This window comes from Lagopus muta, chromosome 1 (assembly GCF_023343835.1).
Source record: "Lagopus muta isolate bLagMut1 chromosome 1, bLagMut1 primary, whole genome shotgun sequence".
In the NCBI taxonomy this organism is placed as follows: Eukaryota; Metazoa; Chordata; class Aves; order Galliformes; family Phasianidae; genus Lagopus; species Lagopus muta.
This window is the reverse complement of record NC_064433.1, coordinates 190830061-190937856: the sequence shown is the minus strand read 5'-3', so window position 1 is coordinate 190937856 and position 107796 is coordinate 190830061. Positions and strand designations below refer to the sequence as shown.

The window sequence follows — 107796 nt, the reverse complement described above, 5'->3', positions numbered from 1 at the left end:
ATGTGGAGACTGGAGATGAGTGGTGTTCCTCAGGGATCAGTGCTGGGATCGTCGTTGTTTAACATCTTTGTAGACAACGTGGGCAGTGGGATGGAGTGCACCCTCAGCAAGTTTGCAGATAACACCAAGCCGAGTGGTGTAGCTGACATGCTAGAGGGAAGCGATGCTCTCCAGAGGGACCTGGACAGGCTTGAGAGGCGGGTCCATGCCAACCTCGTGGAGCTCAGCAAGGCCAAGTGCAAGGTCCTGTACCTGGGTTGGGGCAATCCCAGGCAAAGATATAGGATGGGCAGTGCTTGAGAGCAGCCTTGAGGACAAGGATTTGGGAGTGTCAGTTGATGAAAGATTCAATATGAGCCGTCAATGTGTGCATGCAGCCCAGAAGGCCAACTGGGTTGCATCAGGAGAAGTGTGACCAGCAGGGCCAGAGAGGTGATTCTGCCCCTGTGCTCTGCTGTTGTGAGCCCCCACGTGCCATATTGCATCCACTTCTGGAGCCCCAACACAAAAAGGGCACGGAGCTGTTGGAGCGGGTCCAGGGAGTGCCATGAAGATGATCAAAGGGCTGGAGCACCTTCCCTACAGAGGACAGGCTGATGGAGATGGGGCTCTTTGGCCTGGAGAAGAGAAGGCTCTGAGGAGACCTTATAGCGACCTTCCAGTAACTGAAGGGGGCCTACAGGAAAGCTGGGGAGGGACTTTTTAAATAGACAAGTAGAGACAGGATAAAGGGAAATGGTTTTAATCTGGAAGAGGGTAGTTTTAGACTAGATATTAAGAAGACATTCTTTACAGTGAGGGTGGTGAGACACTGGCATGGGTTACCAGAGAGGCTGTGAATGCCCCACTCTAGAGGCGTTCAAGGCCAGGATGGATGGGGCTGTGAGCAACATGCTCTAGAGGGAGGTGTCCCTACCTGTAGCAGGAGACTGGAACTAGATGATCTTGAAGGTCCCTTCCAGCCCTAATCATTCTGTGTTTCTATGATTCTACGACTCTATGATACTTTTGGACTTGCTGTGTCCGAAAGATGCAGCATCTGATGCATGGAGTCAGATGTGAATGATCCACATCATTTTTTACAAGTTCTCACATCACTTATATACATTCACAAATTTCCTTTTTTAGCTTTCCCATCCACCCTTACAACTTTCCCATCCACCTTTACTTGTCAACAGAGTATTCCACAAACACTCCATAACCGTGCATGCAGGTGTTTATCCAGTCAGGGCCATGGGCCTTTCCTTTTGTTTTTTCTTCTTCTAGAGTTGTCCTTTGTTCTCAGCGTTGCTTATCTTGCTTCACAGTTGATACTTTGAACAGTCTTTCTCATATTCCCACAATTCCCACTTTTTTATTAGCAAACTATTGGCATAACATAGTAACACTAATCGTATTAATAACATAATCATAACTCAAGCAAGGTCTTGATTGACAGAACTCTAAATGTAAGGAAAGAGACAAGAGAAATACAGCAAATGATAAGAAATACTGTTAAACCCATTAAAAAGAACAACACACGTTTGGCTTACAGCCTAAGTTTCTGCATGCTGGAAAAAACCCCTGAGGGTCCCATTCTGTATTAATCTATAACTGGTTAGAAAAAATCTTCAACTTTCGTATACTCTGCTATATTGATTTTGAATGATCACTGAAATTTGTACAGCACATACTTTCAGTGTGCTCACAACTACGCCTCTGGGCTAACAGGAAATTAACGGTGGCACAACTTGACGAAATGGCATGTCAGATAGCATCAATATTCATGGGCAAGTGTGGTAGAGTATCACTAGGGACATTAGTTTCCTTAGCTGGCTAATATCCTAACTTGGTGAGTGTGCCTAAAGCTTGAGCAGTACTGTTTCAAGTTACATTTGGATCTGAGAGACAGGATGTCGCAGGAGCAGAGGCCAGCAAACGGTGCATTCAGAGCAGCACAGAGGGTTATGAGTTTTAGTCAACACATGCACACTCAGACACACACACACAGAGGCATCCATTTTAGGCAGTCCCATAAGCAGGAAGCAGGAACTCCCTCAGCCAGTGCATTATTACCTATTGACCCTTGGGAGACTGCAAACTGCCAAAAGGAGAGAGGAGGAACATGCCCACGATGGGTGCAACAGGCAGTGCCAGCAGGGCATCCCCTGCTTCAAAGTGCTCTGTTCCTCTCTCACCCATCACAGATTGTCTCCTGCTTTTATTCCTCTCAGGGTCTGCAGGGTTTTTCCATTTGTACACCGTATCCATGTGGCCAGTGCGTGATACAGAGCCCAAGTGGAACACCTGCTTGTAAAACAAAATGAACTCCCAAGGTTAGCTCTCTCTACAAAGCAAAACGTTTGCATCTATAGCCACAAATATCAATTCACTAAGAACTGTCAGAATGCTTTGTTTCATCCCAAGACCATTCTTCAGTGAGGGGCCTTTAGGTCCCTGACATGCTGCTAAATGAAAGGATTGGTAAACTAAAACATCTGTATTCCAGAATCCTGTACCAGAATCATATGCTGAATCAAAGTAAGGTAGCGTGTGCCTTTGTCTCGAGTGATGCATGGTCATATTTTTAAAATCCTGATTAGTGGGATTCTTTATTCTTTAACATCCCTTTGCCTGAGATTCCTTTCCAGGTTTTGTCTTTGCAAATTAAAAAAAAAAGGGCTAATTAGTAGGCTAATAACATCATAACTGAGCATTACTAATTCACTAAAAAAGCAATTCCCACAGATTCCAGCATTGGTAGAATCCTGCTCAATTCACATTCGACCTACTACTAAAGCAGAGGACGCGCACAACATCCTAGATAATGCCTAATAATTCTGATTCTTGAGACTGCATTGGGAACACAGGAAAATCACCCTCTTTGTCATACCATTGCTAAGGTTGTTTGCAATACAACAAATTACAAAACACGGTAATGCAGAGAGGACTGGCACTTTCCCAGAGAGAGGCAGGCGACATCTTGTCCCCCTACCCACCTCCCACAGGACAAATAGACAAGCAAACAAACAAAAATTGGCAGTGATGGGAGAACTGAGTTGCAACTTGTCTTCAGCTGTTTGTAAGCAGACAGGACTGCCTGCCAGATGAGCAGTAAGATGTCCTTCAGACCCTCTTCCTGTTCTTCTGCTGTTAATATATCATCCATGCAATGATAAATAAGGATGTGAGGTCTGAATTTTTGTACTGGTTGTAATGCTTTGGCTACCATCAGTTGGCATATTGTCGGACTGTTAGGCATTCCTTGTGGTAACACAGTCCAATGATGCCACTGAACAGGGCTTTGCTGGTTGATGGAGGGCACTGAGAAAGCAGATGGTGGTGCACCTTTTGGATGAAGTTGAATGGTAATAAAACAGCCTTTCAAATCAGTGACTGCTATAGGCCAATTCAAAGGTAACAATGAAGGCAAAGGAAGATCAGGCTGCAATGTCCCCATGGGCTCAATTACAGCGTTGACAGCACGCAGGTCCTGTAAAAGCCTCCACTTTCCTCTCTTCTTGAGGATAACAAAGACTGGAGTATTCCAAGGGCTGGCAGTAGGCACTATGACCAGCAGCAAGCTGTTCTCAAACTAGCTCATGTAAATGCAGCAACTTTTCCTTTGTTAGGGGCCAGTGATCTACCCAAATAGGTTGTTCTGTTTTCCAAGCTATGGGTATAGGTTGCTGCCAATGAATGGCCCTTACTGAAAATTTGTATGCAAAATCACACCCCATTGACTTAAAAGATCACTACCCCACAAAATACAGAGAACCAGCAAGATGTGAGGAGCAGCTGTGAGCAACGGATAAAACCTGGGCACTTTGGGCTGCTGCAAGCCCCCAGCTCCTACAATAGCAGAATTAGGGTCACTGAGTGGCCATTCAAAGGGCCATTCACTTGACTTAACGATGTCCAGCCTCCTCTTCCCCAGACTAAACAGCCCCAGTTCCTTCAGTCTCTCCTCATAGGCCATATTCTCCAAGCCCTTCCCAAGCCTTGCTGCCCTTCTTTGGACCTGCTCCAGCACCTCCATGTCCCTTCTGTACTGAGGTGCCCAAAACTGATCACAATACTCAAGACGGGGCCTCACCAGTGCCGAGTACAGGGGCAGGATGACGTCCCTAGTCCTGCTCACCACAGCATTCCTCATACAAACCAGGATGCATTGGCCTTCTTGGCCACATGGGCACACTGCTGACTCATATTCAGCCAACCGTCCATCAGTGTACCAAGGTCCCTTTCTGTCAGGCAGCTTTCCAGCCATTCATCCCCAAGCCTGTAAGGCTGCCTGGAGTTGTTGTGACCAAAATGCAGGACCTGACACTTGGCTCTACTGAAACTCACACAGTTTACCTTGACCCATTGATCCAGCCTATCCAGGTCCCTCTGTAGTGCTTTTCCGCACTCTGGCAGATCAACACTTCCTCCCACACCTGCCATAGGATTCCCAGTGTGCCCTGGAGGATTTCCCAATGGACTTTTTGCCAGTCATCGTCATCTCCATCCCTGGAAAGATCATGGAACAACTTATTTTTCATACCATCTCCAGGCAGTTGGGAGAGAAGATTATCAGAAGTAGTCAGCATGGTTTGACCAGGGGCTGGTTGTACTCGACCAACCTGGTAGCCTTCTGTGTCATCACTGGCTGGGTGGATGAGGGGAGAGCAGTGGATGTAGTCTACCTTGATTTCCGCAAGGCATTTGATTCTGTTTCTCATAGCAACCTTATATTGAAGCTGTGGATGTGTGGAATAGATGAGTTGACGGTCAGGTGGGTTGAGAACTGGCTGACCGTCTGAGCTCAGAGGGTTGAGATTGGTGGTGCAAAGTCCAGTTGGAGGCCTTTATTTAGGAGTTTCCCTCAGGGGTCAGTGCTGGGTCTGCTCTTGTTCAACATCTTCATCAATGTCCTTGATGAAGAGATGCTGTCCACCCTCAGCAAGTTTGCTTACAATACAAAGCTGGAAGGAATGGCTGACATACCAGAAGGCTGTGCTGCCAATTCAGCAAGACCTGGACAGGCTGAAGAGTTGGTCAGAGAGGAACCAGATGAGGTTTAACAAGAGCAAGTGCAGAGTCTTGCTCCTAGGAAGGAATAATCACATGCACCAGTACAGGTTGGGAAGTGACCTGGGGAAAATGGACGTGTTGGTGGACGACAGGTTGGCCATGAGCCAGCAGTGTGCCCTGGTGGCTGAGAATGCCTATGGCATCCCGGGGTGCATTAAAAGGAGTGTGGCCAGCAGGTCAAGGGAGGTGATCCTTCCCCTCTACTGTGCCCTGGTCAGGCCTCACCTGGAGTACTGTGTCCAGTTCTGGGTTCCCCATTACAAAAAAGACAGGGATCTCCTGGTAAAAGTCCAGTGGGGGACCATGAAGATGATAAAGTTCCTGGAGCATCTCCCTTATGAAAAGAGTGACCTGGGTCTGTTCAGCCTTGAGAAAAGAAGACTCAGAGTGGATCTGATTAATGTCTAGAAAAATCTAAGGTGTGGGAGGCAAAGGGACAAGGCCAGACTCTTTTCAGTGGTGCATGGTTGTCAGTGGTTTACGGGTGGTTCAGCCCAGTTCTGTCACTAGTGGAGAGGAGGGATTTGTGAATCCGTGCCTCTGAAAAGGGGAAACAGAGGAACTGAATTATTAAAAACAGAGGCAACAATCTTAGGAGAAACAAACTAATTTACTAAATATGGTATTGGAATACAAGATAGCACACTCTAATGCAATATAATTAGAATTGAAGCTAATTAATCAAATATAATGAGAGAAAGATTGTCTGAGAGCTGAAGGCTTCACCATAAGGCTGAGGTGAGATGTGCAGATGTCAGATGACCTACCAACGCCTTATATCTGTTCCCCCTGAGCAGAAATGATAACAGAACAGCAGTCTTATGGGGAATGTAGTAGTTCTTCTCTTCTGGGATGGATACCCAGAACTGGAGCATTAACTCTTTAACTCCCAGTGCACTGCATGATGCTATGATGTGGAACACTGATAACCAAAAATCATAAAACCATGACAGTGGTGACAGGACAAACTGAAGCATAGGAAGTTCCACACAAATGTGTGTAAGGACTTCACAGTATGGGTGACAGAGCACTGGAACAAACTGCCAGAGAGGTTGTGGAGTCTCCTTTTCTGGAGACGTTCAAGACCTGTCTGGATGCCTTCCTGTTGCAACCTGGTCTAGGGAGCTTGCTTTGGCAGGGGGGTTGATCTTTAGAGGCCCCTTCCATCCCCTGTAATTCTGTGATTCTATGATCCTGTGATTCTCAGTGTGCCCTGGCCACAGCCTACTGGACTTCTATGATGGTGTTACTACATCAACAGACAGGGGAAGAGCCAGTGGTGTCATCTATCTGGACTTCATTAAGGCCTTTTACATGGCAGCCCACTACATTCTTCTCTCCAAATTGGATAGACATGGGTTTGGTAACTGTTCAGTGCATGAGGAACTGGCTGCAGGATTGAGTCCAGAGAGTGGTGGTCAATGGCTCCATGTTTGGATGGAGGTTGGTGACGAGTGGTGACCCTCAGGAGTCAGTGCTGGGACCAAAACTCTTTAATAACTTTATCAGTGACGTTGACAGTGAGGTCAAGAGCACCCTCAACGTGTTTTCTGAGGATAGCAGGCTCTGGGGTGTGGTCATCACAGCAGAGGGATGGGATGCCATCCAGAGGGACCTAGACAGGCTTGAGCAGTGGGCCCAGGTGAACTTCTGAAGTTCAGCAAATCCAAATGCAAGATCTCAAACCTAGTTTGAGGTGACCTCTGCTACCAATGCAATGGGGGGGGATGAAATGATTGAGCACAGCCCTGCAGAAAAGGACCCAGGGGTACTGGTGGATTGGAAACTGGACCTGAGCCAGCACTGTGCCCTTGCAGCCCAGAAAGCCAACCGTAAGCTGGGCTGCATCCAAGACAGCTTGGCCAGCAGGGCGAGGGAGGTGATCCTGCCCCTCTATTCTGTGCTGATGAGGCCTCGCCTGGAGTACTGCGTCCAGATGTGGAGTCCTCAGAACAGGAGAGACATGGAGCTGTTGGAGTGCATCCAGAGACGGGCCACAAAAATGATCCAAGGGATGGAACATTCCTCCTACAAGGACAGGCTGAGAGCTGAGGCTGTGCAGCCTGGAGGAGGCTGTGAGGTGACCTGAGAGCAGCCTTTCAGTATCTAAAGAGGAGCTACAGGAAAGATGGGGACAGACTCTTGGGCAGGGTCTGTGATGACAGAACAAGGGGAAATGGTTTCAAGCTCAAAGCAGGTGGATTCAGGTGAGATGTAAGGAAAAAGTCTTTATCAGTGAGGGCTGAGAAAAATGGAGCATACATGGCTGTGAGGTACTAAAGTGTTCCCCTGAAGCAGGCATAGATGTAGTTGTAATTCACTTTATTAACCAAAAACATCTCCGTGGGTTTCTCTTATCACGAAAATCCCTAGCTTCATTCTCATGTCCATCACTTCACAGAGTGGACACGTGTAGCTGTGGGAAATACATAGAAACATGACCTGAAGAATGTTTTGAGAGCTTCAAAGTGTTGCATAATTCAAACTGATCCAGTTTCCTCCTTCATAGAATCATAGAATCATAGAATCACCAAGGTTGGAAAAGACCTAAAAGCTCACCCAGTCCAACCGTTCACCTATTCCCAAAAGCTCCTACTAAACCATGTCCCTCAACACAATATCCAGCCTTTCCTTGGACACCCCCAGGGTCGGTGACTCCACCACCTCCCTGGGCATCCATTCCAGTGCCTGACCACCCTTTCTGAAAAGTAATACTTCCTCATGTCCAGCCTGAATCTTCCCTGCCGTAGCTTGAAACCAATCCCACTTCCATCCCACTCCATAGCCGTGCTGGCAGTCAGCAATGAGAGACATCATTTTATTATCATTCTTTTATTTTCTTGCTTCTTTTCCCCTGCATATACAGTACTTAAAAACGAGATCACTTTCACATCAGTCATGTACCATGTTTATTAACAGCAAAAAAACAAAAAGGAATTATCTAGGTTTCACTCAAGACTGATTTACAGGATAAATAATTGTTTCCAATTACATTAAAAAAAAAAAAAAGACAACAACAAACCGTAAAGAATAAATTAATTAACTTAAGTGATTAGCTGTCCACAGTGATTTGAAAACTTCATAACCATTCCAACAGCGACACCACAAGAAGACATGTACTGTACAGTTTGCCACAGATTACTCTTGTCCTTCCTTCTACAAAATGAAAAAGCAATCCTCCATTTTCAGAACAGTCATAGGCTTTGAAACACACAACACATCCCTGCTTCAAAGCCAGGGCTTTGACCTGCCCTTGCTGCAGGTTAAGATACAAATGGCAAAAACTATTCTACTTTGGCTGGGTCCACTCCCACCCAATGATGCTCAAAGTCACTGCTGACTTCACCAAGAGCTGAGTGGGACATCACTAACGCTAAAGGTTTGCCCTAGCCCTATGGGATTCATCAACGTGTTTCCCTTGGAGCCCTTTTCTCCACGATGCTTTCAGCCACTGCGTCCTAGGGGCTCCCAAATTAAATGTGGTATTTTGGGGGACTGTGAGGGAGCACAACACCAAAACTGTGCAAATGTTGCTTTCTCCCATTCCCTCACTCAGAAGAAAGCCCCAGCAAGTGTTCCTTTTCCCATTGGCAATTATACATGAGGTTCTCAGTGAGTTTTGCAGAGCAACGTCATGTATGATGCTGGACGTGGCAATTGTGATGTCAACTAATTCAACCTCACCATGCTCCTGTGAGCTGGGGAAATAAGTACTAAGATTGTAATCTTCATTTTACAGCCTGAAAGTGGGAGTTAGTTTAAAATGAACCTCCTGGGCCCGCCTGAAGATAAAATGCGGCGTCACCTGAAAGACAACAATAAAAGGATGGCCCTTCTAGTCAATCCACTGGCCTACAAATGCACTTGTTATCTTAGAAATAGCCAGCATTGAAAATTAAGAGTCTGCTGATTGCAAGCAAGCCCATCAAGAAGCAATTTTAGCTCAAGAGATGGAGCCGAGCCACGGGGCCCAGCTCCTGCTCCAGAACATGTTGAAATTTGGGCACAGCGTGTTAAGCAAGGCTCAGGGTAAGTTGGCTGGTGACACCTTGCTACATATTGGCTCTTCTCCTAGAGAAACCACTGAGGCAGGAATCTGATTAACAGCACTTCTCAAGGAGCTGTGAACAAGGATTGGACACTAAGGACGAGCGGACAGAGGGATGGACTGCTTCAGACTGTGCAGAACTCATCCCTGCCTCTGCCTTGTGATTTGATGCTGGAGTGGTCTCTCAGATTTGCTTGGCTTTTTGGTAGCCATGCATGTCCTTTGGCTCCAGATCTGACTGGGGTTAGGCTCTTTTTTTTGCCCTTCCCATTGCAAATAGGGCTTCTCTAATAGGCACAGTCCAACTGCACTGGTCTCATACTGACAGTGTTCTTCCAGTACGATGCACAGTGGAGCTATCAACTTTTACATGGAAAAGCAATATCGCCAGCTGGGGAAATGTCAGTGCAATATAAATACGACTTAAGAGAAACACCCACTTCTTCCCTTCCCAGACTAAGGAGATCAGCCAGGACCTGTGGAGCTATTTCACAGAATCACAGTATTAGAATCATGGTGCTGGAGGAGTCTCTGTGTACCTCTGGCCCATCCCTACCCCAGCAGAGACACCCAGAAAAGGGTGTCCAGCCCTACATCCAAGGGCTTCTGGAGATCCCCATGGAGGAGAGCCAAACCCTCTCTGGATCCCCTTGTCAGCACTCAGTTTATCTAAACATCTTCCCATCAGAGCCCATGTGGTGGTTTAACCTTGGCAGGCATTTAAGCACCACACAGTTGCTCATTCACTCATTCTCAGTGGAAAGGAGAAAGATAATTGAAAGGGCAAAAGTTAGAAGTGAAAGACAGTTGAACAAGTTTTTTGAAAAAGGATGAAAAGAAAATTTGCATGATTCAGCTGCTCACCATCAACTGACCAATGCCCAGCTGGTCCCTGAGCAATGGCAGCTCTGGAAAATTCAAATTTCTCCCCAAGCTTTATTGCTGGGCATGGCATCATACTGTATGCAAAGTTCCTTTGGCCACTCTGGGTCAGTTGTCCCATCTGTGTCCCCTCCCAGCTTCTTGTACACCTCCATGTTCCTCACTGGTAAGGCAGCACAAGAAGCTGAAAAGTCCTCCTCAACTCTGAGCAAGCACTGCTCTGCAACATCTGATAACAGCATCAGTGTGTTATCAATACTGTTTTCATCATGAATCAAGAGCATAGCACCATTCCAGGTACTATGAAAGAAAAACTACTCAAGGTACTACAAAAACAATCAACTCTATCCAAGCCAATGAGCCATGGGTGGCCAAATGGAGCCAGCTCTTTCCTGTACACTCAAGGGAGTGGGATCCTGGGATGCAGGGATGCAGGTGGGGCTCCGGAGGGTCAATGTCAATGTCAAATTTTGGCTTCAAGCTGTTTTCCAGTGGCTCAGACTGTGTATCCATATCCTAGATGACTTGGCCTGATCTAGTCAGCCCTATCCCAGGTGCAAGGGATGGCCTCAGTGTGGGTTAGGCCACTTCACCATTGTATATGACCTTAGGGACTGAGGTCATTTCATGCCCAGAGAAGAGGTCCTGGCCCTGTTGAGGATGCTATAGCATTTAGGTGTTTTTCCTTTTCCCTTACATGTAGGAGCCCCTGCTCCAGCAGTAGGGTCTCAAGGTAAATCAAGGGGAATGGATATCTCCAGTTCCACTCCCTGCTTCGAGCAAGGGCAGCTGTCAGGTCCAACCCATTTGTTCAGGACTTGATCCATTCTGGTCTCCGAGGACAGAGACAGCACATCCTCTTCACGTGCTGTCAAGCCACAGCATCGCTTCCCAATGATTAAACCAAGGGATCCCCAGAACCAGGTGTCCACCAGCACAGCTGGGTCCCCACCACACTTTTTGTTGTGATTCTGATTGGGATTCCTGAATGTCGGGCAGGATGACTCCCCCAAGGGTGAAGTGCCCTGGATAATTCCTGAGAGTGGTGGGAGGGGAGCTTTTATGGCTCCCCATGGCTTTTACTGAGAAAAACTCTTCACAACCCACAGGTCTCTGCTGATCTGACACGAGACTCACGCCAAATGAAGTTTTGGAGACCAAGACTCAAATCTTGCTGGCAAACACCCCTACCTTCTCTCCTCTCAACCCATGTACAACCCTCTTCAGTGGCTGGTGGCCATGACTCCAAACTCATCCCAGTTATCTCCCAGTCAACCCAAGCCTTGGCCACCTTCTGGTGCCAGCTTCAGATGTAGCCCCATCTGCCAGTCAGCTTTGTCCCAGCACAGTCTGCACACACACATATTTTCTTATATTTGAAACTAGATTTCATCCTGGCATCCATTTAGAGATGGAAATTTATTTCTCACTGAACACTCAAATGTCAAGTCATTGCAAATCAGTTCAAAGACAACTCGTATATCTCACGAGACAGAGGGGTTGTGAACAGCAGTTGCAAACTCACAGAAAGAAATACACAGTTTTTGGAAATTTCTGCCCCTAAACCCACCAAATTAGTAGCTTTAAATCTTGGGAAGATTTCTGACATGGCTCTGATACTTCATAAAACCAAAAACTGAGATCATGATGCTTGTCCTACGGTCAACTCTCCTCCATGAGCACACACACGTATAAAAGCACATCCCTTGTCATAAATGAGATTGTATAGCTGAAGAGGAAGCTCTGACGTAAGGACTCAAGTCAGATCTCTTGCCAGCAATTAAAATGAATCATTAGCAGTGTTCTCAGCTTCCTAAAATACCTATTGCTAACAAAAGAATCTGTCGTACTTCAGCATCCAAGTATAGAGTGGATGTGATAAACTCAGTGCCTTCGGGACAAAGTTCTTGGCAGCCCGTGTAATTAAGCCAGCTGCTTTTCAATACAGTCTAAGACTAAATACTGCTCAAACATTAATCATCAGGGACTGCTGTAATCAGCTCAGCAACAGGCAGGGATGATGATTTCCACCACAGCAATTGATTACATAGGGGCAGGCACAGCCACGTCGACACGGCAAGGCACGGATGGAATCAAGGAGTTGCTGCTTAGTATGGAGGAGCCACTTGCTCGATGCTCAGCAGGAAAAAAATGTAGGAGTATTTCTGTTTCTGGAGAAATAAAGACCTCAAAGCAAGGTAGGGATAGTAAGCAGCAGTTGTGAAATAGCTGCTTTTGGTCTGCCCATGAAGAAATACCAGCATCTGTGGGACGTGGAGAAAAAGGACTATTTTCTACAGTACTGTTTAGTACTGATTATGCTTTCCTAATCTTAACACCCCGGATTAAACATGGAAGTGGGCACTAGATGCACCTAGTCCCAGTGCAGAATTGCATCCCAACCCTGGTTTGCTTCTCAAACAACTGCACCATCAGAAAGATTTGCTGAGCTCCCCATCTCCCAGCCTCACATGAGGTAGAAGACACACATTTCTGACCAAGCTCCAAACAGCTGGATACATATCTAATGCACTGGGTCAGAAAAGTGAAGAAAAAGATCTGAATGCAAATTACAACTTGATTTTTTTATGCTTTTGGCGTGGCTCAAGATTTTTTTGGCCTGAAGCTGGCTCAGTTTCATCTAAATCATAATTGCAAGAGATCCTAAGCAACATGAAGGGCTATTTCTGAAGTTTCAGCTGCAATCCACCCAGAGATGGCTGCATTTTAGGAGGCAAACAGCGTGATTTTGACAGGGAAGTACATTCAGTGTACGTCATAACCCCTCCTCCCCAACCTGATCTTCCTTTGTATATGGCAGGTTGGAGGATGAAACAGGAAAGCCAAGTTCCTTGCCTTTCAGCACTGTGCAGAGCTCACTTCCAGCCAGGTCACTGCACACCAGATCCATGGGACTGGCTTTTCCTTCGTGTCTCAGGCACCCAAGACCAGAAGATCTCCCCATAATCTCCCCATATCCTCTTAATGAGCTCACTGAGCTCCATGGGAGTCTTTACAGTGACTTCAGTGGGCTCTGGACCAGACCCAATGTTTTGTCTCCCCTGAGAAGTGGTGATGAAAGGGGCTATAGAAAGATGAAGCACTGCACTCTGCTCTTCATTTCATTATCTCACCATGCAAGCGTGCAAGTCTTCAATGAGAGGCACAGGCCCTGGTCTTCACAAAGCATCTGGCTGTGTTAATCTTCCCCTTTGGGACTTCTCTCATCTCTCTCCTAGATGATCATTATTTTTACCATAAGCATGAGGATATTTGCTCCATTATTCTTGTAAAAGCCCAACACTGCAATGTCTTAAAAGGGTCATCAGAGCTTTTCCCTTGATATCTTCCCATTTCATGGCAAGGCAGAGGAAAATATCAACTGGTGTTGGAAACTGGAGACTTATTTTACGAGGCAGAGCCTAGCCTTTAAGGGTCTGGCATCCTATACCCATGTGAGATGCATCTGGACCTTTCCAAACTCAGGCTGAGATTAAACAAATGTGTTAATACTTAAGCATCAGTAATTAATAGAAATGATTGCTTTTCTTGGTGGTGGTTGTGGGAAGTAGAGCCCCTGCTGCTGGGAGGGGTTCATCTTGAAGAAAGAATAACTCAAGCTGTTTAGCAAATGCTATTACCTAATCCTTCTAATGTGCCTTTTGTTTAGCTCTCCATTTGCAGTCGGTCTGTTTATCTGTGTCAGTGCTTGCTGTCTGGCAATCAGGCAGCTCCATGGCAATCATTAGTTCTTCCTGTTTTCATGAGATCATGAGTTATTATCTTTGCAATAAGCTGCCTCTTCCTTCTCTACTCTCTGTGTGCGGCAGCTGCTTGGGGAGCAATCCCAAAGCCTGGATGTGTCAAAGATGCAGGCAGTGGAACAGCAGCTTCCCATCCACTATCAGAGCCTGGGATCATTACCATCACAAAGTCCTGTTTGTATCAAAGAGGTATCACCAAAGATGGAGAAAAATATTTAGACCAACCCTTTGTTTCCAGCATGAACCAGCTGTATGCTGTGATAAATTCAATACTGAAACACCCTGTCCTGCTTCTTCTGATCAGCATCTTTCCAAGCCTAAGGCCTCACCACTGACCAACATTTCAGTTATTCCACTCCTTTCCCCCAAGTTACAGCCCACAGGGGCACTTCACCCAAGTCTGACCTCTGAGGTACAGCACCTGCCTTCTCCTGTTCCCTACATCTTCTCCTGCCTCCCACTTATCATTCAACTTCACATCAGCCCAGGTACACAGGGATCCCATAGCCTTTCTGGATGCCTCATACAGAGCTTCTCATGATGGGGACTCATCTTCACTGGGCTTATTTTCGTGCCACAAAAGGTCGATTTTGGTTTCTAGGGCCAGATTCACAGGCAATTGGCTTCAGAAAGACTGACATTCTGCCATCCAAAGCCAACCTCTCCAACCCACTGACTTTGAGAGTCAACCACAAAAGACACTCCATCACACCCGGGTGTTCCTGCGTGCACGCAAATGTCTGTGAACACATGCTGGTGTATGTATGCATGGTGGGGCAAGTCCTGGACTGCAAAGCCAGCTCAACAAGGCAGTATGGAAGCTCTTTGAGCTCGTCACAATTACAAATCACTACCAGAAACACAGAGACTGTCCCACTATGAGAAAAACTATCAGAGGTTTTGGACACATTACTATTTACAACAGATGGCATGATGAAAATAAAGTCAATGAGGAATGGTCTTTGCTCAGTTTTGGGATTGAGAGGAGGCAGAGAAGAGGGCAACCATAAAGAGGAGAGATCTGGTGCTAGGGAATGATGTCCTGGAAGAGATGCTGCCAAACCTAAATGGTATGGTTTATGGGCGTTGTATGGAAGAAGAAGGGGAAAGATGATATTAGCATATAAAAGGTGGCTTTAATAACTCTAAGCAACAAATGTGTAAGGTGGAACCTGGTATTGCTACGTCAAAGTTCCTGGATGGTGTATTCAGCAGCTAAAGCACAAACCCAGCCAACTAACATAGTTGACCTTTATCACTGGCAAACAGTATCTGCCAAGTCTTCCTCTGCAATTAAGTTTCTTTTGTCTTAAAAGAAAACGATAATAAAGAACCCCTCCCCTCCACAGACAGCAGTTTTAGAGAAATCCAGTCCAAATGGAGCTGGAAGTCTGGTGGTGCCCCAAGCTGGAAGAACCCCTGGGACATTTGCCTGTTAGGTATCTGCCCTGTCACTATTGCTTGGTGCTCTTGGTGGCCTCTGAGGACTGCCGCACATCAGTCCACTCCTGCATGGTGCTCTGCAGCGCCTGTGTCTTCTCCTTGTCCACTTGCACATAGTCAACCTTCTCATCTGAGGCAACCGATGAGGTGGAGGGCTGTGGGGAGGAGAAAGACAGCCACCGGCTGGTTATCCATCAGCAGCCATCAACTCCCATCCTCCCAAATAGACCATCACCCTCCCTCTGAATGGTTTCGGGTGAAAGATTTTGGTCTGTTCTGCAGCTTTCTTGCACGAGACCACAGTGTGATGGGATGATGGGATGGTTAAACCAGCACCCAGTTTTCTGCCTTCTCGCCAACTCTGGAGCGTGGGTCACATCTTGCTCATTTTCTTGTAAGATCTCAAGAATTCTTACAGAGACACAGAAAAATCTTAGCATTGCTTTTAATCAGAAGTTTAGAAAATCCCCAGTACCTTTCTGTGTGGCCCTGGTGAGCTTGGCTGGAAGTCCAGGGCCAGATAATCCACACTACCCGAACTCTTTTTAGGCGCTGGGCTGTTGGTGCCACTAGGAACAGGAGAAGCAGAAATGGGGTTTTGCTAATGCAGGGAAGAGACAGGAGAGATAACAAGCATTAAAATGGGAAGAAATAATAATAATTATAAAGGAATTAACACAAATCTGGCAAAGAAATGCCTCAGTGGCACTTCCAAAAGAGGTCCTAAATTGAAGATGCTCCCTCATTGCTCACAGCAACCAGAACTTCAGAACTGCTGGGGACTGGGTTACGTATGGGATAATAAATATAAATGTGAGCTGTGGATTTGTTGCATCACGGCAGTTCTGCTGCCCCACGCTGACTTTATTCACGTGCCAGACATGAGACAGTCAGCTCCAGCATTTCCTGGGAGCCACTCCTCAGTGGACACAGTGCTGGGATCTCTGCTCAGCCCCCTCAGTTACAACAGCCTTAAAAATATGCTTCAAGTCAGCAGCTTTGCTAAGAGAGACAAAGCCCCTCCCTGTGAGCAGTGCCGCTCCCTGCTGTGCTCTGATAGCCCCTGCCCTCCGCACAAACATGACGTCAGTGGGGAAAAACACCCTGAAAAAAAAAATGAACTCAATTAGGAAAATACGCCCTAGATGTTTTTTATCCCCTCTTAATTCCTTGCAGAGTAGGTAATGCGTGTTCCTGCTCTCATATGGAGTTAAAACCCCAGTAGGATGTATCAGATCAGGAACAAAAGCCACTGTTTTGTGCATGTGGGGATTATGTAAGGATGCACACTACATCCATCATGATGCTATTGGAATCATTGTGGTGCTTCCACGTCATGAGCTAGGAATGTGTTTGCAGCACTGGGGAATGGTCCTGTCCTGCCAGGACCACGTATCCTAGCTGGAGGCCCTTACCATTGCCACGTAGTTCTCCTCACTGTCTCCTGAGTCAGTGCTGGTGATGCTCTGGGAGGAGACAGGTCGACAGTATTGCAAAGAGCCGGCGTTGAAGGTCTGGCTGTAAGGACAAGGTTCAATGTGTTAATGATGGTTGCAGGAGCATGGCTGGGGAGAGGTGGAAGAGAGCTGCACCTCTTCTCTTCCAGTGCTCACAGTGGGTGATGGAGAAGAGCTGGGCGTATTGGGGGTCTTCCAATCTGACTGTCCCATGGGTCAACTAAACACTGGGTTTGATCTTCTTGTTTTTTTCCCTTCCTAGAACTTTTTAAATATCAGAGAATCACAGAATCATTTGAGTTGGAAAGGACCATTAAAGGCCATCTGGTCCAACTCCCCTGCAACAAACAGGGACACCCACAGCTCCATCAGATGCTCAGAGCCCAGTTCAGCCTGACCTTGTCAACCTGACCTGTCTCTGAGGACGGGGCATCCCCACCTCTCTGAATACATCCATAACTCTCCTGCAATCAGCTGCATAAATCAGTCTCCATAAACTCTTTCATCTCATGGGAAGTACTTCACTGGGGAGGATGCACAGCCAGCCTCCCTGGAGATCCTCAGCAGGCTTCTCATCTCTAGCCCCTTTTCAGCTCCAGGCTTTAGGACCATACAGGGCCCCATCTGAATTTTTTGACTGAAAATAATCTGCAAGGCGTTGCCTTGTTTTCAATTGGCCAGATCTAATTATGGAGAATAACATAATGCAATCAGCATCTGGCACCGAAGCCCGTGTCTTAAAAAGCTATTTGTTGCTTTGCAGTAAAGGCAGGGTCATATGATTAACTGATAAGGGAAAAATCCATTAGCTTCTACGGGGTCAGGCATCTTGTCAGTCAAAGTCTGTGTGCTGTTTCCTGGTGCAGTGATTTCAGCACACAGTGCTCATGCCCTGCAGTCAGTCTCCACACAATCCAATTTATTACAAGAGTCATAACAGCCAAACCTGGCTTCTTCCTTTCATTGGACAACATCAGACTGAGAATTAGCAGCAGAACTGGAGCTGTGCGAATCCTGTTATTTCTGGCTGGCAGACTTTGCTATGAAGTGCTTTGGTTTCATTTTGCAGACTTCCTCCAGGCTAGACTTTGCTTTCAAGGCAATCAAAACACAACTGAGTCAAACCCTGTGTGTCTCACCCTGCATTTTTAGACCAAAGCAGAATTTCTGGGGACGAGCTGGATCTGAAATTGGTTCTGTGCCCCTACTGCAGTTGAACTGGGGTTGCTTGGCCATGTCACAAGTCATGATGGACTGCAGGTCTTGCGTCAGAGCCACAGAGCTGTGGTGGCAATGTCAGATCCCAAAATGTTTCCAAGGGATCTTAATTAGCCACATTCTGGGCTTTCATGTGAAATCCTAACCTAAACCCATTTGTCTTCCTGTCACTGGCTGTGATGTGGGGAATGTGGCTCTGGCTCTCCCAACACTTGGATGGAGTTCACAAGGACTCCAAGAGAGAAGCTCCTCTTCCTCAATCTGTCCCAAAGTTTGGCCATGATGTGACCAAAGAAATCCCCAAGCCCCAAATCAGCTGGTGTGGCAGGAGATTTTAGGAAATAATTACTCAATAAATTCCCAATTTTAATCCTCTTCTCAGATAGCTCCTACTGATCCCTGATGGATGAAGATGTTGTGCAATGTGGACTTTCAGCTTAATACAGCTGCTTGTCTATTTTCAAGACATGACCCAGCTCTGCAGCTACTGTTTCTAAAATCAACAGAGGAAAAATAAAGATGAAAGATCACCCATCTTTTGGGGAAACTTGAGTATGCACCATACCCAACCACTACTCACCTTGGTCTGGACCAGGATTTTGTCACTGGTGATTTGAAGGGAAGCTCATCGATGACAGTGTTGTTCCTCAGGTCCAGTGGTGATGGCTTTGCTGGGATAAAAGTTTTTATTCAGATCATAACCAACATGAGAGGGGATAATCTCTTAAAATTTACTTGCTGTTTCCCATTTCGCACATTAGTCCTCCTTGCTGATGACAAATCAAAGATCTCTGCTGTCATTTATGCTGAGACCAGGGAGAAAAGGTCAGTTGCTCCCTCTAACTCACAGCTCAGAGCTGGATGGATGGCCCCAAAAGGGGAATGTGTCTCATAAGGGAGTTCTGATGCCTCAACACAGCTGGAAAACACCAGTACTGATCAACTTCTGGCTAGAGCACTTGCCCAGAGACATTTGAAAAGGAAATCTACAGAGTAACCTGAAAGCTTTCCTCATCATGGGTGGGTTATTAAGTGGAAGAAAAGAATGCTGTGCTGCGGTCCCAGCCCTCATCTAGCGTGCTGATTGAGTTAGGTGCTGACATTCTAATGATGGGAGCCCTCCTCCTGAGCTGGGACCAAAATACCCTGAATGGGCTGAGCAAGGGTCAAGGTGGTGATATGGGTGCAGGTAAAGCCCTGAGGGAAGAGCTGCTGAGAACCCATCAGTAGGAAACAGTAGGAGAAATGTGAGTGATCTGAGTAGAATCACTGAATTATGAAGGTTAGAAAAGACCTTTAAGATTGTCTAGTCTGTCTACCACCAATATTGCCCACTAAACCATGTCCCTAAATGACACATCTAAATGTTTCTTCAACATCTCCAGGGATTACCAAAGGTTTTGGGGTGGAGTGTAGAAAGAGCTGCCAGCAAAAGAGTTGTGCTTGCCACGTGCATCTCCTTTAAAGGCCAGGAAGGGTGTGAGATGGGTATTCTGAGCTTCGTTGCACCACAGTCCCCTTGAAAGAGGAATGGAATGGGGAAAGGGGAGATCCGAAGATCTGACTGCGCTGCTGGTAGCAAATGAGACCTCGCAAAGGACTTTGTTGAGTGTGCACAAGAAGACAGATGTAGCCAGAAGGGTTCAGGGAAAGCTTTGCCCACAAACATCCATTCTTACCTTTCCGGTCGGGTTTGAGGTTGCGGTTGACTGGTGGGGGCTGGATTTCACTCAGCCTCCTGTGGCACTGGGCCATGGCCCCTCCTTTATGCATGGGGAGGGTGGCTGAGGACAATCCCACCAGGTCGAAGTGATGCGGCCCAGGGCTCATGGGGATGTAGAGATTTTGGGCGTTGTCGTTGGCTTTCTCAGTGTGGATCAGGGGCGAGGAACCGGGGTTCATGGGGACGTAGTTGTCCTCGGAGTCGGCACTGTGGGAACGGGCCACCACAGCCTTGGCCTGCTGTGGGACAAGTGGGAGCACATTGTGAGCAACAGGCACCACTCAGAGACCCTTCAAACCCCTTCATTTCATTATCATCAAACACCCCAGTCATCAGTGGGACCAGCCTTAACAACTCAGCACAGAGGGAATGAACAGCCTTTCTCCTCCTCGGCCATCAGTTTGCACCGAGGGCCTACCTCCCCTGCTTTCAAGATACTGCAGAATCCCAAATTTAGGGAAAGGCTTGCATCACCCAAGCATGCACTTTCATGATCACAGTGATCTGCAAAAGCAAACAACCTGGGAAGTTATTTTTCCCCGGGCTTTGACCATGGCTAAAACAAAACATGAAAGACTGCTCTAAAGTAATTTCCAGCTCAGGAAGTTTTAGAAAGATCACGAAAGAGGCTGCTCTGGCAATGTGTCAAAACGCAGCTCAGCAGCACCCCTGGCTTTCAGGAAGAAGCCTAACTCCTGGTCACCATGGTTTAGGATCACAAAGCCTTTCTGTGAGGCTCCACTTGGAACTGTCTTAACCTATAAAGGCCCAAACAGTGCTTATAGAGCAACGGCCAACCCAACAGCCAACTTACCAGGTAGGAGTTGTACCCATCATTCATGGACTCCACCGACTGCACGGCGCTGCTGCCCCCGTGCTGGGGGTAGTCGTACGTCTCACAAGAAGAAGCTGCAAGACAACCACAGATGTACAAAGCATCCCAGCACAGCTGCCAATCAACTTGGCCCTGCAAGGCAGTATCTATTTCTGCTGATCATGGCAAGAGACACTGGTGTGATGATGTGACTTGAAGGCCATCCCAGATCCTTTGAATCTCTGATGCACTCTCTCCCATTTATCATCTCCAACACATCACCGTGCTGCCCGCACCTAACCTGGTTCTGTCAAAGCACTGTAGAATCTCAGAGGTGAAGATGTCAGGAAAGGTAGATCATGGAGACAAAACTGGGTTAAGGGAGAGCTTTGTTGCAGCTCCGTTGGCAGACATTAGGGCTGGCAGCTTCTGCTAAAGGGAGGATGGGCTGAAGATGGGGTGCTAAGCACTGGAATACCTACTGTCTACATGTTGTAGAGTGTGGCTCTGATCTCAGTCTAAATGTTTGTATTTAGGTAGAAGAAAATAAAAAAGGCAATTCTGGAAGCTGTGTGTATCATTTATTGTACGTTTTCTTTCCAACTTCCCCTTCAAAATTACTTTGCACTATCTCATCTGCTTGAGAACCACCAATGATTACATGAACTGGGCTAGATTAGGAGATGCAGAGAGAAACTGTTCTTTCCAAGACTCCTCTGATCCCTGCAAGACTAGGACTAAAGTTCAGAAAGGGTACACTCATCCATGGCCCATCCATGAGGTGGAAAGAACAGTTTCCACTTTCCATGGGTGGCTAATGGAAAGGGCATCTCTTCCTCACTGGGGGTATTGGGTCTTGGCAATATGCAAAACTACTTCCCTGTCTGGTGAGCAAAATGAAGAGACACCTCCAGGCTGAAGTGGTGTTGCTCTGGTAGTCCTGGTTATGAACTGAACCACAAGCAAGCTAAAAATGGCAAATCTTGGTGAAGGACTGCATGTACAAGCAGGTTTGGGGTTTTAGTTCAAAGCACAACACCCTGCTGAGCAGCTTGGATGAGCAGAGCCCTGGGGTGCCTCTCCATGCCATGAGCCTATTGCATATCAAAAGCAAGGCCAGAACCTTGCCAGAGAAAGATTCTTTGTGTTTAGCCTCCCATATTGGCTTTTGTCAACATCTGCCCTGGCTCTGTTGCAACTCAGTTGGACCTCCTTGTCCAAGGTTTCAAGATAAGAGAAAGCCAACCCTGCTCCCGGTTCCCAAATTCACCTCGGTGCAGCCTGCTGTTCTCCACTGCTGGCAGTGTGTTTCTCCGGGGAATGGTGGCTGCCATGGGGGCCAACCCTAAGCTTTCACTGGGTTGGGGTCGCTGGGGTGGGCTGCCCCATCGTGGCTCCATCTGCCCAGGTTTCGGAGGCCGCGGGGGTGGCATGGTGGGTGAGTCGCTGGCGGCCACGGCCAGAGCATTGTGGTTCTTGTCTAGTGTAAATGTCCTGGGGATCTGGTAGACGGAGAGCGGGGTGGTGGGAATATCGTAGGAGTCCGTGGAGAGCTCTCCAAATTCCTTGCATAAGGCATTGCTGGGAGTCTTGTAGGTGTAGACTTCCTCGTTATCCGTTTCGGAACTGGTGAGGCTCAACTTGGGGTGTGTGTAGGAACCGAAAGAGCGTGGGAGGTCGTACGCGCTGTCCCTGAACTCTGAGTTGTGTCGGCTGGGTTTTGGCAGGCTGTAAAAGCCATGGAGCTGCCCACCCACTCCATTCACGCAGTGCCCGTTGCCTTGTGAGAGCTTCTGGACAGCCGTGTCACTGCGCATGAAAAAGGAGGACCTCGTGGCTTGGGAGAAGCTGGCGCTCCTGCAGAGGAAGGAAAGAAAGGGGCTGAGATGCGAGAGAGCTGGAGAGCACTGAGCTCTGCTCCCTCTCTTCATTACCCTCCCAACCTGCATTGCCAAATCCATGGGAACAAGAACACCTCAGACCCCTTCAAGTGTGCTTGCCCAGGACCCAGTGTGTCCCAAAGCAAGTTGGATATTAGGAAAAAATTCTTCTTGGAAGAAGTCATAATGTGTTGGAACAGGCTGCCCAGGAAAGTGATGGAGGTGTTAAAAAAATGTGTAGATGGGGCACTGAGGGACATGCTTAGTGGGCATGGTGGGGATGGGTCTGTGGTTGGACTTGATGTTAGTGGTCTTTTCCAACCTTAATGATTCTATGATTCTATGAAACATCTTCAGGATGCCCAAGGACAACCTGTAACCTCAGCCTCCTCCCAGCAAAGCCATGAGTGGGAGCTGCACACACAAAGTTTCATGGCAGGGCTAAAGGCTGCAATGTGCCTTTAATTCAGATAGACAGAAATTGCAATTTTTGCATTAGTTGACAATGATCCAAGACAATACTGCAATGAGCCACACCATCATCCCCACCATCATGTGCTGGCCACCCATGTCCAAGGAAGTAGGAAGGATTACTCTTACCTACACCGTGTCAATTCACTCAAGATGGGCTGAAATGATTATTCATGGGGATTTTTTCAAAGTATCCAGGCAACACCTATATCTTACCCTCTCAGAGGACAACAAAACCTCTCTGGGAGTGATGGAGCCCTTATGGGAGGGCTGGAGGGAAGATTGCTCATTGCAAAGCTCTGATCAGGTCCCTTTGCTATATTCCTGCAGGGAGCAGCCTCTAAAACCAATGTGTTACAAGACCAGCACATCCCCAGGACCCTGTCATGCTGCTCGAGATGCATCTCCTATTCAGGGGTGTTTGTTACTGAAACAGACAATTTCCTTCCGTCGACACTCAGAGCCATAGGAAGCCAGTGATGGATGGAGATGTGTTTTTCTTTTCTCTTCCTTTCATTGTGGCTCTGTTTAATCACTTGTGTGGTTGTGGGGATGTACGGACAGCAGGACAGGGATGCTGACGCCCCATTCTGGAACCCCACACAGAGTGGTGCAAGCTCCAAAGAAGTCAGTTATACTCTCAGTGGTTTCCAGCTGGGAACTGGGGTTTGCAGCCTTGATTGCAGTCCGAGAGGAATAATTCTTGGGGCTGCATTCAGATCTACATTCCATTCCTTGGGGGGAGTGGGGCATTATGATTGGTATATGTCCCTCCCTTTGATTCTTTGATTTGCCTTGAAGTCATGCCCACAGAATGAAGACCTAAAGATGGGGAGACCCTGATCCTCCAGTGACTACTTGTTAGCTGCCACTCCTCCACTGAGTTCCTCTGAACCCTCTGGCAAAGCAAATTCCATCTCCAGCCTCTTGATTCATTCCTCCTGCTGCTTCTTCCCTCCTCCTACAGTGTGACTTCTCCCTCTTCCTTCCTCCAATGGGACTTTTTGCAGAGGACCACAGGCCCCAGCAGACTGGCTTTCTGCACCCACAATCCTCATTTTTTTTCCCCCATGTCTAATGTCACTGTGACTTCTGCAGTAAGGAACAAACATATGTGCATAAGACATGGGCATCAGACCTTTGGACTTGGGTCACCTTTGGGCCATACATGGGTCAGGCTTTTTGAGACCATGTGAACCATAGAATTGTTAGAGTTGGAAGGGACACTTAAAGGTCATCTAGTCTAACTCCCCTGCAATGAACAGGGATGTCTACAGCTTGATCAGGTGCTCAAAGACCCATCCAGCCTGACCTTGAAAGTCTCCAGGGATGGGGCATCCACCATCTCTCTGGGCAACCTGTTCCAGTGCCTCACCACCCTTATCACTAAAAAAAAAACCACAACCAAAAACCTTTCCTTCTTGAAGATCTGAATCTTCATTGTTTTAGTTTGCAATCATTTCAACCATACGCTCACAGCCAAAAAAAATTGCTCAATCAGCCCCATACAAACACCTCCCCATATTGTGAATCCTTCACCAAGGTGGGAACTTTCCTGCTGCAAATCCCTGGCAAGTGTCAGCTTGGTGGGAAAAACTAGGAGATGTCAGTTAACATCATTCAAGTGGGGCTGATTTTGTGCAGGGTGAAGGCTCTGTTTCCTGCAGCCAGCACGAGATGGCGCTCAGAAACAGGGTTTGTGTGGGGAAAAAAGAAATGTAACGCTGTGATAACGCCAACGCATCCCTTCTGCCTTCCGAGTTCTGTCTGCCTGTGAGATGTTTGGTTCTTTCAGGCAAAGATCTGAAGTATCCCATGGGTTAATAACTCATCTTCCTCCACCAATTAGCTACTACTATCCTCATTTTACGGATGATTAAAGTGAGAGCAGCAGAGCTGGGTGGGGGGATTCCCAGTAGTCCTGCAGCCTGACCCGTGCACTGGGCATCAATCAGGGTGATTATTTCAGGTCCAATTTATCTCTGCCCATCAAAGCATCAGTGTTTGTGCCCTCCTCCTCCTCACTGTGGCTGCGTTTGGAATCTTGAAGTGTGGCTTTGAGACATCCTTCCAGCTGGAGCATCAGAGGGCTTTTTATAAACACTGTTCCATTAACGCCATCTGAAGTTAATTTTCTGACCCCATCTTTTTGTTGTTGTTGTTTTTGGTAGGGAAAGGCAGCTGCAGCAGGAAAACCCAGCGGAGGCGGCAGCTCAGGCTCTGCTCTCACACCCCGCCAGCTGGGCTCTGGCCACTTCTCCTGCATCCTCCTCACTGCTCTCGCCAGCCAAAACTCCTCACGCCAAGAAAGCTCTTCCCTATTTAAGGCAACTATCTGTGTCTGGAGTTGGAGAGTGATGCAAAACCTGCCCATCCCTGGGCTGGGGGTTTTCTGGTTAAAGCTGGGAAAGCCATAATGTCTCTGGTGGAAACTCCTGCTCCAAAAGCAGACCATTGCTCAGGGTTTTCTGCATCTGAGTTTTGCAAAACCTCAGGAAATCACCACAGGGTTGAGGTTGGAAGGGAACTCTGGGTCCATCTTGGCAAAAGGATAAGAGAGAATGGCCTCAAGTTGGGCCAAGGGAGGCTCAGGTTGGATATGAGGAAGAATTTATTTTCAGAAAGAGTGATGTTTCATTAAAACAGGCTGCCCAGGGAGGTGGAGGAGTCATAGTCAGTGGAGGTGTTTACGGGAAGGATAGATTTAGTACTTAGATAGATGGGCTAGCGGGCAATATTGGTGGTAGGTTGGTTGGGCCTTAGAGGTCTTTTCCAACCATAATGACTCTATGGTTCTATGATCTCATCCAACCCCTGCTCAAGTAGGGCCATCTCGTTGAGTCGCTCAACGCCAGCGTTGCCTGGCCATGAGATTTGTTACCATACCTTGCGTTTTCCGACTTTCTGCTCATACACTGGTGGAGGAAAAGGTAATCCTGGGGGGCACTGGCAGAGAGGGTGCTCTGGAGGTGGCCGGCGGGGGAGTCGAAGGTGAAGAGGGTGGGCTGGCTGGAGTGAGAAGGCGCGGAGGACTTGCGCTCACGCAGCAGGTGGTGGTTGGCACCACTGAGCTCTGCCGGCGAGGACCGTGGTGCATGGTTCATGGAGACGATGCTCCGCAGGGCATCTGTGTGGGAAGAAAACACAGTGGTGAGTGGGAACACTCAGAGACACCACAGCTTGATTTTGCATGGATTCCCTTATTTAAATGCGGCTCCCGTGTTTGTAGGGTCAGTGGGGTTTGCTTACAGCTCTAAGTGATGCAGCAGCAGGCTTCTGCACTTGGAGCAAAAGCAATTACTGGTACTAGGAAAATAAATATTTTATCACATTTTATTGTATTTTATCATTTTATCCTATGTTATTATTTTTTATCATATCCTCAGCAGCTTGCAAGGATGTCTAGGGGATGCCAGGCCAACTCATAAGGAAGAAAGAGCTTTAACACCATAGTTTCTGCTGCTGTTTCTCCTCCTGTGGGAGGTTTAAGAGACATGATTCAAGTCACCTCCATACCTCTGTGTGAGGACATCACTGCTATCCTGCACTGGGGTAAATTGAGGCATGGGGTTCCCACCCCATGTGAATGGACCCAGTGACAGCAGAGCTGGAGTATATTCCCACGTTCCCAAGTTCTCTATTAATTCCATGACTTAGGAAGAGCTTCTGACATTTTATGTCTATAAAGCAGGATGTGCACCCAACAACCAATGTCCCTTCCCCTTGCTGAAGAAGAAATACAACAAAAACTATTAAATATGTTTCAAACGAGGATGTCCCAGAGGTCAAGAGTAATCACCCAGCTACTCCAGCCCTCCTGGGAAACTCCAGGAATTTGAATCAGAAATGAATTTTTACAGCCAAGCTGAAAATGTCATTAAAAAAGAAAATCCCCAAACCAGCATGCTGCAAAAAAATTTGGGAAAGTTGTTCCATCTCCAGCTGCAGAAGAGACAGTGGTCTCCTTTCCACACTCCTGGTGTGTAAAACACTCGTGTGGTGCTGAGGTCACCCATTTTATAGCTCTGATTCACATTTATTTGGTGCTGATGCAAAATGCAAAAAAAATCCCGGACGCTAATGAAAAAAACCCCTCTTCCCTTGGGCAAACACTGATTTAAGAACTGCTCCCACATCTTCTCTACCATGAGCTTCAGCTTCAGAAATACTTAAAGAATCAACACAATGGACATGGAGGATTTTCCAGGTTTCTGATCCCTTTTCCTCCATTTCTTCTCTCAAATCCTTGACCCTTTCCCCACAAAATGCCCACTGTAGCTCAGACAAGGAGCTGCAGTGTATGGGGTGATTTTTCACTGCCTTTTGAATTGCGTCAAGATGCCTCATCGATCTGTCTGCCTCTTGCTCGCCGATGCTCCATTTTTTTTCCCCAGCAATGCTGCAAACTTCACCCTATGCAGAAAAAGTACATTAATAAAAGCCAAAGAGTGTGGCTTGACTCTATTGTTTGGTTTGTGTTAAACAGAAGAAGGATCAATACAGAACACTGACATTAATGGTGGGGGATGAGAGCTTAAAACTCCAATTCCCATCTTCTTTGCATGGTCATTAGAGATTCCTCAGTGCTTTTCATGGGAGTAAGTGGCTACTCTGGTGCCCTTAGACAAAACAACGTCTTCACCCTTATTCTTATTAAATATTTATCCTGTTGCAGTGAGGACATACCTCCATTGGAAAGGGAGTCTCCAGAAATCTCTGAGTTTCAAATGCTAGCTCCATAACAAGTGCTCTGAAGTCAATCAACACAGTGGAACCCATAGCCATGTTCCTATCCAAATTAGGGTGACTGCACCCAAAATACCCCTTGGGAACGGCACCACGGTCCTGCTGCCTCCTGAATCGTGGCTGGAAATTGTCCACAAAACTGGGCTTTGGCCAAGATGGTGTGAGGATGGAATGTTGGGGTCCTGTCCCCATCTGGAGATAATCATGAACTGTGATGGGCTGGGTCTTTGAGCAATTGTCCATTGCTATCCCTGCAGGCTCTGCAGTTCTCATGCCATGGCAAAGCCTCAGCAAGCTAAAATCATAGAATCACTGAATCACTGAGGTTGGAAAAGACCTCCCCAAGATCATCCAGTCCAATCATCCACCTATCATGAAGATTTTTTACTTTCACCATGTCCCTCAGTACAACATCTAATGTTTGTTGAACATCTCCAAGGATGGTGACCCCACCGCCTCCCTGGGCAGTCCATTCCAGCACCTGACCACTCTTTTGGAGAAGATTTTCCTGATGTCCAACCTGAAAACACACCCAGGAGTCAGGAATTGCAGAGATTTTCTTGTATTGCCACAACTCAAGGGTACAGTTGGGGCTGGTCTGAGGAGACAGTTCTTGGCATCACCGTGAGGGACAGCATATCAGAATCACAACACGCGGAGTAACCCATCAAATCCTGCACCACCAGGTGACTTTTCCAAAGAATCAGCTCAATTTGGGGAGATTGGAGAGAACAGTGGCTCCTAGAAGCAGGATTAATTACATGGAGGTTATCTCTATCACTTCAATGGTGTAAAATGAAACGGGAGATGGAGGGGAGAAAGCAAGTGGCAAAGCCCAGTGAAAGCACCTCTGCTTCCCCAGGGGAAGTTGCTCTATTGATGGCTGCATTGATTTTCAAAATGATTTCCCAGCCTGCTTTCCACAGTGACCCAGAGCCTGAGAGCATCAGTGAGAGTGAATCCAGGACTCACGTACTCCATTAGGGCTGTGACATGAGCTCTCTAATAGCAGGTGAGAGATGGATGGTTTCACTAGCCTGGGAGGGGATTGCAAGGGCTAGGAAGATAAATTCTGCTACTGCAGATGCTAAGATGGTTGTTGCTTTTTTCTTCTTTTATATGCTTTTTATCTTTTTTTTTTTTACATTAAAAAAGAAAGGGCAGCTCGTGACCCCATGTCACACATTGATGGTGTGTCGTGCTTGAGGTAGGAAAGGAGAAAAAAAGGTAACTAAGGTAGCACAATAGGACTTGATGACTAGCATGTGCTAAAGGTCAAGATATTTGTGCTCATGTGCTTGGTCCACGCTCAGCACTTTGAGAACATCAATTCGGGTTGTGTAGCAGGAAAAAAATCTTCTCAGAAGGAGTGGTAAAGCATTGGTACAGGCTGCCCATGGAGGGAGGTGGTGGAGTCTGTAGAGGTGTTCAAGAAACATGGGGATGTGGCACTGAGGGACACGGTTCAGTGGGCATGGTGGGGTTGGGTTGGGGCCATGATGATTTTAGAGGTGTTTTCCAACCTTAATGATTCTATGATTCTATGTCTGGTGGTCCCACCTGGATTCCTCTGGGCATTGGTTTCACCCACGACACAACCAGCGACACTCAACTCACTCTGGTCAGGACCCAAAAAGAGTGAAGCTCTTTCATTAACACCATCTGCCTTGGGGACAAAGATAAGTCCATGGCCCTCATTTATTTTGCAGTATGGATGAAACTTCCAAATCCCTTGGCTCGATGTTGATGTCTTGAGTTTATGTTTAGGGAATGCATCAAATTGAGCCAAGGAAGGATGAGATGCCGTTCCAATGGCCATTCCCTAGGGGGGCAGGGTTAAGATTATGGAGTGGGGCCATGTGGGAAGTGTCATCTTAACCCCATGTTTCCTGGCCTGTGTTCCTCTGAGTTTGGGGAATTGGACTCTCACAGCCTGGAAGAAGTGGTGTTGGACAGCCACAACGTAAATCTTGATGTCAGCAGCACAGCTTGCATGCAGAGTTCTTGGGTTTGTGCTACAGATGCTACACCTCTCCCTACAAGAGGAGAGCCAGAAGCAAAACACCACGATGCCAGGCACGTTTTGGTCAGCAGAAGGCTTGGTGCTCTCCAGTCCAGGTTTAGATGTGCCTTTTTGGCCACATGTTGCAGCAAAGGGAAAGAAAATCCTCACTGGGACTCTGTCCCTGAAGGAAAAACACATGACTGCAACGGCACTGAGTAGGCTGGGAGCCAGGAATTTTTCATGAACATTTTCGATCCCCAGAAGCGCCGTTTTCCTCATTGCTGACAGCTCTGAACTCCCTCGCTTCCAGCACTCGGCTATTGCAGTGTGCACATCTCTTTACACAGTGTTCCTGGGCTTATCTGAGTGCAATAATTACTCGGGCTCTTTTGGAAATTGCTGTTCACAATGGCTTTTTTCTTTTCACTGTGGCAGAGGCTGCAGCTTCAGCTCCCTAACCACCGAGTGGAAAAGATGCAGTCAGGAAGACGATGGTTTTCAGTTGCAGTTCAATTCTGCACTTTCCCTGATGGCTGCAGCAGGGTGCCAGGTTAGCTTTTTTTTCCCCCCCAAGTTCCCTGTGATGCACACACCATGCTGGCCAGGGTGAATCGCAGAATCACAGAATAGAGTCATAGAACCATTAGAGGGGGAAGGGACCCTTGTCAGTCCAGGTGCCCTTGCAAGTAAGGGAACTCTTGGCCTGCTTTGTGAAAAAAAAACACAAAAAAATGCCTCTCTGGGCAACGGTGTGTCATACACTGGACTCTAAGCTCCATCATTTCAGCTGGTAATGGCATTTTAGATGCACCAACCCTCTGCAATGGGAAACTACAAACCCTTGGACTGCGCCACTGACTTTTGGCCTGCTAAAACTTCTGGTTAAAGCTTTATTTTTAGGAAGGAATACAGAAATCAACTAGAAATAATCCCTAGGAAGGGCAGAGATGCAGGCTCATACACTGTTTGGAGCAGCTCCATCCTTTATTAGCAAAAATAAAAAAAAAAAAAAAAAAATGGGGACAAAAACCCAAGGGGATCTGCTTGTGCCTCTGACCTTGCTGATAGCTCACCACTTGAAAATAAAATAAAATAAAATAAAATAAAATAAAATAAAATAAATATATATATATCTTTTAAAAAATATCAAAACAAGGCTGCATGCTTCTCCTGGCAAGGACAGAGCAAACAGCACATCCGTTGAGTCATGGTGGAGGGTGCTGTGCTGCCAGGATGCCCTGGGATGCTGTGGTACCCTGGGAAGTCTTACTGCCCCAGATTTTGGAGTTGGATGGCATCTGGAAAAATCAAATTGTTGGCCTGAGGGTATGCAGGGTGTCATGCTAAAGTTTTCCTCCAGCAGGTTAGTGGGGAAGGGCATGAGGTTCGGGCATCTCCCCCGTCAAGCTGCTGCAGAAGAGGGCACTGTTACCATAATAATAAGTATTGCCCAAATTTGGGGCGTCACAAAGAGGGTGCAGAGCTCCTCACTGTAAGGATGGGACAAGGTAACGCTCATTATGAGGCATCCTCCTCTGCAGAAGAGAGAAAAGATGTGAACTAAAGTGACACTGGGTTCCTCAGCTTTTCCTTTCCAGACGAGTTCTGTGATTTCTGCCTTAAGTTGCACCTGTGGACGTTCAGATTGCTGCTCAGGAAAAACTTCTCAAAGTGTGGTGGTGCATTGGCAAAGGCCAGAGGGAGGTGGTGAAGTCACCGTCCTTGGAGGTGTTCAAGAGCCATGGATATGTGGCACTGAGGGACATTTTAAGTGGGCATGGTGTGATGGGTAGGGTTGGACTTGATCCTAGTGGCCTTTTCCAATCCTAATGATTCTATGATTCCATGATTTGCTTTTGAGAAATCATGCAGGACAGACTGCCTAAAGAAAAGAGGAGTATGTCCAATTTACAGACAGTGATCTGCTGCATGGAGGGACTAAAAGCATGGTTACTTTTATTCCATTTCAGCCATCAAAGCGATTTTTAGCCCAGGCTGCTCCCCTTAGGCTTTCTCTACTGACAACGGTTAAAACCACCAATTAGCCACGCATCCAATGCAGGATTGGAAGAATTGCTGTAGCAAGAGGTGATGGGAGAAACTGTCAGTCAAACATCATTGGAAATAAATTGCATTGTCTCTGACTGTTAAAGCCAGAGATCTGCTCGTATTTGCAAAAATCACCAAAAAAATGGGGTGAATGCAGGTGCTTTCACCAGCCTTTGCCTTGTAGGGGCACAGGAACAAGGGGAAGTATCCCACTGCTGGCGAGAGAAGGAGAGGAAAAGGGGCCAAGTCAGATTACTGACCCTGGGGGTGTTCAAGGAAAGACTGGATGTTGTGTTGAGGGACGTGGTTTAGTAGGAGCTATTGGGAATAGGTGAACGGTTGGACTGGATGAGCTTTTAGGTCTTTTCCAACCTTGGTGATTCTATGATTCTATGATTCTATCCTGGCCCCAAACTGCTATATATCTTAGCTATCAGAACAGAAATCAATTCGCTGAAGGACAAAGGGGCAGGAGGGAGAGGGGCTGTGACAAAAACAGTGATGTTTGTCGCTGAGAGCCCACAGAAAATCCCCCAGAACCCTGGGGAACACCCTTGGCAGCACCGACTTGGCTGTGCATCGTATCAGCACACCCTGCATAGAGCAGACACCCTTTAAAGAGCAAATCCTTTTGTGTCAATATTTGGAGGGCTCCCCATGCTGCTGTTTGTTTTTGGTAGAAGTGCTTCGGTGCTGGAGATAACAGCAGGCGAACGTGGGCGCCTTGCAGCTCTGATTTATGTGTGACCTTCAGCATCCCACCTGGGGCAGCCTTATCTGAGAGCCCCACTGGGGGATGATGACCTAAAGGAAGGACAGCACCAGGCAGCAGAGTGGGATGGGGTTGGCTCCATTCATGCCTCTGACCTTTCAGGAATCATCACCTCTGCCACTGCAAAAACAAGCCGACGGGGGGATGAAAGGGAAAACAAGAAAGAATGGAGGGGAAAGGGCAAGGATGCTCAGCTATAACTCTATAAAACACAAAGCGGTCTCAGGAGAGAAGCATCACAGCATCGTCAGCTGGCTGAGGCTGGAGGCACCTCAGGGTCCCAGCCATGCCCCAGCAGGGACACTCGGAGCAGGGTGCCCAGCACCACATCCAAGGCTTCAGGAGCTCCCCCAGAAGCAGCCCCCAGCCCCTCTCTGCTCACTGCACACAGCAGTGCAGCCTGGTCCTGAGGGACCTCCTGGGCTCCAGGCTGTGTCCCGGGGCCTCTGGGCTGCACTGATCACCTCCATCCATCTGCTGCTGCTTTGCCTGATACAGCCCAGGACACTGTTTCTCTTCTTAGCAGTGAGAGCACACTGCTGGGCTATGTTCCACATAGTGCCTTCCAGGACCCCCAGGCCTATTCTTGCAGAGCTGCCCCCACCTGGGTGCCCAGTTTTGTGCTGGGGCTGCTCCTCCCCAGGGGAAGGGCTCTGCTCTGCTCTGCTCCTTGTGGGACCCCAGGAACCTTCCCTCCTGCCTGCTGAAAAAGTGAGGGACTGAGACTTTCCAGTGTTGAACAAATTTCTTCATGCTCCATTGAGTAGAATGCAGATGACTGTCCTTGCTTGCACTTCTCTCTTCCCAAGAATGGAAACCCAGCCCAATCCCAGCCGGGGCTTCCTCCAGCTGCCTAATGGCCTGCTTGAAATTTTATAGCCCTTTTTATGGAGACTGCAGCGCAGGTCTTTAATGCTCCAGGAGAGCAGAGAAAAACTTCTGTTACGAGGAAATGTGAACCTGCTTTACTTATGCATGATTTAGTGCCATTTCTATTCAATGGAGCGCACGAGAGGCCCAAATATTTGCACTCTGTATTATAGAAGAACTGCCATTCCTGGCTCTTTACAGAAGTAATTTATTTCTCTCTCCTTACCTTGGGGGAGAAACATTCTAACTCCTGGTTTGCTGGAGAGTCAATAAAACAGCAGTGCTGTTAAAGATCTGTTTTGTGATTGCTGAGCAAAGAGGTGATGGGAAAAGAAGGGGGATCCCCAAATTTCTCCTCTCTTTTCTTCCCTTGCTGCATTCACATCCATGAGAGGGACCAAAATGCATGAGTTTGGAAAAAAAAATAGTTTTTTTTTTCCTGCAACAAGGATTAGTGTTATCTTTGCTTCCCAGGTGGTGTTTTTGGGTTAAAATGATGGACGCAGCACAAGGTGTAGGAGAGATGATGGGCATGGGAATGTGGGACAGCCCCAGATTTCTTGCATGGCTTCAGGAGCTCCCAGCCCAGGGAATGACAGCCGTATCAACTTCAAAAAGCAAAAAGAGGAGACCCCCAGAGTCATTCACCTGCACAGCTGCAACACAGAGTCCCTGAACCAGAGAGCGGGGTCAGTGTGAGCAGGGGGCATTTCATCCCTGAAAATCCCTACGTCTGTAGGGATAGAGTCTCAAAAATGAGGTGAACTTTTCCCTTGGTTCTTCTTTTTTTTCCTGCTGGAAGTTCAGCTCTTTGTTGTCCAGTTGCTCTCCCTGGAAGTTACTGCTGAAGACCCGGGACTTCCTTTCTCAGGGATGTAGCTTTAGCTCTCAGAACAAGCATTTTGCCGAGCTGTTGCATGGCATTTTTCTTATTTAAGGGCTACTGACTTACCCTGTACACACATCAGAACCACCCAAACAGGTCCTGAAGGCAAATCCATCACTAAGATGAACTGGGAGCAAAACAGAAAGAATAAAATCCCTGCACGCATTGGGAGGACTGCACCTTGCACAACACTAAAGGGACCCTGCACCACCGGTGCTCCAGCAAAAGTCACTCTGCTTAAAAAAACATCTTACATCCCTCTATCCATCATTAATAATGAGAATCCTGCCCATTATGCAGTCGATTAATGCTCAGTGGAGGTGGAGAAAGAAAAGATCTCTTCTGGGGAGCGACTCTCATTGCCATCAGGTTATAAATGCCTGTGACCCCCAAAGCTTTATGCATGCAGAGATGGTGAGTTCAGTCACAGAAAAGATTCAGTACCAGATAAAGATTCAGTACCAGATTTTTCCTTCCCTCTTCTTTTAATATGAAATGATGGCTAAAAGGACTTAGAATTTATTCCCTACACATCGCCATACTCAAATAATATGCTAATGCTATTAACCTGGGACCTTGCATTGCAAATGTCTTATAATCATATTCTTCTTCAAAATACTGGAGTTTCATTTAAATCGGTCTCCACAGCAACTGGAAACAAAATGTCAGATGAAAATCTTCATGGCTGGACATGGTGAGTGAGGAATTTCACAGCAAAGCTTGTAGACATGAAGATGGCTTGATCCAGCCATGGCTGGTGGGTTTGTGCCCATTTAGTTGATCTTACTGGTCATTTCCAACCATAATGATTCTACGATCTGTAACCCAAGCAGCTGGGATAATGAATGGCATGGGAAAGCAAACCTGCTTCTGCAGGAGGGTCTCAAAGTGTGCTGATGGAAAAAGAGTGAGAAGACATGGAGTCTGTGTAGCCATGAAAACTGGGAGGACTTTCTTGGCCCTCCTTCCTACTGATATCTTCTAAACGGCCCCAGGGAGATGTATTTGACAGGAGGTTTCGTTCATGATTCGTATTTGTTAAATTCCAACCTGACTGTTTGCAAATGGTGCAGGGCAATATAGCTCCTGGTCATGGGCCAACCTCCTGTATTTTAGGGATACAGAAGCACAGACAAGGAACAAGGTGTTCACTGCTGGCTTCCCTCCTCCATCTGCTCTGCTCTGCTCACAAGCTGCCCTCAATGAGTGCCATCTCTCACCAGGATCTAGGAATGGGACAGTCTGCTGCATCCTCTGGTCACTGCTCACCATGTCTCATCCCAATGAAAACACTCCCCAAAACCATTTGAAAAAGAGCCAAGCTTTGCCTTGCCATGGCTAAAAAGCCACTGAATAGAAACCAGCTCATTTCCCATCAAAATGTTATTCCTGCTGCTCCACCTGTCTTCCCTGCACTTGTTTCAATCTGTGGTCGCTGTTACGTAAATGGTGGGATCCTCATTATGGTTGGGGCTTTTTGGCATTCCCTTAATGAAATGAATATTAGCAATGTGGCCCACAAAAATGTCTTTGAAAGCAATGTCAGAAGCGTCTCACTTAAGAATGACTGAAAGTTCAGTCAATGAAAAGAAAACAACCCCAACCAGTCTCCCAGCTCTGTTAGTAATTATCTGGGCTCCGGTGGGTGTTAAAACATCTGTACTGGTTTGGCAGGGACTGGGAGCAGGGTTTGTGCCAAAGGCAAGTACTGGCGTGGGCTGAAAGCAGCGCAGCAATACATTAGAGGAGTATTCATGCTCAGAAGCACATGGCCAGCAGCCTCTCCTAGAAGTGCCTTTGGGTTAGGATCATCCTCATCCCTGTCCCCTTCGGGACCATCCCAAGCAGGAGCTTGGATAGTTGAAGGAATTCCAGGAGTGGCTGGATTCCTGAATTCTGCTGCATTTAACATCCTGCTGGACTTTGGTAACCATTACTTCATCTCTATGTTGTGCTCTTGCAATTCTTGTTTCTGGGCATGAACATTTCCACATGGACAATCTCATCTGACTCAGGAGCAAAACATTCTGCAGTATCTCAGCACTGGAGTAAATTCTGTCTCCCCTGGCATTCTCTTATGGGATGGGAACCATCTCATGCACTCTCCTTATTGAGCAGCTCTTCTCCCTCCACCTTGTCATTCAAACACAGCTCGTGAAGTGCTGTGAGCCTGTCCCTAACACCTAGAAAAGCCAGATTACATTATCACCTCTATAGCCGTGACTGTCCTTGTGCACACTGCAGATGGTACCAACACCTGGACCCAAATCCTCATAGAATCATAGACTGGCTTAGGCCCATTGCAGCTCCCGTGTTTCATGTTTGGCTTAGGGCCAGTTGAAAATGTTCTGACATCCTCCAGCTGGAACATCCCATTTCATCAAAACAGGAGCTTGACAAGGCATCATCCGCAGCCAGAAATTACAAGAAACCTGTCGAGAATATAAGTGAATTCTAAAGGAAGGGGAGAAGGTCAAAGAGTTTTGATTCAAGAGGGGATACCTCTTGACTGCTTTGACTCAAAACCACTGCTATGCACTTTCCAGATTACAGAGTCTTAGAAAGGCTTGGATTGCTGACAACAGAAGGGACCTTAAAGACCATCCAGTTTCAAACACTGCTGTGTGCAAGGTGAAAGCACAGTTCTCAGTGAAACTCTTTTTTTTTTTTTGAAAATCCATTTCAATTGAGAATGAAAATGCATGAGTCAAAATAGATGCTGAGAACAGACGAAAATGAATTCAAGAGAAAAGGAACACAGTGAATTTTTACCACCTCTGGGAAAAACCACACTCTAAATAGGTGGCTGTTGAAGCAGATCTGGGTTTAATCCAGTAACTCGTGTCCCTCTTATCCCTATCACCACGGGTGATACACCGTCCCTATCAGTCCTTCACTCATGAGATAAAATATGGCTTGGCAACAGATACGCGGTGCATTGGAACTGTTTTTGTCCACAGATGCTGGGAGGAACAAGCCATGATATAATGGATTTTGGCTGCGACCACAGGAATGCAGGAATTACTAGGAGCAGACCATAGCAGACTGCTTCAGCTTTCCATCTCCAGACTCTTCAGAGAAAGCTGAGAACTTCACAGTGATCAGTCACGCAGCAATGCACCTCAGGAAGAACTGACTTACACCTCACTTCATCATTTACAACCCTTATTAAAGCAAATACTTTAACTTATCTAATGTAGCTGTGGAAGTGTTTGCACTGATGGAAGCATTAATTCTTCAAGCCACTCCATCTGCAAAATGAACCCCTCTGTAGTGGTGGTGATGGGTTGATGGTTGCACTACTTGATCTCAGTGGTCTTTCCAACCTTAATGATTCTATTATTCAGGTCTATGAGCACAGAGCTGGGCCTCCCTTCAAATAGCACTGAGACACCCTCTAGCAGCCTGTGTTTCCATTACTGAGGCACATTGGTGGATGTTTTACTGCAAGAAGCACTGTTTGCCCAGGGCTAGAACTCAGGAGGGACATCATGGACCTATCTGCATGGAAACATGGATGACGGACATGGGAGAGGATAGTCATTCTGACACACCAAAGAAATTCAAAGCATTCACATGCTCGTATTCTGAGCTCCTCTTGAAAGTAGCGGAAATGGTGAGACTGAGTTTCTGGAGCATCACAAAAGAGCCAGCAGGATGGCAAACCTTCAGGAGTTGATGATAGTGACAAAGAAAAGTAAAAGTAATAAACTTGAGCTTCAAGTCACAAAATCACAAATGACAACACCCCATTCTTAGAGACATGGAATGAAGTTTGGGGATGAGTAAAAACATTTGGAGTCAAAGTATTGGGACGGAGATATTAAAAGAAAGTCTTCTCCATCAAGAACTGTTTTGAGGTGAACCTCTAGAAGAGAGGAGGGTGGCACGTGACCAAGTTTTGACTCTAACACTAATCATAGAAGCAACCATCAGCTGGCAAAAAGACTCAGCGTGGATTTTATGGATTTCAAGTGGATATTTGAAAGACTTTATCATGACTCATTTGAGAGCAATTTGAACTATTATGGCAAGCCAGCAAAAATAATTACCATCATAAAGGCTTTACGTCAAGGTTGAGCCAGTGCGAAGTATATGCAAGCTTAAGGGAATGGTTTGCACAGATCCCAATGTCAGACAAGGTGGTACTCAGCAGAATGGGTGACCTGCCAGAGAATGAAGGTGAGGATGGGGCCACTGGCAGGGCAGTAACCATTCTCTTCACTTTTGCATGTGATGAAGAATTTGCAAGTGCCTGAGTGCACACCCAACGCCTGCCCAATGCTTCAAAAAGGGGATCTGCTGTCAGTTATGAAAAAATAGCAAATGCAGTGAGTCACTCAACTCCAGTTTACTTTCAAAAGCAACAGTGTACAAGAACAGGGGCAGTTTATATATTTGGCAGTGAAATGATGGAGGCAATCAGACCAAAAATTGCCAAGCAGCAGCTGCACTGGCCAGGAAGGAATTTGGTCATGTGCAGCTAGAGGAACACAGGATGAAATTTTTTAGGTGAAATGTTGTTTTCTACCCTAACAAAGAGACAAAGGGCGGCAGTCAATCAGATGTGCAAACAAGGCAGATGCATATGACAGTGACCCATGAAGTACAAAAGGGAGCTGAACCCCCAGCAAGGGCTGAGACGTGTAAGAGCTTCCCCACCTGACTCAGAGCAGCTGTAAGACTACTAGGGACATCACAGAGAGTAAAAAAGGTAAGAAAACAGGAGTCTGGACTTAGCCAGCACCAAGGGTTATCAAACAACATGCTAAGATACGGGCTCTGCTGGGCAGTGCCTTATCTCACGCTCTGCCCTTCCACCTTTGAGGCAATGCTAACACCAGTTTTACTGCTGCGATTGCTAAGATGCCCTCCTCCTCACCATACTCTGAAGTCTGATATTTCCCTGCAGTGTTAGTTCATATAAATGCAAGAAGCAAAGAATACCTGAGGAGGGAACGGACTGCTGAAGATCATAAAATCATAGAATCATAGAATGGCCTGGGTTGAAAAGGACCACAGTGATCATCTAGTTTCAATCTCCCTGCTATGTGGGGTCTTGAATGCCTCTAGGGATGGGGCATTCACAACCTCCTTGGGCAACCTGTTCCAGTGCTTCACCACCCTCTGACTGAAAAACTTACTCCCTTCCTCCTTTAATTACATCAGATGCCTTTTGATTGATTGCATCTGTTCCGCATGGTCCAGCCCAACCTCCTGCTCAATGCAGGGGGAACTATGGCAGCTTAAGACTGAGTCCAATTGGGATTTGAGTATCTCCAAGGATGGAGACTCCACAGCCAACAGCATTTGAGTTCCATAACATCAAAAAAGTTTTTTTTTTAATTTTTTTTTTTTGTTTTGCTTTTAATGCTTAACTGTAAGAATTCAATTCAGCCTCTTAAAGTGGCTTAAAGTGATCGCAAGCATGGACTAACAGTGAAACATGTCCTTTGATGACTAGAGGAGACTAAACCCATGCCACGTTTGATTCTCAGAGAGGGAAGATATAGACTGAGAGGAAGGTGGGCACAGAAGAGATAGATGATATCACATTTTGCTAGACAGTCTCATTTTTCATAGAATCACTACGGTTGGAAAAGACCATTATGATCATGTAGTCAAACTGTCGACTCATTGCCACCACTTCCACTAAGCCATGTTTTTTTCAGGAGCTGTGGCCAAGTGTGCCTTTTAACACCATTTCCAGCTTGAGTGGGATGGGTACCATCACCGTGCTGCCTCCAACACCCAATGGCTGCAGGCAGAAGAAAAGATGCTCCAATGTCTCTATGCTGTGTCTTGGTGATGTCTCTCTTTAAGCAGGGGCTTGTGCAGTCCCCACTTCAGCAGTAAACAGAGTTCCTGGATCTATCTGCACTATGAGGGTCTCTGAGAGACGTCCTCAGATAAAGGCATGCATGGGAACATGGGAATCTGTATGCGTTCCTCAAATCAGGTGTAACCCCACAGTCCCAGTAATAAACTGCCGTCGTTGCAGCTCTGACATTGTGCCACACTAAAGAGTGCAGAAGTATGTTTGAGAAGCAGGCAGTAATTACAACCGAAGCGTAGAAAACATCTAAGGAAGAAGTGTTATCTTTGCTGATAAAATCAGTAATAAATGCTACTGCATTCATAAATAAAAATCAGTCTGGAAACAAATGCTGAGCGGTGTCATGGAAAGTTCATAGTAATCGACAGCTTCAAGGCTCCTTCCTGCTCCACTAGAATATTCTCTTGCAGGCTTTAAAAAAGCTTTGTTTTAATTGGAAATGTAAAGCAACAGAAACCAGAAAAACAAACAGGTACTGGGGTCTGCAAAGTGAGAGCTTGAGTCTATCCCAGGCTTCAGAGCGTGATTCTCAAGCAGTGCTCAGGAGGTATAAAGAAGGCCCACGTTAAATGCTTTGGGGGAACAGCATGGAACATATGGGGGAAGTGAAAGGGAAGTCATGGAGTACACGGGGGGAAGTAAAAGGGAGGCATGTTGGCCCTAAATTATCTGACTCAGAGGTCACTGTGGTTTTCTCCCTCATCCTCCAACTTGCTCGCACACAAGTTTGGGGTCCTGCTTCCATCACATTTCCGGGGCTGAGCTCTACACATGGACCATCACTTGCAGGCCTGTGTCTCATCCCAATGCCCCAGAGCTCTGAAGATCGGGTGCAGTATAGCAAATCCCAGCACTGCACGGCCCAAGACTCTTCTGGGAAATATAAATACAGGCAAATCTGGCTGCGTCCTCCCTCCCAGCTGGCTGACACCCAAAATGCCTCCCTCCCTCTTTCCCTCCCTCCCTCAGCAGTGCTCAGACTGTACCGCTTCATCGGTCGCTTTGCTCCAAGCCCATCAGCTGTTTTTCTTTTCAAAGGCCTTGCATGATTTTGCTTTTTTGATCTGATGCTGATACTGTCTGCTGCACTCGTTCTTCCACGGTCAGTAAGTCATTCTAAAAATTCCTCTGTGCCCATTAAACTAATGGGGCTGACCTGATGCTTGCAGGGCTTGTAGCGATAAAAGCCAATTAGAAAATGAAGAATTATGTCAGATGGTTTTCTGATTCAGAGTATCTGGTCCAGAAGTGAGTCCTGGGCAGGACCAAGAGGCGTGAATACAATTTGCCAACATCTGCTGGAAACCTGTGCTGGAAAGGCTGGGTGACTTTGCTCTAATAATAATAAACCCCTCCCAAGTCCTGAAATTCACATTTCTTCCTCCCCTCCCAACTTAAATCCCAGCCCTACATCAGTGAACTCAGTGGGATTGTGTCCAGGCAGGGGCAGAATTTTCCCCAATAGCCCCACACCTCCAGCTCCGTATTCATCCTCGACAGAGTTCAGCCAGGTTGCATTGCACCTGCAATATTTGGGTTTTTTTTTGGAAAGCACCATGTACCTTTTCTAATCTGCAGGTTAATGTTTTTATTATTTGCAGAAAAGACAGAAGCGCTCCTTATTGGTAAATCTGGTGCTCCTCTGACTGTTCCCATCACTGTAGGGTATGGTTAGAGGGGACTCAACTGACACCAGTCTACTGGTGGTCTCTCCTGGAATGGCATTGCTACGGGTTTACAGTTAAAAGGCTGAGAGATCTCTTAGATTCTTCCATCTTCATCTCTCCCAAAATGGCCAGAGTCAAAATAAAATTTGACTGAGTTCCCCAATCCCAAATTCTAAAGAAAATATTGACCCAGCATTGCAACCCTCAGATGTCTGAAATCATGATATCACAACATGCTCTGCTGACGAAGGGAACAGACCTTTAGCGGGATTTGTTGTGATAGTACTGATCTTAAGTACTTAAAGATTTCAAACTAAAAGATGGGGAGACTTAGATTGGATATAATGAAGTTTTTTATGATAAGTGTGGTGAGGCACTTGTACAGGTTGCACAGTGAGGTGGTAGATGCCCTGCCCCTGGAGACACCCGAGGTCAGGCTGGATGGGCTCTGAGCACCTGATGGAGCACCTGTGGGTGTCCCTGTTCACTGCAGGGGAGTTGGACCTGATGGCCTTTAGAGATCTCTTCCAACTCAAATGATTCTATGATTCTTTGTTCAATGGCATCAGACTCTTGAACCCAGAAGCTTGGCTTTGTAATCACGTAGACACCTTAAGAATTTTTCTTTTGGTTCTGGCTTCCAAACTCCTCTGTATCCCTGCTTTGGTCTTTTTCCTGGCATACACAGGCTTACAATCTGCTCTGGGTATTAAGGACAGTGACCATCGTAGCAGTGCTGTGTTGACTCCAGTTCTGCAGTGTTTCTGCAGATAACACAACATGGTGCAGGACTGGATACAGCAAGCAGAGTAAGGTGCAGAAGAACAGAATCATAGGGCCATTAAGGTTGGAAAAAACCACAAAGATCATCAAATCCAACTGCCAATCGTCACTAATATGCCTGCTAAACCATGTCCCCCAGTATCATATGTACTCTTAACATAGGGGCTGATCCTCATTCAGTGTAAATAGAACAATGTCAGATGAAACAACCTGAAAAGCCAAACATCTCAAAAGTGTTGGCAGCAGCTCTGAGATGGACCGGATTCATCTCAGCATCATTTTAGGAGTAAATTCTCCACCTGAGCTCAGCGGTGCTGTTTTCCTGGAGAGTCCCGGGAAAGAAACAAACACTTTTAGGGCACAAACGATTCACCCCATTTCAGACTTCTTCCACCTTCTCCCCAGAATTGGGCCCTATTTCAACCACGAGTCTCACTGACAGCAGCACTGGTTGCAGTGGAGAGCCAAAACACGAGGTGAATCACAGTAAGGAGCCCTCGATGGGTTGGTAGGGATCAGCAACTGTCTCTCCCTGCTTCCTTCTTCTAGGAAGCAAATTCCTTGGTTGCCAGTGGCTGTCTGCTCTTTAGCAGACTCGTTAGCACCTGAACTAGCTCATCTCCAAAGGCAAAGAGGGAAAAAGGAGGGGGGAAAGCCAGCAGGCACTTAACTGCTCTCAAGCTGCTCTTTTGTGCCAAGACCACTCCATCTCTGGTATTGTTTACACTGAAATAAAAGCTGAACAGTGTCGGATCTTAAAATAACTTGCTGTTTTCAGCTCAGGAAAGCCAGGGTCAGGGAAGTTTGGAGCAAATTTAAAGAGGCAGGATGACTAAGGGATGGACTGGGACTCATGTAAGGAGGCATTCACATGCACGTGGTGCCCAATCATCAGCCTGGAGCAAACTGTTCAGGTCTCTGGGTCTCCCTATCCATACTACCTAGACTGGATCAGGCCTTGATCAGGCTGAGATGTGACATCTGCACTTGTTCTCCCAAAGCAAATCTGCAGCCACAGAGGTTTCCTCTGTTAGGAATTCTTCACACACGTTAGAGGACAGGTGAAACTGATCCAAACGACTCTGAGATGTGCAACCAGTGGGTCTAGATGTGAATTACTGTGTTTTAAAAAGAAGAGCTCCATGATGCTGAGTGCAGAAAGCACTGATGAGAACACTGAGGAAGTGCTGAATTTACAGGGATTGCTGCAGGGTGACATCCCTAGGGTGAGAGGAAGGGGCTCAAAGAGGAACTCCATATTGCTGCCCTAGTGCAGGCCACCTCCAAATCTTGAATGGGGCAGGGTGCATTACGTCTTTGTTAACAAGACATGCTTGGATATACGGAGTGAACTAAGACAAGTCTGCCTCCTACCCACCATGGTTCAAGCTCAGCTCAACCACTGATGGCTTGATATTTGGACAAGATGATCTTAGTGGCTTTTCCAACCTTAATGATTCTGTGATTCCATGATAACCTTGCTCATCTCTTGCCATAGAGCACTGTGCTGTCTGCTGGGACACAGATTGGCCTCTAGGTAAGATGATGACCAGCTATGGTTATTAAGATGAACCCAAGGCAAATCAACTTGAGTTGATAGGAGCCGAAGCATCAAGTCCTCCTGACCCAGCTGGAGGGTGTAGGATTCAGCAAGGGTGACAAATCCCAAAATACAGCACATGGGGCTTGGGTGCTTTCAGAGACACAAGGACGTGCCTACACCTCCCTCCTTTCTCCCATTTCTCAAACATCAGCATGCTTCCCAGCACAGCTCACTGCTCATCTAGGGTGCGAGCAGGGAAGGAAGCAGGCGTGTGCCGGGTACAATAGCAAGGAAGTACCTGGTCATTAGTGCTTCCCCTTTGGTCTCATTCCTCCTGGCCACAACAGAGGTGGAGACAGTGGAAAGTGGGGGCTGCCCTGGGGTTGCTGCTTTGCTTAGGTTCCCAGGGTACCTTCCCTGGTACCCTGCTCCTACATGCAAGGATGGTGAACACCAGTGATCTGGTGGTGGTTTTGGGTGGTGGGTGGCACATAAATCAATGTTTTTTCTCTGGTCTTATTCTGTAGCCCCTTTGCTGAGCTTTCGGGCAGCTCCTGTCCACTGGACAGAATTTGGGGGCGGTACCTTTGTGTGGTGTTTTAACCCTTCACCTCAACAAACACTCAAATAAACCTGGTTGCAGGGAATCAGCAGAGCGACAGGCACTGCTGGCTTGATACTGGGACCAAGGCATATTGGGAAAAGAAGTGAGAAGGGAGCAAGAGCAGCACATGGACTGAGCAGCACAGACTACAGGCAGCCCACGCATGCAGGGTTGGGAGTAAGCTGAAAAAGCTTGAAAGTGGAAGGAGAGTCCCCTCTTTCCAGCTGGGAAACCAACAGCTCTGCAGCCTCTGCAGGCAGAGAGACTCAGCTCCCCATTAAACATTAATGCTGGGCCCTGGCTGGCGTTTTGTGAGATGGTAAAAGCCTGCGGAGCACTGAGGATTGATCCCAGATCAATCCTCAGCCAGATCCTGGGAGCACCTCGCTGAATTCATGAAGAAGAAATAAAAGAAACGAAGTCCCAGATGATATTAAAAAAAAAAAGAAAAAAAAAATAGCACTTGATGACTCTCTTTTGGCTGGGGACATGTGTGCCCAGGCTGGGTGGAAGAGGCCACTGCTGCCAAGCACAGCCCATGGGCAGGAGCCAGCGCCGGCCCTTTCCCACGCTCCGCTCACCCTCAGTCTTCAGCTCAGAGCAGCGACGTTTACTCATCCACTAATGCATCACTGCTCCTTCTCTTTGATTTTTCACTGTGGCCTGAAAAGCCTGGCTGAGATCGGGTTGCTGTTGACTAGGGCAAAGCCGTAGTACGAGCACTTGGGAAGCCTTGAGCATTGGGTGAGACATCATGGCTGAGCTGAGACACCAACTGTGCAAAGCAGACTGAAACCTCAGCACGTACTGCCTTCCCTCCCTCCACTGTGGGGAAAAATCTCTTGCACACAGGCAGCAAATTGGTTTTCATAAAACATGAAAACCCACCAAGGGTTTGCTTGGTGCCCATGAGTCAATGACCAGAGAGAGAGCTCACATCGTATGGCAGAAGAAAAGGAGAAGATAGATGGATGGGGGCAGAAACAGGAAGGTACCAACCCATCTGAAATAAGTAACCTGGGCATGGGTCCCCTGAAAGGATGTACTCACTGGTCCATGAGAAATTAAATTACACACGTAGCTGCACCTCTCAGACCTATCAGAAATAGGAGACGTCAGAGTTTTGGCTGAAGCATCGGCTCCAGAAGGAGTTAAAGGCACATGAGATAAGTTTAGCAGGATTGTTATAATAGATATATATATTTTTTTCTGTTCTTTCTTCCCCCGACAAGCAAAGCTTGTATGAGAAAATACAGTTCGCAGCACAGACCTGGCTGCCTGCCCACTAGGGCAGGGAAAACGCAGATGGTTGGAAACTCAGCGTTGCGGCCACGGAGTCGGGCTCTGGGCACAGCACCCAGCAGAGGGGCCCTGGGAACCCAACAGCTGTGTGATAACAAGAAATATTCTCGAAAACAAGGGTCAACAGAGCAAAGCTGATGCCTTCTTTTGTGCTGCACCTTGGGTGTGTTAAGCACATACACACTGCAATCCATTGAGGGGACATAACTAGCCATATTCCCACCCAGAATGGATTAAAACTTGATAAAAGCAAGCAAAACCTCAGCGACTTTTTGCCTTTTGTCTCCAGATGGAGGAAGCATCACAGTTTGGATTAAAGGCAGAGCTGTTGCACAGAGTCCCTCCTTGCAAGGCTCCTCTTGTTCAAAGCAGTAATTAGCTACCTAAGTAAATAGGTGTTAGCAGAAACAAAGAGCTGCGCTCCGTCTGGGTAAACACCTCAGATCTAATTTAATTTCCCCTCTTTTAGTAAACGTTCTCACTGCTACACAGCTATTTCCAGGCTGGGGCACTCACCGGTGATACCGGGGCAGCCGTGTCAGTCCCTGAGGCTGAAACGAGCTCCTTTTGATGAGCCAGATGTGGAGCACAGCTGGCGGTCACTGACAGCAGCACCACGCTAAACTCCATCCGTGCCTTAATCCTCAGAGCCTCCTAGTCTAGACAGGACACAACCCACTAATGTAAAAACCAAGCATCAGAAAATTTACCATCTCCTGTTGAGCTGCTGGCAGAAGGAAGCAACAAAGGGCTCTTTGGCCTATTTTTCTTTGTTTTCTTGCAAAGGCGTTCTGCTTTTTTTTCTTGCAATCCTTGCAAGGCAGTATTCATCCAACCTTGCTGCCTGTAGCCTCTTTCAGGTTTCATTTGCTCACTGGCTGTGCTAAAAAGCAATGGAGGTACCCTGTAGTGAGCAAGCACCTTTGCTGGTGATGTAGTGCTCTCCTGGCTGGGAAGAGACCTGATAACAGCCTTTCAGTATCTGAATGGGGGCTGTAAGAAAGAAGGGACAGACTCTTTAGCAGGGTCTGTTGTGACAGGACAAGGGGAAGTAGTTTCATACTAAAAGAGGGGAGATTTAGATTGGATATAAGAAAGAAGTTTTTTACACTAAGAATGGGAGGCACTGGCATAGGTTGCCGAGAGAGGTAGTGGGTGCACCATCCCTGGAGACACCCAAGGTCAGGCTGGATGGGCTCTGAGCACTGATGGAGCTGAGGGTGCCCCTGTTCTTTGCAGGTGAGTTGGAACCTGATGGCCTTTAAAGGTCCCTTCCAACTCAAACCATTCTATGAACCCAGCCAGGAGCCACCTGGTTTTGAGGCCAGATCCAGGCTGTGGGGTTGGCATAATGCAGGCAGCGCCCCGCATCCCCCAGGAACGAGAAAAAGCAGATGTGCATGGGAGCTTCACCAATGGCTTCTGATGTCATTACACCACACTGTCTGACTGCTGGGAGAAGTGGGTGGAGGTAATTAATTGCTACAATTAGCACAGAGCTACTACTGCCTATGATGTTTATCTTTTCCTGCTGCTTTTTGTCCATCCAATTATTGACTTTTAACACCATGCTGATCAGTGTGGCCCAGAGGTCCCGGGACACAGCCTGGAGCCCAGGAGGTCCCTCAGGACACCAGGCTTCACTGCTGTGTGCAGTGAGCAGACAGGGGCTGGGGGCTGCTCCTGGGGGAGCTCCAGAAGCCCTGGACATGGTGCTGGGCACCCTGCTCCGAGGCAGGGATGGCCTGGAAGGACCCTGAGGTGCCTCCAGCCTCAGCCACTCTGCGACAACCACAGAAATGGTGTTTTCACATTGCTTAGCAGGGATGGTGAATGAAAGGCGTCTTGCAGAGGTCACCATTCCTGCGAACACCAAAGCAAAGCACCAGCCCTGCATAATTCATGCTCCCTCTTTCCATAGCATCTGGCCACATCTGCTGCATTCCTGTCGCAGGCTCTTTCACAGCTGACTCAGAAAACTGCTCTTTGGCAGCTGGGTACTGTTTCAAGTGGGTACTTTCCCTCCAGCACTAACAAGCTGTGATTTAGTTACAAATAAGGAGTTTTGTTTCTCATTTGCTGATGTCACTCTGTGGTCCTGTGGGGAACATCGCTTGCATCTCTACAGCCTGAAAAATCCTATGTTCCCTTTGGGACAGATGCACTTGAAGGCACAAGATTGTTTTTCCTTTTGATGCTCAGGTTTATATTTCAGTGAAGTCCAGTATCGATCCTGCTGTCCCCAAATGGAAGCTCGTTTTACTAAATGGGAAGAAAACAAATCCCCCCAGCTGCATGCATGCAAAACTCAAACTAAAAGAGAGATTTAGATTGGATGTAAGGAAGACATCTTTTACTGTAAGGGTAGGGAAGCACTGGCACAGGCTGCCCAGAGAGATGGCGGTCCCCCGTCCCTGGGCTCAGGCTGGATGAGCTCTGATGGAGCTGTGGGTATCCCTGTGCATTGCAGGGGAGTTGGACCAGATGCCTTTTTGAAGGTCCCTTCCAACTCGTAGGATTCTGTGATGGATGAAAATAGAAAATCCTGCAACCAAACAGCTCTCAATAAGCTGCGTCGCTGACATCGCAACGGGATGCAATTTATTTAGCCTGACCTTTCCCTGCCAGATTACACTCATGGCATTATCGAGGATCCTTTCTGCCACTTGTACACCCATTGCCAAGGTGACGTCCCCTCTAATGCGTCACTCAGGGGAGATTGCACGCGTGCTGTTGTGATGCTTTGTTTGCTGTCCTGCCTGACGAGATCTTGGCAGGGTTTCAGCTCACGCAGATTGCAGCTGCTCTGCACTGGACCAAAACAGACTCAAGCTGGATGTTGCTAAGGGGAGCTTGCTACATAAACGCAGAGCATGGAGCCCAAGTCCCCTTTGGTTAGGTGCTTTTCAAGGCTGATTTCTGAAGATCCTTTGGGGATGAGATAAAACAGTAATGCACACAGAGAGGGTTTATTGTGTGTGCCAGAAGGAGGTTTGAAAGGACTCAGCATTCCACATCCTTTGGCAGCGCATGCTGGGTCCTCAGGGAAAGCCGCAATGAGGTAAAGGCATGGATAACATAAAGGCCCGGATGAGATAAAACCAAGGTGGAGATAAGATGCCCACAGCTGATAGGAAGAACATCAAGACCACAATGCTGCACCCCAGGCACTCAGACCAACCTCATGCTGGATGTGACCTCTCCCAGTGCCTCTGAGCAAGCTGTGGAGCCCTTGGAGGGCTGGAAGCTGGTGGCACCATTCTGAGGGCCAGGCTTGGTGAGGTGGTTGTGAAAGTTCCCAAGCCATGCTGGGGATGTGGAGGTGGCTCAATGGCACTGATTGCAGCAGCTTGCCAAAGCACAGCTGGGTTTGGATGGTGGAAAATGATGAGTGGAATAGGTCCTGTTGCTCCAGGAGACTATCCCATATCTACCTCCTTCCACCCAAGCTTTTCTCAGGAGGAAATAGTGATGGAGATAGGGAGGACATGCACATTCATCACACAGTACAATGACAGTGGTGGGGACAGCCAAAGCAGGAGGAAAGACATGGTCCTGCAATCCCAGTAAAGCTCTCCAATGAGGGACTGAAACTGCTGAACAAAGGGAATTTTCACTGCTGATTCCCATGACTTTCAAGGGGAATGTGGTAATGGATGGGGACAAAGGCTGCAGCTAAAAGCTATCCCAAACCCCATCAACTTCTCATAAGAGGCTCAGAGGGCTACAGTCATAGGGAAAAAGTGAATTAGGTAGCTTGCACAGGCAAAACTTGCTCTGCTTTGGATATCAAAGGTGGGAAATACACGCGGAGTCATGCAGAGATTACTCCAGATCCTCTAGCCCTGCACAGAGCAGCACCTTCCTCCTATAGGTCTGACTGAAAGAGCATTCGGGTCCTGCTGAGAGCATGGGATGGGGCATGCTTTGTTTGAGGACCTGGCTCTCACGGTACCTGAGTTCTCCTCGGACTGGTTGAAGCCACAGATCTGACAGATGCTGCGAACCCACTTGTTCATGTCGTCCTCAGTCTCGGCCACCAGGTAGAAGGTCCTGTCGCTGGTCTTGATGTCGAAGATGTAGCTGTCTTGCAGCTCCTTCTTGTTGAAGGTCAGTCCCGCGTCCACTTGCTCGCAGAAATTGAGGTTGATCACACGCAAGGGTTTCTTGGAGTGGTCATTTTTGTAGTACTCCAGGACGTCGGGGTCGCCGCTCATCCGACCACTGCGCAGGACGAACCAGCGCTTCTTCCATGCCTGAAACCAAGAAGAGAGGGGACGTCAAACCCATTGCTCACGTCATGAGGGCCAGAAAACCACTCTCATGGATAGAGTGACACAGATGCATGTGACACCTCCCCACCCAGGGATGCTCTGGGACACTGCTCGAGGCGTCCATATAAGCAGTGCACAGACCCAGGACTTCGGTACCCAAATCTCACTGGTTATCTGAGAGAATTAAGCACTGAAATATCATTATGGCTTAAGATACAAATGACTCCAAGAAGCATTAGTCCTGAGGCTTACAGTGACCTTGCTCAGCCACACTCTCAGGACCCGAATATCCTTCACTCCTGGATGATAATCTGCAATTGCAGTATCAAAATGCCTTTCAGCAGCTCAGAGGAGTCCTGGAGCTTTGGACACAGAGCTCTGGGCATCCTGCCCTTCAGAGAAACCCCTGAGAGAATCATAGGGAGCATCTGCAGATACTGAGCATGCCAATTCCATCTCTGTTTAAATGCCAGGATAGAAAAGCTAATGAAACCAATGGGAAACTGGTTCGGCTTTTTAAATATCAGGAATAATGCCAGGGGGCAATCCAAGCTTCATTTGTTTTTCAGCATCTTCTGCTCCTGGGTACAAAGGAAGTTCCTTAGCAAAGAAAAGGTTATTATTGATTTCTATGGGTAGCAGCCTTGGAAAACAAATGCCAGTTATCAGTGCCAGTGCTGGGATTTGAACAAAGATGCCTTTTTCTACGATAAGAGTGGTGATGCACTGATGCATGTGACAAGAGAGATGGTGGGTGCCCCGTCCCTGGAGACATTCATGGTCACCAAGCTCTGAGCACCTGATGGAGCTGTGAGTGTCCCTGTTCATCGCAGAGGACCTGGACCAGATGGCCTTTAAAGGTCCCTTCCAACTCAAACCATTCTAAGATTCCATGATTCTAAGTCAATGGAGAGAGGCAGGTGCTTCCCAGCATTGCTTCATGGGAGTTCTTGCTGAATAAAACATCAGTTTTGTCTATTAAATACCAGAGGGCACCAACGCAAGCTCAACAAAAGCATTTAGGTCATCTAACTGACCAGAAACGAAAGCATCTGAACAACATGGGATGGATACTGCCCACGTGGATGAGCAGGGTGAGGGAGGGCGAGGCCCATGCTCTCAATTCACACAAAATGATTCCTTTCCCACCACCCTGCCCCAATTCTGGATATTTGTTTGAGAGATTTACTCTATTTTATTTTTTCACCACCAGGTTTTGGGTTCATGCGATCATGAGAGGTCAGGGCATAAAAAAACACTTGATGTCCCTACGAAGGAAGAACCAACTGCCACATCTTTAATAACCCCGGAGAGGCAGAAAGGTGAGCACTGTGTGAGGACCTCCATGATGATCTCTGGGAGGCGATGGTAGCCCCATCAGTTTTCACACACAGGTGACAGGACATGAGCTAGATCTTAGGCGTCCAGTTGCATCAGGATACCACAGTTTTGGATACTTTGGTGGCTGAAATAAGGGAAAGAAACCTTTGTGATTGTTTGGACCACACTTCTCAAAGGCTTCCAGATTGCTTTTGTTTGTGTCTTTGAGATCCGTAAGCTAATCAGTTTTGCACTGATTCTCAAACTGGTTCCTGGTGCCAGGAAAGCATCTTCTGTACAGACTTCCAAATGCAGCAGAGAAACAAACTGCTTAGCAAGAGGACTGATAGGGCTAACAGATTTTGGTTTTGTCCAGGAGATGTTCAGCTACCTCTCTATGAGATGGTTGCTCCTAGACAAAGAGAATACGTGCATGATGGAGATGCACCCGTCAGGGAGGGAAAAAACAAACACAAAACTGTCTTCCCCAGGCAGCAGCAACGATTTTGCTATTCCATCTCCTCAAAATGGATTACCCAAAACATTGGGAATCAATCTTAGGAACATTTTTTCTAGCTCTTAAACATCCTATCACCTTCTTCTTCTTAACATAAAACCACTTCTTTGCTGCCACCCTACAGAACTAAGAGATGGGCACCCATCCAGATCATCCTGGATGATGTGCTGGATCACATGAGGAACGAGTGTGTGATCTGAGACAGCCTGCACGGCTTCACCAGGGGAAGGTCATGCTTGACCAATCTGGTGGCCTTCTATGATGGAATGACGGCATTGGTGGACAAGGGAAAGGCGATTGATGTTATTTACCTGGACTTGAGCAAGGCCTTTGACATGGTCCCCCACCTCATCCTTATCTCCAAATTGGAGGAATGTGGATTTGATGGGTGGACCACTCCATGGGTAAGAAACTGGTTGAAAGGCCGCAGGTGGTCATCAACGGTTCTATGTCCAGTTTTCTGACGACATCAAGCTGAGTGGTGTGATTGACACGGTGGAAGGAAGGGATGCCATTCAGAGGAACCTTGACAGGCTAGAAAGGTGGGCCTGGGTGAATCTAATGAGGTTCAACATGGCAAAGTGCAGAGTTTTTTGCACTTGGGCCGGAGGAATCCCAGGCGTCCATACAGACTGGAAGGAGCGGTCCTTGAAAGCAGCCCTGCAGAGAAGGACCTGGGGGCCTTGATAGAGGAAAAGCTTAACATGAGCCAGCAGTGAGCCCTTGCAGTTCGGAAGGCAAATGGGTATCCTGGGCTCCATCAGAAGAGGGGTGATTGTTCCCCTCTACTCTGCTCTTGTGAGGCATCATCTGGAGTACTGCGTCCAGGTCTGGAGCCCCCAGTACAGGAAGGATGGGGAGCTGTTGGAGAGGGTCCAGAGGAGAGCCACAAAGAGGATCAGGGGTCTGGAACACCTCCACTACGAAGACAGGCTGAGGGAGATGGGCTCGTTCAGCCTGGAGAAAAGAAGGCTGTGGGGTGACCTCACTGCAGCCTTCCAGTGCCTAAAGGGAGCCTACAAACAGGAGGGAAACCAACTCTTTGAAAGGGTTGATAACTGCAGGACAAGGGAAAATGGTTTGAAATTGAGGGAGGGAAGATTTAGATTGGATGTCAGGGGGAAATTCTTTGCAGAGAGAGTGGTGAGGTGCTGGAACAGCTGCTCAGAAAGGCTGTGGATGCCCTGTCCCTGGAGGTGTTCAGTGCCAGATTGGATGGGGCTCTGGGCAGCCTGGTCTAGTATTAAATGTGGAGGTTGGTGGCCCTGCATGTGGCAGGGAGGTTGGAGTTTGATGATCCTTGAGGTCCCTTCCAACCCTGGCCATTCTGTGATTCTGTGATTACCAAGGGTGTCTGGAAAAAGATGAAGTTGTGCAATCACATGAGCCACTATGTGAATGAAGACACTTCTTGCTCCTTGGCTTTACTGCTTTTCAACCATTTGGAATCAAGCCTTGAGACATCCCTTAAGGGTGAGAAGTTGCACTGAAAAAGACACAAAGTACAGTAACTAGAATCTAGACTTTCAGGGAAAAAAGAGGAGGATGTACTGCAAAAGATGACAGCGATGCTACCACAGCTTCCCTTTTTATCTCTGTTACAAGACCCACAACTTCTCTAGATCTCTGTCGTCTGTCTGGTAGTCATGGAAAGTCCCACATGGTCAATATTTGGCAGAGAAGATGGTATAACATGTAGGCTGGTAGCACTGGTGACACCCTAATATAAGCTGATTGCAAAAGAACTGCTTCAGCCTAAACTACAGCAGGATTTAGGCCAAACTGCAGGAGAATACAAGTCTGTATGAACCTCCATGCTCCAAAATCATGTTTCCAGGGAGGTCCCTTTCTCCTCCTACCATGATGGGAAAAACATGTGATTGGGGATGGGTTGGCCATGATGGCCAACACACATGTCCTCCTTCACCCAAATTTGTTTCCTCTCCTTATTTTCTTTCTCCTGGCTGTTCTGACGTCCCTGCTGTTGCCAGCTCGTGCCTCACACAGTGTGAGGCAAAGGTTGTGTTTATTTAACACTTTTATGATGGAAAAAGGCCAACAGTTTCACTGCTGTAAATGGTACCTGTGTGACATACATCTTCAGCTTTGTGGTCCTTTGCCTGCAACAGATTGCTTCCCATTTAAATTGCAGCTGGCCTTAACATCATTGACAGATATTTTGATGCTTGGCAAGTACTTCTTTGTAAGTATTTTTGTTAAAAATAAAACCCATTCCCCATAATGCTGATGATATGATGTGAATCCTCCCTGGCTGTTGAGAAGTAAGATGGCTGATTCATCACCAGGATGAAGGGAAGGGAAGGGAAGGGAAGGGAAGGGAAGGGAAGGGAAGGGAAGGGAAGGGAAGGGAAGGGAAGGGAAGGGAAGGGAAGGGAAGGGAAGGGAAGGGAAGGGAAGGGAAGGGAAGGGAAGGGAAGGGAAGGGAAGGGAAGGGAAGGGAAGGGAAGGGAAGGGAAGGGAAGGGAAGGGAAGGGAAGGGAAGGGAAGGGAAGGGAAGGGAAGGGAAGGGAGAGGAGGGGAGAGGAGGGGAGAGGAGAGGAGAGGAGAGGAGAGGAGAGGAGAGGAGAGGAGAGGAGAGGAGAGGAGAGGAGAGGAGAGGAGAGGAGAGGAGAGGAGAGGAGAGGAGAGGAGAGGAGAGGAGAGGAGAGGAGAGGAGAAAAATGGAAAAAGGAAAGGAGAAGGACAAACAGAAATACCTCCCTGGAAATATTTCTACCCTATTCTTTCTCCCCCTGCTGCCACGTTTGCCCACAGCAGCACAGCACACCGCAGGTGTGAAATAAGTCTTCCAAAATGTAATCTGACACATATCGCAGTGTATAAACCAAGCTGGCATGTGGGATAAGTGACTGATCTGTGATGTTGGGCAAATGTTTCACACAGGATAAAATCAGAGACCGAATGATTAGAAGCAGCAAACTCAGCAGAGGTGCAAACACGTCCTGGTATCCCAGATTCACTATGAGCTAGAAGAGTCTTGGGCACAGAACGGCTCCTGCCATTGCTCCCATGGCCACGAGCTGTAGTGTGGATGCTTCAGAGTGCACTGGAAGCCCACAGTGCCACCACTTTCAGCATCCTAGCAGGATCACCGCTAGGAAATGGCGATAGAGATGGAGGTGTCACGGGAGCACATGATGTGACACTCTCCATTGCCTTCTGCATCATTTTGGATGTTTTGGCTGGCCCGGTGGTGTTCTTGTTTTTGTTACATGCAACAACAGCACCAATTGTAATTGGGGCTGAGCTTTTCCCAGACACCTGTCCCTGTAGAAGGGACACAGCTGCCTACTGCAGCTGTGCTATCTGCACCATGGAGTGATGCTGAGAACAGGAGAATAACCTGCTGGTGACCTGTATTATAATGTTGTCTTTGTCTGTGTCCCTGCAGGCTTGTTATCTCATCTGATGGACAGAAGGATGCTGGTTTGATTATTCATGCAAGAAAACCTCTCCCTTCCCTATGCTAGTGCTAACTCAGAGGAAATAAATATATCTAGGAAGAAGACAGATTTCACAAGAAAGAGCAGGGAGTGGGGAAAACTCATGAGTCTGCTCAGGTAAGCAGCTTACCTGTGCAGCTTACCAAGCACCTTTGGGCCCTACCATGGCCACCCAACCCCATGTCCCCAAGTAAGAGAGCTCCGAGACCCCTTCCAAACACACACCACTGCCCTCTGAGCACTGTCTCCTCACCTGCTGCCTGCTCCTCGCTCCCTTTAAAGGGATGGAGAAGACCTCGCAGTTGAGCGCTGCTGCTTCCTAGAGCCTTTTCTCAGCTGCACACCCATGAGACGGGCTGCCCCGCCGTGCTGATCCCTGCTAATCATGCGTCTGCCACGGCAGAGTTCACGGCGAGTTCGTTAGTGGCATCACTTTGGGGAAGGTTTGATTGACAGCGTTAATAACACCGAGCTGCAGCAGCGCGAGCCTGCAGGGCACAGTGAGCCTTGACGGGGTGCACGGCAGCTCCTCCTCAGCTCACTGGGGAACCAGGGAATTAATAGCAATATAAAAAACACCCTGGTGTGTATCTCCGGCCGTCAAACCTTCTCTCCTGGAGGTTTCTCCCATCGTTGAAGACATAATTAGCCTTTGGAGTACGCACCAAATTGTTACATGCAAAACCCACCCCCAAGGCGGCTGGGCCAACACAAGCCTTCCTGCACCAAGCATCATTTATGGCTGGCTGGAGGCTTTAAGGACGTTTTACAAGACTAGAACCTATTTGAAAGATCTCTCAAAAACACATAGGCTCCAAAGCCAGCTCCTGCCAATAGACATTCCTGCTCCTAGGCAAAAGATGGTTTGGGATGGCTTCTACTCAAAGAGATGCCAGTGAGAGCTGCAGAACCATAGCATCCATATTTGCTCTGTGCTGCTGTGTTCAGTGAACTCGGAGGGAAAAAAAAAAACAACAGTGACACAGTGTGGAAAACATTTCCCTTGGTATTTATTTTAGGGGAGTTCTCTGGTTGGAAAGATTTCAATAGTTCAATGCTGTGCTGTCGATCTTAGGAAAATAAAGATTTCCCTGGGTGACATGAGGGCACTGATTGTGTTTCTGCTGGGATGCTGGAGCGTCTCATTTGGAATGGGGTGGAAAAGCAAAATATCAAATAGTGAGGTTGTACTTACACTGTCAGACAGCTATGACCATCTGAGAATAAGGGACACAAGGGAAACCCCAGGGTGGGCTGGGAGTGCTTCTACTAGAAAGATGGAGACAAACTGTGCTGGGAGATGCACACGGACAGCAAATTTCAATGGAAAATTTCTATTAAATGCATAGAAAAGGCTTCAAAATGATTGGTAGTACAAAAAGAAAACAAGATGTGGGGAACGTCCATCCTTGGAGATACTCAAAACCTGCCAGCACAAGGCCTGAGAACATGATTTACCTCCAGACTTGGCCTTAACATCAAAGCTAGCCCTGCTTTGAGTGAGAGCTTGGACCAGAGAACTCCGAGCTCCCTTCCAACCTGAATTATCTCCACAGCTAAATGACTTTTCCATAACTAGACCCAGTTCCCAGGGAGGAATTGATACGATCTGAACTTGCTGTATGAAGACCTGATGAGCAGTGCTTGTGCACCACCCTGTCATATGTTCATCCTCCATAACACCAATTTCACGTGCTGAAGGGCAGCATGAATATATTTTAGCTCTTCTTAAGGAAAGGAAGCTCTTCTAGTAATTCCTTTTGCAGAAGGTGCCTTTGCAAGCAGAAAGGTGCAGGAAATGAGGGGTTCAGAGGAGTGAGCTCTTGCCCTGGGGCTGGCTGCAGATGGTTCACGTGCAAGGCCTCCATGTCCCTGCTTTTGTTATCTGGAAGTATTTCCTGCTATTCAGCCCTGCTCTGTATTTCTCTCTGTTATTCCTAGCCGAAATTTCTTCTCCCCCACCACAGCACACCCCTCACAGAGGGACCAGAGCAGCAAAACAAAAGGGTGACAGGGAACATGGCCTATAAAAGCAAGGCTTTGGGTGATATCACCGGGGCCCCAAAGAGCCATGCAGTGAGTCTCCATCCAACTGTTTAGTCTGGGTCTGATCCAGAAGCCAGGGCAGCTAAAGGGATTTTTCATGTTTAGCCTTGAGGTGCTTTGTTTTTGGCAATGTTGGCCCCAAAAGTCCATCCCGGCCCCTGTATCTTCCTTGGCCACATCCTGACTTGATGCTGATGTGAGTGGGGAGTAGTGGCACCCTTGAGTTGGATTGCTGGGAACCAGAAATGCAAGTGATGAACTGAGCAAAAAGCTGCACTGTCTTCATCCCTCACCATCATCAGTGCTGGAGCACAGCTTGTTTGCTGGCTTACACCTTGCTTCCTCTTCTGACATGGCTAATATGGACAAGAGGCTGAGATGACAGACAGGATGCTCCAGGGGGTTATTATGTGGCATTATATTTGTCATAGTATGATACTATAGTTATCACACAATTATTATGACACTACAGTTATGTTTACATGATGCACAAAGAGACTAGTGCTTCTCCTGGTTTGCAAAATCCAAACACCACCATCGACTATACTCAACCCTGGAGGTCCTTCAGCATTCTGGTGGCTCTGTGCCAGGCTCTCCCAAGTATGCCCAGGCCCAAAACTGGACCCAGGACTCCAGGTGTGGTCTCACCAGTGCTGAGTGGAGGGGAAGAATCCCCTCCCTGTTGGTGGTGATACCTGGTGATACCTGGCCCAATGCAGTCTAGGATGTTAGCCTTCTTAAATGGCAACAGTACATGGCTGGCTCACGCTCAACTTCATGCCTATCTACTACCACCAGCTCCTTTTCTCTTCAGGAAGCAATCAGAGCTGACCCAACACCCACAGCAGTCTCTGGACAACTTGCCTTCAGTTAAAAATCCATCCTATCTCCTTTCTCCCCTCACTACAGTGATGGTCCATAGCAAGAGCTGTCTGTGGGCAGACCTATGGCATTGAACAGGTTGCCCAGAGAGGTGGTGGGTGCCCCAAGCCTGGAGACACTCAAGGTCAGGTTGGATGGGGCTCTGAGCACCTGGTAGAGCTGTGGGTGTCCCTGTTCACTGGTGGGGAGTTGGCCAGATGACCTTTAGGGGTCCCTTCCAACTCAAATGACTCTATGATTCTGTGATTTAACACACACGACACAAGCACGCAAGCAGCAAGAAAGGAGTTTACTTTGCTTTTTGAGCTTTGGGTTTCTGGAAGAAAAAGCAAACTGCTCAGAGATTTTTCTTCCCTCCTGAGACTTTGGTATCAGGCTCTGATAAGTGCTTTCCCGGCGGGATATGAGAACCAGTTGGCAGAAACAAGGGCCTGTTACACAAGCAGGGCTGGACATGGGAACTCAGCACAAACAAATGGCTTTGATAATCAGGACCCAGTTTTTCTGTCTTTCTGGGCAGTCTGAGCCGTCAATGTCTTTTCTTCTATGCAGCAGGAATTGGAGAATGCGAGAGAGAGAGCAGGAGACCTCTGCAAGAGCAAAACAAATCCCACAGGACTGCCAATGGCTTCCATCCCTTTTCTCCTAGGTTCAGGCTGCCCCAAATTGCTCCCACAAGGATAGAGATCTGCCTCAAATAACATCCACCCCGCACTGGCCACGGATCCTGCCCCAGGTCCACGTTGAGCACACGCTGGTTTCTGCACACACAAAAGTCACTGCAGCTATGCTTTGACCCATTGGAACTCTTGTGTCTCAACGCCAAGTCAATCTAAAACAGTACTTTTGAAGCAAGAAAAGAAGTTGAAAAAAACATCCTAGAATCATAGAATGGTTTGGGCTGGAAGGGACCTTTAACATCATCCAGTTCCAAGCCCCAGCAATAGGCAGGGACACCCCCCTCTAGACCAGGGAACTTGAAGCACAGTTTTCATCGTTTTGGAGGTAGGTACCCATGTCAACTTTTGGACTCAATACCATAATTAAACTGCTCTGCTCTCCACATTTTGAGTGAAGGTGGATGGAAATAGAGATAGAAGAGAGGAACGAGAGGAGTGTTTATAGGTTTCCCCATTCCCTTGATGCATTTCACATAAAGAATGCAGAAAAAAAGGGTCTTGCAAGGTGATACTGAACCTATTCTGAGCTTGCCAAGTCCTATGTAACTACAAAAAGCAAAAATCACCGTCTGCTGTTTCCTCTGAGGTGATCAACTGGAGGTATTGTAAGGCTGAAGGTGACAGTAAAGTTTTAGGGAGTTACTCCCATAATATAAAGGACTGCACTCCTGTTTTCTTTGGCTTACAACAAAGTATTTGGGTCAAGTTTGCTTTTCCAAGAATGATTTCTAACTTTAGGAAAACCCCAAAGCTTGTTAATCGTCAATCACTTTTATGGGCTGTCCTGCTGTCACAGTGCATAACCATTGCCAGTTGGATAAACCACTGCAAAAGTGAGATGATGGGACAAAACTGCATGTGCTGAACGTTATCAGAACAGCTCTATGATCCCCAACTCCTTTGCCATGAGAACAGTGGTCTCACCAATGGGACTTTGGGTGAGAGCGGCGTGGGCAGCATGGCGCTCCTGGCTGCCAAAACTTCCACCAGACACACAGGATCCAGCACAGGGTCCATCTGTACAACATTTGGCAGAGTTCAGTTATGCTCAGGTGAAATGCATTCCCTCAAATGTCTCTCTCTCTTTTTTTTTCTTTTTTCTTTTTTTATCCTTTCCAACAAATTCCTTCAAACTCTCTGAAAAATAGCACCAGTCCCCAGGAACGCTGTGGGAATTGGGCATCCTGATGCCTTTAAAATTTTTTTGGATCTCCATCTTTCCCTGCTGTAGCTTTTTTGTCAAGAAAACATGACTGTGGTAGCCCCAGCATGAGAAACTATTCAAAACGGGCTGCTTTGTGCCAGGTGCCATGGAGTGATTAACAGCATTAGCTCAGAGATGCCAGATTGGAAGAGAAAAGGCAGACCAGGAATGAAATGAGGGTGCTAATCTTGCCGAGGTGAGGAAATGTCTTTATCTTCTGGCTCCCTTGATCTCTTGGCTACAATAATCTTTTCCTATGATCTTTTCCTTGTGGAGAATTCCCCCTTTTCATGTTTAGTTTATGACTGGATGTGGTCAAGGTTCATGTGTCTGCCTGAGCTTTTTGCTCACAGACAAATCATTTTTTGACACAAAAATACGTGCTTGCCTCCAGGTGCTGGTTCAGATCTTCAAGTGGCTTTGACAGATGTGAACCAAATCCCTTTCAGAGAAAATGAAGGCATCGATCCCTGTTCAAACGTGCTCTGAAGACTGTGGGGATATAAAAAGTGTTATGGGGCTGGACTACCAGGATGCCCTCCATTTGGTATCAGACCCAGGTGACACCTTCTGTCCCTGAAATACAGGAGGCAAGAGGATGCTCAGCACTTTCAAGATGTTCACTGGCTCCTGTATGGGCAAGGTCCCCACTGACTGTGACAAATGTTAGACATCATGTCCCATCCAGATTGTCTTTGAATATACTCAAGTTTTCTGTGAACAGGTTAAGATTATGCTAGTTTGATCCAAGTCATTTCGGGCTGAATCAAACTCAGCCTTCCACAAAGGCAACGGTGACAATCATTGGGCCTTCCATCTTGGGAATTCCATCCTGGGATTTGCCACGTATCTTTCAGTGGGTTTCATCAGAGAGCTGGGCAGTTTTTTTTTGGAGGCCGTGAGGTGGATGAGAGAAGGAAATGGGAGCAGCCATTAATCCAAAGAGTGAGTGAATGCTGAGTGAATGGGTTTGAGGCAGCCACGCTGCATGTGCCCATCGCTGTGGCTCAGTACCATTCCAACAGAAACACACACAAGAAGCATTCGAGGATATTTTAGGGAAAGGGGAAAGAGAAGCAACCCTGTTTGTCTGTAAACTATGGAAAACCAGAGGAACTGGACTGGACTGCCTTGCACTGAACTCTCAGTCCAGCTCAACTGTGTGGTACCTCACAGTGCTTTCCTAATAAGCATGGTCAGTATCAAAGCTGCAGGCACTGTGCCTACAGACCCAAACTTCTCCAGAAGACCATTCCTCCTCTATCCACACAAATCACATATTCAGACAGTTCAGTTCTCCTGCAACTGGAATTACTCAACAATGTTACAATCAACTGATCTCTCTGATATCACATGCTCTTTATGCTCACACAGAACCCAGTCATCATTTGTTTAAGCCACTATCTCTGAAAAAAAAAAAAAAAAAAAAAAAGAAAAGAAAAGGAAAGAGGGAATGTTGCTTATAATTCATCACTCTGTGGTTTTGGCATTTCACAGCAGGCTCTTGTGATGCCTTTCTACACTTGACTATAGTCACCTCCACTGGCAGAAAATATCACATTCACTTGTGTACTCCAACCTCTCAACTCTTCTGAAAAATTAACCAAGCGTCAGCCTAGGCACAGAAACACCAATTCTGCAGTACTTTCACATTCCCTTTATTATACTTCAGCACTGACAACAGTAGCCAGCTAATCTAACACATTTTGCTGCTGCTGTACGTAGGGAGAAATAAATGCATCTCTTACCCCTCCATACAGGCATCAAAGGTCACAGTAGCTGTTTCTTCTACAGCCGCTCTCATGTCAGGAGCCTGTTGCAGTTTCTTTCTTCTAAACCCAGAAAAACCCTGCATGATTCACTGTCCCTTTCCATAAGAACAATCTTAATTTCTTCTCCTTTGATGCATTTGCACCAGGCTGTATTCTTACTTACTTTGTTTAAATCGACTCTGCTTGCCAAGTGACCCAGACTGTTCAGTGGTGATGAATTTGTCTTAAGCATTTACTGCTTCATCACCCATTGTGCCACTGGCAGCATCTCCCCACAAGAGCCATCGGATCTGTTTTACTTAAAGAAATGGCCTATAGATCCAGTGTTAATCCCTGAAAAATGGCATCAAGAAAAGCCACATTCAAAGGTGAATCTTTCTGAAGTCTATCAGATTCTAATTCATCTGCCATGTATGCAGGCTGTCCAAGCTGTCCTCATTATCCTCTAGCTGACCTACCACTAATACAGCAACGTGCTCTACTGTTTGGCCTAGGATTAATGTTGACAGTGGCCTCTTCCTATCCAATGAATCTTTTCTGAACACTTCTTCAGCCTGCTGGTTTGGAAGTAATTCCTTTATTTGGGATTAACTCATGTCTGGAAAGCTGTTGTGTTTGTTTCCCGTTCTTTGGTAGAAAGGCAAGAGAACTGCTGTTCCCAAGACATCCAGGGGAATCCTACAGGAACTTTTCACGCTGCTCTGCACACCTCTTCCTCAAATGCCACATTTCTACACCTCTCCATGGCCCTCCAGTGATGGGCTCCCTTACTACATGAAACTTGTAGGTGAAACTTGAGAAGAACCAGATGAAACTTGCAGATATGAAATTTCAGGAAAATTTTAGGAACAGTTTATTTACTTTGAGGGTGAACAAACACTGAAATAGGCTTCCTGGATAGGAGAGGTGGCTGATGTCCCATGCCTGTCAGTGTTCAAGAGACATCTGGATAATGCTCTCAATACTACGCTTTAATTTTTGCCTAGCCCTGAAGCGGGTGGGCAGCTGGACTAGATGATCTTTGAAGATCTCTTTCAACTGAACTGAACTGTTCTGCTCTGATTCGATTTGATTCTATCACACTGTACTCTACTGCACTCTATTCCACTCTGCTCTATTAAAACCAAAGGGAAGCAGCCATCTTGAATTCTGTTTAGAGTAGATGTCTTCAGGAGAGGCAGTCTTCAGAACCCATCCACTCAGAATTTGATAGCAAGGGAAGTCCTGGGTTTCACTGTAGGAAGAAAGGAACCTTCTTCAGAAGGTACCACCTCAAAGACAGATGACTGTTGTCTGATGGATGCTGCTACGCTGTACAACTGTGCATTGGAAGAATTCATTATGGCAATTAGGAAGAGCTGTCAACAGAAGATGGTCTACCCCAAAACAATCTTTTAACAGCAATGCTTATGTCACTGCTGTCTTTTAAAAATTTAAAAGGCCTAAAAGGCTTCTAAAGGCTGTGAGGCCTTTAAAAGCACCTGCAGCAGTAGATATGAGATGCTACAGGACTTCTGTTCATTCCTATTCCCCAGTCAAACAACAACACAGTGAGAACAAGTTTTTGATATCAAATATTCCTGGTCTGGCCCGAAGATGTCCACAAATCTGTCTGAACAGGGAAGAAAAATAACTTGAGGACATGGTAACAGATTGCTTTGGAATGGGAAATGGTTTTAATTTGAGGGAGAGAAGATTTAGGTTGGATGTCAGGGGGAAACTCTTTACAGAGAGAGTGATGAAGTGCTGGAACAGCTGCCCAGAGAGGCTGTGGATGCTCCATCCCTGGAGGTGTTCAAGGCCAGATTGGATGGGTCTCTGGGCAGCCTGGTCTGGTATTAAATGTGGAGGTTGGTGGCCCTGCATGTGGCAGGGGGTTGGAGATTCATGATCCTTGAGGTCTCTTCCAACCCTGGCCATTCTGTGATTCTTTGTTTCAGCACTTCTGTAAAATGAAAGAAGCCATGGGGGAATGAATGAGCTGAAATGCTGAGAATCACTTTACAACAGCTGAGAAGATACAGGATGAACAGGATCATTTAGTGGGATCGATGTGGATTAGACTTTTCTCCTTCAATTTAAATTACTTCATAAAAGCGGCCACAGCCCCGACACAACTGCAGTCTCCTGCTCCCTGCCTGATCACACAAACCTCATCTTAGAAATCTAGCTTGGAGCCCACATTTCAGGCTTCACAGGAGTGGGCACGGGTGCGAGTGCTGTCTCCTCACCACCGTAACTGTGGGAGCAGCTCCTCCTCTTGCTAATGTGTTGAAAAGCTGCTAACAACACTTCCATGGGAGGGTTGAATAGGGGAAGCTCTCCCGAGCAGATGGCACTGACGTGCTATCCTTGGAGGATGCCACCTACCACCTCTCTGCTGGAATCCCAGTGGCCACCGACCCTGCTGCTGACCCCGTCAATGTCTGAGAAGCCTTCTCAAAAGCAGCAAACCTCTCTCCATTCATGTATTATTAAAGTCCTCACTGGTTAATCTATCAGGGTACTCTGAGCTGGAAAAATGACCTCTTTGTTGGCCCACTTAAACATGCTCCACTCAAACACAAAACTATCAGAAGGGCTAAGGGAAGTTGTGCTCAGACTGATGTCCTTTGTCCCAGCGATGCAGCTCCAAGATGGAAGTACTGGGACTCCCTGGCACGAGAGCAAAGGGCTAGACACAAGCCTTCACAGACAAAACCACAAAGGAAACATTCAGCCTACATGCTGCATGGACACTGCCAGAGAAACAAGAATCCCCGATTCTCCCTCACACAAGCACTGATCTCTCCCCAAACTTGGGGATTTGGGAAGAAACCAACATGCAAATGGAAAATACGATGGTAGGCAGAGGACAAGCCCATGTACATGTGTTGGTCCAGGTGTCACATTGCTTGTGTTCTCTTGCTGAAGTGTCCACACCGGGGGACTGTTCTCTTATTTTCTCCTGGGATTCTCCAGCACAAGAACCACATTTGCTCCTTAATTCAAACTAACACATATGGGGTATGGAGGATGAGGTGATTGGCACTGCAAGGCAGAACCGAGGAAACCAAATGACAGTACAAACAGCAGTTGGCACCAAAAGTACCCTTGCAAGTGAAATGAATGGGATTAGTAGTCATTAGGTCTTGTTTTCCCATTAGTGTCATAAAGATGAAGCTGCTTTCCTCCCATAAAGAACTCAGACTCTATGGGACGCTCAGGCTACTAGGACACCAAAGCTTGATCTGCTTCATCACTAAAAAAGAGCCTGGAAAGTGCAGTAGGGACAAAAAGAAGCTGCAAGTGCTTGTGTACCCCCCTCCTGTGCCCTGTTCATTGCCCTGTTGCACCAGATCCATGCAGGAGACTGTCTTAAAGCTCACATGCTTGGAGACAGACCTTCGAAATAGACACGAAACACATTAATTTCTATTTGTTTTTAGCTTCATAAAACTCTCACATGATGCCTCTGTTAAAAGACATAACACAAACAGAACAGAATAAACTGCAGCAGAAATCTGAACATGAGATCAGGAGGTGGGAGTTGGTGAGAACTGATGCTGCAGCTGACATTTATCTGTCACAAGCCTGGAAAAAGGGGTTTTACCCTGCTGTACTGCAGCTTTCCAAGTGCTATATCAGGATCCAATCTCGGATAGATGTTGCAGAAAAAATGACTGAGCTGCTATCTGCAAAAATACTTTTGGGGGTGGAAAGTGTACCTATATGATGGGTAGGGAGTAATTTTCCTGCCTGCAACAGTTCTGTGAACCAAGAGCTAGAAAACAGCATGTGGGAATCTGAACCAAGAGGTAGAAAACAACACACTGGAACCTGAACCTGAAGCAAAGAGGGGCGGAAAGAGCAGAAACTGATCAGAGCTTTATTACAACATGTGTTTATCATCCCTCTAGAAGAGGGACTGGGATGGGGGTGGAAGACTTGGCAGCAGGGGGGAAATGACGTTTTTGAGATGTGTTTGTAATGCTAACTCACATCTGGGATCAATCCTGGAATGGGAACACAGTGTGTCTGGCTTAGGCAGGCCAGAAGGAAATGTTCTTTACAGCTAACCTGCAAGAAGAACGTGACCTGATGAACCAAGCATGGCCTTTGGAGGTGAAGTGTTCCTCAAGTGATCTGAGGTTGTGGACTACCACAGATGTTTCCCAAAGGGAGCAGAAAGCTTTACTCTGAACTGTGGGGACTGCCCTGTATGGAATCACAAGGGGGAAAAGGTCCAGCTCTTGGTGGGAGCCCTTGTCCTGAATCCTTTGGTGCGGCAGACTGAGCTTGGTGGCCGTGTGGCTCTACTAAAAGCTGAAAGATGTTTTCTCCTCCATTTCAGGACCCTGCTGCTCATTCTCAGCATTTCTGCATTCAAATTTCCTTCTTATCTGATCCTACTTTACATCACTTCCACCATTGTATTCCTTCTTAGCGCAGTGACCAAGGAACCAAGGAACCAAGGTATAGAATCACTGAAGTTGGAAAAGACCACTAAGATCATCTAGTCCAACCATCAACCTACCAAGGCACAGGCAAAGGCATGGTACCTGCACACCATGATCAGGGCTTTCACCTACATGCACCCTGATAAAAGCTTCATGGTTAATCCCTCACAGGGTACCAATTGCAAATTCTATCAGAAGGCAGATCATCTTCAGAAACAAATATTACTAAAAGATGAGAACTTTGAGGCCATAGAATCATAGAATCACCAAGGTTGGAAAAGACCTAAAAGATCATCCAGTCCAACCGTTCACCTATTCCCAATAGCTCTCACTCAAACCATGTCCCTCAACACAACATCCAGCCTTTAACATACCCATCCAGCTGGAAGCTGCACAGGGTATGTGGCTTTTCTGCCCCAAACTGCTGGAGCTGTTGGGTTTTGGGAAGATTGAGAGTCTGAGCTGGGCTGCAATATCCCAGTTGCCTTGGCTGAGTGTTAGCAAATACACACATACCATGCACTGCAGAAGTAGGAAGGAAGCCCCTCCTTATTATGTTACCTCCTGATGCACAGGGATCCTGGACTTTGCTTTCACTGTGAACTTCCTAAACCCTCCACGTGTTCCCCACAGCAGGTGAGAGGGAAAGAATAGTTTGTGTTGACTCTGTGGGTGCTCTCTGCAAGCACCAAGTGCTCAAGAGGTTTTTGCAGCTGAGTAAATAGGAGTGAAGCCTGTTGTAGATCTCTGCCCTGTCTCTCTTGGCCTCCCACCGGCAAGGATGAGCAATGGGATCCCTGCTGAGATCTCCACCCTGAGCAAACACCCGGAGAACAGCGAGGGTGGGCTACACACACAGCCCAGGTGTTCCTGAATTATTGCTCTTGGTGTCTTGGGAATCAGAAGAAAGGAAGTCCTATGCCAAGCCAAGGGTGTCCCCTTGCCTTAGCCAGAAAGAATGGAAGAGATGGGAGAATGAAGGCTGGGGAGGTGGCAGCAGGAGCATCTTCAAAAGTGGTATTATTATGCCTAGATATATTAGGCTATTAGAAAAGGCTATGAGTGCCTTTTTCTAATGGGGAAATCATTCTGTACATGTACAGGTGAGTTGAGAGTGTCGCTCTGAAGATGCCTACATCACTGGAAAGCTGTAGAGGGGTTTGAGTCTGACAAAGCTCAGTTTTCGCTGTCACTATGGAGAAGACAGGAGGATGAGCCCAGTGAAGGGCGATCAGATGGAGCATTTCTGGAGAACAGTCCTACGGGAGCCCATCCCAACGTTCAGTCAAGTCGTGAGATCACTCCCAATCTACGCTTTCTTAAACAAGGCAAGGAAGTACCTAGAATTCATAAAACTCAGCACTCATACTGGCTTCATATCATAGAATCATTAAGGTTGGAAGAGATCACTCACATCATCTAGTCCAACCCCAACCCATGCCCATCATGCTCACAAAACCATGTCACTCAGTGCCACATCTACTCCTTTCTTGGACACCTTCAGGTGACTCCTCCACCACTTCCCTGGGTAGCCCGTTCCAATACCTTACCACTCTTTTGGAGAAGACATTTTTCCTAATATCCAATCTAATATGCCACAAGTACATGGTTTTTCTACCCGCAGCTCGATTATCTGCAAAGATGACACTGCCCATATCACCATCAGGGCCAAGTGCCACAATCCCAGGAAAATGTCAATAAACCAGAGGAAATTCAGAGAAGAGCAAAGCAAAATATTATTACGAAGTCAGATAGACTGACTTTTTGAGATAATGTGTTTAGCTTGGCTTAATGGCACTTTAGCACGGACTCAGGCGACTGAACAGTCTGCAAATATTTGAAAGGTATAAACAGCAAAGAGGGAAATCACCGAGTGGGGCTTGCAGAGTAGGATGAGAAGGAATGGGGAGAAGGCACCAAATCATGCACTGACTTGGGTTTAAGTCTCTCCACATAAAATTTATTTGACAGCACAGAACCCTTATGTTGGGTTTCATGTCTATGGACACCAACAAGGAGAAGCTTTCTAGATCCTGATGCAATTTTAAGCTCAGCAGGGCAACAGCCCTGTTCTCTGCAGGTCTTCTTTGGGTGGTCCTGTGTAGAGCCAGGAGGAGGACTCGATAATCCTTATGGGTCTCTTCCAACTTGGGATGTTCTATGATTCAATGATTCAGATTGCTCCCAACAAGCCCATTTCATCACCTACACCTTGTTTTCCTCTTCTGCCACCACCAGCTTTAAGGCTAAAGCACATGGATGTGTGATGGTTTTCAAGTGAAACCTTGGAAGGACAGATGTGTTAACAAGTATTTTGTTATCTGTGTTAATCTCAGGCTGGATATTAGGAAAAAAATTCTTCCTGGTTGAGCACTGGCACAGGCTGCCCACGGAGGTGGTGGAGTCACCAACCCTGGAGGTGCTCAAGAAAAGTCTAGATGTGGTAGTTAGGGACATGGTTTAGTGAGCAATATTGGTGGTAGGTGGAGAGTTGGACTAGATAATCTTAGGAGTCTTTTCCAACCCTAAACATTCTATGATTCTATGATTCTAATTCTGCAAACTTATTTACTTGGGGAAAACATACTTTAAAAACAAGAAACCCACAAAAACAAACAAACAAACAACAACACCGGCTACTGAAACAATTCATTTTAGTGTTTCATAAATATGTTTGGAATTTTTCAGCTCAAAGCGACACCTATTTTCAAATTGGAAGGGTTAAAACAATAGCTCCAAATCCAAATATTTAATTTACAGTTGAGGGAAATATTTGTTCATCTTTCAAGCAAAGTCCTCCTCCAGCTTCACTGAACTGCCAGAAATCCCCCCAAAACATGACATCTACTTCTGTCTTGTAGGGTGAATCGATGCAGCTTGCACTCCCTGTAGTGACGTTGCTAACCCCCGAATGAGAAGGGCACATCCCAGTAGGCACCAAAAATTGCTTATGGAAGGGAAGATTCAAATTTAGAGTGGCTGCTGGCTATAAATAGTCTGCAGAACTGAAATGCATTCCACTTTGGCTAGAAATGCCTTTGGCCTTGTAGTCATAAACACTCCTGCCTTTTATAGTTGAACCAAATATTTGGTTTCTATAGTTATAACAGTGAGCACCCGGTGGTCTTTATTTTTAATCTGCACAATGTTTGCATGAAGAGCCGGGCAGCGGTTTGTGGGGACAGCGGTGGAGTCTGGACCACAGGTGCATCATTAAAAATAAACCCATGAGCAGCACAAAAAGCTCTCCCCAAAGCATCCAAATGCACTGAGGTTTGCTTGTAAACAGCATTTGCCTTTCAGATGCTGCACTAAGTGCACCAAGAGTGGAAAAGGCCAAGGGACCGGTGATTGCTAATATAATAATGAGGCTCTGTCCTACTAATCTGATGTTCTCAAAGCACTTTGTGAGCATTCATCATCCTCCCAGCGGGACAGGTCACGGATCATCGCTCCCAGCATGTGACATCGGGAGGACTGGGTGAGAGATGGAGAGGTCGGGTACCACTGATCAGGAGAGGGCTTGTTTTATATATATATATATGTGTATATCTCCCAGAAACCTGCTTCAAAGGAGCCTGTTTCTCCTGACAACACTCCACATGAAAGCCTTATAATTCTGTGCTTAATAAATCAAACACCCATCCGCCAGTATTAATGATGGAAGGAGAAGGAAATTAAAGCTGACCTGTGTGGCTTCGAGATCACAGGATAACTCCCCATCCATTTACCATAATTTAAGGTGATTAAATCTTGCCTGTAAGAACTAAAAAGGCTTCAATTAATGCGGTGGCCCACCTTCGAGGTGCTCTCAGGGCAGCAGATTGGGGTCACTAAGGGGTGCCTGGAGGTTTCTCCATTCTCCCAGGCAGTGAGCATGCAAACATGCAAACCTTACACAGCAGTTTTGCTTTCTTTCTTTTTTTTTCTTTTTTTTTTTTTCTAGATGAAGTCTGAATTCAGGTTTTTAGCAAAGCCATGGCTGTGCCACTGAGTAGATCTGAATCCACTATCAGGTATGGCTGGGAAGGAAGGAAGATCCCTTCAGTATCTAATGGGGAGCTGTAAGAAAGAAGAAGACAGACTCTTAAGTAGGGTCTGTTGGGATAGGACAAGGGGAAATGGTTTCAAACTAAAAGAGGGGAGATTTGGATTGGCTGTAAAGAAAACAAATTTTACAATGTGGGTGGTGAGGCACTGGCACAGGTAACGCAGAGAGGTGGTGGTGCCCCCATTCCTGGAGACGTTCATGGTCAGCCTTGCTGGGCTCTGAGCACTGATGGAGCTGTGGCAGTCCCAGATCACCACAGGGAAGTTGGACCAGATAACCTTTACATGTCCCTTCCAACTCAAACAATTCTATGGTTCAATGAAAATGCCCAGCATCTTCTCACCCTGAGACTCCATCACAATGAAACAGGTGCCAGAAAGGAATAAAACAGGCAATAAGGAACCTTGAGCAATATGGTATTATTAGTAATTACTAATAAGACACCAGGGTAAAGGTTTCATTATTAAGGATCTCCACTAGCTGCCAATGGCATTACTGCAATGCCAACAACAGATACACCTCCTAATGCCACATCCCACGCTGTGTTCTGGATGGAGGAGCAATTCACATGTATTTATTACATGTGACACGCTCCTGAACCCATCCCTGATGGGATGATGTATGTCAATGTGCCATACTACACATCCAACAGCGTGAAGCCGTTCCACGCTGGGACTCCCCAGTATCCCTTTCTCAAGTCACAGACTCACAGACTCACACTGGGGTTGGAAGGGACCTCTGGGGATCACCTCATCCAACCTTCTGCTATAGCAGGTTCCCTACATTAGGTTACACCGTAGAGGAAAAGCTGTATCTGGCAAAAAGCATCTGGAAATCATGAGGATTTATTGTGAACCCATAATGTGAGGCATAATATTTAGAATTGCCCCAGAGGGATGGGTTGCAGAGTGACTCATGCAGTCTTGACCTCTTGTTCTCCGGAGGGCACAAGGGTTTTGAATTATCCCAGGTTAGGGCTGCCTGCACAATGCTGGATGGGAAAAATGGATGATGATGGGGGAAAATAGCACAGGAGTGGGCAGAAATATGGATGGCCCAGGTGAGATTACAACCCCTTCCCCCAGCTTTTCTTGCAGTGCCGGAAGCATTTGGGCATGTGTTCAACCTCCACATTTTGCTCAGAGAAGGAAATTTCAGCCCAAACCTGGCTGATAGATCCTGCTCCCAGGCTGGCTAAAAGGGAAAGGCAGAATTACAGGAAGAAATTCCATGCTCAGCAGCGTGTTGGCCAAAGGATGACATCTCCAATGTGTCTGTGACAATGGTGCGCGCACCTGTAAGATGCCCGAAGCTGAGCTTTCAACCCTCAGCAGTCATTTCTGCTTTAATTTGTCAAAATCTGACGCCAGAGACATGCCCCAAAAGGCATAAACATTAACCTGTGCTCCCCAGAAATCCTCGCAGGGTTGTCACCCCTGAGCTGGCAGGCCTGCATGCTGTGACACTGCTTGCTCTGACAAACTGCACACTCGGGTTTTGCTCCCTGAAAACAGCAGCATCCCTGCTGCCAGTCCTCCCTCCGCCCCTCTGCGGCATTCAGATTCCCTGCACTTGCTGCATCGCTGCTCCCAAGACCCGTGGTCGCTCCCTGTTCCTGATACCTTTTATTTACTGGCAGACATCTCGTAGCTGAGTGGGACTACAGCAAATCGTTCCCATTACTTAATCCCTCCCTCTTGGATTCCCAATGCGCTTAAAAGCAGCAGTGGGGAAGATAAATATCACCTACTCTCCATCAGTCTGTTGGGGACAACCTCAGCTCTCTAGGGCTTTAAATCCTTATGCTTTTTGGGGTTGCTCACCCCCATGGTTCATGAGTGGCTCTGGAGACCTTGAGTGGCTTTTGGGTCAATTTATATTAGGAATTATTTAACAAGGAAGTGTTCTTAGCTGTAGATTCCTAGAAATACAGAGTGGTTTCACGGTGGAACAGCAGTCCTGTTAGGGACTATAATGCTCAGTACTTCTTCCAGGGAGCCCTGAGGTTTATTTGGGCAAGAACATGAAAATACTGCTGAATACAATCATTACTTCACCACAAGGCACCAAGCAAAGTAATTGGGAATCATCCATGGTTATATGACGAGAACAACAAGTACTGCACCTGGTTTATGATGGATTTGTATTTCTCTGCACCTTTGGAACCAGGGTTGGACTGAAAGCTGACCAAGCCATGTAGGAACAAGAACTGATGGATATTGTTGCAGTAAGACTCTTCTCGCCAGGCTGAAGCTCAAATTGGTCCAGTAATCTACTGTGTGTGTTCTGGTCTTTCACATGCCCAAATGCTTTATGTAGGTTGGAAAAACTCAAGGAAATGGACTTTCTTTGTCGAGCAATCCTAAAGCTGTCTCTGTACTGAACAAGGAGATGGCATCAAAAAGTGGCATTTTGGAATCCCAACCCTGGAGTGTGCAGGGATGGAGCTGTGCCTCAAAAAGGCTGACAGCAGCTTATTCAGTGTGTTGACCCTCCTGGTGTCTGCTCCATGAGAGCACAGAAAGGAAAACAAGGAACACTGTTTACTTCTATCCTTGTTTTCCCCTTCGTTACGAATGCTTTGGAAACTTAATGATGACAATTTTATTGCTTTTACAATTGCTTTCTATTTATTTATATATACATTTTTAAATGCCTGCTGCAGCAGCCACAGCTGGGAATCACTCTCAGCTCTTTGCCCAGTGTTATTTTGCCTTTCGTTTTCCTGCCAGCTGTCTGGGTACATAAAGGTGGTTCCAGATACTGCCCTTTTGGATGAGCACAAGGTGCTGCAGGGAGAGATAGTGAGAAGATCACTTGTCTTCTGCACCCAACCTTCACCTTGTCCTCATTTCTCACCAATTTACAGCAGGAGTAGAATGAAAAGATAGCCTTCAGGGCCTGGCATGCTCACATACTCTCTCACCTGCCCATGCTAAGCATTAACACCCTCAAAATCCCAGTTATCACGCTATTACACCTACCAGCTGCAATACCCAGGGTGATGCCTGCTGTTAGCTCCCCTTCACAATAGCAACACCTACGGCCATGCTATGCTGACACAATCTTGTCTCACCTCAAAAGCTAAGCAGAGCCAGCTGCAGTTTGTACTTAGACGGGAGACCTTTGGAATTACACTTCAATATACAGCACCCTCAAATGCTGAAATTCACCCCATCTTACCCCATTCATGCTCCATCCCTGGAGGTGCTCAAGGCCAGGTTGGATGGGCCCCGGGCAGCTTGATCTGGTGGGGGACAACAAGCCCATGGCAGGGATTGCAGCTGGATGGGTTTTAAGGGCCCTTCCAACCTAAGCCATTCTATGATTCCATGATTCTATGATATTGCTCTCATTATTTGCCCAGGGAGGTTGTGGTCTCCTCCTATGGTGATATTCAAGACCTGGCTGGATGTCAAGACCTGTGTGATCTATTGTAGGACATCTGCTTTAGCAGGGAGGTTGGACTCGATGAGATCCTGAGCTCCCTTCTAACCCCTACAACTCTGCGGTTCTGTGATTTCCAGCCTTTCGCCCATCTTATGAATGCAGCTGAGTTTTTCTCCCAAGTCTTTTCCCTTCCCATCATCTGACAGATGTTTAGATATGTTCAGTGCATGGGGGATGGAAAGCTCTGGGGAGGGAGAAGAGAGGAATAGCCAGTTCTGCTCCAGATCGATGCACTGCCATCGAATGGGAGGCAGAGGGATGGAGTGGCTGTGCCCTCAGGACTGACTGATCCATCAAACCTGACAGTCCCCACAGAGGATCTGCCTCTGAGGCCAGGCTGGTTATTTTTAGGAAAAGCTTTCCTCTGTCGTCTCTTTTGTGTAGCAGGAAATCTTTTCCTGGACACTATATTAAAAACAACAACAAAATAAAAATAAAAATTAAAAAAGCAATAAACAACCAAAAAAACCACCTCATTTCTGAAGTCTTCCTCTTCACCTCCCTTTTCTCTTCCCGTTTTCCTTATTTTTCCTTCCTTCCTTCCTTCCTTCCTTCCTTCCTTCCTTCCTTCCTTCCTTCCTTCCTTCCTTCCTTCCTTCCTTCCTTCCTTCCTTCCTTCCTTCCTTCCTTCCTTCCTTCCTTCCTTCCTTCCTTCCTTCCTTCCTTCCTTCCTTCCTTCCTTCCTTCCTTCCTTCCTTCCTTCCTTCCTTCCTTCCTTTCTTCCTTTCTTCCTTTCTTCCTTTTTTAATGACACGCTACTCAGCAGTTTTCAATCTTCCTCCAGAGCCTCTCCTTGCACACCTCTGTTGGATTAACATCTTGTGTAAGGGAGGGGTAGAATACCCTGAGTGATGCTCTTCCAGCTCACAATGCAAGGAGCCACACCATTGACTTTGGCCAACGGTGAGGCCAGCCCTTGGGATGCAGCCTCTTCCACACTCATATGCTCCAGCTGGAAACATAAACTTTCTTTCTATAGGAAGACAGGTTATCCTGGGGCAGAGGAAATGTTTCCTCTTCCTGGCAGGATGTTTGCAATGAGCCCAGAGAGAGGTATGTATAGAAACCTCCTGTTGTGGTTGCACCTCTGTGGAGATTTTAGCAAACATCTCCCAGCAAATGGTCTGAATCCATGCTAGTGCCCCAGAGCTGGAAAGGGCGAGCCAGAGGAAAACAGCCAAAGACAAATGTGAAAAATAATATCTGACCCTTGCCAAATTTAGGTAGGGGCTCCCTTAGTGTGTGATCAATAAAGCCGTGGGGGGAATCTCTAGAAAGAAACCTCCACATCTGGGTGAGTTTCTTGAAATGCCCAAAATCCAGAGAGATGGGCATCCAGTGCCCACTTTATCGTTCCTCCTTTCCACCTGCATTTCCTTCCTGGGAAAATACCTTTCCAATTTTTTTTTTTTTTTTTGCTGAAAACAAAGGTTCTCTGCAAGATATCTTGGTTTTGAAAAAGCAGATTTTTTTTTTTACTCCCTAAAAGATTTATCCAAAAATCTTCAACTGATTCTGTTTAAACAACTGAGATCTCAGCCCTTCATCTCATAGAAAGTACAACTTGATGCGCAGCTTTGTGGGGCTCACCACGAGCTCAGCTTTCCATATCCCCTGAAAAACAGTTTGTTTATCCAAACACTGCATGAGCTCCTCAGAGAAATCACAGCTTCACACTTACGGTCATCAAACCACAGCCTCCAACACCACCTGCACAAACCAACAAACTGGTGGATGAGCAGTAACTCCTTCAGCATACTGCAGAAAAAATATCTTTTGTTGTTCTCTTCTACACCATATATGGCCATAATTATTTTTTATTTGCCACTGTCTCCCCATACATGAAATCCAGCATGGGCTTTGCAGCTCTGCCACTCCTGCACCATGTAATCCCTGGTGTTGGGGCGGTGGGATAGGATGGAGAGAGAGGAATTTTCCATACACTTCAGCATTTCACATCGTTTTGACCCTTCATGCAAAAGGAATCAAACTAGGTATTGTAAAGTTCACTGCGATGCACATAAAAATAAACTGGTTTGGAAAACGTCTGCTTCTTTTTTTTGGTGCAACCTACTCCTACATCCAGTTACCGTGCTGTGGGATGTCCGTAGTAGTGCACAGTTGGTTTTACCACTAATGACGGGTCAGCCTGTCGGGGTTTATTTTAATTTTACGACCTTTATGAGCAACTCTTGTGATTAAAATAGCAGCCGTCTCCTGTTTGTGCAGCAGTGAAACCGTCTGACACCGACACAGACACACACCAGGATGGGAAACATCGCCCTAATTCATCACCTAAATGCTGTCTGTCTAAACACATGGGCCCAAGCTCCAGGCTCCTGGATCTCCCACCTGCCCATCCATGCAGAGGACCCAATATCCTCTCGGGATGTATGGGGGGGTGAGGGCACGAAGGATGTCACCTCTTGTGTCAGGCAGCCGGCTGGGACACAACGTGCTCATTCATGGCAGCGCCAGCTTCACAGAATCACAGGCTAACAGTGTCCTGGGCTGCAGCAGGCAAAGCATCACCGGCAGGTCCAGGTGATCCTTCTGCTCTACTCAGCACTGTGGAGCCACATCTGGAGAGCCGGGTCCCATTCTGTGCCCCCAGCACAAGACAGGCCTTGTGCAACCGCCAGCAGCTCCTTCCAACCGCCAGCAGCTGAAAGCCGTTGTTTCCCTGGTTGTTGTTTTGTGTTTTGTTTTTTTTTTTTTCTAAACGTTCACGTGAATGAAGTTCTGTTTGTGGAAAATTACATCACTTCAGCTGAAGGAGGCTTCCTGCTTTTCTTTGTCTCATCGTCACATGACTGCTGTCTGTGCACAACATGCTGCCTTCGGTACCTCGGCTTTTGCTACGTCGGTGCTATCAGTGTCTGGGGTTGGAGGGGATGTGCACAGCACGGCCTGCTTGGTTGATCTTTTCCCCTTTTCCTTCCTCCAGCCCACCACTTTTGCCAGAACACACAAAATTAAGTGGTCAGCTTGACGAAGACATCATGGATACCTTAGAAAGGGAATGAGCAACCTTTTAATGGTTGGACTGTTTCCACTCTCAGTGATTCTATGAACGTCTTTCCAAAGGACTGGGCTAAAATCCAAGCCCTCCCAAGTTCACACGTGGTGATCGGCCGCATCATTCACACCTGGGTCTGAAGGCAGATGAGCTGCTGAACTGATGGGCTCAGAAAGGTAACTGGGGACAGATTTTCACCTCAGAAGGGCTTCTGGTGCTTATATAGCACTAATGATAAGATAATTCAGAAATATTTTGAACATGACAACGTAACGTACTGGCTCTGGCTGCAATTTAGTGCGTGTTATCAGGTTTTTCATTGCTTTTCCCTCGCTACGATGGATTCCAAGCTCGCTATTATTACAGCCATTACATGCTCGATTTTAATGGGGGGTGCTTGCAGCTGTCACAACGGGCTGAAAATATATTCTTTATGTCAAACTGCACGGGAGACATTTCCTCCTTGAGTCACTGACAGGTCACCTCCCCAAACCAATTAGCTAATTGTCTAATATCACTCCCTGAAGAGCAAGAGAAATGAGTGACTTGCGAATGAACTCTGCCCATAGAAAATGCTTGTTCTCTCTCCCTCCCTCGCTATTTTTTTTTTTTTAAACCTTAATTTAATCTGTCGGCCATTCCAACAAACGAGGCAGTGTGCCTCCCCATTCCTTGCATGTTGACTTTCTGCCAGACTGTTTTATCTTTTTTTTTTTTAAGTGAAGAAGAATAAAAACTAATAGCGTTTCCTCCCTAGTATATATAGAAACTCATTGCAGCTTGAGGGGTTCATCAGCAACCATTAGCTCATGCTTGGGTCCTAATCCCAAACCTGCCATTAGCTCCTTCTGGGTTCAAAGCCTCATCAGGAGCTGAAGAAGCTTTTGCTTAATGTAACCACGCATCTGTGCCAGATTTGGCTGCACTCAGGGTTAGACAGTATTACTTTATCCAGCAGAAGTGCTCCTTGTGTGAAGCCTCCCCCCTTGGCTGTTGACTTCACAAACATAAAGGAGAAAGGTTTCTGAGCTCTACAAAGAAGCCCTGTGCATGCCCAGGGATGCCTCCCATGCTGCTAGATGCTAACCAAAATCTCTGCTTGTCACCACTGTCACCATGTGGCCTCAACCTTCTTCAATCCCTTGGCCCCTAGGCCTCTGTATTAAGACCACTAAATCATGTTTGGCAACCTGATGGCCCTCTGTGGGGGAGATGCTGGGCTCAGTGAGAGCAGTGCGTGCTGCTCAACGTGATTTTAGTAATGCTTGCTGATGTTTTCTCTTTCTGTCTCCTATAATGTCCTAATAGACAAACCGGTGAGATATGGGCTACATAGCTGGGCAGAGATGTAGGTCTTACTGGGGCCTGACTGGCTGGAAAGTAGCTTTGTCCTCCAGACTGGAGTCCTGGTGGACACCAAGTTGACCATGAGCTAACACTGTGTCCTCATGGCAAAGACTGCCACCAGCCTCTTGGGCTGTGCTGGGCAGAGAATACTCTGCCAGTAGATCACAAGAAGAGATCAATCCCCTATGGGTCAGGGCTGGTGGGACACATCTTGATGCTGGGTACAGTTCTGAGCCAGCACAAGAAAACCTGGACATACTGGAGAGAGTCCAATGCAGGGCCACCAAGAGGCTGAAGGGCTTGGAGCTCCTCTGGAGAATGGTTTCCCTTATCTCATTTCCTACATCTTCCTTTCAACAGCTCATCCTATCCCTACAGTTGTGGCTCAAAATACAACATATCCACTCGAGCACCAAGTACCTGAATGTACACATTCAGCCCATTGCTTTGGCTGCTCTATAACAGAGAAATAAAGAATTATAGTCTGGCTAAAGCTGGTCAAACTATCATTAACATGAAGCCCTGCCTTATGGGAATCCAAACAAGATAAAACAGTAAAGATTTAAATCTCCTGAGACACTGCTCTAATGGAGGTGGTAGGAGTATCTCAGGTGGACAGAAATGGCTAGGACAGGGATGTGGCCTGCTAATTCATTTTTTAGGGTTGGCATTCATGGGTGTGAAATAAAACCCATAGCCACCACAGCAGAAATGCCCTATAAAATGACATTAGTTGAATCTACTGTCTTTTGAATGGAGAGGAGCAGAAGAAATGAACTGACAGCAGACAATACGATGCCTTGAGATCAGGAAGAAAATGAAAGCAGTGGGAAAGAATGAGAACGATGCTGCTCTTGGCACTGACCCAGCTGCTTGGTGGCTGCTCATTAAACCAGCATCCTGGGGGTTAAGTGCATTAGAAGAACCTGCCCCGACACATTGCCATCCATGCCTTTCTTTTATTTCCTTTGGAAAATGCTAAGTCACTCTTTAGCAAGAGGCCAGGAGAGAGGTTGCTTAGGAACTAAATCACTTCTCATTCTTAGACAGTGATTCTCACTGGCACGCAGGGCAACGTGGAAGTGTTCAGGGAAAGAAGCCATGTTACATCAGCTGTGAGCAATGGGCTGTGGGGTCAGCCCCAAGAACAAGACCAGAAGCCAGCTCCACCCCTCCATCCTTGAGACAACTGTGTGGGGCTCTTGCAAGAAACTACTGGGTTTGCTCCAAAAATAAGCAAGAAAACAACAACAACAACAACAAAAAACAAGTATAAATTCTAAAGGTTTGGTCAATATCACATGAGGTGCTGAAGTGTGTCACAGCTCCTGCTCTCCCCAGGTCCAACAGGAGGAAGTAAGGATGTTTCAGAAGAAGCGAGCCCAGGGTTTCAAAACACTTCAGAGACCCAATAGAAAGAACACCAGACTGCTCAACATAGCATAAAGTTGCTCACAAGAGTTCTCTTCTGGAAGAGTTAAAATCTTGCAGGGACCATCCTGCAGGATGAGCTATGGCAGCTCTCCAAGGAGACTGTGCCGACAAGGCTGCCCAGTCCCCACACCATCTGCCCAAGGGAAGCTATTTTGAGGGAATCACATGAAGACAGACCGATGAGTTTACACTTTGGAGCTGATGAGGCAACAAAAGCTGCAGGAAGAAGTTGAATCATCAAATTTCCACTGTGTGCACTTGGGGAAAGGTTCAAGCCATGCAGGAAAGCCTCGGAAGAGGTAAGGTAGGAGTGCAAGAAGTGAAAATCCCTTTCTCCTTCTCTGCTGAGACAGCCCAGCGGTTCTCTGACAGCCCTGCTGAAGATTCTGCACCGTTAACATTCGACATGAAACATGCTTGGCTCTCAGGCTCTGCAAGAGAGGAAATCCCCCATTTGCTCATCATTTCTATGCAATGTGTCAGCAGTTTCCAGAGCTTGAGGCAGGAGGTGAGGCTGAGCCAAAGGGAGCAGTCGATAAGGACCCCACTGGCATCGCCCTCTGTCTCACATGCTGTATAGCACCATAACACAACCCTATTTGCTCACATGCAAGAAGATGTAACTTAGTGAATCTCTAGAAAAGCCTGAGGAAAGGAACTTGCCAGAGGTAAACTTGCTGAGGTATTGTTTTCAAATGAGAATAAAGGACCCTGACCATACAAACATAGAATTGTTTGAGTTGGAAGAGATATCTGAAGGCAATCCAGTCCCACTCCTCAATGCCCATCTTCTTCTGACCTTCCCAGTTGACTTCAGAGATTCATCTGCAAAACCACTCTAAAATCAGGATCAATCCAAGATAATGTCTTGCAGCTCTTGAGGCTGGACTAGACCGTGTTCTGCTACATCTTCATGTCCAACTTTGTCCCAGCTCTGTTCTCTTACAGTTTCTCCCAGAATGTTTAAAACAAGCAAACAAAGGAGGAAACAAGCCTCTCCCAACCCCAGCTAAGACAAAATTTGACACCCCTTGATGCCTTTTCAGAAGTAAGAGAAGAGGATGCAGAAGAAAAAGAAAGAGAGAAAGTAGAAAATCATACAGGATAGACATGATAGTTCTTCAAAATCCTTGTCTCCCTTACCCATACATCTCTGAATCATTATAATTCACTAAGAAATAGGGGCAGGAGGGGACAATTCGGAAACTGCAGGGGCTTTGGCTCTTTGCATGGTCTATCATAAGGTCAGGCCATCCAACTACATCCTTGTGCATCTCAATCCTGTACTGTTCAGTGGAGTATCGTGGCTGTGTTCAGGACCCACTGGATCTTGTGATGAAACATGATATCACTTGCAAGCATCCTCTTCCATCCTGCAGGACTCAGATGGCAAGTTGAAGCAAAATTCTTCCCTAATGGACAAAACAGCAGCTCACCAACATGCACGGGGAGGGTGTGAGGCCAGTGAGCTGGTTCTTTTCCCTGTAACTCCTACTGCCTCTCTCCCAGACCACATATTTGTGTGGTACCATCACCTTTTAGCCCAAAGTAACCCACTGAGATCAGGCCAATCCCACTTGAGGCATGAGAGAGACTGCAACATTTCCAGGATGAGAACCAGAACAGCCAGAAGCAGCTCTTGCTGGGTACCATTGCTGCATGGCCATAGCTCTCCTTGCCCATCAGTGGGCATGACAGCAACCTCATGCGCACTACAAAGCCTCCCAGGATGTGATTTGACTTATATCACTGTAATAAGATCAAATACACTGATTCACTTCACTATTAAATCATCATTTACTGTCCAAGCCAGAAAACAAAACGACTATCTAGAGAAAGAGCCCAAGGAGAATTCAGCTGGCTCTGGCACATGTTTAAAACTCGGTGGTAGAAACCAGCTTGCAAATCCTCATTTCCTCTATCTGGGTCAGGGATTTTTTTGGCCAGCACAGCACGGATGTTGAGGAAGAGTAGATGCAGCAGAGGTTCTGCGTCGCTGCCCCTCTGCCCTTTGCAGCAATACCCCCCAGGTGCACTTCACTCAGCTCCATCACACCAGCTGGAGACAGACGGCAGGCGGTGCTAATTTAACTTCACAAGGTGGTTTCATCAGCGCTTGGTTGCTGTGTTACAAGGTGAAGGATAAAGCCAGAAGGGAACCACCTCTGATCCTGATAACCCAGTGCCCCACGATAGACACACCCGCAGTATTCTGTTTTTCTTTCCTGAATTGCTACATTCCTGTGTTTCCCTCTTTTCCTAACGCTCTTCCTTCTCACCAGCTGTCTCAGTACACACAGACAAATGGGTTTTCATGCAATCACTGTTTCTGGCCCTCACTTGGCTTCATAGCATCTCCTTGAGATGCAACAACCCAGAGTGCACAAACTGCAGAAAAGGAGCTGGCATCCTTTGCAGGCACCAAATCGAACACGAGCCAGCAGTATGCCTTAAAAAAAAAGGTAATGGTGTCTTTGGCTGCATTAGGAAAAGCATGGCCAACAGGGATCAGCGCAGGGCTGGGGGCTGATCTTTGGAGATCTCCAAAAGCTCCTGGACGTGGTGCTGGGCACCTTGCCCTGGGTGTTTCTACTGGGGCTGAATTGGGCCAGAGGGATCCTGAGGTGCCTCCAGCCTCAGCTATTCAGTGATTCTGCTCACACACTGCTTTTGGATATCAGTGCTTCCAACTGGACCCACCAAAAGACACCATGCTGTCATTCTCTCTCTGGGCAAAACCTGACTGAGCGCCTATGGGGCTGTGCACAGTGCTTGCCATGGGGGGGTAAGGTTGGGCAAAGGAGCAGTAGACTTGGACCTGCAATTTGTATGCTCAGCGTCTTGTATCTGGATGAAGCAATATGTTTCATTTAGGGAGGGCAGGAGGAAGAAGAAAGAGGGAGGAAGAGGCTGCGATTGAGAATAAAGTGGTGACAGAGAGAGGATGGCAGCGCTTTGCTCCACAGTCTTAAAGCCCAGCAGCCAGCTTTTCTTGTATCTTTCTCTCCTATGGGGACTGGGTCATGCTGCAAATAGAAGGGACATGGTGTGATGCTGCACCTTGTTTCCTTGTGCAAGGAAGGTTCAGGTTGGGTATCAGGAAGAATTTCTTCTCAGAGTGGTGATGGATTGGCACAGGCTGCCCAGGGAGGTGGTGGTGGAGTCACCATTCCTGGAGGTGTTCAAGAACTGTGGAGATGTGGGACAGAGGGACGTGGTCAGTGGGCATGGTGGGATGGCTTGGACTGGATGATATCAGTTCTTTTTTGTAACCTGAATGATTCTGTGATTCTGTGTGAGAGACAGTGGGACAATGGTAGCTTCATGCAGGGGCTTAGATGAAGCTCTTAAAAGATTCCTTGACCTCTGCTATCCTCATACTTATTCATCCAAAGAAAAAGCATGAGAAATAGAAAAACCAGGCTGAACACATTGCTGGGAGAACTCAAATTGTGCAGAAAAGATTTCTCTTCCTTATATTTACACAGCCCATATCCATCAGAACGGCTTTGCCCCCACCCTCCTCACGTGATTCCTAAGCTTTTAGACACACTTAAAATTAATAAAATAAGTAAATAAATAAATAGAGAACATATTTTAAAAAAAAAAAGTAACAACCCAAAGCACTGCTCTACAAGCAGTACACTGCAAGGACACATGTTTTTTCTGCTCACTTGAGCTCTGCCTCCTCCACAATCTTTCCTTGAGCCAAATGTTCCTGAGGAGGAAGGCTGGAAAAATCAACTCCCCCAGCACAGCGGGGCGAAGGCTGCTCCCCTCCCCAGCACTGTCTGCGGGACATAGGCTGGGAACAAGTGCCTATTGTCCATCATCAAGACTGAAAAGCAGCTCAGTGGGGTAAAAATATAAGAAAATGAGGCTTCAGGCCTTCTTTGTGCTCCGTGTCCACCTTCCAAGTCTGGTCTTTCTGCTTGCATTGGTGGTAAACCTTGATAAGTAGCTCTAAAACCATCCTTTCAGGAAATTATTCCTATTATCACCTCCTAAAGACTTCTCCCATTTGTTTCATAGAATCATAGAATCACCAAGATTGGAAAAGACCTTCAAGATCATCCAGTCCAACCGTTCACCTATTCCCAGTAGCTCCCACTAAACCATGTCCCTCAACACAACATCCAGCCTTTCCTTGAACACCCCCAGGCTCGGAGACTCCACCACCTCCCTGGGCATCCATTCCAGTGCCTGACCACCCTTTCTGAAAAGTAATACTTCCTAATGTCCAGCCTGAATCTCCCCTGCCGTAGCTTGAAGTTTTGGTGACACAATGGGGAAGGAGCAGAGTGTTGGCTTGGGTGCTGTGGTATTGACTGCATGGTTTCCAGGGCATGGCTGGAGTAGTTCGAAGTGAACATTTGCCAACCACTGTAAGGTCCATGTAGGACACAATCATGGCCAACCCCATCAGGGTATGCCAGCAGCTGATGCCCATCTGGTTTCCATGCTGCCTCCCATTCCCCACGTGGGATACATCTGCTGATTTCTCCAAGGCAACGCTTTCTGTGATCCTCGCGTGACATTTGTTGCACATATGCCAATTAATACTAATAAATATGCTAGCACTGCTTCTGAAAGGATACACAGAGCGAGTAAAACAACAAACAGAACTGAGGGGGGACGAGGAGAATAAAAAGATAGCAAAGGAAAAGCAGCAGCGTGGAGTTAATGATTTGAAGCACTGACGGCCCCTTTTGCACGACGTGGTTATGAATACTGAAAACCCCATTCAGAAATGCTGGAGAGACCCTACTAGGCAACAAATCGCCCTGGCTGCGTCCTTTAGGGCCGGCTCGTAAAAGGGCTTTGAGCACAAGAATCCCCTCCTATCTCCCATATCCTTCTGAGGGATGAAAGCCAACACAGAACTCTGGCAAAAGTCCCCAGAGGCCGAATTCCAGCTGAGATGAGCAGCGAGAAAAACCAAGGGATGGGCGATGTGTATCCACCATGGAGCCCTTCCTGCCTGATGAGGACCCCGAATGTGCATCGATCCGCTTTATTTCCAGCAGGTGAGGCCTTCCCCAGCATTAAAAATAAACTTGTGAAGGCTAAATTCAGTGGATCTGAGCAAGCTGAACGAATCCATCCGAGCCTAGTGCTTTTATCCTCTGTATCCTTCAAACCTAAGCTGGGATAAAGCACGCAATTAAGGACAAGCTTGTCCTCTTGACCCTGCTCTGAGGCACCTGCAATCATTCCTTTTTACAGCCATCTCCTTTCATTTCTACTGCATCTGCCACTAAACAAGACTATTCAATGTAACAGGAAGATGAGGTTTACCCTGACATAGAATCACAGAATCACTGAGGTTGGAAAAGACCTCCAAGACCACCTAGCCCAATCATCCACCTATCATCACTATTTCCCAGTAAACCCACAGTACAACATCTAAACGTTTCCTGAATACCTCCAGGGAGGGTGACTCCACCACCTCCTTGGGCAGCCCATTCCAGTGCCAACACACACAAATATATCTGCTCCAGAAGCTGTGGGTGCCCCATCCTTGGCAGTGCTCAAGGCCAGGCTGGATGGGGCATGAGGCTCCATGTCTATGGGAGATGTCCCTGCCATGGCAGGGTTGGGACTGGACGAGTTTTAAGATCTCTTCCGATACAACCCAGTTCATTCTATGATTCTGTGGTTGTGGGGATGATATTAAAAGGGTCATTTTGCCACTGAGAAAAAAATATTGCTATGACTACTGATACTCATCTGCTGATGATATTCCCCTGGCGCTGGAGGAAATCACGGTGATTTCTATGCAAAAACAAAGTGAGATGAAGGCTGCTGTCTGGGAAAGTCAATGCATAAAACAGATTCATTACACAGGGACAAGTCTCTGCTGCTCAGCTGGATGCAGTTGGAGCTGCGAGGTTTTGGGAAGGAGCTCTGCCTTCCGATGTTTAAATCATTAGGACACAGACACCGCAGTTCTGAGCTCCCCATGGCTTCTGGGGAGTAATTCTGGCAGCCTGAACTAACCCTTCAGCTGTACAGCAGCACCTTCTCTTGACAGATGGATCCCCAACAGGTCACAGCAGCCCAGCACTTGGTCCTGAAGCATTAAGTTGAACCAACCCAGAATAAATCAATGCGGGCACACTGGCTTCGTCCCAACGTCTTGCCTTGCTAAATATAAGCCTGATGGGTTTGTGCAACCTGCTTCCCACATCCATCCGTTGGACCAGATGGTATTTAAGAAGAGAGAACAAAAGAGGTCTTGGAGAAGGTCTCATGGGTTATGGAGAGCAGCACACTACAGGCGGAGATGAACCCCAATCCTACATCCAGCCAACCACCACTTGGTACCTCAAGCCCTGAATCCATTCTTGCTGGTCTTCCTTAAGCAATTTGCAAAAATGAACTCAACGTTAAGAACTCCCATGCTTCTGCACCCTAGGACCTGGGCTTTGATTACACAGTGGTAGAAAAGCAAAGGGTAAAAAAAATAAATCACCTTTATTGTTTGGTTTTAAAAAAGCCCCTAAGTGAATTGAAGGACATGTTGATGGGATAACCTCCTCACAATGTAGGGGAAATGGGGAAAAAAGAAAGATAGAGAAGTTAACAAGAAATTATATAAGGAAATAATATTAAAAAATAAAAAAATAAAAAGTCCATCAAATAAACAAAAGCATTCCTAATAAGCTGGAAATGTCATACTACATCAGGAGATCACAAGATCGAGCCCAGAAAGGTCCAAATGGCAAGAGCACGCTGTTAAAAACAGATGGGAAAAACAAGACAGGAAAGGTTGAGACTGCCTTTCTGAACTGCTGTTCCCAACATGGGTTTTAGAGGTGATGCTGGTGTGGCTGGGGAGATGGTGGGTGAAATACCAGCCGTCTGCATTGCCTGAGCCATCCCTGTGGAAACCTTAAAGCTGGGGGACGGAGGAAAAAAGCTTCATGCTTAAATCCCTAATCAACAACTTTGGAAATTTAGATTTTCCAGCATCTTGAGCCCAGGCTGGCCATGTGACAATTCAGGTTAACAATGCAGCTTTTTATATCTTGGAGTTGTTTGGGGTTTTTTTGTGTGTGTGTTTGTGAAGTAGTAAGGCTTGGTCCTCACTGTAGGATTGTGCTTCGAGGCAGGGATTCAGGCTGCATTTCTGCAAGATACTGCAGCATGGGGGATGGCAATGGGTTTGCAGAATCACAGAATTGTTTGGGTTGGAAGGGACTCCTAAAGGCCATCTGGCCCAACTCCCCTGCACTGAACAGGGATATCCACAGCTCCATCAGGTGCTCAGAGCCCCGTCCAGCAAGATGCTCTGCTCAGCATTGTCCAAGCAGGTCCTCAGTAAGCAAACACAAATAAGGTACACAACTGAGGAAAGGGGGCTGACAGCAGGGATCTACTAAATGTTAAGAATTAAAAGAAAAGGAAAAAAGAGGACCAAAATAAATGGAAAGACCAAGGAGAGATGGGTAGGTAAAACTCCCGATGACAAGCTTGTAGGATGCTAGATACTAGATACTACTATCTAGATACTAGATACTACTATCTAGATACTAGATGGTATCAGCTATCCACTGGCCCTGTTAGAGACTTTCCAATCTAAAAACACACATATATATATAATAAAAAGCCTTCTCTGAATGGGTGAAAAAAGAGCTGAAGCAAGCGTAGCAATGGATGCTTGGGGCCATGCTTTCCAGGAGCTCCAACATGGCCAAAGCCCAGTGCTGTTATTTATCAGTGAGAGGCCAGCCTGGAAGAACTCAAAACAAGTTGAACTCAAAAATCTGGAATATCTCAAAAATATTTGTAAATATTAGGGTTTGGCTCAGGTGCCGTTCTATGCGGGAGAGGAGGAGAGGAATACTTTCCAAAGCTCAAACCAATGCCTTCTATGAGTTTCAATAAACTCAACTGATTCCCTTTATTATTTTGCATTCCTTCATGTTTTGGGTTCCAAGAGATGCCTAAACTTCCATGCACAGAGGCTGTCAGCACAGCATTTCTAGCCCAGCAGGAAGTAGGAGCAATCTCCAGGGAGAGCCTATTTTTGGAGACCTAGCCAGTTCCAAACCAAGCCTTCAAACTTTTGCTTGTTATTATTCAGATGAAGGCAGCAGAGGGGGAGAACTGAGGCATTCCCACAGAAGCTCGCACTGCTTCTCACACTGCCAGCCTCTCAGCGCTGCATGGAGATGTCTTTATGGGGTTGACATAGGTTTGGAAACCCATGGGTGTTGTTCTGGGGGTTTCTAAGGTCCTGAGTGGAGATGCAGGTGTTTGGGTAAAGCTGTCTTCCAATTTCAAAATAGAAGTTCTTAATTTCTGCATGGAGGCCAAAGTGGACAGAGAAGATTCCTGTCCTTTCCTCCCCAAACACTCCAATCAAAACCCTTGTGTGTAATAAAGAATTGCACTACGATAGCTTTGCATGCTACTCTATGCACCAATAGTATTAGCATGGATGGCAGTAGGGCACCCCAGAAGAACTGCATTACACAACATTAACTGCATCATCCTTTTTCTTATTTGTTTTTCCCTTTTACAACTCCTACTTTATATGTTAAAAACAAACCAACATATTTAATAGCCATCCCTGATTCATTCCTTAAGATAAATAAGTTAAAACAGAAACACCGGGCAGTATGCAAGGAAGAAAAAAAAAAAAGAATCATACTAAAAACCCTTTGGCTGAATTTAATATCTATTAGAACCCGCAGTCATGATGGAAATGTATTTATAACTGCAAACCTCCACTAAATTATCTTAACAGCCTCTAGCTGTTGCTCTGATAGCCAAAACAGCACAGTATATTACCAGCTCGCGGTACAAAATTATATGCGTTGCTATTATAGCACGTTTTAGCCCCAGACACACTAAAGTAGGGTGAGATTTACTCTCGTTACCCAAGCAAGCTCACGTGTGTATGCTGAGTACATCCCCTGACTGCAGCTGCAGGGCACAAACCCACGGTGAGCGCAGCACCAGCATCAAGGGCTCAGCTTTCCCCCTCCTTTCCCACGTCTGAAAGGCTTTCCGCTCATCAGATCCTCTGTCCTGGCTCTCGGGCTGAGCTTTCCAACAGGCTGAATCCACTCCTTGCCTTGTCTCGTTGATCATAGGATTTCAGGATATCCCGAGTTGGAAGGGACCCATGAGCTGCATCGAGTCCAACTCCCGACTCCAAACAGGACCTCCCAAAATTCAGACCCTATGTCTGGGAGCACTGACTGCAAGGAAAGGCAGACATGAGGGGTTCCTTACCAGGAGCACAGCCTGTGCAGGGTGGGACCAATGACCTCCAGAGGACCTTCCAACCCATGAGTGATTCTGTGGGATGCAACGTAGAAACGGGTAGGAAGATAGGACTGAAGGGTGCTGGTGGATGTTGATATCCAATTCTCAGCTCTCTGACAGCCTAAGAGTCACTTCACACATCCATTTCCTATTTATAAAGCATCCAGCACAGCCACAAAGGCAATTTCTCCTTCAGAAACCTGCTGGATGTCCAACTGCTCACCCCAAACTTCTGTTAAGCTGGGATGACGGGTATTCAAATCCTTCATATCCTTCAATTCTTCACGTCAGCGCTGTGACGCCAAGATACCATAATTTTCAGGTTAGATGAATGTTAGCAAGTGAAAAAAGGAAAGTGTAAAAAGTCAGAGCAAGAAAACAAACCCAAACCTATCCTCACTTCCTTAGGAGGAAGTTTTTCCCACAGAGGGTGGTGAGGCACTGGAACAGGTTGCCCAAGGAGGTTGTTGGATGCCCCAAACCTGGAGGCATTCAAGGCCAGGCTGGATGTGCCTCTGGGCAGCCTGGTCTGCTGGTTGGCGACCCCGCACATAGCAGGGGGTTGGAACTAGAGGATCATTGTGGTCCTTTTCAACCCAGTCCATTCTATGATTCTGTGATATGATTCTATGATTCTGTCCCATGTTGACGGTGTTTTGGTACAAAGGGATAAACACAGAGTGACTCGGGTTGCAGGGAGACCTTAAGGCCCACCCAGTTCCAGCCTCTGCCATGGGCTGGTTGCTCCCCATTATCTCAGGCTGCCCAGGGCCCCATCCAGCCTGGTCTTGAGCATCTCTGGGGATGGGGCACCCACAGCTCCCTGAGCAGCAGTGCCAGGGCCTCACCATCCTTCGAGTAAAGAATTTCCTCCCAGTACATTACCTAAATCTCTCTTTTTATAATTAGTCATAACTTCCACATGCCTTGACAGCCACAAATCCAAAGGAGGGTTTACACCAGGGCCCTCCCATATTGCAAAAGGAGGTGAGGACCGTGCCTAACCCACAGCAGTTTGAGCAGCACCGTGCGGCAGACAGGAGTGTGTGATCTATGAGCAGCTCATCCAGAGCACATAGTGCTGGATTCCCACCTTCTGTCTCAGCCCCAGCTATGGCTGGCTAGTGGGTGGCCTCAGGTACAAAGAAATGCAAAGAACAGGCTTTAAAAGTTCTTATTTTTCTAATTAGAAATGCAAATCTTGCAGCTTCTTGCCCTCAGCACCTTGATCCTCACAGAAATGAATGTCCACAACACCGACCTGTGGGACAGCCTACCTCCGCTTGCGCATGCGTGTAATTACTGAAGCGCCTTCAGTATTAAAAAAGTGTGCAAACGACCTTCCCCTCTGCACAGAACCCATCCCAAACCGCTCCTTGGAATGCCAGCACATGATGCATCTCCTGCATGCATGCCAGCTGGCCGTGCTGATTTGATGCTAAAACGAGCTCACTGATTGATTCTGAGTCGAAGCCTTAGCCGACGTGTTTTGCAAGCATTTAAGACAACAGCCCGGTCCTTTCCAGCCCTTGCTTGTGTTGCTTTGCAAAGGGTGCAATTCAGGAGAACAAATCACGGTGGTGGGAGAGGCTCTGTGCTGGATCTTGCTGGTCCCAGAACGACGCAGGCCGTGCTGTAGGTGGGAACTCTCCAAGAAGTCTTGCAAGCCTGAATGTCCATGATCAGCTCCTTTTCTACACTTGATGCCAAGGGATCATAACTGCCTGATTCTTGAGTGCAAAGGGGACCAACGTGGGCTCTGAGCTGGGTCCAGCATCACATTTCCCCAACGGATCACATCATGACAGACAGCTCGCCCCATTACATGGGGTCACATCGCACACATCCCATTCTATGGGTGAGTTCAAGTGATGGGGTGGGATATCCACCTCACGGTGTGCTATTGGAGCCCACGGCCCCTTGGTGATGTGCCAAACGCTATGAGGCACCCCATAAAGCATCCCAGCAGCCAAGGTGGGACCCCTCTGCACGGATGGCAGCCCTATGTGCTCTACCAGGCTTCTCTCCCATTCACTCTCTCTGGAAGGTGGCTGTCCCTCGCTGTTTTGCAGACCCATGGTGTACAGCTTTCCCAGGCTCCTAATCACTCTCCTCGCCCTTCTGCAAAGAGCTTGGTGTCAGGGGTCCACCCACACACATTTCTGTGGGATAAAGTCCCGATTGCTGGCAGGAAGGCTCTCTGCACACACAGATGGCTCACAGCTCAAACCCCAATTTCCAGCCTCCTCCAGGGACCAGCCTGCATCGCTTCTCAGCATCTGCCCGGCACAGACAGTAGGACCCCAAGCCCTGCTCTCCCCGTGATCACCAGCATCCCATCTCTTCTATTTTGTCTTCTATTTCATATTTCTCTTTATTTAATATCTTTTACCCCCGCTTTGAGCCAGCAGGAATCACACACTGCTCACTGTCTGCACCGCTGCCGTCGCTACGGATAATACACGTATTATATATAGGTAGGGATGGGCTCAGCTGCCAGCTCCGTTCCCCTCCTCTGCCACCCCAACCCTGCGCCCTGACCCCAAAACAATGAGCTCTTCTATTCCCCATTGCCCCGCTGGAAACTCCGCTCTGACACTGTGTGCAGCAGTCAGGGGCTGGAGGAGGCAGGGAAGGGAGAACACAAGCCTCAAGTCAGCAATTCTTCCTCTGTCACAGCAAATGACATTTTCCTGGGAGCTTCCTATCTGGAGGGGGTTATTTAGGAATGACACAGAGAGCTGCAGAAAAGCTGGAATCAAAGGAGCTGTGTGCAGGACGGACGGCGTGGGAGCAGCTTGGCTATTTTTGCCTTAAATATGCTGGTATGGGTATGTGTTGGGTCTGCTCCTTCCTGCACTGGATGGATCTCAAGCCCACAAGCTGCATGGCAGGAAGACTTGGATGTACTGAGGTGCTCTGTAGAGGGAAGTTGAGAGAGACTTTGAAAGGGAGAGGCAGTGGTGATGTACTGAACACCTGAACTGAATTAGGACCTAAACCTTCCCTGTTCTTGTGGGTGCCACATCCATGGAGGTGCTCAAGGTCAGGTTGGTTGGGGCCCTGGGTGACCTGGTGGTGGCAGCCAGCCCATGGTAAGGGTTGGAACTGGACAGGCACTAAGGTTCCTTTCAACCCACGCCAATCTGTCATTCTGTGACAGCTGGAAAAGTCAGAAGACACCTCAGTGCCACCAGGAAAGAGGAGGACAAGGCAGGTTTACCAATCAGTTTTGGGAATGAGACAATCCCCATTCAGGTATGACATTAAGTGTCTATTGAGCAAGCCAACTGACATCCTTTAGCAGCAGTAAAAAACTCCACTGGGACATTCAGAAAGTCAGGGTGGAACCTGAACAAGCAGCTGTGATCATCAGCAAAACTTAATCACCGAAAATCTGAGATTCAAAGACCGCAAATCTTTGACTCAAATGTTATTTCCATCCTACCATATGGATGCAGGAGCTGGAACACCACCAGCAAGATGTCTAAATGTCTTCCAAAGCAAATGCCTTTGGAAAATACCAGGTTTAAATGGAATATGATGCATAACAAGTGCTGAGACGCCATTAGGACAGTGTCCTAGAGTAACCCATGAGACACAATGGAAGTATTTCAGGTGCCCAAAAGGTGCTAGAAAGTAATAGAAAAAAAATGAAATAAAAAACCGTCCAAAAATCCAACCAGAAGAAATCTCTGTTAATACTTTACAGGGAAAAATACAGACTGAACACACAGGATTTAAATCTACTGAGGCCACGGGAAGAAGGGGCCAGAGCAGAACTGGCAAAGCTTGCTAAGAGGAAGAAGCAATTCAAATGCTTAATACAGAAATGTCTAAGAGCTGCTCTCAACTGGTCCTGCTGCACAGCCAGATTGAAACTATAAATAAAAACGTCCAATTTCTGGCCTCAAAGTGAACCTCCCATCCTGAGCAGGCATCAGTTTTGGGTGAGAAATATCACATTTGGACAGAGAAGTTCGTTTCTAGGTATTGTTGTAATGCAGACTGATGCAACATTTCCCAGATCCTTCCAACCTCCTCCAGGAAAACTGCGCAAAAGCTCAGAAAGAGGGAATCAAATATGAGAGGACAAATCCAGAGATGAAATCCCCCCACAGGTTGCTGGCATCAAATTATTCCAGATTCATTGGAGAAACAGGCACCGCTGGCTATCACACACAGCAAGAAACACACACTGCCAGCACTCACATTTTCCTCTCATTCTCTAAAGGCACAGCTCATAAGCTGAAGATGACTATGAGTTTTTTTGGAGCAAGGCTGATGTTTTGTTAATTTTCATACATATATATATACTACAAAAGCATTCAATCATAGAAGGTCATTAGCTCAGCACTGTAAACAACTCATTTCTAACACCAAAGACTTCTTGGCATGGATGTAATGCTGAGATGTAATGATGCTGTAATGGATGAAAGTGGAAACGTCAAGCAAAATCCCAAAGCTTTCCCTGCTCCCCCTTGCATTGCTCTGCTCTGAGCTTCGAAGGGAGCAGTGGTGATGCCCAGAGATCAGCCAGCATGCAATAAAGATGAGAGATTTTTCTTCTTCAAGCTACACTCCTGGCTTATTCTTAAATACAACATGTATTGCTGATCCTAGGTTGAACCTCTTTTTGCTCAAATTCTTGGCAGGATGGGTCTGTGCCATGGAGGTAGGGTGGGCCATGCAGTACAGGAGCGACAGAACTCAGAAGCCTATTTCAGCTCTCTGATTGCTCCCTGTGCACCCTTCTCAAGACAGGGATGAAAGTGCTGCATCACCACCTCTGGCTGCCCTAAGATCCAGCTGCAGCATCTCAGCGTTACAACAGGGGAAGAAGACCTTGGGAAGTACTGACTCAACTAGATGGGATGAACTACCTGAAGGGAAGTTGTAGTGAGGTGGGGATCAGCCTGTTCTCCCAGGTAAAAGTGATAAGATGAGAAGTAATGGCCTTAAGTTGCACCAGGGGAGATTCAGGTTGGATATTAGGACAAATTTCTTCTAAGAAAGAGTGGCAGTGCATTGGTTTTTGGCTGCCCAGGGAGGTGGTGGAGTCACTGTCCGTGGAGGTGCTCCAGAGCAGTGGAGATGTGGCGCTGAGGGTCATGGATTAATGGGCCTGGTGGGAGTGGGTTGACAGTTGGACTAGATGATCTCAGTGGTCTTTTCCAACCTTAATGACTCTATATTCCAATTATTCTAAGTCAAGCAGGGATGGCCCTCAACACATGTGCAGACAAACCACCGACTCGCTCTATGTCTCAGTATCCCCATCTGACCAAACCTTTCTGGCAGACATGGCCTCACTGAACACCCAACACAGAATCACAGAATCATAGAATTGCTGGGCACCAATGAAAAGAGCCTGGCCCCATCCACTTGACTTCTGCCCTTTAGATATCTAATAAGCATTGATAAGATCCCCTCTCAGTCTCCTCCATGATGAAGAGTCCCAGATCTCTCATCCTTTCCTCATAAGGGAAATACTCCAGGTATTCAGTCATCTTTGTGGCCTTCCACTGGACTCTCTCCAGCAGTTCCCTAACTTTTTTGAACCAAGTAGCCCAGAACTGGACACGGTACTCCATATATGGCCTCAGCTGGGCAGAGCAGAGGGGAGGATCACCTCCTTCAACCTGCTGGCCATGCTCTTTTCATGTACCCCAGCATAACGTTGGCCTTTTTGGCCACAAGAGCACACTGCTGGCTCAAGGCCAACACCAAGTGTTTTGAGTCCAAATTCTGGTTTCCTCAGCTGCTACTGTAATCCAAATAAATAATATTTGCTCTGCCTTTGAGTCACTACTATAAATTATGTGCTTTGGTCTGGTAAACACTATTACATCATCTCTTGCATCTAGCATACTCCAAAAGAAAAAGAGAAAGAAGGGTTTGAGTATCACTTTTGCTCTCTTCCAAAGGGAAATGAAGCAAGCTTCCCAAAACACTTTCCTCAAGTATTATTTGTGGTCCTTAAGTCCTTAAGTCCACTGATCTCTCACATCTACTGTGGGCTTGGCCAGGACCGCTAGTCAGTTCTGAAGTCACAACGCAGCCCCAAAGGAGAGATGTCAGCCAAACTGTCTTAGCACAAAGCATGACGTTCACAACAGAAATACCTTACCCTCTTGGGCATGACTTTGGGCTCACCTTGATCAAACCCAGTAACAGAGGAGCTGCCTTAGCATAGCACATATCATAGAATCATAGAATGGCCTGGGTTGAAAAGGATCACAAGGATCACCGAGTTCCAACCCCCTGCTATGTGCAGGGTTGCCCATCACCAGACTGGGCTGCCCAGAGCCACATCCAGCCTGGCCTTGAATGCCTCCAGGGATGGGGCATCCACAGCCTCCTTGGGCAAACTGTTCTAGTCCTTCACCATCCTCTGTGTGAAAAACTTCCAACTAATATCTAACCCAAACCTCCCCTGTTTCAGTTTCAAACCATTTCTCCTTGTCCTATCACTTTCTACCCTCATAAATAGCCATTCCCCCTCCTGTTTATAAGCTCCTTTCAAGTACTGGAAGGCCACAATGAAGTGTCCCCAGAGCCTTCTCGTCTCCAAGCTAAACAAGCCCAGTTCCCTCAATCTTCCTCATAGGATAGGTGCTCCAGCCCTCTGATCATCTTAGTGGCCACATTGCTAATAGATAACTAACTAAATAAAATAAAAATAAGAAAGGCTATCCAACTGCATTGGGAGCTGTGCTAAAGCAGTTACATTGCTTCCTAGTTCAGTGTCTCCATGCTGCTTTGTGCCAGAGATATATGGGAAATGTTGGCATGCAGGCACTTCTGGAGTTTTCTGGTCCAGCTCTGTGAGGTGGGACTATATCAAGACAGCTGGGATTTTCTCCAACCAAGCCCTAAAATTCTCCAAAGACTTTGCAGGTTCTGTGGGAACTTTACCCTCTGCACGATGACCTCATTAAGGAAGAGGCAGTTTGTTGTTGCTGTTCCTTGCTTTGCCATTTGGCACAACCAACAAGAGTTTGGTTCCACCATCCCCTGAACAACCCTTCTAGTAGATGGAAGTTTTAGGTCAAGAATCACAGAATCACGGAGGCTGGAAAAGACCTCTAAGTCACCCAGTCCAATCGTCCAGATGATCACCATGAAGAGCATCACCACCATCACAGCGACCCCAGGAAGTGCTGCAGACCTGTTCCCAAGGAAAGAGGTCCAAGAGAAGGTTGCAGGGAAGAGGCTGTGTGTTTTGACTCATCAATAATGATGCGGCAGAGAAACAAGAGAGAGGGAGCATGATCCTTGTGCAGTGTTGCACAAGAGAGGTGGTGCTGCCCTGGCAAGGGGAACGCACCCTCTGACCTGCAAACCCTTCTATGGAAGAGTAAGTGCTCATCCCTCCTCTGAATCATGGGGCAGACGACAATAGCCAAACCTTCTGATGGTTCTTTTGAATCAAGGTTGTAGATTACATGGGAGGAGCACGGTGCAGCAAGGCAGCTGGACAGCTGGAATCACAGAATCATACCGTATCTTGAGTTGGAAAGGACCCATAGGGGTCAACAGGTTCAACCCATGGCTTCACACAGCACTGCCCAAATCCAAACCTAATGTCTGAGAGAGGTGTCCCAATGCTCCTCGAGCTCCAGCAGCTCAGGCCCTCGCCCACTGCTCTGGGCAGCCTGTTCCATGCCCACCACCCTCTTTCCTCACACCCATCTGATTCCATGCATGCCCAGGTAAAGCCTCTTTATTGTCCTTCCTGAATTCAGGCTCAAAATCCCTAAACTCACCCAAACCAGTACTGGAAAGGACCTGGAGAATTTGTCAGATTTATTCCACTGCCTCACAACAGGCGCTCCCGAGGCACTGCTTGGACAACCTGCTCTTTGAATCTTCCGACGGAGACTCCGAGCTCATCCCAAGCCATCTGTTCCACTCTTCACAGGCAGAGCTTAGGAATTTTTTTCCTAACACTATTTCCCTTGCTGCAGCTCGAGCTCAGCACTTCTTGGCCTCTCATTGCTGGCTTCAGACAACAGTTCACTCCCTTCCCCTCTGCAGCTACCTTTGACATGCTCAAGGACTGTTATTTCTCCTCTCATCCCCAGACTAAACAACTTCATTTCCTTTAGCCTTTACACGCTTTCTAGGTTTTTGCTCATTTTTTGGTGCTTTTCTCAGGAGTGTCTGCAACTGCTTTCTATTTTCAGCAGAGGGGAGCATCCTGAGTAAGGCACAGACAAACACAGCAGCTACCCACTGCGAAGAAAAGGAGGAACACAGTTTGCTTAACAGCCATGTCTTAGACTTTCACTGCAGACATAAAAGGATGTCTTTCTTCTCCCATCCCCCCAAATTAGCAGCTTGCCAACCGAGGTGAAATGTTGGTACCCCAATCATTTGGGCAGCCTAGCACTTCTTTGCACAGGTTGGCCTATGTCTTCATCCTACACCTGCTTCCTTTGTCCACATCCTTTGTTCTTTTTTAATGAGGATGTCCTTGCTGTGCAGCTTCAGGCGGGATATTGAGGATCTACTTCAGGGCCCAAAAGAAGCAAAAGAAGCCATTCAGCAGGAGATACTCGAGAAATAGGGCTGCAGGATTTCAGCAGCTCAACCCACGGCATCCCTTAAGCTCTTCTCACCGCACAGGAGACATAGCAAGCCTTCAGATGACCTTCAGGTTGCTGGATATAAGGAAAAGTTTTTTACAATAAGGTCGGTGAGGCACTGGCACAGGCTGCACAAATTGGTGGTTGTGACCCATCCCTGGAGACACCTAAGGTCAGGTTGGATGGGCTCTGAGCACCTGATGGAGCTGTGGGTGTCCCTGTTCATTGCAGGGGAGCTGGACCACACGGCCTTTAAAGGCCTCTTACAATTCACACGATCCTATGATTCCATGACCTTGAACAAACTGCTCCTGTTTGATGTGAAGATGTCCACTGCCTCACCAAGCAAAACACTCCCCTCAGTGTTTAAAACAGTGGGAGAACAAGAAAAGCATTAAAGGACTGTAAAACCAGTGCAAGGAAAAAAGGTTTTGTTTGCAGCAGAATTGTAGCTGCACATCTCAGCCAGACAGAAAACACACTGCCTTCATGGTACATAAATGCACACACTGACTTAACGACAGGAAGCTCTGAGCTCCTCAACGATGACAGCAGTTAATTTCTGCATTGCCTTTCTATGCGAGTCCACCTCAAACCTGGCTCTGCATAAAGAGAACTGAGTCCCCAAACCCACATGGGGCTGGGAGATAATTGATCACACAACGAAAGCCAAGGGGTTTGGTTAGGGACTGGATTTGGTATGCATATATATATATATATATATATATATATATATATATATACACTTACACATATTTATTTATTTGTTAATTTATTGCATGGGTGCTTTAAGGAAGAGCTAGAGCTAAAGGATGGCTCTGTGCTTTGTGGCTGCACATAATAAGACCTCTCCACGCATGAAAGTCACAAGGGGAGAAGGTATTAAAGTGTTTGCCTTGAAAAATACTCAAGCCAACCAGTGCTGGACCTTGGCATCCCAAGCAGAGCTGAGGTATTGGTACTTTGGTGCCTCCAATGCTTTTGATCTTCAAGTGTTTGTCTGGTTTTCCTCCAGTACCATATCTATGAGGCTCATCCAAGACCAGAGCCCAACAGACTGAGGCCCCCGAGACCACACATGCCCCAGTTACAAAGCAAGAAAGGCACAGTTTATTTCAACCTTGAAGCAGTCATTGTTTGATCTGGTGAGCATCACACCATGGAAGAGAAACTCCTGACCCCAGTATTTCCCACACACAGTCCACTAAAGTGAGACTGTAACTCCAGATGAATGCTGTGAGGATCAGGTATAGAGAAGAGCTCCCTGCCCCGCAGACTCTGGATGGATAACATAAAGAAAACTGAGCATCCTCCCCTCTTGCCAAAGCTCTCCTTGAAAAGTAAAACCAAAACAAAGCCCGGCTTACACAGCACAGCCCTTCCAAGGGCAGTTTCAGCAACACGCCCATGGGCAGACACGCACTGCTGAAAAGCTCTTGTCAAAAAGAAAATAAATCCATCATCTTCCCTGTGTCAATACAGGCAGAGCAGGAACTTCAAACCCAATTAGCAGCATCCTGCAGCTTGAGATTCCTCCTTTGAGGTCGCAAAGCAGAATATAAACCAAGAAAAGCGGCGAATCCTTCCTTGGGAATCTGTACAAAAGCCACCGTGGGGGCTTTTTGTGCGTGGAAAATCAAAGTCCAAGCGTGTGTTTTTGTTGTAGGTTGCATGGGAGCAGTGCTATCAGCTTCACAATCACAACCACTATTGGAGAGAACCATTTGATCAACGCATCCAACCACTATTGGATGATATTTATACTACTATAGTAAAAAGCATAGGGGTTGTAGAATGACAGAACGGCTTGGCTTGGAAGGGACCTGAAAGATCAACCAGGCTTCAACCCCACTGCCAAAGGGCTGCCAAAGGGATGGAGCAGAATGGGTGACAAACATCCCCAGACCCAACCCACAAGGCAGGAAGCCACGGCAACTGTAGTGACTGGAGGGGAAGTCGATGCCCAGCAATCCCCCCGAGCTCCATCTGCCCAGCACCGCTTCCTGCGTGGGATGGATGGGCGCATCCCGCCGCGACCGCGCTTCCTCTGGGGAGAAGGGGGGGGAGGGGATGGAAATAAGGATGTTTTGGAAGCATGGGTGGCTTGCAAAGAGCACTTTGGGGTGTATCTGGATGAAAAGCACTCCTTATGCACGTCGGTAATTAGAGCGTCACGCCCTCGTGCGTGGCGTTGAGCAGATTTATGCTGGAATGCCGGAGCACAGGCTGGATATTCAGGCGGCGGTGTGAGCGCCCTTTCACGGGGAGGACGCCGGGGAGCTAATGATGTTCGATGAGTTAAGGCCACCGGTGACTCAGGATAGGCAATTAGTTGATTTCTGAGGGAGGAAGGTGCTTTGCTCCATTAAGCTAAAAGCATCCTCCACAGTTCAGCGTGCACAAAGTCATCCCGTCCGTCTCCCAGAAATGCCTGCATGGATTAGGGGTTTGGACATTTCCCACACAAACAGCCATCTGCACCTCTGTCTCAGTACATTTGGGGTTGGATTCCTTCCCAGCTCCATCCCTACACCTCAAAGGGGCACAGGCATTCAAGGGAAAGGATTGCAAAGGGTCCAATGCAAGGAGACACAGCACCACTGACAGGGCTGCTATTGGGGTGGGCTGACAGAACCACTGATGTCAGGCTGCCTCTGCTGTGGGTGAGGCTGGTAACCCCAAATCACAAATGGGATACATCTCCAACCTTACTTTAGCTTGTAAAATAGGACTAACGAGCCACCTCCCTTTGAAGGGTACATAGCAATGCCTCCATCACACAACACCAGGCAGGTGGATCCCAAAAAACACATGCATGGGATAGAGATGAGACCGAAGGATGGAGATCCCCAGGAAGAGAGAGCATCCATGGGTGGAGATCCTCATGAAGGGAGGGAGAGCATCCATAGGTGGAGGGTGAATGTCCCCAGGAAAGAGTACCCAACCAGGCACATCCTCATGAGCTGATGCTGGCATCGGGGCGAGGGATGTGCCGAGTCATAGGGTGGCAGCTCCTCCAGCCCTGCACGGAGCCCATCAGGCAGAGCAGGGCTTGAAGAACAGTTATTTCTTTCAACGAACAGCGGGGAATGTGACAGAGGCGGCATTTGGACCCTCTTTTACAACTTCCTCAAAATGTTTTGATCTCGGCCGCTAATGGCACAAAGGGCGATCCGAGCGCTACCGGGGCGATCTTCAAAGCGTCGGAACATTGCGGGATTCAGAAGAATCGCGGGCGGGGAGGGAGGGGGGGGAGGAACGACCGTTATGGGGCTCGAGGAGAGAAGCGGAGATGCTTTACCTTTACCCTTAGGGACAAAGGTACCCCTCAAGCACTGCTGTGCCGAGCCGGCTGTGCAAACCAGCAGCCAGTGGAAGGACCAGGCGCCCAGCGCTGTCCCCGCAGCCTGGGGTGGCTCCGATGGGAGCGGGCGGGGGGCACGGAGCCAACAGCGGGCAGCAGGTGCAGCGGCTGTTGGGTGCGGAGCTCCCATCCCCATCCCCATCCCCGTCCCCGTCCCGATCCTCATCCTTACCCCCCATACCCCCCAACCCCGTATCTCCATCCCCGTATCTTCACTCACGTATCGCCTCAACTTCTTCTCCGGCGGCGACTTTCGGAGCCAGCCCGAACACACAACCTCTCCTCCTCCGCTCATTTTGATGGAACCGGCAGAGGAGAACCGAGAACCGAGCACTGCCTCCCGGGGCGCTCAGCGCCCGCAGCGCCGGCCCGGGGAGGAGGGAGCCGGGAGGGAGCGGGCAGGGCCGGAGCAGGGGAAGGAGGGAAGGAGGGAAGGAGGGAGGGAGAGAGGCAGGGAGGGACCGGGGGGGGTTGGGGGGCGGCTGAGCACCGCCTCCCCCCCGCCGCTCGCCCGCTTCCAGCGGCGGCTCTGAGCGGGGAAGCAGGAAACCAGCCCCGGCCCCGGCTCACCACGCCTCCTGCCCGCTTTAAAGATACAAAACACGCCCGCTCCCGGCGTGGGGAGCACGGGCCACGCAGTACTGTGCCCACCCTCCTTTATACCTTCCCCCCACCTCCCCAAGCTGGTATTGCCTCGTACCCAGGGTGTGGACCCAGCCCGTTTCTATAGGACTTGATTCATAGTGCGGTGGGTGAGCGCCAGCCTCGCTGGTTTAATCCTAAATCATAGAATCACAGAGTCACGGAATCACAGCGATTTGGGACCCCGAAGCCCACCCAGCCCAACCCTTCCATGGGCAGGGACATCTCCCATAGAGCAGGTGCCCAAAGCCCCATCTAACCTTGGGACAGCGGCACCCACAGCCCTCATAGCAAATAATTTCCTCCTGGCGTCCAACCGAAATCTCCCCATCACTGTTCTCAAAGAGCTTGCCCCATGCCCCTTCCCCTCCCCCTGTGGCAAAGGTCCTTTGCACCCCACCAATGCAATGTGTGCAACGAAGGTGCCAGAGGGAAAACAAAGAGGCTGGGGAAGAAAAGAACAACAAAAGCCAACGGCATGGCAAGAGCAAAACCCTCCTGGAGGAGGGGAAAGAGAAATAATTGAGGGGAATCGATAAAAGCTTCATATTTTATTATCGATTTTCAAATAATGGAGCAGTACCCACTGAAAAGGGGATTGGAGTCTCCTGCAGACGAGCTGGGTTTCGTGTTACAGGGTATTATGGCCTGGCTGAGATTAGCTATCATCTCCCAGATCTGGGAACGCTGTGCATTTACAGTCTGATCCCCTCCCCGGCTCAGGCAGCAGTAACGTCAGCCTCCTCCCCAAGAGCAGCATTAGGCTCCAGCCCTCCCTTTGCTCCATCCTTAGACCCCAAATCCTTGATCAAAGTTTTCCAGAGCCCTCCTAGCACAGCACGCTCATGCTGTTGTTGGTATTTTTTTAGGAAAATACAACTCAGGCTTGCTTGCTGGGGACAGATTTCCAAGGCTGTGGGACAGCTCTGCCCCAAACCTGCTTGGGCACATTCACTCCCTGCCTCCATTTCCCTGTCCTTCTCTTTCTTCATGGGCAGGGACAGTTTCTCTTTGTGTGGCTGTGCTGTGTCTGGTGCAATAACAACTCTGCATTGGTTGGGTGCTGCATGTAACACGTAGGGTTGCAATGCTTAAGGCTGCGATGCTTAAGGCTGCAAGGTGTCAGGCTGCAGTGCTTATGGCTGCAAGCTGCAGGGCTGCAATGCTTAATGCTGCAAGGTGTAGGGCTGCAATGCTTAAGGATGCAAGCAGTAGGGCTGCAAGGTGCAGGACTGTGATGCTTAGGACTGCAAGATGTAGGACTGCAATGCTTAGGACTGCAAGATGTAGGGCTGCAATGCTTAGGGCTGCAAGGTGCAGGGCTGCAGTGCTTAAGGGTGTAAGCTGTACTGCTGATGGAGAGTGGATTTTGCAGCACCTGCAAGCTGGGCTTGCAGCTCAGTGCCTCTGGGAAGCAACTATGGCACCTCTCTTTGAAACAGGGACAGAAGTGAAGCCGTATGGTGTTTATAATCTCTGCCAACACACAAAGGAGGGGAATAACCCCTCAAGGAACATGGATAGAATTTGTTAGGAATGGATTATTTCCAAAGCTTCTTTTTTTGGTGGTTTGTTTTTCTGCAAAAGGCTATGAAAAGAGATTTTCTGACCTTTTCACTGCCTAAAAGAAGGGCTTGGTCCTATTCAAGCAATGCAGAGGTGCCAGCTATGGGCACATCACTGGTGCATCCCCAGCAGGGATGGCCAATGGAGCAAGGGAGGACAGGGAAGGCACTTCTCACCCGACTGCCCTATGTGTGAGTGCATGACCCAGAGGCACCTGGCACATTCAAGGGGACAACAGCATCCTGGTGGCTGGAGAGATCTTCCCCAGTCTGCCAACCTGCCAGAGGGCTTACAAAGAGGGACTGGAGAGCAAGAAAGCCACGATTACCACACAGGTACCACGCAAAGCCATTCCACGCTGGATGTCAATGATTCACTGGTCAGGAATTTGCTCCTACTGACACAGACAGCAAAGTGGTGTCAGTTTTAAAACCAGTTACGGAGAACCCCGCCTGCATTTTTATGTTAACAACTTTCCCCACGCAGAGCTGAAACACTCCATCTGGGACTGAGATGTTTAAAGAAACGCTCCGTAATTATCATCGCGTGGATTGCAATGAATTATTCCACGGCCTCTGGTTCATTACCACGCGCTGCCATTTCCTTCTTCGTCCCCTATTGCAGATCCCAGTGACTGACACGGTTGTATGGCCAGATATATCTCAGCAGTCTCCAAAATGCGATGCTGAATTATTTTTTGACACCTTCAGCGCTGCCTGTTCGCGGAGCCTCCAGCACGGCACTCAGATCTCTGGCACTTTTGGATGGGAAATGAGATTTTGGGTGCTTGCAAGCACGCTGCCAGCAAGAACGTGAGAGAGAAGCTTTGAGCATAAAAATGCTCAAAACAGACATTGTGTGAACGTGCTGTGCTCAGGGTGGGAACAGCAAGTAAACCCAAGCATTGGCCGGCCAGGCTGCGTGCGATGCAGTGCATGCAGCACCACAGCACAGGGCCAGGAGTACAGATACAACGCACTGAGGAGTTAAAGACCATCAGCGTGGCTCTGATCTGGCAGCTCGTAACAGGATTCCCGATTTGATAGAATTATTAAGGTTGGAAAACATCTCTAAGATCATCTCATCCAACCATCCATCCAATGCCACCGTACCTACAAAACCACATCCCTAAGTTTCAAGCTGTTCCTGCAAGCCAGGCTGAACTTGGGTTGGGATGCACTGGAAAGAGCGACTCTTCCTACTGCAGGAACCTCGGTGGTTTCAATCCTGAAATTCACCGTGCTTCCCTGTTCGTGGCCGAGACTGAAACACGGCCCCAAATGTGTGTAACCGAGCCGTGCCATCTACCGGCAGAAGGGAAGGCTGCAAGCTGCGAGCACCCGATGGAGCCATGGGCGTCCCTGCTTATTGCAGGGGAGCTGGACCAGGTGACCTTTAAAATCCCCTTCCAACTCAAACGATTCCACAGCCCTACGATTCTCTGACTCAGTTTCCCCTCTCCGCACCGGCTGTTGGTGAAGGATGGATGCATAGGGCATTCCCAATGCTGAAAGCTTTGGGCTACTCACCCCAGCCAGGCACCAACCCCTCAGAAATGCCCTATAAGCTGGTTAATAACCTCCACACGCTGCAGGGAACAGGCATCACAGATCTGCTGTGCTGCACGCTGGCATATGCCTGCTTTTTGATTCTGAGCTGCTGCTCGGCCTCTTGAGATGCAAGTCCACAATGCGACCTGACTTTATCTTCCCCGAACAGTTCCTGCTGCAGAGCTGGATGGAAGCGGCTTTATTTCATCCAAAATCTTCAAGGTTAGGGGGAAAAAAAAATAATAAAAATCAGTGCTTTCAAGCAGAGCCTTTTCAAGCTTTCCAACCTGCATAAAAGAGCACGGCAACCCCCCCAGAACAGCCAGCAATCGGAGGCAAGCCACAAGACAGCTCTGTCCTCTGGTGATAGACAGCAGCTTTCCAAGAGAGGGGGAATATTTGCACAGGATGCCTCAATCAGATAATGAGACAGCTTGGAGCACCTTCACTGCAGTGTTCTGGCAAAGATGGGAGCATCGGAGACGCAAAAAAGGGAAGGAGATGATTCACGGGTCAGCAGTGTTCAGAATGCAGCAAAGGGAAAACAAGAGATTAAACTGGGATCCAGAGAGGGGCTGGGGGCTGCTCCTGGAGGAGCTCCAGAAGTCCTGGATGTGGTGTAGTGAACACCCTGCTCTGGGTGTTCCTCCTAAGGCAGAGCTGGGAGCCTGAGGTGCCTCCAGCCTCAGCCCATTGCTCACACTGCGATGCTGTGATCCTGCGTGGTCCCCTCTCTGCTGGGGGCCTGGCCAAACCCAGCCCATCTCATCAGGAGGGGAGGCAGCAGCCAGGCAGCACTGAGATGCTGAGCCCGAATCTGGATGAAGCCAGGGGATGCTTCCAGGCCTTTCATTCAAAGCTTATTACATGGGTTTTTTTATTTGGGAAGCATGATTCAACGTGAAGCCCAGTCCTGCTTTCTGCACCAGACTCGATCTAATTTTGCTGCAAGTTGAATGAGACAAAATCCTACTGATGCTCTTCATGCTTGGTCCTTCCTCTGGGATGGATCAGAGCTCCTTATGCAAACACTGCCTGGATCCAGCTACATCAGCTCTGTACGGAACAGACACTATTTGATGCTCTTAGGGCTCTGACCACAGCTGGGCCCAGGGCAAGCAACCATAAAACAAATCATCATAAAACTAGCAGGGAGAAATCTTGCCCAGCTCCCCTGCCTGGTGCACGCTCCCATCCTTAGGCATCACTTCAAGAGCAGATGGTGCTCTGCAGTAGAGCAAACGAGCAATTATCCTCCTGACACCCCGCAAGGCCTCCCCGCAAGAAGTTACTTCACCCCAAGCTACGAGCTGTTGTCTGGCTTTGCAGGGTAATTGGATGTAATCAAGTTTAATTCGGTCGGTGCAGTAACTCTGAAGACTTTTGTAACTGGATTACTGTCGGCTCAGCGGTCATGTGCCATTACGTTCGCTGGTCAGAACAGAAGCCAGAATAAAAACAGATGCTTTCCCCCCACTCCTGCTCCACTGACACCCCTTGAGGATATGGGCGTGCGCTGCGTAGTCGAGATAATGAACTAAAAATTCTATTAGGAGAAGGAAGTCATTGCTGTCATATTAAGTTTCGGCCTCTCCTAGAAAGTGTAAGTTATTGTAGTGCATTTCCATGTTTGTTTATAGCTGTAGAGCTAAAAATACTGGAGCACAGATCTATGATGCACATGTGCATTGAGGTGTATAAGTGTTATTGTACAGATGGGAAAACTGAGATCATGAGCAGGAGCGATGAGGAAGGAGTCCCTCAGGTCCCCTGTTTGGCTGTACATCACCAGCCAAAAAAAAGGGAATAACAGAATTCTGCATCTGGGGCAGATGACACCAAATCACAGAGGTTCAAAAAGATCACTGAGATCCCCAAGTCCAACTCCAACCCGTCCCCACTGACCACATCCCTCAGTGCCACATCTCCATGCTTCTTGAACACCTCCAGGAACAGCAACTCTACCACCTCCCTGGGCAGCTTCTTCCAATGCTCAACCATTCTTCTAGAGAATAATTTTTTCCTAATATCCAACCTGAATCTCCCCGGGTGCAATTCAAGGCCATCACTTAAGGATAGATCTCCTGCAAGCCATAGGTGAGAGGCACACGATAAACATAATGAAGCCAGCAGCATAAAGGCCTTCCAACCCAATTTGGTATTAACTTACTCAGGTGGCATGTGAAAGGATGTTCTCATCATCTTTTAGGTCAAGCTCTGCAGACTTGCAGAATCACCATAGAATTGTTCAAGTTGGAAGGGACCTTTAAAGGCCATCTGGTCCAACTCCCCAGCAATGCACAGGGACACCCACAGCTCCACCAGGTGCTCAGAGCCCTGTCAAACCTGACCTTGAATGCTTCCAAGGACAGGGCATCCTATGCTCTTTCCTAATGAGCCCCTCATGCTCATACTTCAGGCCCAGTGATTTCACCCTGACTAATGCTGAGGCCAGACAGATGGGAGACTGAAACATGGCACTTTCTGACCAGTGAAAATAATCACAGCATCAATGCATGAAAATGATGTGATCTTGTGGTTTCACAGCATTTTAGACTGTTTGGTGGCACAGGAACCACATTATAACCCTGGCTAAATGGGCAATGAACGTCAGATAGACACCTCTTAAAAGGCAGTCAGTTTTGAATTGCAGATTAACTGTAAAAAGACCAAAGTGCAAAGAGACGTTTCCAAGACCCATGGCAAAGGAAGAACTCCAACTCCCAGTCCCAAATGCTACAGAGTGGCCACCCTCAGCTGAAGGCTGTTAAGCTGTGGATGCAGGCATATGCATCTCTGGTTTTGGCCAGATGGCTATTTGGAGTTTCTAATGATCTGGGAAATGAGCACTTCATAATGTTCTGTCTCAAAGGACTGAGCACAAACTTTCTTCCATTTTCCATACCAGCACTGTTACAGATGGCACCAGATCTCAATCAGTGCTAAAAACAGTACATGTGCTCCATGGAGGCAATGTACTCCTGCAAGGCAAAACACCCTTTGAGTTCATTAACAAATATGAAATTTGTTAAATACTTGAACCCTATGCTGCCTAAAATCACCATAAACAATTATTAATGCCAATAG

General features: G+C 47.4%; 1 protein-coding gene across 2 annotated transcripts; it reads right to left on the bottom strand.

Annotated features, from left to right (window-relative positions):
• Positions 1 to 12957: 12957 nt before the first annotated feature.
• GAB2 (GRB2 associated binding protein 2) lies at positions 12958 to 101399 on the bottom strand. Of its 2 annotated transcripts, XM_048933794.1 has the most exons (10): positions 101172 to 101399; positions 49774 to 50074; positions 25642 to 25882; positions 21675 to 22261; positions 20405 to 20499; positions 19547 to 19829; positions 18448 to 18538; positions 16608 to 16710; positions 15668 to 15793; positions 12958 to 15347 (listed from the first exon to the last, which is right to left on the bottom strand). In XM_048933794.1, the coding sequence occupies exons 1-10, from the start codon at positions 101244 to 101246 to the stop codon at positions 15204 to 15206; spliced, it is 2046 nt and encodes a 681-aa protein (XP_048789751.1). In that variant the 5' UTR covers positions 101247 to 101399; the 3' UTR covers positions 12958 to 15203. The 2 variants fall into 2 exon arrangements, with proteins under 2 accessions (XP_048789751.1, XP_048789752.1); XM_048933795.1 differs by lacking the exon at positions 12958 to 15347 and having other exon boundaries at positions 15687 to 16296.
• Positions 101400 to 107796: the final 6397 nt, after the last annotated feature.

What these genes read in the sequence shown, in the direction of transcription:
- GAB2 (XM_048933794.1), bottom strand. Translation starts at nt 101,246, where the DNA reads ATGAGCGGAGGAGGAGAGGTTGTGTGTTCGGGCTGGCTCCGAAAGTCG. An exon ending in AGGAGAACTACGTGGCAATG is followed by an intron (nt 15,794 to 16,607) that starts GTAAGGGCCTCC and finishes TCCCTGCATTAG; the next exon opens with CAAAACCCCATTTCTGCTTC. An exon ending in CACCAGGGCCACACAGAAAG is followed by an intron (nt 15,348 to 15,667) that starts GTACTGGGGATT and finishes TCCTCCCCACAG; the next exon opens with CCCTCCACCTCATCGGTTGC.